This window comes from Cryptomeria japonica, chromosome 4 (genome assembly GCF_030272615.1).
Source record: "Cryptomeria japonica chromosome 4, Sugi_1.0, whole genome shotgun sequence".
Taxonomy (NCBI): Eukaryota; Viridiplantae; Streptophyta; class Pinopsida; order Cupressales; family Cupressaceae; genus Cryptomeria; species Cryptomeria japonica.
In genome coordinates, this window is record NC_081408.1 from 658,716,086 (window position 1) to 658,860,264 (window position 144,179).

Below are 144,179 nucleotides of genomic sequence, written 5' to 3' on the forward strand. Positions count from 1 at the left end.
AACAAAACCTGTACATGAAGGTCTAGATGTGCATCCTAGTAGTGGAGGTATTCATTTGCTATTCAATTTTTTTTATGTAATTATTAATACAATTAAACATCTTAAATTGAAAATTAGTGTAGTAATTAATGTAACCTTTATTGTTAATTTTTTAGAGCATGTAGTTGGTGGTGACCAAGTGGAGCATGATCCAGGTAGACAACATCAAGAACGTGATGTTCCCCAATCAGGTAAAGAGGACCACTGTTATTCCTTTAAACAAATTTAATTGCAATTGGTGTATTGATTAATGTAACGTTTCGTATTTCAACTCCAAAGGATCTAGAGGGTGCTCAGCATGTCGAGGTTGAGGCTAGACAAAATGATGTGGAAGATGATGTGGCCCCATCAAGTAAAGAGTGTAATAGTTGTGTTCTTTAAATTAATGAAATACTTGTAACAATAATAAAAAAATGTTTTGAATTTAACCCAATTCTTTGTTATTGCATAGGACCCCCCTTTGGTTCAACATCCTCGTCCTTTGTATAGGACTAGGCATACATCAAGAGCACGAGAAGAGGGCATAACATCCGCAGATGGGGGAAATGATGAAGAAACCGATGTTCCACTTAGTCTTTTCATAGCTTCAAAAAAAAAACAAAGAAAGAAATGATTGTAATCTACCTTATTTGATAATGACTGATTTTTATGTGTAATGAATGTAATTATGTGCTAATGAATGTCATGAATGATATGTGTTGATGATTATTGATGAATGTTGCATTTTAATGAAAGTTAATGAATTTTATGTGTTAATGAACGTTATGTGATAATGAATGAATGTTATATTTTAATAATGGATGAAAGAATGAATGAAAGAATGAATGAATGTTAGATGTTAACGGGGAATTTAGAGTGGTGTTAGGGGGGGGGGGGGGAGGGGCCAAATGAGCTTCCACCTTCACGTGGTTGGCCCTGTTAAGTAGAGAATATTAAACTATTCTCGAAACAAAGTGAAGCTCAATTATAAGATGTGAAATGTTTGAAAGGTGAGAGTCCACAAACAGATGTGAAATGTTTAAGTAGGCCTCCCAATGAAGTGGATCTCATAGACACGAAGAATCCTATATAGAGAATCATTAAGAGCCCTTGAAGAAGAAAATTTGAACTTCAATGAAGCAATACATGATGGAGGAATATCTTGCAAGAGGAAATCAAAGTCATTATGGTGTCATCTAGATCTGAAATGTGGTCTACTTTTCAAAAAAGTAAAGATGCTTGATATGAATGTGTCATTGATTTGACAATTTCTAATGTCTGGTAGATGACTTTGATGCTCTCAAATTGTTCTTGAAGCTTATATGGCTTGGTTCTGATCCTTATAAGCTTTTAGACTGATTTAGGCACTATGATCTCACTGCAAATTTATCATTTATTGGTTGTTCTTTTGTTGATAGTGACATTTATCACTACTTTCATCTGAGGCAATCACTTCTTGACAGTCAAAAGGTTGCCCGAGGTCAAGTTATATCATGGAAAAATTAACACAGAGAAGAACTTTTGTTTTTAAGTAACAAGGTATAGATCTACATTCTGCATGACACTTTTGTAAATCCATTCATATACTGCTCTTATGTATAATTTACTTTGTTAAAGAAACGCTTGTTATTATTATTCCAAAGAGGTTTACCTCAGCTGGGCATGATTTGAAGGAAAATCTCTCCCCGCATAGGTAAGGAAAGAAAGCATCTAGATCCTACGTGTAAAACTTATATCCTTTCATAATCATGCAAGCTTAACTTTCACAATCAAAGCCAAGTCTTGTCCAAAAAGCTGCAACTTCCCCATCAAATGGGGAGGTAACTCCCCAAAAAAAAGCTTGGCATCATGCCCTCTGAGGGAACTTCATTGCTGCAAACTAAATTGTATGCCTTCCATGACCATTCAAGAATCCCTTAATAGTGGCCCACACTAAGAGTGGCAATATATAACTATCTAGGTACTCTAATATTCCTTCCTCCCATCCCAGTGCAACATACCAATGCACAAATGACCATAGATTTGTGGATATAAATAGTCCACATTCAAGTCATCTCACTATAGCCAATTGATGCCGGGGCATCTTAAAATTCAAATCATGGGAGTCTTGAAGAATAAAACTCCTCTTGATTGGTTTTCAGGTTTTGAAACACTTAAGGATAGTTTTGGTTTATTTTCATGTTGATGTAATAAGTCACCCCACCTTGTAAGCCTATGCCCTAGGTAGGTGTGTTATAAACCACCTTGGGTATATGGAAATTGGGGTTATTCATGCCTTGAAGGAATTTTTAGTGCATTTGAAGAGTTTTAAGTGTCTTAGGGGTCAATTAGTGTCTAGGTGTGTTTAGGAGGACAAAATGTCAAAAGTTGTCAAAAGTTGTCAAGCAACTATGACAACTTTTAACCCAAAATTGCAACTTCCTCCAAACCGCCATGTTGGTTTCCAAAATCAGTTGATAACTATTGGAAGGGTCATTAAAGGTCTAATTCCAACCTTTGGCAAGGTTGTTGAAGGAAAATGAAAGTTTTGTGAACAAAGAAACCAATTAAAATCTGTCTTTTTCCTGCATTTTGCTGCTATTTCCCATATTCCGTACAGTACGGATTTCTCTAGGGAATAAAACCTCTTGAATATGAAATTAACATGTATTACCTTTCCAATGCAACAATTCTAAGCCTCTAACTCTTCTAGAGCCATGAGAAAAGTGGTTTTTTGTGAAGGTACCCCGAATTTGACAGTCTACCTAGGGTTTGACAGCAAATATGAGTTTTTCTTGCTGATACCTCATGGGATTTGTATGGCCTTTGGGGTGAAGCAAGTGGTGAAAATTTAATTTAATATTTCCAAGACCTTTTGCAGAGAAGTGACAGGTAAAGGCGAGGGTTTGAAGTTTTAGAGGTGGGCATCTGTATGTGACCACCTTGGCTGGGTATGCATCCGACCCCACAAATGATGATAGCGGTGGAACCGAGGGCTATAAATTGGTAGTTTATGTTGTATCAATGTCCCCCACATGTCTCAAGTCTTACTTTTCCCAAGCAGTAGGTTTTGAGTATACTTTCTTTGTTAAGGTGGCCTAATTAGGGCTATTAGGCCTAGGAGTGAAGTTGGGTTTATAACCCTTAGACATTGGATCTGCCCAAAACCTTTTGGAATCATTTGGAACTCACTTGAATGAAACAAAATACACTCTCAGTTGTAGAGGTCTTTTGAGAAATTAACAAGAAACCTTAAGTTTTTCAGACTGGCAGGGCTATTAGGCGTGACAAGCCTAATTGTAGGAGCAGTACTAATTTTTCTCAATACATCATGTTTGATTATTGGAATAGGTCTATTAACCCTATAGGATAGTAAATCAAGGTATTGGAGGTCCCCATTTCCTTAGGAAGTGTGTGTCCACCTTTGGTTGGGTGTAGTGGCCTTTGAGTCCTGAGAGACTTTTGTGAGACATTGTGGGATTGGCATTGTCCAGATGGCTTAGTATGGGGAGAGGTATGAAAACAATCAAATTGAAACCAATCCAACCCTTGATGTCTTTGTAGAAGTTGTAGGGTCCTTGTTTGGGGTTCTTGAGTGAAGGATCCTGTCTCAGCAACAAGGGCTCTGCATCACCAATGGGTGGATTAAATCCATACAACTGCATAACTTGTAGATCTAAAAAAATGATGCATGTAAAACTCATCATCACATCAATAAATTACAAACTGAGATACAAAGAAATACCATATGGATCTCAAGACAAAGACACCAAATCAACTCCAAATCCGATTTGCCAAACAATTCCACTAGTCAAGGAATCCATCAAGAAAATATTGTGGAGATGATGAGGGACTAATGATTGCATACCAACATCTCCTCAACAAGAAAGTTGCAAACAACCTCCTTGAATCATGCACTAAACATGCATGCAAAACCACAACTATCTTTCATCTAGAACCACCTATTGATGTTTTTTTATGCACCGCGAACACAATAAAATACCAAGGTATTCTATCATCTCTTGAACAAAGAAACTTTGAATGCTAAACAAAGTGATCAATCAAAGCAACTCCAAGGTTTACAATACGAACTATGCAACTTAATTGCATGGGATAGACTTAGTGAATATGGTGTGATTTTGCTGGAATCACAAGGGGGCTTACATTTTTCTTGAACTCTACCGGAACTTGGACTCTACACTAACTTGCATGGAAAATAAAAGACAAAAGAGATAAAGGGTTTAGAGATCTAATTTAATCCTAAGAACAGTGACAATAAAGGATGATGATTTGATAGATGATTTCCATAATCAAGCTTTGCTTTGCCATGCAAAAACAAGTACACAAAACTAATGCAATCTTCTAAGGAATAATGAAGGGTTTTCATATCATGAACATTCATTCGAATACCCAAAACTAGCACAATTTAAGTGAACATTCACAATTGAACTTATGCTTAATGAAGTTCAGACTAACCGTACATTGCAACTTACAACCAGCAAATTACAAATAGTATGAACAGGAATTCCATCAAGAAATCATCACATTTCTCCATTGCAATATATGAAATTTATCTAAACTTGAGAAGTAACAAGAAGCCATGCAACATGTAGAAATTACACGTAGAAATCCACCATGCTTCAATGAAGATCATGTATTAAAATCAACAAGTCTTGGCAACAATTCCTTCTTTCCTCCTACTCTACTATACTTGCTATCTAACTGCTATCTATGAACTATTAATTGTTGACTAGCAACTATTAACCTTTACAAATGAAAAGGCTAGGCCTTTTATAGACCCCCATTATAATGAATGACCCAGATTGACTATCAAATCAACAGTCGAGATAATATAGTGAAACCCTAATTAGGGCTTGTTATAACAAACTCCATTCTAGCCAATTAAATAATTACATTGAATAGGACACATGTCCACCTTGAATTCTAACCAATGAGGAAATAGGTTAGGTATGCTTGAACAAACTTTGATGCATTGCAATGTGTCACTAGCTCATTCATTAGATGAATCAAGTACGATGAACTTGGACATGTCAATGTGGCTTCACTTGATTAGGTTGATGATTATTGGATGCCAACTCAACTTGCCAAGTCGATCATCAAAAAGCTTATGTGATTGAGCAATATCTCTTGATACTCAACGTTATCTAGTTTTCTCAACATGATGAAGGTGGTGGGACATATTCCCAAATTGTATCATCAAGATGATCAAGTCCTTAGCTTTTGATTAATTCTTCTGAAACTATCTACTTGATCATGTTTGTGTCCTTCCATCTTCCTGATAGTTCTTGATCCTTTTATGTGACCGTGTGCTTAATGAAGTATATGTTTGATGATGCTTGGTCCTCCTTTTGTTGCATCTCCATACCGATGATGCTTGCTTCAACTTCATGGTGCATATACTTGACTTGAATGGCTTGCTTTGATGAAATCCTCTTTGAGATTCAAAAATCTACCTCTTTGTGGGGTAATTCACCTTGGTGAATATGTTTGATATAGACTTTGTAATACCTAGGCTTGATGTAGAACCCACTTATTCTTGATCTATCCAACCTTGATCACCTTTGTAACTCTGACTTGAATACCTTGATCATTGGTGATTGATGTCTTACATATGGCCTATCGTGTTGTAGATCCCTTTATTTTAAAGCAATCCTTATTGATTTCTCCTTATTCTACTAATTGCTATTCTTGGATTTTCGAAGGGAATGCAAGATAGTCTTTTGTTTCTTCCTTGTTGAATCCTCATAATATCTTGATCATCATTTGACATTGTCCTTGCACCTTGAGATGCTCCTTCCTTTGTATTGCATTGTTGAAAGCTTTGAATAGGTTTAGCTCCTCATGTTGCCATCCTAAACTCGTGAATCTTGGTGTTGATATTGATGTGAAAACCCTCCATGATGCCAATGTCCTCTTTCATGCCTTGAAGCCTCCTTTCATCAAGTGTCTTCATCCTTGCATTGAAGCATGATGTTGGCATGCTCTACGTGCTGGGTAAGGTGTTCTTTTCCTTGTAATGAAGTCCTCATGACATCCTGAAAGCAAGAAAGAACATATCATGAATGAAATGAAAAACAAATAATGCATCACAAATAAATTTAATCTGATTTTATACCCTAAGTCACAAACATGCTCCCTAATTCTTCTCCTCTTAATTGGTTGCAAATTGAATTTGATTAGCATTTGATCTTTGTTTTATATGCTTCCTTTTTACCTTTGCCTTCATTTCACCTCCATAGCTCGGCCAGCCCAATAATTGTTTATTAAATTCATGAATTTACCTTCCTTCTAGCTGACTTAAGGTGCTCTTCTCTTGCTGAGTGGGTTTGGAATCCTCTCATGCACAGATTTAGGTGCAAATAACAAGAAGGTTTGCACAGATTGGGATCGGCAATGTAGAAAATTATTGATTTTATCCTTTAAACGTTTGCATTTTTCCTCAAAATAAGGCCAACTTAGGGCTATTTTACCCCCGAGTGGGTTTGAAAGGCTCATATGCACAAACTAGAGGTGAGAGAGAGAGAGAGGGTGAGAGGAAGAGATAATGACCTGGAGAGGGTAGAGAAAGAGAAGTAGAGAGGGAGAGAAGAAGAGAGGGATGGAGAAAGAGACCTAGAGAGGGGAGAGAGAAGAGAGATAGTAGAGAGGGATAGAGAAGAGAGATAGAATAGAGATACCAATGCCAATCTTTTTCTATAATTTTTTTTTTTTTTTCTGAAAAATCGGCCTACCTTCGGAATTCTGACATCAAAGCGTAAAAATTCCGACAGAGGAGTGCCGTTGGATGCACAACATCCTCGTTGGAGCTCTCCCGGAGGCCGTCGTAATTCTGACACCAAAGGGTTAAAATTATGACGGCCTCCAGGAGAGTTCCGACGAGGATTCTGTGCATCCGACGACACTCCTCTGTCAGAATTTTTACGCTTTGATGTCAGAATTCGGACGGTAGCCTGAGATTGAGACGGTATTCTTTTTGGGTATGAGTATCAATGGCGGCCGTCGGAAAGGATGGCGCTGATGGCGGAATTGTGACGACCACAAGGATAGTCAGAACTTCCGACAAAAAGTTTTCGACGGCTTTTTTTGTTGGTAGTGCGACAAAAATGCGTCGAACTTCCGATGATTTGCCATCGAAATTTTGACCCGAATGTACTAGTGAGTTAACCAGGTTGCAAGTCTCAGATAAAATATTTGGTGCATCATGAGCATAGATAAGTTTAGTTTTAGTATTCATTCTTTCCTTTTTCTCAACAAAAATTAGTTTGCAGGAGATTCATCAAAGAGAACCAACTCGCTCTAGAGATTTAGCTTCAATTTGAGCAACCCATAGGCTCAAAGGTGTTTCCATGTTTCACAAAATTGTTGAGCTTTCAGTTTAGCTTCACTAGTACAATCCTTCATGACAACAATTTTTGACATGTCCGGTGGGACCCTTTGGATTATTTCAATCCATAGCTTTTCCACACAATTCTAATTTTTGGTGTGAAAATCAATAATTCTAACCTTTAGAGGCAAGATCTACACACACCTAGCGACTCTGAGGTCCAAATCTTCTGGTTTCATAGACACGAAGTGCTGGTATGTTCCAAAAAATCTATTAATTCTAAATTTCTAGCTCTTTGAATGATCAAATATGATAATTTTTTAGGGACAATATATTTACCCACCTCCATATTTTTAAAATACTGCTCCTAAACTTCCTTAGAAACAATACCTAGGTAGCCACATTTCTAGTTTTAACCCAAATAGCCATATTACAATAAGTAACCAGCATGCACATCATGCTTACCACCCACCCATCCCTGCTCAGCCCTCATGGAAACCTAATCATGCTTACAACCAACCTCAAGGAGGTCATTTTGATCCAAATTAGTATGCTTAAGAGTTGAGCGAGATAAAAGGGACATTGCAGAGCTTTCACAATGAGTAGTTATCTATTCAAAGTACATTGCAGGACGACAATGAGAAGATGGATGAGATCAAGAGATGGGAAGAGCTCAATCAACTTGAAGATGAGTGGGCCTATCAAGCCTATCTTCATGAGTAGGAGGAGTTTAATCATCAAGACCAATTCTAGAAACAATATTTGGTGGCTCAACATAAGCATCATGAGGAAAAACTTGCAAAGGAGTTAGCTGCACAAAAGGAAGAATATGAGGATAAGCTAACAACTACAAAAGAAGAGGTGGTGAAGTCTTTTTAGGATATATTACAAAAGGTACCTACTGAATTAGCTCTCTCTCTTTCATTACAAGATTTTAAGATTAAACAAGAGGATAATCCAACATGTACTTTTCCAAATCCATTCTTTGGAAAGGAGATTCCTCTATTTAATACTATGCGTTTCGTGCAAAATGAGCCCATGCATGGGCATGTTCATCATATTTTTTCCCAAAAGCCTGTTGTTGAAAAAATTCAACCTGTAGAAGAAAAGCCTAGAAGGTTTCCATTCCCAAGTTTTAGAAATCCTATTCCAGTTTCAGTACCTGTAATTGATCAAGATGAAACTTTGGAAGAGCCCATTCAAGAAGCCCAACCGACTCCTTACATTCAAGATCAACCTATAAAAGAAAATGTTCAGGAATATGTTTTTCAAAGTTTCAGAAGTTTTCACCCTATGCAAGAAACTACATATGTAGAAAATTAGGCCAATCAACCCTTGAATATTCAAGAGAAATTTGTTGAAAAGCCAATCCTTCCAGCTTTTGCTATCCAAAATTAGTATATAACCGAAGAACCTCACATGTTTGCATTCTCGAGTTTTTGAAAACCTCTTTCAGTTCAAGAACCTCAACAATCCATTCCTAGAGAACCCATTGATATCTTGATTCCTCAAGATATTCAAGTCGAAGATCAAGAAAAGGAGGTCCTTAGTGAAGAAAAATTAGACCTCTTAACTATTGATATGCATGTATATGATATTCAAGATGGTAGGTTAGATCTATTTCAAGAGATAGAAGATGTTACAAATGAGGAACAACAGGTTCTAAATTATGAAAAGGCTGACATTTGTCTACTTCTAAATGTTTTGTTTGATGAGCTACCACTTTATGTGAAAGATGAGGTTGATGAAGCTCATAACGTAGCCATACTAGCTTTAGGATGGGAAGAACAAGTTCAAAACATTGTCGTTTTGACCACTCAAGAGAGCTGTAACAAGGTAATAGACAATCCTCTTTCCAAGCAGAGTGAAAATATTGATGAAGAGGACTCGTTTTAGGATGATCTGGAGGCATTCATCTCAAATCTAGATACTAATCTTTCATCTCTAAAGGAAGAAAATCAGGAGCAACAAGAGCATGGAAATGGTATTAACAGGGTGTTGGTACATGAGAAAATAATAGAATACAATGTGGTAGAGAAGGTTCAAAGGGTTGATATTGATATGGAGGTTGAAATAGAGCATAATAGTAAGCAAGAAAAGGGGATGATTCAAGACACAATTGATACAAAAGAGACCAGCAAGGAGAGCTCAAGTTTCATTCAGACAAGGGGCTTCCCTATAATATATCTTTCCAAATTGGAGACCAAGAAGGCAACACAAGATGAGCTTATGCCTAAAAATGAAGCTTCAATAGAAGAGCATCATCCTCAGCTGGTCTATGCCCTTTCTGGTAGTACTATGTGTAAACAAAATGAAGTGGTAATCCACTATATTTTCATTCTTGAAGCAATATTGCAACATTATGTGAAACACCTCTTCATTCATCATTTCTTCTTAGCTGTCTATGAGCATGCAATGCATCCTAAATTGAGAAGAAATGGATGTTACTTTTCAAAACTAGTGAATGGTTTTGTGTGACCAAGGTTCACTCTAGGCTAGGGTAGGTAGAGTAGGTTACACATTTTAGTTTCAATTTTTTAGTTTTCCATAAGTGCTCCTGGCACATTTCAATTCTAGTTTTCAGTTTTCAATAAGTGCACATGATGCACATGTAATCTGACTCTGTCTTCAATAGAGTTATGACTGTCATGCCTGTGAAGTGTGTACCTGTTATACCTGCAACTACAACATAAAACACTCAATAAATCATTACAAGCAATGGTTAGAAAATTAATCGATGAAAGATAAAACCATAGCTAATCGATCTATTGCCTCCTAGTAAATCCGAGTATGAGTTTTGCTCTCAGATCTAGTTATGCAAATTCCAGTGACTTGACTACACTTAAATGGAGGATTTAAATGATGAAGATGCATAAGCTAGCAATGATAGCATGATTAAGGTACATGATTTCATGATATATTCTAGAAAATAAGCTAGAATGAACATGCAATTAAGCTAAAATTGAACATGATAACAATGCTAAGAATGATTAACTAGAATCTAGATGCCTATAATAACAATGCTTGAATGCAAATGAGATGAGATCATTATTGCTCTGAAATGGGGTCTATTTATAGGATTTCCCAAGGCTAGGGGTGAGGTGGCAGGAATCAACGGTCAATATTAAGTCTGAAGATATCAATGGTGAAATTGGAGGAGGGTTGAGAAGAGGTTGGATTAAAGGGAACATCTGTCATCTCTACGGTGACAAGTGTCAAGAGGCTTCTAGAAGAGGTTGGATGAAATGGAACACTTAGTGACAAGTGTCACAAAGCTTGGTTCATGAGAGGGTAAAGTGTTCAAGGAAAGGGGACATGTGGGTAAATGGAATGGGTTAGGTTTAGGAATGGTTAGGTTAGGTGGTTAAAAGTTAGGAGAATTTGAATTTAAAAATTCAAATAATAGGAAAAGGCTAATTAATCTCAACAACTCATAAATTGATTTGTTTTAATTAATTAGGGGATTTTAGAAGAAATGAATTTGATGGGGGGAATTAATTAATTAAAGGGGAAATTTAATCAAATTGCTTAGTGAATTCAATTAAATTGGGAAGGGGGATAAATTAAATAATTGCTTATTTAATTAATTATCTTCAGACCATTTTTAGGTGTATGCATTTTGCCCCTCTTTGAAGTGAGGTGTGATGACGCGTTGATTCAAAGAATAAACTCATTTTGATGATGATATGGTTAGATAGGATGCCCCAGCTCTTGATTGCTAAATTCTGGTATGATGATGCCCCCTCGGGAGATGAATTGAGATTTGTGAGATTGATGTCCCGATTATAATTAATTTGATTTCTGTAATTGTGTTTGATGAAAATGAGAGTCCTTTGATTAGCTTGATTGATTAAACTGATAAGATTGATAAATCTTGATTGATTAGATTGATAAGATCGAGTTTCAGTCTGGTTTCAGGAATGACACCTCCTATATAAGACAAAGATGATCAAAGCGTCTAGTTTTAGGAAGGATTCATCCTGTATAAGACATGATCAAAACTTCTGGTTGCAGGAAGGATACATCATGTATAAGACATGAATCAGATCGTCTGGTTTTAGGAAGGATACATCCATTATAAGACATGATAGATTCGATTGGGTTTGATTGATTTGATAATGTTGATTAGATAAAGAATCGGCTATTTGTTAATATCAAGTTGCAGAAAGATTTGGATATGCTGAAGTTGATTCTGTTGAGAGAGATAGCATAAGATTTTTGCTGGGTTGACAATATTTGAAGAGATATGAGTCATTATTCTGATTGCGTATACACTTGTGATGATTCCTGCGATAGATTTAACCTTGGATAAAAGGAGCCTGTGGGATCCCATGCAAGAATGAAATGCAAGCTAAAATGCAAAGCTACGAGTGGACCAGTCACTGGATTATTGTGTTTTTGTCATCATTGAGCTTTTGAAATGTGGGAAGTGAGTGCAAACATTGATGGTATAATTAAACCATGATGACTTGAGCACTTCTTTCTTGGATTTTGATATAGCAAGTTAGTACAAGTATCGAGGTATAATTGAACCGAGATGACTTGAGTGTTGCTTGCATAAAACATGCAATATTAATCATTTCAATACGCAAATTGGAAATGTCTTCAATGATACTCTGATGATCATGTCCCGAGACAAATTTGCACATATTAATGATTAATTTTCAGACAACAGACAAGAAAAATATCATGTTCCTTCCTTGTTCCTCTAGGCAAAGACATCCTAGAGTCACTCGGAAATCATGATAGCGAAAATCAATATAGAAAAGTTGAACAATCATGTTAAAATTATTATTCAAAAATATATCATCCATGCATTTAGACTGACTTTGTGATAGTTTGATGGTTGATAATTTGATCTCGTGTTCACTGTTGGATGTGTCTCAGTTTTCATTGATAAGAGTTGTCTAATTGTTTGTTCTACCTGTTTGATTAAGCTCAGAATTGATCCAAAGTTTTGCCCCCAGCTAGGTGTAGGATTTTACCCCAAGCCTAGAAACAAATTCATTATGATATACCCAATGATCCAAACCATGGTGAGAGAGCAGCCGCGATGCCAACGTATGTACAAAGGCTTTATGATGGATATGAATAGCACTGATGGAAAATGAATGCAAGCAGAAAGATGCATGAATTAATAGATGGAAGAGCTAGCTGACAGATAGCGTCTGTTTGCCAGGTTTTCACCATCTATTTTTATTGCACTTTTTTTCTCATATTTGGTTTTTTTTTCTTTGCTTTTTCACTGTTTTTGGATTTTTTCTGCTTTTTCACCTTTTTTTTTTTGAATTTTCACTGTTTTTTTTTTTTTTTTTTTTTTTTTTTTTTTTTTTCTGAATTTTCACTATTTTCATTTTTTTTGCTTTTTCACTGTTTTTGGATTTTCTGCTTTTTCACTTTTTTTGGATTTTTCTGCTTTTTCAGACATAAAAATTCTTCAGATGCATGCTATTTATGGGTTCCTCAAGCTAATCTCCATCTTGTGTTGATAGTTGATATGCTCCTAATCCAAATATTGTTTTGATCACAAATGGACCTAACCAATTTGGTTCAAACTTTCCTTTCTTTTCTTGATCTGCTTGTTTGCGTGGATTTTCTCTTAGCACTAGTTCTCCAACTTGAAAGATTCATGGTTTGACCTTGTGATTATAGCTCCGACACATTCTTTGCTGATATACCTTTAAATGATCAAAGGCATTTTGTCTTCGTTCATGGATCAGTTCTAGCTCTTGTAATCTAGATACTTGTTGTTCTTCATCTGGGATAAGACCTTTTAATGATACACGTAGAGAGGGTATCTCTACTTCTATTGGCAATATTTATAGATTGAAGGGGCCCAAAATGGAGGGCCAAGATCAAAGGAAAATGGAGGGCTATGATTGAAAGTGAGTGAGAGGATTTGAGACGACAAGTGGGAGATCTAAGAGATTTTCCATAAGGGAATTTCTTGTCTCCACACTTCTCAAGTACATGGAGAAGAGTTCCCCCAGTACCTTGGGAAGAGAGGAGAGGAATATAAAATTCCATGGGAGAGAACAAGAGCAATTAAAAATTCCCAAATAAGAGGATGTGTGCGAAGAATAAAGGATAAAAGAATTAAAAATTCCTTGGGAAGAGGGGGCATGGGGATATGCAAGGGATTTGAAATTCCTTTAATGGACCAAAAGTGGGTGGCATTTAAGGTTGGAGGGTGATATGGGAAGGCCATTTATGGAAAATAGTTGACCCATCCCCAATGAAGGTGATTAGGGATGTGCAAATGATTAAGGGGGATGATTAGGTGGGATAATGAGGGATTATGCGAGAAAGTAGGTTATTTAGCAGGATGGGACATGAGGAGAGATAATGAGTGGGGGAATATAAAATTGGGGGAAATGATAATCATGATTAGGCTAGATGATGGGATTAGAAGGCTGATTTGTAGGAATCAAGGCGTTAGTTAATTATCTAGAACTAATTGACTATTTACGATTTTTAGAAGAAATATTAGCTAAGGTTGGGGATTGAAATGATTTTTTTTTTAAAGGATATAATTGATTTTGATAAATTATTTACAAGGCTAAGGTAATAAAATTAATTAAAATATGATTTAATTAATTTTAAGAAGAAGGAAGACTAACATAATTAATCACGAGAGAAGGATAAATTAATTAAATATTAATTTAATTAATTTTAGGCATCTAAAACTGCATTTTGTCTCATTAGTCATGTAGTTGTCTGCACTCCGATTCTATGTCCTCAGTTTGAACCTAAAACCTATTTTTGAGTCGAGATCTACAAAAAAGGAGAGGCAAGTGTTGTTGGAATATATAGGGGCTTGCATCAATCAAATTTCGAGTTGGAATCAACCCTAGAACAATGATGATAAGGAGATAGAAATGTGAAAATAAATGGTTGAATGTAAATGCTTAATTGAAATGATTATACCTTTTGTAGATGAGGAAAATAGGAATCAGTTTGAAAAATGATACATTGCATGCAATATACCTAAGTTAATCACAAAAACACAAATTGCAAGCTAAATTTCCTAATCCTACCAATAAAGTAACTCAAACAAAGTATAAAATGAATGCAAACCATCCATCGCTTCTTCAGTTAGACCTCATTGCTCTTCCTTTTGGTTCTAATGTAGATATGTCACTATCGAGAAGCCAGGTGCATGAAACAACAAAAGCAAAGGGGCTTGATATCGAACCTTACTCGGAATGTGTGATTAAAGATAATGAATTGGATAGAGTAACAATATGACATAATGAAATTGAAACTGGATTCTATAAACTGACAAAGTAACAATGCCAAAGTTAGATGCGAAGACTGTTAGAATGAGATTACATGGAAATTAGATGAATGTTTCGACAAAGTAAAAATGCATGAAAGTAAGATAATTTGATTGAAGGGGAGTCCTCAATTTATAGAAAACCGGGGACTCAACAGATGGGTAGGATCAAAAATATTTTTGATTGGGTGGACAGACGAGATCGAATGCACGACAGAGCTACCATTCGGAAAAGGATGAAGGATATGAAGGAAAAAGCAATGACACTACAAAAAAGCAGATTTTTGGGGATGCATACCTCATTTTCAAATTAAAAATTAAGATTAATGAGATATTTAAGATTTTCAAAAATCAAATAGGAATTAAAAGATAATGTTGCCATTTTCGAAAATCAGGAGGATATTTTCAATTAAAAATTGAAAAAGCATATATTATCCTCATGTGAGAAGATAATAAGGAAAATTAAATAAATAAAGATATTTATTTAATTCGAAGACACAATTACATATTTGAATAATTTAAATGAATTATTCAACTATAGGCTAAAAATAAATGAACATTTGATTAATCAATAAAAATTGTTTAATTAAAGGGGATAATTCAGAATTAATCAACTAATGTTATTTTAAAATGGGAAGAGGTTTGATGATAGATTGGGGAAAAATAATTATAAAAGGGGCTTAATTAATTAATGAATGAATTAAATCTAAAAGGGCAAATTAGTCAAACTGATGTCCAAGGACCTAAAAGGGGTCAAATTAAGTCAATTTGGGTCAAAATGAATGAAATTGGAAAGAATGAGAAAGGTTGGATAGGAAATGAGACGATATGAGTGAAAAACTACAAATTAGGGTAAACTGAGCAATGTCGAGTAAACTGAGTCAAAGCGGGTTACCGTATAAAGAAAGGACAAATGCGATGCCATAGGACTAGAAAAAAGGCCAAAAATCCACTTTTGCATATTACTAGGCGGGAAAGGGGATCCAACGGAAAACAAAAGGTGAGAAGTGACAAAACCCCAAAAACTAGACTTAAAAACCCTTAAATTGAGATGGAGAAAATGGCCAAAACGGACACTGCTGGAGCGAGAGGTAAAAAATCCAATGCAAGGGGGATAAAGAAGGGGCTGAAATGCAACTTTCTCACTAGGAGTGGAAAGAGAGGGGAAGGATCTAAATAGGCATTAAAAAGGCTGAACGAGAGGGCCAAATTAGGGGCAAAAAACCCTAATCATGACACAATTAGGCAAAACATCACTGCAAGAGTGACAAGGGAATGAACTATCTCAAAAGGGATGAGGTTAAGGGTAAAATGCAATGGAAAACCTAAAATGGGAAGGAAAGGGACCAATTTGGAGAGGATGGGATCGTGTGAATATGAAATCATATGCACAATAGGGTTAAAAATGAAGAACGGAGGCGATGTAGATTTTAAGTGTACATTTTGCCTCTCTTTGAGACAATTTGATTTAATCGTTGTTTCAAAGAAAAATAAAAAGAAAAAGGAAAAATCATGCCCCAACAAACTGAGGGATGGAGGTAAGATGCCCCTTCAAGAGATTGTTGATGTATGAAAGAAATGAATGATCTCTCGAAAGAAGAGGAGAATGTTTGATGAAAGAGGAAAAAATGATAAAAGATAAAAAAGATAGTAAGGAACAAAGAGACGAGATGTGAACAAATTACTAATGATGAAACCTTTCTTTCATTAGTGCACCTTTAATGATAGAGAGCTTTATTTTAATGTGGCAAAATAGATACATCACATCATGACATATATGGTCAAAGCGAAAGTGTGATCCTTTTGCAAAAGAGATAGATACATTACAGACAAGGAAGGTGTCCATGACATGTTCTGAAAAATTGGGTTGTATATCAAGGGTCGAGGTATGTGCTTTTTTTTCATAAAATTATGGAATCAGCACACACACCCAAGATATACATGATTCAGAACATCATGAACAACATCCCACAAATAGAAAGCAATAACAAAAACCATCCTAGCCACTCTCATCACTTGGTGATATCCTTGAATAGAATAGGAACATGACCAAAGATAAATCAAGAAAAGATAAGAATCACTAGACCAAGTGATCCAACAACCATTCTGATCATTGTAGTCAAAGTTGATAGTTTGTGTTTGTGTTTGATAGGATGATCATGATGTCTGGTTTTAGGAATGAAGTACCCCGTTTAAGACGAACATTGTCTAGTTTTGATTGTAGTGCAACCTATATAAGACACATGATAGTTGATAAAGGACTGGTAATTTTGATTGATTGATTGATGTGACAAGTTTGATCTAGCTAACTTGTTGATCTAATTGCTAGTGTGTTTGTTGATGCGTGATTTGATAATCACAGTGTTATGAGATTTTCATCTATGGTTGCTAAAATATATGTTTTTTGCAAAGGGCAATTTTATTGATGAAAGAATGATGATGAATATTGCTTGGATTTTTTCTTGTTTTTTTTTTTTGGATTATTTGGTTATTTGATGTTTTTGGAGATTTTTTCAAGACATTTTCTAAATGTTTTTGAGAAAGTTTCTTAGGACATTATTTGGATGTTTTTTAATTTTTTCAAGACATTTTCTGAATGTTTTTGGATTATTTAGGGACATTTTCTGAATGTTTAGGATTTTTTTAGGACATTTTTCATTTTTTTAAGGATATTTTACAAATTTTAGGATTTTTCAAGACATTTAAGCTAAGTACATGTGTCATTGTCCATTTTCGCAATGGGAAGGATTTCATAGATAGATCAGGATAAAGAGAATGTTGTAGTGTCTAGCAAGGCAAGGATATTATGGATGGATAAATGGACTGATGGATTGGAAATTGAGAGGAAAGATAATGGGAGCTTATGATGGTATTGAAGCTAATTTTATTGTCAAGGACTATCCAACAATGGGATAACATGTTTTTTGCAAGCTAAGGGGTTGGACATGACAAGATATGATGATATCATAGTGCACTGGATGGCATGTGGTCCAAGGGATTGGACATGTCAACAAGTTTTTTAATTTTTTTTTTGCATTTTTCTATTTGTCCTTAGCTTTGATCAAGATCAAGGGTGGACTAGGGGATAATGATAGGACATGGATGTATTAAGCAAGATAAAAACTATATAAGGGATATGGATTGGATAAGGGTATGATAAGGGAACCAATATGGACAAAAGGGATGTGGACAAGGTGAAGCAGATAAGGATGAAGGACAATGATAGACGATAGGATAAGATGTGATAGGATAGCTTCAATGGAACTTGCCCCCATGTGTGGAATGTAAGAGGATGAAGGATTATGCATGATGCCTGTTTGCTAGGTTTTCATCATGGTACTTGCCCAAGTCGTTTCTTTGCCAAGTTTTCACTTGTGGACAAATTATTTCTTTATTATTTTTTTTGGATCCCTTTTCAAAATTTTTGCTTTTTTTAGGACCATTTTTAAATTTTTTGTTTTTGACATTTTTCAAAAGACAATGGATGGATGATAGGACATGGAGGAAGGACTCAAGCGTTATGTTGCTTAGATGGTACCCTTGAAACATGTGTTGCAATAGACCATGGCTATGAAGGTATGCTCAAAGACATTAATTAGATAATAAAATGGATGATTGGGTAAAATGGGATAGCGATTTATGCAAAGGATTGGATAAGTGCGATGGAAGGATGGAAAAGAGATGTTGGATAATGGATGGGATGTTGAAAGAATTGTGTATCATGAATTGGATTAGCTGGGAAACCTACTCTGGATAGCCCTTGGGAGGTTGCGTCATTGGATATAGATCATGTGGATGAATCTTGTGAAACTTTAGTGGATGAGGAAATGGTGGGAGATATGGAGGCTACTTGAGGGTCAATTTATTGATGGCAAGAGCCATTGCTAGACATAGGCAAATGATCATGTTCTGAAATAGTCTCCTCTGTGTAACCTAGTTGTTGAAGCAAACTATCAAGAAATTCAGGTTGGTATTTTTGTTGTTTGGGTGATCATGTTTCTGACATTGTTCCAACATTTACATGTTGCAAGGTAGTTGTTGGTTGATCTTGTTGCATGATAGGTGACACGTTGACTACATTTGATTGATATCCAAAGGGTGGCGTGTTTGTAGATACACTTGTATTTGTTTGGGACACCCTTGATGGTGTATTTGAAGATATAGAAGGATGTTTGCTGACATATGATGTGACTTAAGCGCAAAATTGATTATATAATTGTGTGTGACCTTGGTAGGGGTTGACTTGTTTGCACAACTACTTGTGGTACTTGGGTTTGTTTGGTTTGTCAAATCAATTTTTAGACATGCATTGTTGGTAAAGGATGATGTTGTTGTTGCTCATGTTGTTGCAATGGTGTGATCAATATTTGTTGTTGTGCCCCTAGTTGAGTCATTTTGTATTGAAATCCAAGAACTTGTGGCATTTGTTGTTGATATTGTGGCACATGTTGTCATTGTACTTGTTAAAATTGTGGGTCTAGTTGATGTCATTGGATGGTGGTTTGTTGTTGTGTCATTCGGTGTGTTGGCTCAATATTTTGATAAGCTTGGGGTTTCTGAGACTGATATTGGATGTTTTCTTGCATAGTTGAATGTGTTTGTTGTTTATATTGGTTTCTCATGTTTATTTGTGAGAGGAGGGATGGTATTTCTGATTTTGCAATGAGAAATTGTATGTCAATTGGCTCTAAGTTTGTATTGGGACCTCTAAATTGGCAAAATAGTTTGGACATTTGGGATCTACTCTCTTCACAAGAAAATTTGGGATTTGATCCTTGCACAAGCAGAGTTTCCCTACAACAATTCAGTGAATAGAAGTGCTAGAAAAACACCTTTTGAGATTGTTACTGAAGTGCAACCTAGAGGAATAGCATAATTGAGAGACATTAGTAGTGAAGACCGGAAGAGTTCAGAACCAAAAGATTTTGTAGATCACATGGAAACATTGCATATTCAGGTTAAACAACATTTGGAAGACATGAACAACAAATATAAGGAGAAGGTAGATGAGAAGAGGAAACATAAGGAATTTGAAATTGGCAATGAAGTGATGGTATATTTGAGAAAAGAGAGATTCTAGGTTGTAACTTATAATAAGTTCTAGATGAAGAAGTTTGGACCCTGTAAGATTTTGAGGAAGTTCAATTATGGAAATGCATATGAAGTGGAGCTACTGGATAGTCTAAGTATTTCACCTATATTCAACATTGCAAATCCATGAGTACCATGAACTAGAATTCAGTGAGGACAGTGCTGCAGGCCTTGAGAAACAATTGCCTCGGAAGGAACCGAATCAGATTCAAGAGATTTTGGATAGTAAGATTAGGTGTAGTACCTGGAAAAATTAGTACAAAGAATATCTTGTGAAGTGGAAGAGCAGACCGGTTGAATATTCATCTTGGATTTCTTAGGAAGGGGTAGACCACCTTGGTTTCCCTCTAACCCCAACAAAGTGAGAGGTTCATTTTTTCATTAACCCCGAATGTATGATGCAGGAGCATCCTTGGTTCACAACAATCTTGCATAAACCAAAATCATTTTCCTTTCTATTTTGTTTGCAGTTTAATTTTTCCTTTCTGTGTGTCCCGAGTTTGGCTCACCAAATCCTCTGGAGTTGGATTCTACTTGAAGACTTGATCATCTTTCTTGCTTTCAAACCGCATTGCATTTGGATCACTTATTGGCGAGATATCGCTACCATTTTTCATAACAGTTTCTTTTTACCAATTGTTCCTTGTTATCGATTACCTAAGACCTATTCAGGTGATCTACCAGAACCCATTACGAAGCTTGCGGAGCCTTGAGAATTGATTTCGATGTTCCTTGGTGTGTGGCTGACCTTTTCCTACGATCTATGTTTCATCTTTTGGATTTTTCAGAGGAATCTCTTGGCGGAGGCTGACCTTGTTCATTTTGCACGTTAGGTCTTGTTCTTCGGGTTTTTGATCCCTTTTGGGTTGACTTGATCCTTTGGATTGATACATATATTTGTAATCATGCTTTAGAATGTACAAGTAGAATCAATCAAAGTATTAGATAGATAGACTGTTCCTAGAAGATAGATCTTTCAATTCAAGGTCCCAGTTGTGACCTATTCTACCAGGCCTGTGTGTTGGTATGTTCTAACCCGATTGTTACCAGTTGGATGTAATCAAATTTCATGCAATAAAAACTATATGTTCTGCATTTTCTCCATCATATCTGCATGTCTCCATTGTGTTTACTCTTGCTGACCGGTCTGGATTGATCTCTTGAGGTCCCTCCTCACTGGTGACTGCTTTAGCAAGTCTAAAGATATACCCTAAGGGATTCAAATGGAATCAAGACCTTTAAAAGATCAAAGGACAAATTGATAAAAGGACATTGGCAAAACTCACCTATGGCTTGGATACTAAGCTAGGTTTGACAAGATTTTGTTGGTGATAAAAGGACAATGGTTGATCAAGGTCAAGACTCCCTAATAATGACTTTGGATATGATCTAAAGAATTGATTCTTCAAGTTTGACAAATCTAATTTTGGGGACTAAATACAAATATGAATATTGATACTAAGGAAATGATATGATTTAAAATAAGGATATCAACGATATGCACTATGGGGAAATGTAAATGGACTAGTATGATAACTTTGGACTTGGACTAGGGAATTCCCTAATTTTGAAGATAATGCAAAATGAAGATAATGATTTGACCCTATGATGTATAGGGATAAAGACTACGTAAAGGCTTATCTTAAAATGATATGGTACTAATATAAACAATAAATTTTGAATAATGTTAGGATTGACCTAGAGACTAGGGAGGATAATGATCACTAAAAGATTATACTAAAATGATATGGATTAATGCAAAGATGACTTTAAGACTCAAGATAATGACAATGATATGATATGGAAATGAATCCAACTAAGGATAATGACAATGATATGGAAATGAATCCTAAACCAAGGGTAATGACAATGATATGGAAATGAATTCTAGGCCAAAGTTGATGACAATGATATGAAAATCTAAGATGAAACCTATGTTTGGTTGAAACAATTTTTTGATTTTGAAGATAGTTTTGAGACATTTGCAATGTTTGAGTTTGACTGATTGGACAAGTTTCTTGTTTGATTGTTTGGAACGTTTGAAGTTGTTTGGAAATATGTTTGGATTTTGATTGCTTGAAATGTTTGAATTTTTGGAAAATATTTGTCTTTGTTTTGAAGCAATCAACAAACACAACATACCGAATGGCTGCTTGATTTTGAATAGGAAATGAACACATTCAAGTACAACCCTAGGTTAGGAAAAGCCAATACTTATTGAATCCCCTTGCTTAGAATACCACATTCAGTTGGATAGATAGAAGCTTGGTAGCATTGGTTCCCCTCCATGGCACACACTTCTTGGGCATACCAAGCTTTGAATTTCTAAAGACTTCAAGATCTCAAGAATTTGTTTATCTCAAATTGAAGGGTACATGAAGGGTTTCTTCGACATGCACATATCACAATGCCTGAGTCAACAAGTAGAAGGTTTTTGGCAATGTAAAATAGTTGGTTCGTAGTAATTTTTTGATGGGTCTAGTCCAACAATGAATCCAAGAGGCAAGCCACTTAAAGCTTTAATTGAGCTTATCGATGTAGAGAAGGCCTCCACATACGTCGAATTCACTCAAAACTCTAGCCATTTGACCAGTTTTTTTGTATAGCGGCTTGAGAACACACCGCTCAAGATCATGTTGGGAGAGATGATATCCCCAACATGTCCCAATTTGAAATACCCTTATGAGGTGATCAAATCCCCATCAAAGATATCCCTCTACTACAAAAGAAAATATGGGTGTCATTATCACCATTCCCTCTCTCCCAAGACCTTGAAGGTGGGTGGAAAGGTACTCAATGCAACAGTGGGCCCACCCTACAAATTGAGCAAGTGCTCCAAAGACGGAAGACAAGAGTTAATTTTCCTTAAAGATAGTAGTATGTGAGCTACTCTAATTAGAAGGCAGTCCTATGTCCATTTAAAACCAAATTAAAATGATAGCCATGGTTAGGTACACTACTAAAACATTTGTTTGACATTCATTCTTCGACAATCATTCTGTATCAAACAAATTAGTAGTTTATGAATTCAATCTTCATCCCACAGATGCCACAATGCTGCAAGAAACTGATTAGTAACCCAAGAAAATGAAACAAAACCCTAATCTAGCTGATTGACCAAGATGATTCAAGAATCTAAGTATACCTACCAACTGCCCAAAAAATGACCAACTACGCATCAGATTGAACCAACTGCGCACTAGATTGAACCAAGTACACACTAAAATTGAACCAACTGTGCACTATATTTGACTAACCGCGAACTAGATTTAACCACCTGCATAGTAGATTGAACTGCCTGCACAAGATATTTGATAGAGCTTTAATTTTTCAATTTTTGACCAATAAAACCCTAATGTAAGCACAAATTGATAAAAAGAGGGTGAAATAAGGTTTAATTTTGCCGTTGAAGTGTAGGATTGGTCTAATTTCAATGTTGTTTGTATCGTTGAGCAATTCTCCTTTGTTCTTCCTCACGTTCTCTTTGTCAGACTTTTCTTTTGAAGATTGAAAAGATTGTAACTTGAAATTGAATGTTCAGTTAGTCTCCTAATTAGGACTAGATGAATCATTTAGGTTCCTAATTATGACTAGATGAAGACCGCAACTTGAATTGAAATCAATTAGCCTTCTAATTAAGACTAGGCGAAGATTGTAGCTTGAATTGAAATTAGTTAGCCTCCTAATTAGGACTAGATGAAGATTGTAGCTTGAATTGAAATCAATTAGCCTCCTAATTAGGACTAGATGAAGATTGTAACTGAAATTGAAAGATCAATCCAAGCCTAATAAAGAGCTAGATGGAAGTTTTTTGCATGAAATTGAAAGGTTAATCCAAGCCTAATTAAGAGCTAGATGAAAGTAGTTTGCATGAAATCGAAAAGGGTTAATCCATGATTTTATTAGGTCCTAGATGAAAGTTGTTTGCATGAAATGAAAGGGTTAATCCAGGCTTAATTAAGATACTAAATGAAAGTTGTTTGATCAATTTTAAGCCTTAAGTCTTGCAATCTGCACTTCAATCCTTTCAAATCCTATAAATAAACTAATTAGAGCACTCAAGACCCCGCACATGACAAATTTGTTAGCAAAACCCTGCATATTTAAAGAAATTAACTGATGAACAACCCTGATTACCATCTGTTTAACAAATTAACCATCTGGGTAGCAAGGTTGACCATCTGTGCAATAGATTAGACCACCTACACAACAACCTGCGTAGAGCCAAATGCGTAACAAATTGAGACAAATGCGTAGAAAATTGGGCCAATTGCACATAAAACTAAGCCAACTAAGTGGAAACTGAAAAATGATTTATTTATTTTTACATATGACCAACTACGTAGGAGATTGAACCAACTTTGCAGAAAAAATAATCAACTGCACAGGATTGGGTGCCACCTGTGCAGGATGAATATCGGGCATGAAAATCAAAATTTTGGTCTTCTAGAGCCTGCAATTGATCAAAAATCTCACAAAAAGTGTTAAATTAAAGTGTGATTCATGTCGGGTTCACCAAATGTAGATGAGGAAAATGGGAATCAGTTCGAAAAACAAAACATTGCATGAAATCTACCTAAGTTAATCACAAAAACTCAAATTGCAAGCTAAATTTCCTAATCCTACCAACAAAGTAATCGAAACAAAGTATAAAATGAATGCAAACCATCCATCGCTTCTTTAGTTAGACTTTGTTGCTCTTCCTTTTGGTTCTAATGTAGATATGTCACTCTCGAGAATCTAGGTGCATAAAATGGCGAAAGTGAAGGAGCTTGATATGCGAACCTTACTCACAATGTGTGATTAAAGATGATGATCTAGACAAAGTAACAATGCGACAGAATGAAATTGAAAGTAGATTCTATAAAATGACAGAGTAACAATGCTAAAGTTAGAAGCTAAGACTGACAAAATAAGATTACTTAGAAATTAGATGAATGTTTTGACAGAGTAAAAAATGCATGAAAGTTAGATGATTTGATTGAAGGTGAGTTCTCAATTTATAGAAAATCGGGGACTTGACAAATGACCACGATCAAAAATATTTTTGATCGAGTGGACAGACAAGATCAAACGCACGACAGAGCTGCCATTTGGAGAAGGATGAAGGAGATGAAGGAAAAAACGATGACACTGCAAAAAGCAGATTTTTGGGATGCATACCTCAAATTCGAATTAAAAATTAAAATTAATGAGATATTTAAGATTTTCAATAGGAATCAAAAGATAATGTTGCCATTTTCGAAGCCAGGAGGATACTTTCATTTAAAAATTGAAAAAGCAAATATTATCCTCATGTGAGAAGATAATTAGAAAATTTAAAACAATAAAGATATTTATTTAATTTGAAGACACAATTAGATAATTGAATAATTTAAATGAATTATTCAACTATAGGTTAAAAATAAATGAACCTTTAATTAATCAATTAAAATTGGTTAATTATAGGGGATAATTCATAATTAACCAAATAATGTAATTTTAAAAGGGGAAGAGTTTTGATGATAGATTAGGGCAACATAATTAATAAAAAAGGGGTTTAATAAATTAATGAATGAATTAAACCTAAAAGGGAAAATTAGTCAAACTAATGTCTAAGGACCTAAAAGGGGTCAAATTAAGTCTATTTGGGTCAAAATGAATGAAATTGGAAAGAATGAGAAATGTTGGATAGGAAATGAGACGATTCGAGTGAAAAACTGCAAATTAGGGTAAACCTAGTAAAACCGAGTCAAAGTGGGTTACCGGACGAAGAATTGACAAATGCGATGCCATGGGACTCAAAAAGAGGTAAATTTGCAAATATTTCATACGACTGGGTAGGAAAGGGGATCCAACGAGACTAAAAATGGAAGGCAGGAAGCGACAAAACCCTAAAAAGTAGGCCTAAAAACCCTAAAATTGAGACAAAGAAAATGGTCAAAATGGACACCGCCAGAGTGAGAGGGGAAAAATCCAATGCAAGGGGTCTAAAGTAGGGGTCGAAATGTAACTTTTGCACCAAGAGTGGGAAGAGGGGGGAATGATCTAATTAGGCTTGTAAAAGGCTAAACGAGAGGGCCAAATTAGGGGAAAAAAACCCTAATCATGACACAATTAGGCAAAACATCAGTGCAAGAGTGACAAGGGAATGAATTGACTCAAAAGAGATGAGGTCAAGGGTAAAATGAAATCCCAAACCTGAAATGGGAAGGTAAGGGATCAATTGGGACATGATAGGATCATGTGAATAATTGAAATCATATGCGTGATAGTGTTAAAAATGGAGAACGAAGGTGACACATATTTTAAGTGTCTACACCTTCAAGTGATGACACAATTCTCTTAGGAAAAGTCCTCCATGTTTTGATGCAATAACATGATAAATCATCATAAAATCCATCATGAAAACACATTTGAAGATTGCTTGTTGTAGCTTGCTGCTCCTTAGACTTAGATCTTCTCTTGAAGAATAATAATTGCTCTCAGATTGGAGTGATAGGATAGTAATGAGATGATGAAATGAATTAGGGATGGTGTCTTATATAGGATTCTCAAAGTAAATTCACTTTTTGGCCGACTTAAAATAATCATTTTCACATATCGAGGATATATTTGGAAACGCTAAGGCTAACATATTATCCTCCTAAACTTTTAGCAATATTTTTTTGGATTAAGCTCCATAGTCTTGACAAAATATGTCCAAATTTTTAGGGTCGTAAGATAATAGGGCTTTGATACCAAATCTACAATTTATATGAAAAATGACAATATTTAAGTGGATAAACAGTGTATTGAAATTTAAAATAAGATAGAACCCATATAAGCTTAAAATAAATTATGAGAAAGGGCACACTTAAAATAAGGGCCCAAATAAGAATGTGTTGATGTATTAAAATAGAATAGGACTCATATTCTTGAATTAAATATTAATTTAATTCTATAAAAGGTTCTATAATGTATAGTGGAATGAGAAAATTAAAATAAATGCTAAGAGAGTGTGAAATTGGAGTACTCAATAATTAATGGAGTACAATTTACGACATTCCAATATATTTTTAAAATCACATTCTAATAAAAGGAGTCATGTAGTGTGAAATTGTGAGGGTGTGCAACTTTTTTACACTACACCATATTAGATAGTCAAATTGTTAGTTTTAATCCTCTTTTTATTGAATCACTTCATCAAAGTCCAATTTGGTCATTTCTTTAGAGAGGGGAATTATGTAGCTAACTTATTTATAAATGTGGGTGCTATCAATGAGGGAAATTATAAATTGTTTGGGGTGAACAACCTTCCTGATCCTTATATGATCAAATGTATTAAATATAAAACCTCTTATTATTATATTCTCTTATTATTTCCTTTCATGTGGGGTTTTATGTATTGTCCCTAATAGTGGTGTGTTGTATTATTATATTGTCCCTAAGAGTGGTGTGTTGTCCCTTATTTTTTCTTACCTTTTGGTGGTGTTAAGGATATGACATGTAGAAAAAAATTCTTTAATAGATTAACAATTAATAAGGTTTTATGTAAACCAAATATGAGTGGTGAAACAAACAAAATTGAGCTTTTGTTTTGCAAAAGGAGGTGAAGAGTAAAACAATGGTTTGATATATTCTTTGAAGAGGTTGCCTGAATAATAACATGTTGAAGGTTAAGGGTCATGATCTTATCCTTTTTAAGGAGTTTGGAAAAGGATATAAATCTAAGTTAGTGAAGTTCGAAAGTATGGAACTATAAATTATAGATGAACTTATCACCTATGTTTTTGGGATGTCCTTGGAGGGAAGAAATACCTACAAGGATAGGAGAAATAAATGGGATAAGATGAAGTCCTTCCTTAAGGGAAATGATAAATTAAGGAGGCAACAATAATTTTATGTAAGGGGCTTCCTCTCCAAGCTCTAAGACAAGGTTTCCATTTAATTATTGTTGTATGTTACTCTTGAAGCAAGATTGAAGTGATTTTTTCTTTTTAGTTTTCTACCATCAACTATTTTCATCATAAAAAGTTAGTTAGATCTTTGTTCTCATCGCTTATAACCTTAAAGCAATCTATTTTAGAGATTTTTCATGGCATGTTTGACTACCATCTTCATTAATCCCTAATCCTTCTAGTCTCCCATGCTCTTATTAATCTAATCTCTCCTCAGTCTTAAACCATGTGATGAGAAGGTAGGACATGGCTACTACTAGCCATAGCGATAGGAAAAGGAAATCTATATCCCCTAATATGGATTGTGGGGAGATGATATTTCAGGATTTTAGGGAACATGATAAGGATAATGACTTGTTTAGAGGTAAAGTGAATGCTTGACAGAAGGGTAAAAAAAAATGTTTGAGGAATATGATGTTGTTGATAAAGTTGCTCTCCCTCAAGTTGAAGGCTTTGTTGGTGTTTTTTCTTTCTACCCTTAACTCTAAGGAATTTGTCAATGCTTCATGTTAGGGAAAGGACATTCAACACCGGCAAGAAAATTCAACATTAATAAGGCTCTTTTGTGCCTTCTTCACTTCAAGCTCTACCCAATTCAGGAGGGTATTCCCAATATGTCTAAAAGCTTAAGGCTTCACAATTCAACACAATGGTAGAGATTTCCCAGTTCTTGTAAGGGGATCCTTTTATGAATAAAGGACACATATCTCTAATCTTGTTTTCATTAGAATTGACTGAGAATTTGATTCATACGGTGCAAGGATGCAAGGGATACATCAAACACGCATCACTATCACAATCCCTTGTTTACAAAAATGTAAAACACGACAGAGAATTAAATATTATATAATGATTCTAAAACATCCTTAGGATAAACTATAGTATAGTGCCTTTATTCGAGTACATAGTCAAACTGGGAATGAAAATACACCTGCGTTTGTAAATCAAAACTCAAATTAGGGGACTTGCAACATACTAATGCCTAACATTAGCACAATCCCCTGATTTAACATATTCCCATTCTTATTTATCCTACAAATCTTTTATGAATTCACTACAACTCACACACAAAATTTAACTCCTTCCTTGAAGGATACCCATGAGCGGGTTTACTCGATAATAAAAATATTACGATAAACTAACATATCCTCAATATATTAATTCACATGAATTTAAACAAAATACATAGGAGACAAAAAGTGTAACAAACCAGAAATAATTTTCATTGCTAATTGAAAATTTACAGAGTACAAATATCACTCATCATTTGCAGTATTACTCATAGAACCCTAACCTAACAACATACTAAAGAAGCCTATCCCCAAACATGGAAAATTTTTAGAACCCTTAATCACAACCTTGGTATTCCTTTTATAAAAGACAAGGAATGCACAAGGTATGAGTTGTTTACATCAGGCAATTTTTTATGACTCATCCTTTAACCCATAACATAAAAGAGAACCTTCTACAGGGAAAGGAAAATTTATGTATGTCCAAAAGCGTTCTACTATAGCTTAACCATCTTTGATTCATGCCACCATTGTGCTGCATATGTCTCCAAATGGAGGCATGAATTGGACCATTCCAACCATCAGAGGAGTCCAAAAGCCTTGAAGAGGTGTCTTGCCGGAAAAGATGCTGAGCACCCCAAAACTAAAGGAGGAACTCACAGTCCTAGATTGATAGCAATGAAAGTGGAAAGAGGATCTTACAAGAAAATATTGTGAACGAAGGAAGGCTTGCAACTTCCATAATATTGCAACATCATACCAAAGCTGCATTTGAACCATCCATCTTCCCTAGCTACCATTTTCCAGTCCTTTTCCTTTGCCTCTGTGTCTCCCTATGTTCCAAGGGAAAAATTGGATAACCCTTGAAAGGTTCCTTGTGACTGGAAAGGCCTTTCAAGACCCTGTGGTTATCCAACTCCTTTTCAAGACCCCCTTGGCTATACAATAGCTCAATGGCATAATTTCTAGTCGGTGTCATAAGATCTACACATAGTGAACACGCAATCCTGGTGTGATTTTGTTGAAACAATTACCAAACACAGTTGCATAACAATTTCTATAGTTTATACTGGCTGGAATACAAATCTGTTAGTTTTATAGGAAAACTTGGGAATTCTAAAAATAACCCATATTGCAATACTCACACATGCGAATTGTTCCTTTAGACTGTGTTCTTTTTTTAAAATTCCACTCATCTTGCCAACTGCCAATTTTCAAAATAAATACACATGCAACTTGCTTCGCCACCATTTTGAAATCCCTATGCTTAAGGCCAACATAGACCTTTAATTTACTTTTCTTAGTTTTATCTCGAACAGGCAATCCTGCTATGATTTTGCTATCCTTATGCCCCAGAATTCATATCTCTTTTAATCAGGGTTTGCACTTGATTGAACACTTATCTTTCATGCATGTATATCTTTATGACGACTACCTAGATCCCAAGGAACCATGCCTTTTGCTCTGGATCACATAAGTTGCATCATCCACTTCACTGAGCGCCAAATTTGCAATTTTAAACCTCAACCATTAATGTAATCCACACAAATCAATCAAATGGTTAAGCTAGCTTTGAAATCCACGTGGACATCTTCTATGCCATATTCTCATTTTGAACAATCATAGGAGACCTATCGCATGCCCACAAACTCTCAATCTTCTTCTACCTTTCTCCTGCGGAAGTGCAGGTTATACATTTGTTGGCTTTGTCATCACCTGCAGGCTCGCTAATTTTTAAAATGCCAACAAGGTGCACAAGCGGGGTTGTGGGGTACTTAGCTCCAACTTATCTTCATGTATTTTATTCATTCCGCAAGCCCGCATACTCTATCTCTTTATGTCACATCATTTTGTGAGAGTGCAGAGTACCAAAGCTTTCTTAACTGCTTTGACACTTCATGAGTCGCTTCTCCCCACGTTCCCACATCCTTCTAATTTCACCTACATTGCAACCTGCAGGATCGCGAGAGTAGACAAATTGATCATTTCTCCCACCCGCAACCCAAGTTTGATTCCTACAAAACATATCGTGAGAACGCAGGAACCCTCTTGATCTACCAACATGCAACCCACAAGCCCGCAACAGGAACATTACCACTGAAGACCACCTTGTGGGAACACGAGATCCCCTTAACACACAACTCATTACAAGCCTACGGGGGTGTCGAGGAATCAACTACCGCTTTCTAAGGATGCAACTTGTGGGCCCACAATATGAATAATGGGGTACAAAAGTAGTTTGCGAGGAAGTGGGATAATGAAACTTAAGGCATAAAAATAACCACGTGCAACTTGAAACAAGGCTTCGAGGGGTCGTGAAAAAAAAAACACCTAGGGGATAAACTACAAAAGGGGACTTTATTAAAAACTTTTAAGAGAAATCCTTTGCAAACAAAAATGGAAAAAATAATCTAAACCCATGGGTCCAATATTCGACAGCCTACTAGCAAATTCCTTTTGGACAAAAATGTCAAAAATGCAAAAAAATTGTAGTCCTAATAGGCTTATGCCCCCAACTCTTCCTTTAACTCTTTCAAGTTTTCTTGCTACTCAATTTTGAGGATTGAGGTTTTGTCTTCCATCATTGAGTTGTTGGGATAAATTTCACATAGCTTTGAAATTTTTTTTGTTATTCAACATAATATTTTGAAGTGAGTTTTCATGAACATTAAAATTTTCCATCAATTGAAGATACTAATATGAGTATGCCACAACAAAATATTTTAGAGGAGATTTACAAACCAAAAGAAGTGAATAATAAGTAGGAGAAACGACTTAATTATTTAGAGGTTGAGATATGATTTATCAAGTAGAATCTAAAAAGATTTGTAGACATTAGTAGCTTCTCTACGAAAAATTATGTCAAGATCACACATATGTTGGAAGAAGTTTTGAAGTCCTAGTATACTATGGTTTAGGAGGGGCATAGTCTAGGGATTTGTATAAAAAAGATGGGTAGAAATACTGTATTAGGTGATTATGTTATTGCTTTTATGGATAAACACCTTTTATCCTAGAAAGATGTATGGGAGACATTTGTAGTCCTAAATTCTTTATAAACTGATACCAATGTATCTTTTATCTTTCATTATATATATTAGATTTTAAATATCTTTGTGACGTTTTAAAGGGCATCAGTGTTGTTTCTTGATTCGGTTGTGTGAGATTTTTTTAGCATTTACATTTCAAACATCTTGTTGATTGATCACAAAATTTGATCCGAAATGCTGGTGCTAAAATATCTCACACATAGTGATAGCTTCATGGATTATGCAAAATTGATAACACTAATCTAAAAGATATTGTCAAAAATCTTAAGAACTATAAGAAATAATAATAAGTAGACTTTCCCTCATAGAATTGTTCTACTCAAATCTCAAACTTAAATTATTTCTTATAAATATTTCGAAAACATATATTTTAAAATATATTATTTTAATATTAAATTTAATTTCTCATACATTTAGATATTATAAAATATATTTATCATTACAAATTATATAATATAATTATTCTATTAAAATATGATTCTTATGTATTTTATTATTAAAGTTCGAGTATAATTTCAATTACCAAATCATCAAGAACCAACAACTAAGTTAAAAAGGCCAAAATAAAAATTAAAAATTAAAAAATTAAATTTTATTTTAAAGACGTCACTTCAAACAAACGTAACACGGGGATGTTCTTATTAAGCCAAGAAATATCCAACAAAACGTCACCATTACATGAGGTAAATCTTGACCGGACCAGCCGGTCCGGATGCATTGATCGTAGCGCCCGGTTCACCGGATCACCGGACAATACCGGTTCGATGGTACCTGGAAACTTTGACACCGACTGAACTTTCAATTTTGGGGCGTGCAGGTGTAAAACAAGCAAATGACCTGCATCGCAGTGAGGAAGAAGATTACTGTAGCTCCCAAACCCCCAATTACATACCAGGGTTTTGAAACATAAGCTTTCCAGAACTCATTCCAAAGAATTTTATAGCCGATCCTCCATTTTTTACTGTAATACTCCTGAATGCTCTTCCTTGTTTCTGCAACAGCAGAGCACTCTGAGAGGGAGGGCGATTGATTGGACAAATTGAACAGGCTTGCCAATTGTGCAGAATTTCGAAGATTACCCACAATCATCCCCATTTCCCTCATCACAACTGCGCCCTTCTTGTTATGCATCAGGTCAGACATGAATTGGGCATATTGCGTAAGTTTTTTAACTTTGTAATTGGGAGAGCACATTTCGAATGCAACAAGGTTTCTGATAAATACCTCCGATTCAACGTTCAGAATGATGAGGGGAAGCGAGAGAACTGAAGTTTTCTTGTCAAATTTTATTTGTTCTATGCCCCCTGCGTTAGCCCTGAATTTCACTCCCGCTTTCTTCAGTTTAACTGCAGATGGAAGCTTGAATCTGATGTCTGACGACTTTGGCCACGAGTTCCATAAATCCTTTTCAGTTTCCGAAACAATATCTTTCCCAAAACAAGAGAAGTGATACATTTCCAGTATGTGACTCCTCTTTGAAGACCTGCAAAATATGTAAAAATCAAAAGGTCGGTATATGTTAGCAAAGACTATTTTTAGTACTAAATCAATCTTGTCCCGGGCTAATTCCATGGAATTCATTTCCACAGAAAGAACTTGTTCCAGAACGAACAGAGGGATCTGATTCTCCAATTTCATTACATCTTTGATGATTGCAAGGACCGTGCTGTTATCATTTTCTGGGCGGAAAACCGGATGAAAATTTTGGCAAAATATTTGATCTGTAGGTTGAAATGGGGTGATATAGTTTCGGAAGAACTCAAGAAGAAAAGAGGCGTCTCGCGCCATGATCCAGCAAAGAACTTCTCCGCTGCATTCTATTTCCTTGTCATAGCAATCCCTAATTTGGCGCTCCATGATCTTAAGCTTCTCCACAACACAAAAGAAGTCTTTTTCAGGGAATTTTTCCTGAATTCGGGTGGATAGCCTGCACACAGCCTGAGCTTTGTACTTTTCCATGGGTGTGAGCTCTGGTTTGCCAAAGTGGTAGGGACCAATAGAAACGATTTCAGGGATGTATGCTGCTTCATTTTCGTTGAGTAATGTCTTTGGAACGCTCAAAATGGAGGGCGATGTGTGGTTATGAGCATGGCATGAAAGCACCTCCTCTTTGACCTGAATGAGCCATTCGGCTTCCTCAATTTGCAGTCTCATGGATTTTGCTCTAGGCAGACCAAAACAGAGGACCTCAACTAGCAATTTTTTGTTGAAGACTTCAATGCGCCCGATGTCAACAAACCTTTTGTACCTATTTGAATACATAACTTTTTCTGGCTTGAGAAGAGAACTTTTCTTCATTTACAATAACCACCTTGTTATCACAGCATGTTTGAGGCAGACTCGCTTTAATTAGACCATAGGTTTTAAGAGTGGGCTTTTAAGTCTGGAAAGTTTCTTTTTCAGTCGGAAAATTGTAATCTTATTAGATTGCTTGTTTTTTTCTCTAGTTTACAAAAATGATCTGAGCTGTCCAAATCAGATCGACGGTTCATAAGGAAGAGGAACCCTAATTCTTTTGTTGAAACTCTTTACTTGTTACTTCTAACCTAGAGGAGGCGGGTGGCAACGAACCATACCACGCTGTTCCATGGGTAGCTGGTGTAGATGTCGATCTGGTATTTCCTAAACCTTTTATTTTATTTTACTTTTTTATTTTTTTGGAAAAACCATTTAAGTTAATTGTTGTTGTCGTTCCAGTATCACCAGAATAGGGTTCATTCTCCCTGTGGTATCTTCTGTGTCCAGATGGAGTCAGAGGGTTCGTGATCTCTATTCAGTCATACATATAGACTCTGGTTATATTATTGTCTTTATACATTGTTTTGACTTTAACTCATGCACTCATAGACCTTTGTGAGAAAGGGTCATTATAGCCACGTAGCTCTCCTCGAGCCCCAAACATTAGGGTTTTCTATTTCAGGCAACCAACGTGATAATAGGGGAGAGGGATCAATAGTCGTTAGGGCTAATTTCGTCAACATGTAGCCGTTACATGAAATATCGTAAGACCTCCGTTTTTTTTTAGAAATGTAAAATGGACACTTAATTATCTACAAGTAAGGTTTGAAGATGTGACTCATCATGCAACTCATCAAAATAACACGTCTATTGTGAAGTGTCCAAAAAATGAATTTTGAAAGATTCGACCAAATCTTAATCTAAAAATGCCTAGTAATTGAAAAAATATATATCATTTCTTGTTAGTAAAATATCATATTTTTATTTAGAGGATAACTTATATGCAACATAAATGGACCAAATACATATTAGTAACCATAAATATTTGTTATCTCTAACTTGTAAATCCAACATAAATGGATCAATAGTTAAACAAAAAATAATAATTTGTTTATAGAAAAAAAAACATTATTATATAAAATTACAACATTTATCCGACACAAATGGACCAATAGTTGAACACTAAAACTTGTTGAAAATCCATCTCATTTCATGATAGGACAAATTATTAATATGAAATACTCCAATAAATATACATTGCTACCCCAATAGTTGTACACATAGGAATACTATTTTTTCACTATGACAACAATACTTGCTCAAGCAAGTATCTTATTTTATTAAATGAGCATCATATTTTTTAAGTGACACACTTATAGTGGATAGTTATGATATTTTATTTCAAACAAACAACTATTTATTTCGCTTGTTAATGAATGCATATTTGTACTTTTTATATAACATTTACACGTTCTTATGTATTCAAGTATAGGTCTATTTTGACCAACATTTGGTTATTTTTTTATTTACATGCGGTTTATTTATTTATAATATATAGTATAAATTTGTGGTAAGATTGGTTATTATTAGCACAATTGCTATAATGACCATTGGATCCCGTTCAACTACTGGTCCCTCTCCCCTACCTTGTTTTATATCTTGTTGTTTGATCTTATTAATGTTTAAAATATTTGGTAGAGCTAGTATGGGTAATAGGGAAGGCACTATGACATGGAAAAACATTGAATCAAGTTTTGGATTGAGATCAACATTAAATCAAGTTTTGGACTGCATTCAAACATATTTCTTTTACAAAAATGTGATCTTATTTGGTAAGGATACAAGTTATTGTACTATTATCTACAGTGGAGCATTAACACATTACTAAAATATTCATATACTTTTTCCATGAGAAATCTACCGAAATAAAAGATGTGGTCATTTGCATTTTCTGAAGTAAAAGTTGTAGGTTTAAATTTGCTTCGAGAATATAGCTACTTATACTAATTTTTTTTAGATTCTCTTACACATTTTTTCATATAACATGTTTAAAAATCTTCCAACTTTCAGACCCTCTATAACAAGCTTAAAAATATTTGACCCAAATAGTAGGAAGAGAGACTACTGGATATAGTTTTATATCAGTTTATAGTGACTTCGCAAGGTCGTAATAAAGATGTTGTTCCTGCACCTTTCTCTATTTGGTGCACTTCCACAACTATCTATTTATGTCAACATACATAGGCCGGCTTATTCCACAACAAATACCCTAAAACTTTTATGGCAATGCATACAAGATTCACAATTCAGGGCCCACAATTTCATTGGTACTACAATGTAGGTTAGAGCATTACAAGATAGGGTAGTTTTACTAAATCCATTAAGCTTAACCTCTATTTCCATTTAAACTCAAAGCTTCAACTATCTTGTTCTTAATCCTTCAAAACATTTTGAGCAGCACCACTACTATTAAAAATGAAAATGATAGTGAAGGAAAAGTACCAGTTGGTGATATTATTTAGCTTGCACCAAATTCCTTCACAGAAGTAAAAGTAAGTTTGGTTGTTGTTTGACATCTGATTGTGCTAATGAAACAACTTTATTGATTGTAGTATAATGTATGGATGAAGGTCCTGCTTGAGCATGTCAAATAAGATGTCCAACATCAAGTGCAAGAACATATAAATTAAGAAACAGGAAATACAATTGTCCACAAATTCTATAAACAAAATTCTCACAGTCAATACCAAAAATTTAAAGACTCCTAAGGCTCCTAAGTCCTATAACCTTCAATTCAATACCCTTTTACTTATCATAGATGCTCTCCATTTGCTTTGCCAAAACAATCGTAATAGTTGGAAAAGATTGAGTTGAGAGGCACAATTTTTAGCAGACCAACATTCCTCCATAATTAACCAAGAAATAGATTTTTAGAAGGGAGCTTCAACAGATCGTTGATTTCTCATAAAAGGTGAATAGTATTTAATTTGCATCGGAACATAATGTGTATTGCCACCACTAACTTAACCTCAAGCTATTATTATTCAAACATAAAAATTATATTTCCAAGGTGAACAATAACATTTTTCAACTAATTTCATCGAGTCTAATCAACATTCTAAATTAAAGATTTAGTTTATTGAATCTAAAGCGAATCTTCTTTGAGAATTCCAATTTCTCATTGACTCCCTTAACCTTGTAGTGACCTACCTATCATGGAACAAACTATAGAATGCACACAAGAGAATAGAGAAGTCACAATGGAAACCAAGGAGCACAAGAATGAAACCTAGGAAAATGATATGATAAAATAACAAGCTTATCAAGATTAAGAAAATTGACAAATATATGATAAGGATATCAAGAACATCGAAGTCTAACACAAATACATTACTATAACAAAAATGCATTACTATAACATCAAAGTCTAGCACAAATGCATTACTATAACTTTAAAGTCTAGCACAAATGCATTACAATAATCACTTTTGTGTAGCTAGAGAACTAATTCTGAAATTACAAAATATAGAAAGGGGCCAACATGATCATGGGCACTCATAAAAAGAAAAACCTCAATTTTTATAGTTGAACCTCCTTCAATTGGCTGCTCATTTGAATCCTTCATTTAGTGTTTAAAGTTGCTAAAATAGGCATTCATAGTTTACCGTGAGGATTCCTAAATCTAGACATGTATCTTTAATATTTAGTGTTAGTTGGCACTCCATTTATGTTTTTTAGTGTTCTATTTTGAGCAACACTGGAGAATATTTATCTTTCTGTTGAGTGAATATCAAACATATTTTAACGGTTTTATGTGAAATAAAGACATCTAAGAATAAGACTTTGTCTGTTTTTTTTATCACTTAAGTTGGAAGTTTATTGGAATTTCACTTAAATAGTTTACGTTGATTCTTTGAGTGCATAATGTCGATACTATGGTCTAAATTTTGTTAGGATCCATCATCCACACTAACAAGATACAGAAAGGAACCTTCTCAAATCTTCTCAATTATAGTTAGTCATAAAAACAAATACTATCTAGAACTTTAAAAAAAAAAGAATAATCATATAGGGGAGAGGAGCCAATACGTGTGTGGGTACCAATACATGTTATAGTACATAGACAAAATGAGACCAATAGTGGTGCTCTAAAAATGTCATGTCAATGCTTTTCCCCAAAAAAGTACCTCTAAAATTCAAAAAATAACCAATGATGTGATGCCACATTTGCACACAAGTAAACATGACTTAGTGTACAACTATGGATCTTATGACAAATTGGGACCATTTTGGATACCTTCACAAAAATACATGTTGATGTGGCATCATATTTGACCATATGGGCTTCAAATTTTGTTTTTGAGTAGGGGACTTGACAAATAAGTTGCTGTATAAAATTTAATTTTTTTTGCAATGTGCACCTATGATTTTGAGAAGCATGAAGTTAGGGTGTGTTATCACTGATTAAAAATGGGCTTTTCTTTTCCCATATTTGGCTATGGTTTTTTGAAATTTTGAGTAAGGTGCATTTTCAAATGCTTCAGCTTTGTTTTAGGCCTTAAGGGTTTAGGGTTTTTTAATTTTTAAATTGCCTGATGTCTGTTTAAAACCCTCTGGTTTCTATTCTTTCGTTACTTTATCCACTTAAGTAATGGGTCATGAGATCATAGGAAGTGTCCCCCCTTGTCGTTTGCCTAGGCGGTCATGTTAATTAATGGCAAAAATTTTTATGCCTTATGTGTATTCCTCCTAAAGTTGTCAAGCCCAGTAAGTAGTGTGCATCTCGCAGATGGATCTACGGCTTTCGCTATTTTGCTAGGTGAAGTTGCGCGTAGTTTAAAACTAGCAAAGTTGCAAAAATGACATGGCATGCCAACTAGGTGGTCTAGCTGGTCAATGAGGGCGAGTAAAATGGCGGCACGCAGCATAAGCTACAACAGTCAGCAAGTCGGGATTAAAGGTTAAAAGGCGGTTCCCAGAGGTGAGTCACGTCGCAGGTTAGGAGATGACATGGCAGATAGGGGTGTCAAGAATTAATTGGAGCCCAGTGCTTTCTCTCAGCAAATAAAAAAGCGACATGTCAGCTCTGAAGATGACTGTATGCTAGGTGTTCAAAGTGAGTTAGAGGGCCCACCCCTCCCGAAGCCTATTCAGATGGTTACAAGCCGATCAACTAAAAAATGATCTGATGACCCGCGCTATTTCGCAAGGGTAAGATGCTCGTGCTTTATACCCTGCAAAATAGCAAAAGTGAATGAGAACCATCCATGTGTCATGATGGATGGTAACGTGTCTAGGGACACGTGGTCTTAGAAGAAAGCCGTGGGCCCGCCAAGGTGGAACCGACAGTATAAGAGAAAGACACGCGGCCAGCGTTGAGTCGAATGTGAAAGGCATTTCAAGGCCAATGGTTGAGTGCCATGTGGTAGCACGTAGCCAATAGAGAAGTGAGACCCACCGCGGAGCCAAGGCTGTTAGTTAGTGTAACGGTCGATCAAGTTTCTTTTGATTGGACGGTCGACGCTATTTTGCAGGACCAAGCTGCCCAATAGTTATGCTTCGCAAAGTTGCGAAAGAGCGAAAAGAAAGACTTGCAGGAACGTTGTGACCCATTGGAGCGAAAAATACGAATTCTCCTATGAATTCAATTTTGAAGGGACGACCGAAGCATGCAGAATCAATGTTGTAGTTAAGACCCTAGGTACAATATATGATTTCCCATCAACCGGATGAAGATATCTTTTTAAAGAATTTTTGCAGAGGAGCGGATGCAGAGCTATCTTCTTCAGGTACAAAGCAAGTCAATTCAGTTGTAGAACAAATTCCTTCGAGTTAAGAACAGGTTTTCTCGTACTCTTGTGTAGCAATTTCTGTGTGGTGTGTTTCAGATAAGATATTGATTCGTCACAGAAGTATTTAGGGGCGGTATTCATTTCTTACGTTTTTTTAAATGGCTCCTAAAAGAGAATTTTCTGGCAAAGTCAATTAATCAGAAAGAAGTGTCTGTGATGATTTTTTTGAACAGTTGACATTGTCAACTAATCAGGCATCGAAGGCAAAAGAATTAGTGCCTAGAGCTCCTCGTTTAAAGATAGGAGAAGGACTGTATGACAAGGGTAACTGGTTGAGAGACCCACAGGTTGGATTGTCTGGGTTGGGGTTATTTAAGATTGGATTTGGAATGAGAAATTCTCTGGCCCTGCAAAACAGTATTTGGGAATTAGATGTTGGGAAATTGGTAGTCCCAAGGGTATTTATGGACATAGATTTGTTGACCCAAATTGCACTCAACTATGATCCAGTCACAAGAAGCATTCAGGATATAAATGGAAAAACCCTTATTGAGATTAATGCTGAAGAATTCAGAAATGCTTTTGAGCTTAATGAGTTCACCAATTTTCTAGAGCCCATAAATTTCAAGTCATTAGCTCAAATTTATAGTGCACAGAGGAATCATCTCAGGAATGGGCCACTCAAGGAATTTTTTGTAAAGATAGGTGGGTTGATAGTTGTAGGACCCAACACAGAAGAGCCCTTTTCATTGAGTATGTTCACCCTTAGGGCTAAGAGAATATATTGGGCACCTTGCAAAGTTTTGGGAGAAGATGCTGAAACAAATATGCCCAATCACTACCTGTTAATGATTGCTCAGATTTTGAATCCTTCTCTTGCAATTACATTTGATTATGCTTCTTTCATTGCTGACGCTATCCATGGAGGGTTAACAGGAATAAAGAATGGAAAGGTGGATAGGCCTTTTGGATGGTACTCACTCTTGAAGCATCTAGTTCTTTTCAAAGGTGGTGATTACTTTGCCAGTGGATTGGACCTTGTCAAGGAGAAAGAAGGAGAAAAGATGCCAGTACAACTATGGAGTTGAAGAAGGGAAAATAGATTTGAAAGGTAAACTGATCAAAACATAATGAAATAAACATGCAGAATGCTAAAATATCATTAAAAGACCATTTCACCTTGCTATTTTACCTTCTCCTTCGGATTGAGCTTGATGAAGTGAAGGCACCCCTTGATAATGCTCCACTTGATGTGCTCCTTTGATTGCTGGATGTAGATGACTCTCCAATATGGTGCACAAATGATTGGGATGAATGATAAGGATGAGATGATCAAGTTGCCAAGATGATTTCCTGGGCTCAAAAGGGCATCATAAGCTTACTGAATTTCAAGATGTTTTGAATGAAGGGATGGAACCCTATTTTATAGAAAGAGGAGAGGAAATCGGATGGCTAGGATGAATTCAAGATGAAGGGATAAGATTTACTTGTGAGCTCACACAAGCTCCAAGAGAGGGTGTGGAGACCAAGAAATATGCCTTAAAGGTATTTCGTATCTCCACACTCTACAAGATGCATTGGAGGAATTAAAAATTCTCCAAAAACGGATATTATGGGGATTAGAAGAATAAAAAGAAATTAAAAATTTCTTGGGAGAGGGAAATGCCTAGAGGAATGTGAGATTTTGAAAATCTTACATTCATCTAGAAAAAGAGCATTTAAAGCTAGTGGCTGGATGAAAGGACAAAGAGTTGACTTTGTGGCTAATCATGATGATTAGCCATTAACGACTCATTAGGAGAGGGATTAGAGGAAATGTTAGGTGGGATTTATATTTGTAAGAGAATTTGACTAGGAGAGAGTATGAGTGGAGGGAATAAAAAATTAGAAGAATAATGTTAAGTGAGTTTAGGGAGTTTCTAGAAGAATTTATCAGGTTAATGATGAATTAAGAAGATGATTTGTAGGAATCATGTAGGTTAACTAATTAATTGAAATTAATTAGCTAAGAGGAAGATTTGTGAGGATTTGATTTTTTAGAAGAATAAAGAAAGGGATTGATTTATTAAATAAATCATATGCTATAGTGACAATATTAATTATATTTAATTAATATTGAGAATAATTTTAATTAACATAATTAATTAATTAATTATGTGAGGAATTAAAAATAATTAAAATAATTATTTTTAAGTGTCTACATTTTGCCCCTCTTTGAAGCGAGGTGTGATGACACATTGATTCAAAGAATAATCTTGTTTTGATGCTGATATTGGTTTGATAGGATGCCCTAGCTCTTGATTTATAGATTATGGTATGGTGATGCCCCCTCGAGAGATCAATTGAGCTATTTGATCTTTGGAGTTTTGCGAAATTGATATCCCGATAGATTTGATTTGATTCGATTGATAAGATTTAGATTCAGTTTGGTTTCAAGAAGAATTCATCCTGTATAAGACAAAAATGATCAAAGTGTCTGGTTTCAGGAAGGATTCATCTTGTATAAGACATGATTGATCACAACGTCTGGTTTCAGGAAGGATTCATCCTGTATAAGACATGATAAGAGCATCTAGTTTCAGGAAGGATTCATCCTGTATAAGACATGATTGATCACAACGTCTGGTTTCAGGAAGGATTCATCCTGTATAAGACATGATCGATCACAACGAATGTCTGGTTTCAGGAAGGATTCATCCTATATAAGACATGAACAGAGCATCTGGTTTCAGGAAAGATTCATCCTATATAAGACATGATCAGATCACAACGTCTGGTTTCAAGAAGGATTCATCCTGTATAAGACATGATCAGATCACAACGTCTGGTTTCAGGAAGGATACATCCTGTATAAGACATGATCGATCACAAAGTCTGGTTTCAGGAAGGATTCATTCTGTATAAGACATGATAAGAGCATCTGGTTTCAGGAAGGATTCATCCTGTATAAGACATGATCGATCACAACGTTTGGTTTCAGGAAGGATTCATCTTGTATAAGACATGAATCAGAATCAGAATTGATTATGTGAGGAAAAAAAGAAAAATAGAGGAAGAAAAATTAGGGTGGAAGGGATAAATGAGGAAGATATATGAAGTAGTCATGAGGTATTTGGAAAGAAGAATAAGAGATGCGAGACCGCAGAGGAAAATGGGGGCAATGGAGAACTCCATGGGATTATTGAGTTTAGGATTTGATGGAATGATGGTGAGATTTTGTCCAAAATAAATGTGGAGAGCCAACCTAGTTTGATGTTGCCCTGAGTGACTTGCACCACTGATTATAGAAATCAGGATGCTATGAGAAACCCAGGGCGTGGACTGACTCTGCAGACAAACAGGAATTTCTTGCACACAACAATGCAAGTGTTAAGAAACACTAATACAAAGTTGTGGGTTTGTGCAAGGAAACCCTCAAACACACCGATACCTCTTGTACACGAGAAGGTAAGTGTTGATAAACACTAGTACCAGGTCACCGGTTTATACAAGAAGGATCCAAAACATGCCATACTATGAAATATGCCCCAATATGCACCTATCATAACATACCTGGATATGGAAGAACCCAGGTAGTCGTAAATAGTGGCAGTCATAGGGCAAAAGATGCAAGCCTATATGAAAAGATCTAACAAAATCTAACAAGTCTCTTCCTTGCGACCAAATGATACCTCTTGCCAAGAGTAGAACTAGGATGGACTTGGGATTGTTTCTCAAGACTTCTTGAAGCTTATACAGAGGCATAAAAGCTTAGTTTCACTGGGACATTTCTTGTTCGTGACTTGGGCGAAGACTCATCATCATACGCATGTTTTATTGGGAGGCAGAAAAGAAGGAATGTTGTGCATGGGTGGGTTGGATGGCAGATGATTTGTAGTATCGACATGATAGATAGTGGATCCGGTTATTTACCTTGGCGCCTGCACAGAGGTTTTCACCAAGATACTTGCCCATAGTGCCACGAATTATTTTTATTTCTTTTTTTGATTTTTTTTTAATAATTTTTTTGTATCATAAGGTGCCTGTTTGCCAGGTTTGCACCAAAGTGACAATTTTTTCAGGATCTTTTTTTTTTTTTCATTTTTTTTTTTTTGACAATTTCAGACTTTCTGAGGACTAAGCATAAAACCTTTTGAGGTGCATGATATTCATCAGATCATCCAAAGGATCACCTTTAGGAGTAGCCAACTGATAAGCTCCTGATCCATATTTCGCTATGATTACATATGGTCCAAGCCAATTAGGCTCGAACTTGCCTTTCTTTTCTCTTTCTTGTAGATTTTTCTGATTCTCCATGAGAACAAGATCACCAACTTGGAATTCTTGGGTTCTGAATTTTTTGTGATAACTCATGCACAGACGGTTTTGATATAGCCGAAGATGATTCAAGGCCTTGAGGCGCCTTTCATCTAACAATTCTAGCTCTTGTAAGCGGGCAATTTTGTATTCTTCCTCTGGTAGGATGTTTTGTAGCGATACCCTTAGAGAGGGGATCTCGATCTCAAGGGGAAGGATAGCTTCGGAACCAAATACTAGGGAATAAGGAGTGGCACTTGTGGGGGTGTGGATGGAGGTGTGGTAGGCCCACAATGTAGGATGGATTTGGAGGTGCCAATCATGGCCCGCTTCATTGACTGTCTTTTTGAGGATTTTTATTAGGGTTTTATTAGAAGTCTCAGCTTGGCCATTGCCTTGGGGATAATATGGAGTGGAGAAGTGGTGTTGGATGTTGAATTTTTGGCAGAGTTCTTTGACATCCTAGTTTTTAAATTGTTTACCATTATCTGTGATGATAACTTTTGGGATGCCATATCGACAGATTAGGTAGTTCAAGATGAATTTGGATATTTGCTTGCCAGTGGTGAAAGTAAGAGGGATAGTCTATACCCACTTGGTGAAGTATTCAGTGGCGGTGATAATGAATTTATGTCCGTTGGAGGATGAAGGGTGGATTTTCCCAATGAGATCGAGCCCCCACTGCGAGAAGGGCCATGATGTAATGAATGGTTGCAATTCTTGTGACGATGCATGAATCTTGTCGCCATGCTGCTAGCAAGGGATGCATTTCTTCACATAGTTGTATGCATCTTCTTCCATTCTAGGCCAATAGTATCCTGTTCTCAAAATTTTTTTAGCCAATGTGAGTCCACTTGAGTGTGCCCCACAGATACCCTCGTGTACTTCGCGTAATGCCCATTCTGCTTCTTGTTTATCTAAACACCTTAGGAGGGAACCATCAAAATGCCTTCTAAACAAGGTGTTTGCAAGGATGGTGTAATGGGCACATCGGCGGATGAAGGTTTGCTGTTGGGTTTTGGTGAGGTGTGGGGGAATGGTGTTGTCTTTGAGGAAAGCGAAGGTTTTTTGGTACCAAGGGGACTCGGGACCAACGAGAACACACACCATTTCAAACTCTGGTAGGTCGTATGCTCGTATAAACAATTTCTCGACCAAGAACTTGCACTTCTAACTGTGTGCTGGCATTTGAAGGAGGGAGCCAATGGTGGCCATTGCATCTGTAGTCTTGTTGTTTGTTCGTGGGATTTGATCAAACTTGATTGCCATGAAATGTTGCTTAAGATCTTCAACCATGGTATGGTAGGGAAGGAGTTTATCATCTTTTGTCTGGTATTCATCATTGACTTGTTTTATGACGAGTTGGGAATCGCCATAGACTTGTAATTCCTTTATTTTCCAATGGATAGCCAAGCGTAAACCTGTGATGAGGGCCTCATATTCTGCTATGTTATTAGTACATGCAAAGGCTATCTTATATGATTTGGGGATGCCATCTCCTTGAGGTGTGACCAATAATATTCCTGCCCCCGATCCATTTTGAGTGTAGGAGCCATCAAAATACAATTTCCATGTGGAGGATGTGGTAACAGTCATAATGAACTCATCTGGTAATTCTGTGAGAAGAGGATGGTCGCCTAGAAGTGGAGCTTCAGCCAACTGATCTATAATGACTTGTCCCTTGATTGCCTTTCTATCCACATATTCAATGTCAAACTCGCTTAAGAGCATGACCCATTTGGCAGTTCTACTAGTGAGAGCAGCTTTGGACAAGAGATATTTAAGTGGATCAATTTTAGTAATTAATTTTGTCTTATTATTTAGCATATAGTGTCGTAGTTTCTGTGTGTTGAACACTAATGCCAAACATGCTCTTTCAATGGGGGTGTAATTGAGTTCATATCCTACCAACGTCTGACTGATGTAGTAAATGGCGTGTTCTTTCCCTTGATCATCTATTTGCACCAGTAATGCCCCCAATGCCACTGTAGTAGCACATATGTACAAAATGAGGGGTTTTCTAGGGGTAGGTGGCATCAAAACTAGAGGTGATGCTAGATATTCTTTTAATTTTTCAAAGGCCTTTTGACAGAGGCAATCCCATTTGAATTTTGTGTCTTTACGTAACAGGTGTGCAAATAGATGGCACTTGTTGGCTAGTTGTGAAATGAAATGCCTGATAGATTGGAGTTTTCCTTGGAGATTGCGTAGTTGTCTGAGAGTTTTTGGCGGAGGCATTTCCATAATAGCTTTTACCTTTACGGGATCAACCTCGATGCCTCTGCGGGAAACAATGAATCCTAGTAGTTTTCCTGATGTGACACCAAACACACACTTTTTGGGATTTAGGCGCAGCTTGTATTTTTCCAATCTTTCGAAGATCTGTTTTAGAATAGAGATGTGCTCTTGTCTTGTCTTGGATTTGCCTAGCAGATCATCCACGTAGTCCTCCATAATTTTGTGCAAGAGGTCATGAAAAATTGTTGTCATTTCCCGTTGATATGTAGCTCCAGCATTTTTAAGGCCAAAAGGCATGACCTGGTAACAAAAAGTACCCCATGGTGTTGTGAATGCGGTTTTATGTTGATCCTCATCTGCTATCCTGATTTGGTTGTATCCAGAAAACCCATCCATTATCGATAGCATTTCATGTCCTGCTGTAAGATTCACAATCATATCTATGTTTGTGAGCGGGAAATCATCTTTAGGACAAGCTATATTTAGATCTCGAAAATCTGTGCAAATGCGGATGCCCCCAGCAGGTTTGCCGATAGGTACAATGTTGGAGACCCATTCAGCAAGATGCGGGTGCATTTTGTAGAGTTTTTGTTTTACAGGTTTTGCATCTGGGTGGACGGCGAGATTGTGAACCACCAAGGCAGGATCCAACCCTGGCATATCGGAATAGGACCATAAATTGATTTTAACCTCTGTAAGGAAGTTGATGAAGTCTTGTTTCTCGATTTCGGTGAGGGATTTGGCAATGAGCACATTTTTCGGAATGACTTCGGTGCCCATGTTGATGCTGTCTATTTCTTCTATCAACAAATTTGATTTGTCCTGTGGAAGGTAACCAATGGTAGGGAGGTCAAATCCCTCATCGTCAAGTGCCTTTTCCAGGTTTTCACTTTTAGATACGCCCTTTGTTTTTATTTCTTGTTCATCCAAAGGTGCCTTAGGGAGGTTTTCACCTAGGAAATCATATCTTTTTCTTTTATTGTCTTTTTTGTGGATAAGGGCATTGATTTGACTACCAAAGTATCCCTTTTCGTGTAGTTGAATACCCTCAATTCTATTACAATCTTCCATATTTTGTGCTGTTAGGAGAGCAATGAGAGCATTATCGTCGGCGCAGATATCTAAAGTGGGTTTGTCTCGTTGGCCCCAGTAAATGAGTTGAGGATGGACAAGATGTAGCTCATGTGAAGTGGGAGGGGTTACGGGGGTGATGGTATTGATGTAAGTATCGAAGAAGGTATCTTTCTGGTATTCATAAGGCATTTTGTGGAATTCCTCTTCGTCAGCGCTTCCGATATCCGAAGAAGGACTAGAAGGGGCACCGACGATAGTAATCTTAGGCACTGGGGTGTAACCCAAGCCTCTATTGTATCTGTAGGAGATAAGATTTATGGGTGCTTTTCTTCCTTTCTCCTTTGGTCCCAGACCGTGTCCTTTGTAACCCATTTTTTCAACTATGGCAAATGCTTTTGGGTACATTTCTTTGGATATTCTTGTTGGATCATCATCCTCTTCTTGGTACAGCCATGAAGAGATATTTGTTTCAAGGTTCTCATTATCAAGTGGGCCCCATTGCTGGAAGGTGGTGTTTTGGCATTGCATGACTGGTTTCGGGTCCTTTTTTAGCTCTTTTGGTTTGCCAAATGACTTAGGAGAGAGAGGGAGGTACCTATTAATAAGACGTCCTCCAATTTGTATTCTTCGCAGCCATTGTCCAAGATCTTGATTTGATTATTTGGTTGGGATGATGTGGAGGCAACATTTGATGTGTCAGATGGAGGCATTGGCGAAAGTCTATTTAGTGGGCAATGATACGGATGCTTCCCCTCTAATAGTTTGCAATATTGAAAAGGTTGGGGATCACCTTTGACAGTGATCACTTTTCCATTATAGGAGAATTTGATGCATTGGTGATAGGTGGAGGGTACGACCTGCAAGGAATAAATCCATGGCCTCCCGAGGAGAATGTTGTAGGGGAGATCAAGATCGAGTACTTGGCAAGGGGTTTCAATTGTAATGGGGCCCACTTGAAGAGGTAAGGTGATCACGCCCTTTGAAATTCTTTCCGCATCATCATATGCCTTTATTGCGATCCTTCCTGATGTGTGTATCAGATCCTCAGAAAGTCCCAATTGTTTTATTAATTTGCATGTACACAGATTAAGCCCGGATCCACCGTCTATCAGGATACGTTTGACCTTATGCTTGTGGATGAGAGCTTCGATATGCAAAGGTTTGTTATGGTCCTCCTCCGTGGGAGCATCTTGGGAGTTAAATACAATATGTTGCTGGGCAGCAAGGTTTCCAATGAGTGTTTGAAATTGGGTGGCGTTCATGTTATTAGGAACGCATGATTGGAGAAGGGCTTGTTCCAAAATTTCTTTATGGACCGGAGAAGTCTTAAGAAGTTCCAAAATCGAGATCTGCGTGGGTGTCTTCCCAAGTTGATCAAGGAGGTCATATTGGTGGGTGGAAGACATGGGTGGGGGGTTTGGTGGGGGAGGAACTCCTTGGATGGTGACTCTTCCTCGGCGTGTAGTTTCATTGTAGTCATTCTAGAAATGGGAGGTGGAAGGCGTGGCACCTTGAATGACTATTCTAACCAGATTTGGTCTGCTTTGGGAAGAAGGAGGATTAACTCCTTGGATGGTTATGACATTGACATGATTGTCTGTAGGTTCAATGCGACTTACTAAAAAATCAAAACCGGTTACGTGATTAGCGTAGTCATAACCCATTGCGTTAGATGATGAGCCTTTTCCTTTATCATGCTTTGGAAAGGGTTCCTAGTACATTTTGAGTTTGTCATTGTTATTACCAGGTTTTGCATTTGCTACCTCAATCTCACCTCTATCAATGAGATCTTGTATGTAGATCTTCAGTTTCATACACTTTCGTGTATCATGTCCCTTGATACGATGGTATTCACAATACTCATTTTCATTATACCATCTTGGTTTAGGTTGATTGAGATCAAACGGGCGAGTGATTGGAAAAACCATTACACCTGCTTGAACAAGTTTTTGAAACACCACTTCAATAGGCTCAGCAAGAGGAGTGAAATCTCTTGGAGTCTTGTTATTCGATCGGGGTGGTCGTCCCTGGATTGAGACATTGTTGTGAGGTTTTTGAGATTGATTTGAATTGTTTTGATTGTTGAATTGATGAATATTGGTGGTGGATTTTGGGGGAGCGGCCACGATTTGGACCCACTTTGCATCAGTTACACCATCATTGACCACGTTTTTATTTTTAGCCCAGAATTTTGGCTTGTCGTTATGATAAGAGGAAGAACTTTGTGATGACTTCTGGTAATGTTTCAAGGTTCCTTCCTCCAACAAGACACGTTTGAGGGCAAGGCCCTTATCGGTCAATTTTTGGAAGGATTTGATACATTGAGATATTAAAGGTCTTGAAAGTTCAGGCACCAAGTTCTTTTGAAATAGTTCAATTTGATGTTGTTCTGGCATGTCCCACTGGAATTTTTTGATAAGATCTCGCCATCTTTGTAGGAAATTGGCGAAGGTTTCTCCAGGCTTTTGTTTTGTATTACATAGGTCCATCATAGAAACATCATTACCCATGTTGTATGCATAGTGGGCCACAAATTTTTTTGCCAAGTCTGGAAAAGAGATAATAGAACCTCGTGGTAAAGATGAGAACCATGCAAGGGCATCTCTTGTGAGACTCTTGGGAAAGAGTTTGCGAAGATAAAGGTCACTATAGGAGACTTCTTGGCATAAGATGTGGAATTCTCGGACATGGTCACGGGGGTCTCCTTTGCCTTCATACTTGATGAATTTAGGGATCTCAAATCCTGGGGGATATGGTGCAACTGATATAGATGAGTCGTAAGGACAAGGGAAAAACTCTTCGAATGAGTAAGCTTTCCTTTTATTAGTCTTTTCTTTCATGTTTTTGAAGATATTCTTCATGTCTTGAATTTCCTTGATGAGGTCTTGTTGTGGAATTTGATATTGATGGATTGTATTTGCCCCAAGAATTGGATGAACTAAAGAAGGTGCACCACCACCAATATATTGATATGATGAGGAGGTGGGAATGTGAGATGTGATGGCTGATGTTGCTGGGGTTCGTGTGATAGTTGGTTGCGGTCCGCCAACTGTTGTGACGGGATTGAATGCGGTCTGGATAAAATTTGCGATGTTGTTGGGAGAAAGGAAAGTTTGTGGAATAGAAATATGTGGTTGAATAGAAGGAGGTGGTATAAAAGTTTGTTGGAGAATGGATGAGATTGGATTTGATAGTGGTATGGATGGTAAGGAGAAAGAAGGCGGGATGGAGACCATGGTGGGAGGTGTCGCGGGTGGCATTGATTGGGCTTGGATGATTGATGGGGCTGAAATTGATTGAGTTTGAATAGTAGGTGCAGTACTTTGTGTGGGAGCGAGGTCTCCTTGTGGTTGTTGGACGAGAGTGGATCTATTAAATTCAGGTGGAAGTTGAGCTCCATGTTCAAGAAGAGTTTTCAGAAGTGCAGTAGGATTGTGTTTAATAAACTTTTCTATCATCTCTTGGTTATAAGAATCCGCTAGGAAAGTTTGCACTTCCAGACAAAGTTCATCTTGGTTAACCATGTCAAGATTTTGGCTTTGATCTTGATCGCTTGGTTTCCCACTTTGTGTATGATCTTGCGTGGGATCTTCATATAGGACACCAATGTCTGTCATGCCATATTGTTGATCAGCCATCTTTTTTTTTTTGGGATCGAGTTGTGACCATACACGATATTTGTGATGAAAAGACTTAGGAAAGTTGTGATGAAATGACTTAGAAAATTTGTGATGGAAGGATTTTAGAAATTTGTGATAAAAGGACTTAAGAAATTTGAGGATGAAAAGACTTAAGAAATTTGTGGATGAAAGGATTTAAGAAATTTGAGGATGAAAGGACTTAAGAAATTTGAGGATGAAAGAAAGGATTTAAGAACTTTGTGATGAAAGGATTTAAGAAATTTGAGGATGAAAGGACTTAAGAAATTTGTGATGAAAGGACTTAAAAAATTTTAGGATGAAAGGATTTAAGGAATTTGTGATGAAAGAACTTAAGAAATTTGTGATGAAAGGACTTAAGAAATTTGTGGATGAAAGGACTTAAGAAATTTGTGATGAAAGGACTTAAGAAATTTGAGGATGATTGATGAAGAAAGTATGGTAGTGATGGTTTAGAAGAAAACTTGATGACTAGGTTGTCATTGGCATGAACATGAAGGATCTATTTAAATGGCAAGTTGTATGAAGGGATATGACCACCCTGATTTGGATGATAGTAGGTGTTTCAAAGGACAAACTTGAATGTTGACGTAGAGGATAAACTCTTAGCTTCTGTCTTAGGCTTATGAAAAATGGGACGGACGGAGTGAGTTTTGACGCAATTTTGGACTTGGTGTGGGTAATGACTTGGACAATTTGTTTGTGTCTTGACAAATATTTTTGCAAAGTGTTTAGGGATAGTGATGTGTTTTTAGTCTACTCTTGGCAAGTATGTATCAAACAAAGCAAACACAATGATTAAATGCATATTATCTCAAAAACACTCATGCTCATATACAACATTCTTAAGGCTGGCAAGGACAATAGTCATTGAATCCCAATTGGTTTCCCATCTACGTTTACCTAGAGCGGACACTTAGATGCTTGACCCTACTGGCTCCCCTCCACGACACTCACTTTTCGGGGCAGCCAAACATCAATTCCCATGAAAACTCCTCATGGTGAACTTTGTGTCTCTACTAAGGGCCGTAAGAATATGAGCTGCTTCAGAGGTCTGACCTCCTGCACCAATGACTAGAGGGTTTTTGGGCACTATGAACAAGATGTTTAGTAAGTCTTCCCACTAGGAGCTACCCTTCGAAGTTGCGCAAGCACAATTAAGGCCTATAGCCCAACGAAGCACCAAGAACTTAGTAGTCACGCAAGCATGATTGAGATCTCTAGGATCCTACTAAGCACCCAATGTGAGAGTGAGCTCTCATATAGCTCCAACCATTAACCCTTTCGTAGTCAATGACCTATTTATTATAGTGAGTTGGGAACCCCAGGTCCGGGTGTATTCACTTGGGTCGTTCCCCTCTTACCTTCTCAAAGAGCAAGTTGGGAGGGCAGGCCCGTTAGAGGTAAACACACAATCAAACAAGAAAAGGTTGGAAGGTCTGGATTTCTGATCGTCTAATAAGACGAGAGCATACTTTCCTACCTTTACGCTTTTCTTAAAGACACATAAGACAATGGTTCATTCCATTTTAATTAATATCTAGGTGCCTAATTTAAATAAATGCACAATATTTGGTTGAATCAGCTAGGCAACCTGCAAAACCACTTGATTAGTAGTTTGAAAAATGGAGTCTTAAAAAAGCGTCGTGCAAAACAACTTGATTAGTAGTTTGGAAAAATAGTCTTCAACAAGCGTCCTGCAAAAATCAACAAATGACAAAAATATTAATTTTTTTAAATTTTTTGGGAATGAATAGAAAAACATGAATAAATTTTTTTTACTAATGACAAATGTGGATTTGAAGAAAGCTTTGATGGGTAAATGGGGTTTGACTAGGTTTTTACCACTTTCCAAGGGATAGGCAAGCGAAAAATGAGGATTTTGGAGGAGAGATGAAGGAATGAGAAAATTTGTCCAAGAGGGACAAAGAAGCAAAAGTTGAAGATGGATAATATGGGAAAAATTTGGAGGTGATTGGATGAAAAGGGAAGAAGTTATGACAAACCCTAAAAATAGAGAAATATGAGATTTTGGGCTTCAAAAAGTGGATTTTTGAGATAAAGCCTCCAAGGAAGGAAATGTGAAAAATGGCAATGTGGAGAATCTGGTGAAGTTTGAAGGAAAATGGAGTCAAGATAAAGAAGATATGGCGAAAAAACAGAAAAAAAATTTACTTTTTTTTTTTTTTTAACCTTACATTTAACAGAACAGAAACTCTAAATTTAACGGAACATAAACCCTAAATTTAACAAAACAGAAACCCTGAATTTAACAGAACCGAAACCCTAAATTTAACAAAACAGAAACCCTAGATTTAATAGAGCAGACAAAAACCCTAGATTTAATAGAGCAAATAGTCGCATTAAACAAAATAAAATAAAAATGTCAAATGTAGTACCCCTTCTCGATCGGACTTATTAGACTGATTTTATGTTACAGTTTACTATTCAGTTGACACTTTATTGCTCGACATTTTTCAGACGTATTTGATATTATTTCATGTTTATCTGGATATTAGATGCATGATTTATTTTCAGTATTTTAGTACTGGTGATTTCTAGTATTTCATGGATTATTGCTTTGTACTGACATCTTACTTTATCTAGGCGATGTGTCATATATATGTTGCATGTCTGCAATTGTATTGGATGCAAGGGGATGATTTTCTTTCACTCATTTCAATGAGACAGGGAACGTCGTGATTCTCCTTCATCGGTGTGCATGCTGTGTATTCTATATTTATATGCATGCATGTGTGATTCGATGATGCAGGATATTGCAGGTACAAGTATCGGGTAGGTACAGGGTATCGTCTCCACCTGGCTTCACAGGTTTGAGCGTGCCTTATATGTCCGATGGGAGTGGAGGAGATAGCTGTTGACCCTAGTCCTTACCCTCAGTCTACTCTTGTGAGTGTCGTCAGTTGGTCGTCCATCCCTTTTTGTTCGATTTTTGAGTCTTTTTTGCTTTTCTTCGATTTGTGTGCCATAGTGGTTTGGTTATTTATTTAAGTTTAAGTTGTCATTCTTTGTTGGTATAAGCAATTTATTCATTATTATGCCTTTATGTCTTGAACCAAGCTTAATTGATTAATTTATTAGATTTAAATCTATAGTTGTTTATTTTGGAAAAGTAATCATGTCTAAATCCAATGGAAGAAGTAAAATAAATAAAGTTAATTGCTTTTAATAAATACAAATAAAGTTAACTTATTGATTTCCATTTTAGTTGAAAAGTTGATTTAATTTCTATATGTGAGAAATGTATTTTTCTTTCAAAAAAAAAAAAAAGAATTCCCATTTATTTTTAGAGGAATATGAAAAAGGAAAAAAAAAAGTCAATTGTTTTATTTTAATGTTTTTAAATAGAAAAATATTTCAACCTAGAAGATTAGGTTAAAACATTTTTTTTACTATTTTACCCTTGAAAATATTTTTGGAGAAGATATGCTTGTTTTGGAGGAGAAAAACAAATTCTGGAAAAATTTCTTGAAAGAAGGATTTGGGTTTTGAATTAGCTTGGAATTTTGCTGAAACACACAACTTCTTCTTGGGAACTCCAGAGGTTGGTTGAATCCTTCTTGTCTATTTTTAAAAATCCATGCTTTCTTCCAATTCTCTGTTTATTGTTTAAAGTTTGGTTTATTAGTATTGGGTGTTGAGTCTTTGCTTGCCATGAGATTGTTGAAGAAAAATTCCATCAATTTGGTTATCAAATTTCAAACTCAAACTCTCCAAGTAATTTCATAATTTAATTTATGTTCTTCATTTTTGCTTGTGCAAGAAATTCATGGCTTTTGCTGTTTGTAGTTTGAGATATTGTTTTTTTGTGTTTTAGTAGAGTTATGCTGGCAAAATTTTGCCAAGCTTTTACACAATAGTTTCTTCCTGGTAATTCCCAGTTTAAAAAAAATAAAATTATGAGTTAAATTTCTCTTGTCCATTCTTGTTTGGGCAAAGAAAATCAATTTGGGAATAGAAATCAAGCTTGTTCCCATTCAATTTGATTTTAGGAATGAATTGGGCTGATTTGGGTGAATTTTTCTTGCCTCTGTTTTGTCACAGAAGTTTTATTGCTGGTAAAATTTTTGTTACCAGTGACTTAATAAATATATCTATTTGTTTAAAATGTTTGTTAAAAAAAAAAGAATTTGGCTGGGGATTTGTTTGTTATTTTTTTTTAACAGAGATTTTCGTCTCTATATCTCTGTTTGGTATTTTTCTTGTCCCAGACATTTTTTATTAAAAAAAAATAGAATTTAATTTTATAAAAAAAAAATAAAAATTATTATTTTGGATTGGGGGCAGTGGCGGGGAGCTGGGCTCAACCCAGCCCACGCACCCCCTCTCCCTGCAGCACTTGCTGCTTCCCCATCTTGGGGTTAGTAGCAGCGCTGCTTCCCCAAGTCTGAGGATGCAGCAAGCGTTGCTTCCTCATACTTGGGGTTAGCAGCACTTGCTGCCGTGGGAGCCTTGGGCCCCACGTGAGTTTTGTTTAAATTTTTTTTAATATATTTTTTTTAGTTTAAAAAAAATAAAATATATATATAGTTGTTAAAACGTAATAAATGAAGTTATTTATTTTAATAATAAATAATAATGTATTGTTATCTAAAGGATAATAATAATATCGTTATTATTTAATATTAAATAATAATATTAAAGTTAATTGTTAGTTATAATGATATTAATGTTAATTAATAATTCTTCTATTTAGTGATTAGATTTATTTTCTTTGTATTTTGGAAAATATATAAAATGATATGGAAGTTATTATTAACTTTTGGAATAAAGGAGAAATTGGATAAATTTAATATTAATTTTCGTTATACAAGTAATGTAATATAATCATATGATATTATATTCGATGAATATGTATCATATTGGAATTATTTTATATTAGTTTATATATATCTGTTTAATTTGATTTAAATGTTGACTTGGTTATAGTCGATTTGGGTAAATTGTAATTTTATCATCATCAACTGATTGGGGGTTTAAAATCGTAAATGTGGTTCCAATTCAACCTTATTAGACATGTGACTTCATCATTTCTTTATGTTAAATAGATGCGATTTCTTTAATTCTAGAAATCATTATTGCAAGCATTTTATGTTGTTGATTGCTTAAAAGAAAGATTGCTTGTGTAGGATCTTGTGTTTTAATATTTGCAGTCTAGTTGTTTAAATGTCATTGCAATATGGTTAAAATTGTCATTATGTCGTTGATGTTTACCCCTTGGTCAGGTGTCGATGTTTAAACCTTGAGGATGTGAGCCATCATGTGTTATGTCCCTAATGGTCAACCCTGGGTTTGTGATTGTGAGTCCTTCACCTGTGTTATGTCTGGATTATTTATGGTTGTCAGCCCCACCATAGAGTTTTCATAGAGAGTCTTATTCAGTTAGTGTCCTAGTAGAGAGAGTGGCTTTCGGGCGGGGGCCGCACCTAAAGTGGATGGCAGGATAACCCCTCGAAAGTCAACTATTAAGTGATAACCTAATAATTTGATTAGGGGGTGGGTAGTTATTAAATTAATTAAGATAATGTACCCCGCACACGGTTGAGTGCTTGTATAGGCTCAAGGTGTTTGGGAAGGCCTCGAATGGCAAACCTACCACCTTGTCCTCACGAAAGGATGGTAGGGTCTGCATGATGCTTAGATGGAGCCAGGGGTTTAGGAGAGGTTACCAGGATAACCCAAGATGGGGGCCGAGACCTATGGAGACCTACCTAGGGTAACCATCTTAAGCCATGTGATGACACTCTCTCTTTAGGGTTGCTAGTGTTTGTGAGTTGAGTCACTTGTGTACTGCGGAGTCATGTGAACTGTTGTACTTATCTTACTTGCTTGAGGGTCTTCTGCTATCTCCTAGCACGGTGGGGTGGTTCCATTATGGGATCACATGGTCGGGTGGTAGTGCCACTTCCCATCAGATATCTTGTTCCTACCTTCATGCGAGGATTGGCTTCGCCGGTGTATTTTGGTTCTTGCTTCGTGTAGCAACTCATGTTCTTGATATTGTACTTTTGAGACTTGTGTGGTCATTGTATCAGTAACTTTGTAACCTTTGTACCTTATTGTTCTATGGAAGCCATGTAATTTATGAAATGTTGTAATTTAAGTTCATTGGATATATGTTGTTTCAATTATCTTTCATCTTATACATAAATGAATCATTGGAAGTATATATGTTGTAACTCTTTAAATCTCTCTTTTGGAAATCAATTTATGAATTTGAGTTATTTAATCATAATTGACTTTCCCTAATTTAGATAGATAATTGGATTAATATTGTGATATAGTTTTAATTAAAAGTAATCTTCATTGGTAACCCTTTAGGATGTCAATGATAGTCTTCCGCTTGTGTTATTATTTGTGCAAAGTTATGATTAATTCTCTTAATCTTTAAAAAAAAAAAAAAAAAAAATATTTCTCCCTTTAGTTGCCTTGTAGTGTTGCATTCCTTTAGGGTTCCTGGCAGGGCATTACATCAAAGGTCCAGATTTTTGATTGTCCAGATAGACAAGAGCATACTCTCCTACTTTCACACTTTCCTGCAGTCAGACATATTATGATTAAACAGAACAGATAACATGAAATGAAAAGAAAATGCAGACTATTGTTAGCGCCTAACAAATTTCAAACATATTAACAGAGCAGACAGTTGCACTAAACAGATAGAAAAGTGCCAAAAATATGGATTTCTGATTGTCTAGATAGACAAGAGCATACTCTCCTATTTTCACACTTTCTTGCGGTCAGAGCATATAGTCGCGCTAAACAGAATAGAAAAGTGCCAAAAGTCCGGATTTCTGATTGTCTATATAGACAAGAGCATACTCTCCTACTTTCACACAGATTATAAATAAATAGAACAGATAATAGAGCTATCGTGTTGAAACAGAAACAACAAATAAACAGAAAATAGAAAACAAAAAAGTAAAAAAAAATAAGGAGCTGTCACGCAGAAATGCAGAGCCGCTATTTTGGAACCTACAAAAAATAATTTTTTTTTTTTTTCTGCAGTCACACTATTCTGGAACCTGCATCTCACAACTCACAAAAAACTTAAAAACACAACAACATTAGTTCTTAGGGATGTGGGTCCCACTGGGCATGCCAAAATGTAGAGGGGAAAACAGATTTGAAAGGTAAACTGATCAAAACATAACGAAATAAACATGTAGAATGCTAAAATATCATTAAAAGACCATTTCACCTTGCTATTTTACCTTCTCCTTCGGACTGAGCTTGATGAAGTGAAGGCACCCCTTGATAATGCTCCACTTGATGTGCTCATTTGATTGTTGGATGTGGATGACTCTCCAATATTGTGCACAAATGATTGGGATGAATGATAAGGATGAGATGATCAAGTTGCTAAGATGATTTCCTGGGCTCAAAAGGGCAGCATAAGCTTACTGGATTTTAAGATGTTTTGAATGAAGGGATGGAACCCTATTTTATAGGAAGAGGAGAAGAAAATGGATGGCTAGGATGAATTCAAGATGAAGGGCTAAGATTTACTTGTGAGCTCACACAAGCTCCAAGAGAGGGTGTGGAGACTAAGAAATATGCCTGAAAGGTATTTCGTATCTCCACACTCTACAAGATGCATTGGAGGAATTAAAAATTCTCCAAAAACGGATATTATGGGGATTAGAAGAATAAAAAGGAATTAAAAATTCCTTGGGAGAGGGAAATGCTTAGAGGAATGTGAGATTTCAAAAATCTTACATTCATCTAGAAAAAGAGCATTTAAAGCTAGTGGTTAGATGAAAGGACAAAGAGTTGACTTTGTGGCTAATCATGATGATTAGCCATTAACGACTCATTAGGAGAGGGATTAGAGGAAATGTTAGGTGGGATTTATATTTGTAGGAGAATTCGATTAGGAGAGAGAATGAGTGGAGGGAATAAAAAATTAGAAGAATAATGTTAAGTGAGTTTAGGGAGTTTCTAGAAGAATTTATCAGGTTAATGATGAATTAAGAAGATGATTTGTAGGAATCGTGTAGGTTAACTAATTAATTGAAATTAATTAGCTAAGAGGAAGATTTGTGAGGATTTGATTTTTTAAAAGAATAAAGAAAGGGATTGATTTATTAAATAAATCATATGCTATAGTGACAATATTAATTATATTTAATTAATATTGAGAATAATTTTAATTAACATAATTAATTAATTAATCATGTGAGAAATTAAAAATAATTAAAATAATTATTTTTAAGTGTCTACAGGAGTACTGTGTTGTCATGGGATAGGGAGGATGCCAGTTTCTTGAAGTTTGACAAATACTTTGCATCCAAGATCAGGACTCTCCTCTGCTCGGAGAACCCAAGAATCCCCAAGGTTCTTTTGGAATTCATAAGACCAAAAGAATTCGCAGAGAACATAAAAAATGTTCACAATTGGGGTGACATTTATTTGTATCCAGTCTCGACAATTTTCAGAGTGTTTAGTTTTAGAGGCACCCCATTCTTGCTACCTTACCAGGTCCCTCTCAAAGTGGGAATTGCAGAGATCCTTAGACAAATTGGTGGTGTACAAGAGGCAAAGTTGACAGGCAGGGGTAAAGGGACTATTTTCCCTACAGTTACCATAGCCCACCAATTTGTAATAACAAAAGGGGGTTGGAATTTCTTTGAGGATTTTCTCAAGCCTTATCATTTGTCTACTACAGTATCTAGGTGTGCTGATCCAGAAGACTTCTTCAATGACATGTTTAGAAAGAGAGCAGCATGCAGAGGTAGGCCCCATCAATTTCAGTTTCCTGAAGACCTCATCAGAAATGAGTTTGAGCTAGATGAGCGAGAGATGAGGAAAGAGAAATGGGTGGCTTATAAGAAAGCCTTGGATTTTGTACATTAGTTTGATACCAACTATGACCTATTGTCTAGCTTTTTCCCTCTAGAGGAGAAAATAAAGTTTTTAATTGTTTGCTTTGAGGATATGATGTAGACTTTCAAGGAGAAGAGGGAAGTTGTAATCAAATGCAACCCTGAAAAGGCAAGAGTGGTCTTAAGTAGGTCAGCTTCTAGCAAAGCAATCCCTCCTGGTGATTATACACTGCACAAGTAATCTAGTTACAATGTGCTGATGCCTGCAACAAGGGAGCCCTCTACCTCTAAAGGAAAGAGGAAGATACAAGATGTCATTGACATCCAAGAAAGCCCAAAGAAGCAAAGGGTAGGGAAAGAAGTACAATCAGATGCACCTTTGTATTCTCCCTCCCAATCCCCTATCCACATAGGAGATGAGCAAGCAGCAGCTGAGCAACTCCTACAGTTAGGCAGTCTAGAGGAAATTGCTTACACTTATGATGAAGTGGAAGAAGGAATGCCAAAAGAACCCCTTACTGCTGAAATGGACATTACCGCCACTGAACTCAAAGGCCAGGAGTGGGATCCTGAGATAAAGTAGGCAAGTAATGCCTTCTTGGCTGACAACAATTTTGTCACATCATAAGCATTTATGCAGTTTATATGGAAACAAAACATAGATAAATACAATGCTAGATGTGAAAAGAGAAAGGGTGAGCAGCCTAATAAAGAGCCAGCCCTGGTAGAAGAGGAAATAAAGCAGGAGATGATGGAAGAATTCAAAACCATCACCCCTGAGCAAGGGAGAGATATGGTGGCACAAGCTGGAGTGGTTATTTTACCCGAGTGGGATATAGCAGATGCTCTGGTACTAGACGCAGTGAGGAAGGAGACCAAACCCATGGAGGGAATTACTTTCAGTAAAGATAATGCTGCATTCGTCATGTGGTCTCTCAAGAGAAATGAGAGTAAGAAAAGCAAAGATACCCCAGGGTCAAGTTACCTTGGTGGGATGATGGTGAAGAGAGTGCAAAGTATAGGGGTAGTGGAAGCTGCTAGCACTGTGCTAGAGACTGCAAAATTTAGTGTTACCGTAGCAGAAAAGGAAGCCAAAGAGAAAGAGATCCTCCAAGTCAAGTTGGAAACAATTTTGAAGGCCTATAACAGTGCTAAGTAGGAGGTAAGAGGTAAGGATAACATCATTGCTAAGCTACAGAGCCAGTTGACTGGACAATACCATCAAGGTGAGTCTTCAACACTGATGATCTCCTCTTCTCCTACAAGACCTCCACCTACTAGCCCTATCGTTAAGTTTCCACCATCTCCAGCACCCTCTAGCTCTCAAATGGTTGAGATTACTCCTCAAGAATTAGAAAATTTAAAACAGGCTCAGGCCTTATATGCAAAGAAGTATGAGGAGAGAGTAAGGGCTACAATTTCCAGTTTTGCAGATACAATGAATGCCTCATTGCTATATAATAATGTAGGTAAAATTTTGGATATATGGAATGGGCTCAGGGAAGATAAGGCCATTTTGACACCTATTTTTGACAAGTGGAGGCCTAGGGAGCAAGATTTAGAGTTTATATGTGCATCTTATGATGAAGCAGGGGCCAATCCTATCATTAAATCCACTTGTGACATCACTAAAGATTTGGTACAATTAGCAGCAGATGTGGATAATGTTGATAGGAAAGTTAATTTGTGCAAGAAGGAATATACTGATCAAGTTTTTGAGTTGCTCCCAGGGGTTTTTGCTAGCCCGGATCAACTAAAGGATAAACAAATGTGGCTTAAGGAGATAGAAGCCAAACTGTCAGCAAGAATTAAAGGAATTATTGATCTAGATGATGCTTCTTTCTTTGTTATAACAATACAGGAGATAGAGAAAATTAAGGCACATTATGGTTTTCTCAATTCAGAAGTCAACAAATTGAGAAACTCCTGGAAAAAGTTGACCAAGGCTAAAGCTAAGGTGATTAATTTCTCATGGCCTACTGATGATGTGTATGATGAGTGGACCACAAAATATGCCACCCATGATCCGGAACAGTTGGAGAGCGCCCCTGAAAAGGTAGAAGAAGTCACAACCGAATAGCCTGTTGAAGAAACTGCAGAGGTCGAAAAGAGCTTGTAACTGTTTTTGTGAAAAGCTTGTAACCTCTTTGTTTTGAAAGAAATGATTGTAACAAACTCTCCTCGAGAAGTCTGAAGCTTTGTGCATCCATGTTGTTATAAATGGATACTAGGACTAGAGGAAAGGGATCACAAAGAATTGTAAGAAAACGTTGCTGAAATTCATAGCTAAGCTTTTCTAAGTATAATGGAGAAAATTCCAAAGTTTTGTAATACTTCTTTGAAGAATAATATCAATATGCAGACCATCAGCTTTTGAGTAAACTTTGTGTTGTCTTCGAGTATTCCTGCAATTTGTTTATTGTTTTCATTCTGAATAATCCAAGGTTATTTTGTTTGAATGGGGTTGCAAGACAATTTTTAGTAGATGTGTTCGCTAGCTTTTCTCTTTAGGAGGGAAATTAAAGATGCGGGGATCATTCCTACCGGTGAATTCTTTGTAGGGAACTTTGAATCTTGATGATCATGGTTTAATTTGATATACATAAATTCTTATAAGTGTTAGGCACATATAAGGATTAACAGAAGTCGAGCCAATGGGATGTGTGAAGATATTTTGTTTTGGGGAGTATTGTCTGAATTTTAGATGACTCTGTGACCTTGGATATGGCACTGGTATTGATTGAAGTTGTCTATTACATGTTTTGTTGGTCACAATACTGAATATGAGTATAATTTGCATTTCTTTTGTTTCAGTTGGTTTCAAGGTGATTAAATCCACTGGTTTTCTGGACTGGTTTGCTATGGGTTTATGTTTGAAAGTGTGAATTTAGTTCATAAAGGTATACCCACCTGGACTTCGAGCAAGTCCAAAGTGTAGAAGGTTTATTTAAACCTTGTCATATGTTGTCTTGAGAATTTCCTTATCTTTGATATCTCTTTTGCACCGAGTTCAATCATATTATATTAAGGATGTTAAAGAGAATAAGATTTTGAAGACAACACGGTGCACACATTCTAGCTCCTCTCCTCTAATATGATTATTAAGATAAAAGAGACAAAGTAGTGATGCTAGAAGCTTCCTATGCATTGTGGGTAGCATATCATAGTTTGTTACATTAGTTTTGGGTTTCCTATATCCATGTACCACCCCCAGAAAAAAATGATGCAACTATGTCAGCAATAGATTTAATGTCTGTTGATTGGCCCAAAATTTTATTAGAGTTGAACTTTCTGTTAAAAGTGTTCTAACAAATTGTCACAAGTTCATTGAAGAACTTAAACAGACATGTGAAGATGCAAACCATGCACACAATTATGAAGTTGAAATGATCGACCCAACAAACTACACAAATATTCTACACAAGATGTGGGATATTAGAGGCATACCCTGATCTGTTGCAAGAATTACGATACAGTGAACTTTATGGAATGGGTAATTCTTTTGTTTTGAAATGTTTATTTTATAGCTTCCTGAATGATGTATGGTAAATAAACACCAACCAACTTATAAGAAGTTAATTTCTTTTTGAGTTATGGACCAAACTTAAATTGAAGGGGTGAACATTAGTTGAATTTTGTGACGGTGCAAAAATACTAAAATGGACAATAGCAACTCCTTTTTGGCCGGCCCAATAAAGCTCTTTGGTAGCAAATAAACATTATGTTCTTGTTTTAGATTTTTTGCAATTGGGTTTTTAGTATCATGGGAGCTGTGTAATTTTAAGAATGATTATGTTTTTCTGTTTACTATGTGATTTAAATTTTAAGTAAAGATTTGGATTGCATTTTTTATAAGTTTAAATGTAAAATTTTGGCTGCAAATGTAATTTCAGTCATGTACAATTTGGATAATTTGGAGGATGTAAAGTTCATCAGCATCATTAGGCATAGAAGACCTTCCATCGTCTATTGTGAAACTTAAGCAATTGTTACCAAGAGCTATTTGTCAATTGAGTCCTCCAAAGTTTGTTATCTATGATGAGAATATTGGGAAGCACTTGTTGCGAGCCATGAACATTTCGATTCTAGACCTTAAAGTTGAAATTGTATGTCAATGTTTTGTATACAACTCCTTGTACACACTTGAAAGAGTTATATTCTAAAATTGTATGTCAATGTTTTGTATGTCCATGTCTATACACTATAACTTGCAAATACACTGCAACATCACATACCAAACATTATTGATAAAATGTGTAACTACCAAATTATATCTTGCAAGTATAGTTTAGAGATTGTATTGTTTGTAATCTTGTTATTTATCTTCAAATTGTTAGCCATTTCCTTAATACTTTTGGATCTGATTGTTGATCACATTTTTGTTTGGCAAAATCCTATCGGCTCATCATTGCATGGAAAACCCATGCAACTGCTAGTTTTAAATTTTCTTATAATGTAAAGAGGGACCGTATAACTTAGAACAACATTCTTATCAAGCATTTTTGCATAAGTGTAAATACATATTTTAAATATATTCGTTGTAAAGAAGTTTGAATCTTATAATTCAAGATATTTGTTATTAATTTTATATTAGAATAATCAATTATTAAGAGAAATAAGTTTTTATAATGAGTAGAATAAATAAAGGGAACAAAAGATTAATGAGATCGAAAATAGAGAAAACAAACAATACAGGGCTAGTACAACAACAAGGAGAGAAGAAGATCAAATAGAACACACCTAGCTTAGCTTAGCTAATTTTTGAAGTCCATATGCAACTTGCAACTTCTTAGCTAGGAAGTGGTCTTTGAAAGTAATGTCCAAAGTTTCCTTATCAAGATCAATTAAGCTAGAACTTTGAATGGATGGTCTAGCCCATATTCTTTTAGCTAAACCTTTAGTAGTATTAGTTCTTTTCTTGCTTTGTAATTTGATTTGCAAGTCAAAAACACCAGTGGCAAAAATCTTCATATTATATTTGCTAAAATTTGCCACTTTGCAATGTTCTCTCAAAACCTTCTATCTTTTCTACAACATAGTCATCCGTTGATCCGAGTTCTCCCAATTGTGTAACACACCAAATAATTTTCTAGTTTTCTCCTAGATTACCTCATTAAATGACACTTTTCCTCTAATTTACTTTTTGTCATCCTTGAGTATCTTCTTTTTGATACCCTTTATATTATTCCAAGGTTTTGACCTACTAACACAAGAACCATTTAAGAACATTTTTTTATAATGTCAAATTCTCTTATTTTTTTATGTTAAAGACTAAATGCAATTCCATTATAATGTTCATTTTCATGTTTAGCTTTGATGCTTTTTTAAAATATGTCATATAAGTGTCTTATAACACACTCATGTTCTAGATCAATATTACAAGCCATGATATAGTCATTTTTTTTATTTTAGCATGATTGTGTTATATCTTCATGTGTTTTAAAATGTATTTGGCCACTTTTGATCCCCCCAAAATTCATACACATACCCATTGATAACTATTAAAGCTTCACAATCTTTAGGTGGAATTCATAAAGATGCACTTGCATGCACAATTTCATGAATCCTTGAAGAATATTATTTAGAAGTGATTCCTTTTCACAATTCCAAATAAAAAACATTCCAAGAATTTAAAAAGGTTATGAAAATGTCACAAATAAGTAGAGACGTGTTTGAATATTTCGTAGCAGATTGGACTCTAAAAAATGTGAATCTTGATTGCTAGGGTGAATGTTTAGCAACAAGTATCTATGATCTCCTTTGTTTGAGATGACATATCTTTTTTTAATCATCAATACATATAATAATTTGATGAAGATGTTGCACCATGTACCTAGGTTAAAAAGACCAAGGCATTGCGACATCCATGATAAATGAAAACAACAATTTTAGATATTAACAATTATAACGAGGTCCATGAGAGCAGGCTTGGAATTTGACAGGCTAAATGGCTGGTTTTCCACTTTTGAACCGTATTTGACAACTTAAAAAATTATGGGACCGTATGTATTGACATGTTATTTTTTTTAAACCGTATATATGACACGTAAAAAAATTAATAAACCGTAAAAAATTATAGTAAGTAATATATAATATTATAATATTATAATTTATAATATTCATATATATTAGTTTAAAATGTTTATTATAAAAATATAAATTTATTTAGAATATTTTGAAATGGAAAGATATTGTTGCTTCTAATTTTATAATATTTTAATATAGTTTTTTAGGATATTTCTATTTTTTCAAATGAACTTAGAAACTTGTTATAATTGAAATAATAGAATATAATTTTTATCTTCATAAATTTAGAAACTTGGTAAATTTAAGATTTTTGCATATATTACTAATTTATCATTGTTTTTAAATTATATATATATATATATATATATATATATATATATATATATATATATATATCCATATGTGAAATGAATAAAGAGAGGATGATGATTTTCAATTTTTTTTAAGAATCTGTATTTCAATCTGCTGTATTTATATTTTTTTGATAGTTAATATTTTTTTTTAAACGTCAAATGAAAGGCATTGAAATGACTGCACTGTCATGGAATATCCATATGACAGGTAGGGGTGGCTGTCAAATTCCAGGCCTGCATGAGAGTGTTTAAGGCAACCGTGCACCTTTTTCCTAATATTCGGGATTCCCTTGAAAGACATCATAAAATCGTTTAGTATTTTTTTAATTTTTTTAAAAAATTTGTTCAAAGCCTCATTCATTTGACGAGGGATACTTTATATAATCTCATGATCACTTGGAGGGTACCAAGGTAGATTTGCCATGAAAATTCCCTAGAACCATATTAGTAGATAACACTAATGTAGTCAAAGTGTTGATATTAGGTAGCCTCTATAATTGCCTTTTATCAATATTTAATTTTTTTTCATTGACATAAGGTACACATCACTTATATTATAAACATTTTGTCAAATCTAGTGAACAAAGAAAGTGTTCCTTTTGAGATGTTGTGAATGGAACATGGATTAATACATGTAAAATGTAATCAAATTTGTTGATTAAATTTAGATGAAGTTTAGCATATGTATCTATCTTTTGATCTAGCTTGAAGATACCTTTTGAATATAATATTACATAAGATTTTAACAATATATCTCAAACTACAAATCTACTTTTTATTTTTGTAATCAAATTCCTTAATATATTCTTTATAAATTTTTTTTAACCAGTTTTATTTTTTATTTTAATAAAAATGAATATATCTGTTTAATTTATATCTTTGTATGGTGAAAAGTGATGATAAACTATTGTAAAACCATAAAGATCCAACCACAAACAATCTAAGTTCTACAATGAAACATTCACCAATACCAATAGAGATACCTAAGATCATGTAAATCAACAAAAATAAAGCAATATCACCATTCACATGTCTAGTAGGGTTTCAATCTCCATTGTCATCTTATCTCCATTGATCACAAAAATGCTTGATTGCATAATTAGTGTGCTCATTAGCTGATTAGAATGCTCATTAGAAAATTAGGGTTGATAATGAAGGAAGTATCCTCTTATATAGAGAACACTGTAAGAAATGGAGGGATAAGATTAAGAGGTGTAAAAGATAAATGGCCGGCTAGGATTAAAGGGTAGGTAGAGGAAATAATTAAATGACAAAGGGGGTAGGTAGTGTAGGAATTAAGAGATGAATGACATGTGTCATGGGTAGAAAAGAGTAATTAATTAATTAAATAAATAAAGATTTATTTAATTAATAGAAAAAGTGAGATCAATTAAATAAATAAAAGTATTTATTTAATTTAGGAAAAAGATAATTTAAATAAATAAAAGTATTCATTTAAATGAGGAAAGGTTTAGAAGAGGATTAATGAATTAATTAATTAAATAAATATTTTTTTAATTAATAGAAGACTTAGGATAAAATAATTAAATAAATAAAAAATATTTATTTTAATTACACAAGACAATTTTAGGTGTCTATTGTTAGGTCCCGGAGACAACTGAGAGGGGGGGGGGGGGGTGAATCAATTGTCTAATAAATTTAAATAAAAAAAACTTAATCAACTTTCTGCTTAATACCGGTGAAACAATCTTTTATACTGGTGGACAGTTTTATCAGATAATTGTAATACCGGTAAATATTAATGCATGAAACAAAGACAAAGTCATCCACAACACATAACAACAATATTTGTACGTGGAAACCCTGTAAGGGAAAAATCATGGTGGGAAACCTTACCCACAATTAGATGATACTACTGCAGATAGTAAGTGTATACAAATGGGGTCTGCACATGCAGAAAGGCCAAGCGCTTAGAGCTCACTACTCAAACACAAATAGGAGTCACACTGACTACAATTGGATGGTTAAATCCAATAAAAATGTATTGCTCAAAATAGCATCTTCATATGCTGGATTCAGTACTGGTGTAGTTCTGATTGTCTTCAAAAAACTCTCCTTCACTTTCAAATGATGTCTGCGTGTATAGCTCTGCTTATTCTCGCATATATCTTCACACAATCTTTTTTCGCATTCCACATCTGATCTTACAAATAAGATCTTACATTTATACCATACCCTAAGACCAATTTTATTAGGTCAGCTCTAAAGGATAATATAATAAAATTAATTTACAAATCAATTAATACCCGATGCAATAACTAATTCACCATGTCGGCTTAATGCATTTACAACAATAATAAGTCATCTTCATAGCATGCCATGCTGATTTGGAAAAGATAAACCTGTCGGTGTAACCTAGACCTATTTGTCGGTAACAACAAATATGCAAATACAAATATACCAATTAACAAACCTTCAAGACAAAGTGTCCAAATGATGTCTTCGACATAACCATGTGATTTCCATATCATTCAAAGTCTTGGTGATAATTATATCCTGGCGGTGTACCATATATCGGTGACTGTTCCTAAGTCATTTGCTTGCCGGTGAATGTTGTTGATTCTCCAAAGTGCCAGAGTTGATAAGTGTTTAGTAGGTGTTGACATCAATGACAAAACCATACCAGAATACCAACAATCTCCCCCTTTGGCATTGACTGCAACACAAGATGGAAAAACTATCAAAGTGCCAAAATAGAGATGCCAAATACCAAAAACCAACAATCTCCCAAAAAGAGATCATAACCAGAAATCAAAATACAAATACAGAGAGTAATAATCTCTCTCAAATAACAATCTCTCCCCCTAGGAGCAACATGTGTTTTCCTTGTGTTTTTCCATACCAATCTCTCCCCCTTTGACATCAAATGCCAAAGTAAAAAAAATACCAACCAATTCAGTATACCGACTACTCCCCCTGAGAAGTAGCTTCCTCATCATAGCTGGAATAAAAGATTTCTCTGTTAATTTTGTCAGTTGATGACAATCATCAACTTCCTAAGTCTCTACCAGTGGGGGTATGACCCCAAGCTGGTCTCTAAGATATTCAAAAGTCTCCTTAGGCAGAGGTTTAGTGAAGATATCTACAATCTGCTCTTTAGTATTCACATAAACTAGTTTTATTTCCTTTGCTTCAACATTTTCCCTTAGAAAATTCAGTTTGATAGAAACATGTTTGGTTTTAGAATGTAATACCGAATTCTTAGATACATCACTTATTGTAGTGTTATCATAATAGATAGTAATAGGTTCCTTGCATTTTACCTTTATGTCTTTCAATATTTGCTTAAGCCATAGTATCTGTGTACAGTTAGTTGCTGCTGCAACATATTTTGGTTCTGTTGTTGATAAAGATGTACAACTGTTCTTTCTCAACCAACAAACTAGTCTGCTTCCAAGAAAGAATGCTCCGCCGGTGGTGCTTTTTCTATCATCCACATCTCATGCCCAATTTGCATCTGTGTATGCACATAATTCAAAGTGTTCATCTCTAGGATACCATAAACCAAGATTTATAGTGCCTTGTAAGTATCGAAAAATCCTTTTTACTGCTGATTCATGATTTTCTCTAGGATTACTCTAAAATCTTGAAACAATACATACTGCATTCATAATATCAAGTCTGGTTTGTGTCAAATATAGTAAACCTCCTATCATAGATTTGTATCTAGTTGGATTAACAAGTGTAGATTCATCCCTTAGTGATAGTTTGTCATTTGTAGTCATAGGTGTGCTTACCGGTTTAGAGTTCTCCATCCCAAATTTCTTTAGTAACTCCTTTAAGTATTTGGATTGACTCAAGAATATACCTTTATCAGTCTGTGAAATCTGCAATCCTAAAAAGAATTTTTTTTCTCCAATCATAGACATTTCAAATTCTTGCTGCATTTTAATAGAAAATTCTTTACATAATTCATCTTCTCCTCCAAAGATTATATCATCAACAAAAACTTCTATAACCAAGATGTCATCATTAGTCACTTTATAATATAAATTGATGTCTGCATTACCTTTAGAAAAACCAATTTTCAAAAGATACTTATCCAATCCTGCATACCAAGCTCTTGGAGCTTGCTTCAACCCATACAAAGCTTTCCTTAACCTACAAACCATGTCTTTGTTTTCTATCAAGGAAAATCCATCAGGTTGTTCAATGTAAACTTCTTCTTCAAGATCTCCATTCAGAAATGCACATTTAATATCCATTTGATATACTTTGTAGTTCTTATGTGCTGCAAAAGCCAAAAATAATCTAACTGCCTCAATTCTAGCAACCGGTGCAAAGGTTTCATTATAATCAATTCTTTCTTTATGAGAATATCCCTTACACACTAGTCTTGCTTTATTTCTAATTACCTTGCCATCTTCATTAAGTTTGTTTTTGAATACCCATTTGGTTCCAATTACATTTTTATCTTTAGGCCGAGGAACTAATGTCCAAGTGTTATTTTTCTCAATTTGTTCTAATTCTTCTTCCATAGCTTTAATCCAATATTTATCTTCACATGCCTCATTAACTAATAATGGTTCAATTTGAGAAATAATACATACCTCTTCATTTGCCAATCTTCCTCTTGTCATAACTCCTTTATACTTGTTTCCAATTATCTGATCTTTAAAATGATTCAGTCTTACATACTGAGGTGTCTTTGTTTGTTGTTGTTCCTCAGCTACAGTGGAATTTTCAGATGATACCGGGGTAACTGGATCTTCATTCTGTATCGGTAGGTTTAGTGTAGGTTCATTTGTCAAATTTTTTGTTGCCGGTTCAAAGTCTATATACCTTGAAGTTCCTCTGAATTGTTCATCAATCTTCACATTTGTACTCTCAACAATTTTCTACAATCTTTTGTTAAAACATCTATATGCTTTACTCTTAGATGAATAACCAAGAAATATTCCTTCATTGCTTCTAGGATCAAATTTGCCAATATACTCATCTCTTCTGATATAACATTTGCTTTCAAATATTCTGAAATATTTAAGAGTAGGAGTAATACCAAGCCATAGTTCATGAGGGGTCTTACCGATTTCACCTTTGATGTGAACTTTGTTGAATGTATAGATGGTTGTACTTACTACCTCTCCAATATACATGTGGTAGGTTTGCTTCTGATAACATACTTCTTGCTGCATCCAAGATAGTTCTATTTTTCCTTTCAACAACTCCATTCTGTTGTGGTGTTCGAGGTGCTGATAGCTATCTTCTGATTCCATTCACTTCATAGAATGCATTAAATTCCTTAGATGTAAATTCTCCTCCTTGATATGATCTTAGATATTTGATTTTCTTACCGGTTTCATTTTCTACCATTGCTTTGAACAGTTTGAACTTTCCAAGTGCTTCTGATTTTTCTCTGAGAAAAGTAACCCAACACATTCTAGAATAGTCATCAATGATTAGCATGAAATATCTATCACCTTGTAAGCTTTTAGTTCTAGTCGGACCACATAAATTAGTATGAATTAAATCAAGAGAATTATTGGATTTTTCTGGAATACTTTTGAAACTATCTCTAACTTGTTTTCCAAATTGACATTCCTTACATACTGTATTGTGAGGTTTGACAATTTTAGGTAAATCTTTAACTGCCTTAGTAGTATTGATTTTCACCATGCAATCAAAGTTTACATGGCAAAGTCTCTTATGCCATAGCCAACTTTCATCAATATGTGCAATCAAGTATGTCTTTTCGTTGTTATTCAAATGAAAGATATTACCTCTAGTCTGATTACCGGTTGCAATTTCCAAACCAGTTCTATTCATGATTTTGCATTTTCCATTTTTGAATTGTAACTGAAATCCTTTCTAAACTAATTGACCAACACTCAAAATATTATGCTTTAAACCGTCAACATAGTAGACATTGTCAGTATTATTCTTACCATCAAGAGATATTGTACCCTTACCTTTGATCAAACAAGCTTTATCATCTCCAAATCTCACTAAGCCTCCATTGTATTCTTGAAAGTTCAAGAATTTACCTTTATCTCCTGTCATATGATGTGAGCATCTTGAATCAATGATCCACTCATCCTTTACTTCAATTTTAGCTTCCAAGGCCTGCTCTACCGGTTGGATTGTAGGTGCCAGTTGATCTTCTGTTATAGCAACAAAAACCCATCCATTGTCTGTCGGATCCTCATCAAAATCATCATTCACCCCTTCATCAACAAGATAACAAGATTTGTCTTTATTCTTCTTAAATCTGTATCTTTGATATTCAGGGTTAGGCTTGTATGTTCTTCTAGCTTCTTCTCTTAGTCTAGCATGTCTATCAGGGCATCTTGAGGCCATATGACCAATCTTATTACAGTTAAAACATTTAAAGGGTGCTTTACCTTCATACTTACTTCCAATTGGACCTTTAGGCATTTTCCTTGCAAATAGTGCTTCAAGTTCTTCATTTTCTTTCCTGCTCTCTTCAAGTTCTCTTGCATAAAAGGCTTTCCAATCTGATTTGTCAAATGATGGTACAGATGATGTAGATGCTTTAAAGGCTAAATCTGTCTTTATAGTAGCAACAGGACCAAATTCCTCAATTTCAAAGGCTGAAAGTTTTCCAATCAATGTATCTCTAGTTACTGATGTGTTAGGCATTGTTCTTAATTCATTTATAGCAGTAACCTTCATTTTATATGCTGGTGGCAATCCTCTTAAAATTTTTGAAACAATTTCATCCTCACTTAAGGTTCCTCCACAACATTTAATACCCAAAACAATTTCATTAACTCTTTCCATAAAAGAAGAAATCCTTTCATCTTCTTCCATTTTCAGATGTTCATATCTGACCCAGAAGCTTTCAAGTTTTGGAATTTTGACTATGGAATCTCCTTCATTTAGTGTTTCCAAATGATCCCAAATAGCTTTAGCAGTAGACCTATCTGACAGTCCCATGATTTGTTGATATGTTAATGCGCTCAAAAGTGCTTCTCTTTCTTTGCAATCATTTTCGTCATCTTTTCCCAAGGTAGGTGGATTAGGTTGACCAAGAGTAGGAGTAGTATAACCATTCTTTGTAACATCCCAGATGTCCTTTCTAATGCAATTTAGATGTGTCTCCATTCTGATATTCCATATGCTATAGTTGGTTCCATCAAGTTTAGGACTGTCCTTCTTGAAATAGTTAGTAGAGATTGGATCTCCTCAAGCTATTAAACCTCTGCAAAAGAGGACTAGGCTCTGATATGAATTGTTAGGTCCCAGAGACAACTGAGAGGGGGGGTGAATCAATTGTCTAATAAATTTAAACCAAAAAGAACTTAATCAACTTTCTATTTAATACCGGTGAAACAATCTTTTATACCGGTGGACAGTTTTATCAGATAATTGTAATACCGATAAATATTAATGCATGAAACAAAGACAAAGTCATCCACAACACATAACACCAATATTTGTACGTGGAAACCCTGTAAGGGAAAGACCACGGTGGGAAACCTTACCCATAATCAGATGATACTACTACAGATAGTAAGTGTATACAAATGGGGTCTGCACATGCAAAAAGGCCAAGCGCCTATAGCTCACTGCTCAAACACAAATAGGAGTCACACTGACTAGAATTGGATGGTTAAATCCAATAAAAATGTATTGCTCAAAATAGCATCTTCATATGCTGGATTCAGTACCAGTGTAGTTCTGATTGTCTTCAAAAAACCCTCCTTCACTTTCAAATGATGTTTGCGTGTATAGCTTTGCTTATTCTCGCATATATATTCACACAATCCTTTTTCGCATTCCACATCCGATCTTACAAATAAGATCTTACATTTATACCATACCCTAAGACCAATTTTAGTAGGTTGGCTCCAAAGGATAATACAATAAAATTAATTTACAAATCAATTAATACCCGATGCAATAACCGATTCACCATGTCGGCTTAATACATTTACAACAATAATAAGTCATCTTCATAGCGTGTCATGCTGATCTGGAAAAGATAAACCTGTTGATGTAACCTGGACCTATTTGCCAGTAACAACAAATATGCAAATACGAATATACCAATTAACAAACCTTCAAGACAAAGTGTCCAAACGATGTCTTCGACATAACCATGTGATTTCCATATCATTCCAAGTGTCGGTGATCATTATATCCTATCGGTGTACTAGATACCAGTGAATGTTCATAAGTCATTTGCTTGCCGGTGAATGTTGCTGATTCTCCAAAGTGCCAGAGTTGATAAGTGTTTAGTAGGTGTTGACATCAATGACAAAACCATACCAAAATACCAACAATTTTATTTTAATTACACAGGACAATTTTAGGTGTCTACAATATCTAAAATAGAAACCAATTCTCAACTCTAAACTCTTCTTTTATTAACATTTTAAACATGTCAAAGCTAACCAAATTTAATATAATGATTACAAAATTAAAATTCATAGTAAGTTGACCTGATGTCTAAAGAGATAAACAATATGATGATTGATCCAACAAAGACATCACATGATAGCAGATTAAAACAACTACTTACATTTAATATTAAATGGAAAAGTGACCGGTAGAGAGTGAAAATGAAAGCTTATAGGGAAGAAGGGATCAATAGTTGAGCGGGGTTCAATAGTCGTTATAGCAATCGTGCTCATAATATCCAATCTTGCCACAAATTTATACTATATATTATGAGTAAATAGTCCACATGTAAATAAAAAAATAACCTTTAGATTTTTAGAACTTACAGGTTTTTCAGCTTATTCTAACTTTCATAGGCATTAACTTCATCTTATTCATTAACTTTGACATGCATTAACTTTTAATTCTTGGCCAAGGTTTTGTACCCACAATTTTGAGTGTTGAATATCTTATAGACGGTCTGTGTGTGTGCAGGTGTAAAACAAATAAAGAACCTGCAATTCAACGATGAAGAAGATCACTGTGGATCCCAAATCCCTAATTACATACCATGGCTTTGAACCATGAGCTTTCCAGAATTCATTCCAAATAATTTTATAACTGATTCTCCATTTTTAACTATAACATTCCTAAATGTTCTTCCTTGTTTCTGCAACAGAAGAGCACTACGAGAGGGAGGGTGATTGGTTTGACAATTTCCATAGGCTTGCCAGTTGCCTATATTCTTGCAGATTACCCACAATAATATGCCTCATAGAATCAACAACAATGTTCTTCTGAAGATTAATACCCAAAAGAGCCTCTTTCCATCAAAGATCACGATAAAAAATGGCAGGAAGATATCTAAAAATAGCTGACCACTTTCTTTTCGCGCATGTGCAGTCCTAAAATATATGCTTTAAACTTTCACATTAATGGCAAAAAGGGCATTTATTGGGCTGAAAACTTCATATATCTCAGTTTGTCACCAACAGGGAGTTTGGAATGTAGAATTTTTCAAGCCAACATTTGAGCATTGGCCTGAACTTTAGATTGTCAAATCTGGGCACTTAATTTTCTCCAAGTTCTCTTTGAAAATTTATAATTCCATTTTTTATTCAATCTGAGACTTAAAGGAAGGACAGGTAAGAGCTTTTGGTATATTTCTTTAAGAGGAAAAAAGCCAAATTGATGCTTCAACAACCACTACCAATCTTTGGAAAAATTACACTTTAAAGGTGTCCAAATCTTCATAACCAATTCAGGAGAGACCAATGATTTCACATGGATAATGGACCCCTCAAAATTATTAGTTAAACCGTAGTGAGTTTTAATATTTAACCAGTTATCCCACTCCATGGAGTAGAAATCCCATAAATCCTAGAATTGACGAATTCCCTTCTTGAATAAGCACGAGGCTTGTCTTGGAAAGGCCACAACAAGAGGTTGGCCTTGGTATTGTATCAACCCATTCCACCAAATAGAGTTGGAGCCAAAACTAAAACCATGCTGAAGTGAAAGATTTTTCCAATTAAAAAATTTACAAACTTCCTACCATGCCTTCCAAATAGACTATAAGGAAGCAAAAACTTGAATATTGAAGAAAGGAGCCATTAAGAGTTTGTCTTCCCACATCATAACTTGCCATTTACTCTGAACTGAGCCTTGACTAATATGGAAATGAACCAAGATTTTCCATGGTGCATTTCTACTAATAGCACGAATTATCCATTTTGCTGCTAAACAATCTCCTTGGGTTTTGGGATCCAAAATGCCCAACCCACCTTTAGCCTTGGGTTGGATACAATTTAACCCAAAAGTGCATTTGAAACGAGCATTACCGCTCCAATTAGATCATATAAAGTGATGGACAAGTTTGATAAAGTCATCATAGGCTTTTTTAGAAGGCATCCAACATGATGAATAATACACGTGAGGCTAAGAATATACGATTGATGACTTGAATCTTTCCTACCATAGAAAGAAACTTGTTTTCCCAAGTTAGAAACTTACCTCTCATTTTATTAAGGAACCATCTCCACATCTCAAAAAGAGACACATCCACCTCAAAGGGAATACCCAAGTAACGTGAGATTTGACCATGCTTAATTTGCTTCCATTTGGAAGGAATCCAAGGAGGAGCAATATTGGTGTAGGAGCACCTAGGAGGCTTGTGAAGATTCAAGAAGACTCATCATTTTTTTTGGGTTGTTTTTGTTGTAATAAGGTCCCATGGACCATCTCATGTCATCTTGTAAGGTTTTGAAACCGTTTTGTAAGGCTAAAGGCCACTAGGTCCTCATCAAGCATGTAAATGCCAATATAGTCAAACTCGGTCAAAGACCTTAGAAGAGTAGGAAAATAATAAATTTGGATTTTGTTTATGTTAGGGGTCATGTGTGACCTATAAACAATGTAATTTGGGGTTGGAAAGTTCGTGTATGCAAAATTGTCAAAAGTGCAACATTGATAAAAAGTTGCATGACAACTTTTGAATCAATTGTGCAACTTACCTCCCAACAGCCATATGGTTCAAATTTTAGTTGGTGTTGGCTGAGGAAGTTGGAATATGTCTATTTATGCCTCAGGAGGTCGAGGCATTCAAGGTTGTTGTGATTTTTGCTTTTGAAACAATAAAACTACTCTATTTCCTTGGTTATTTTGCTGCTCTTTTGTGTGTATGACCTTGTACGGATTAGAAGATTGATTTGAATGCCCATGGTTGTTTAAAGAACCGAGTTAGCTTCCTTCTACAAGTGGTTTGAATTCGATCCATTGAGTTTGGTGGGAGTTATTATAAATTTTGTGAAACCAATCATCAAAACCACACCTACCTAGGGTTTGACTATAAAATGCTTATAACTTGACTATCCACCATAGGAAAATTATGGCCTTTGGTGAAAAGTTAGGCCTCTGTATTTATTTTAAGATGCAACAAGTTTAAGATTGGGAGATGGAGGCAGTTGGGAGAAAAGTCAAGCCCTAGACCAAGCATTTCAATGTGATTGGTCATGAGAATGAAGGAAATCTAATTACAAAAGTACAAACTGGTGGACTAGGCCCAATCCAATTATAGGTTTGGTGGTTTGGAGGGTGTACAGACTTGGTACAGGAAGTGGTCTCAAGAAATCAGTTCATTCCTTAGGGGCTGCTTTGGAAAAGTGACTTAATTCATCAATTAGGCCAACGGTAGCAGTCCTGATTTGACCCCCTGAATGTTGAGACCCAAGACTCATCTTGGAATATGTCACAGAGGGGCCTAATGGGTATTTGGATCTGGGATTTTTTTTGAGACTTGTGTGGGAAGTTTGAAAGTTATCGATGACAGAACCAAAAAGTAAGGCTAGTAGTGAACCAAGCCTTTACAAAGCAAGTATCCCTAGAAGGTGTGGTGGAACCAAAGAGTGGATGCCTTCATGTGTCTTAGGTTCCTAATGACAAGAATGATGGTAGTATAGGTCTAGTCTACCCTCTGGAATAATGATGTGTTGTGAACTTGTGAGTCAAGTGAATGCCTTGGTGATGACATGGAGTCAATGGGCCATTTGATGTGAGAAGTTGTATCAATGGGTGTGTTAGATGTTTAGAGGGGTCTAAAAGGTGTTGTGACAACTTAGGGATCCTTGAAGGACATGTGTTTGGGAAAGCAAGGTATCTAGGAAGAGTGATATTGTGGGTTGTGGGTAAATAACCCTTGTTTCTGTGTGAGCTCTGCATCAAATATCTATTCATGTCATGAGAAATTTAGTTTTGTGATGAGCTAGCTTAGACCTAGATGCAAAGCAGTAAAGATTAAGGACTTCCAATACATTAGAAATCTCTTCTTCAGAAATTTGAAAGAAAAACATGCTATCATCAGGAAAATGAGAGTTGATGACAACCACATTATTAGGAATAGGGATCCCCTTGACTAGATTCATTTCATGGTACTTCTGCAATGAGTAGCCAAGAGCATCAACAACAAGGACATAAAGGAAAGGAGATAAAGGACAACCTTGTCTGATGGAGCGTTGCAAGGGAAATGGATCAGACATTTCCTTATTAACAATCAATTGGGCATTAGCATCTGTGAACAACATTGCAACATGTTTGCATAATTTGGGGCCAAATCCCAACCATTGCAACATTTTGAGAATGAAACTCCAACACATTCAATTGTATGCTTTATCAAAGTCCAGCTTAACTATGATAGCATTTTGGCTTGATTGTTGAGCCCATTCCATAGTTTCCCATGAAAGGATAACATTATCAAGAATATATCTCCCTCCAAGGAAACCTGTTTGTTTAGGTAGGACAATACTTTGAACCACAGGCTTCATCTTTGTAGGAATCGCTTTAGCAATAATTTTATAAGAAGTATTAAGTAAAGTAATTGGATGCCAACCTGCAACGGTATCTTCATTTTTTCCTTTAGGGAGAAGTTTGATAAGCCCGCTATTAATATCTAGGCCTAAAGAGCCCAACTCCAAAGCTTTCAAATAAACCATATAAAAATCGTCTTTAATATATTCCACATAATTTGATAGAACTCCACTGAAAGACCATCTATACCAGGATTTTTATTAGCAGCCATAGAGAAAACAACATGCTCTAACTTGTCAATGGATAGAGTATGATCAAGGAACTGACTGTAACTAGCATCCAATTTCTTAGGGATATGATCTTTAATTACATCCTCCAAAATAAGTTGGACATCTTGCCAATGTGAGTCTTCTTTAAAAAGTCCCCCATAAAAATTTCAAAACATAGTTGTAATCTCTTCAGGATTTATATGGAGGTTCCCCTTTTCATCTTTAATTGCTCCAATATATTGTTTATTATGTTTATAGTTGAGAAAATTGAAAATTTTTTTGGAGCCTTTGTTGCCCTCCTTAGTTAGCTTTGATTTTAGCACCTTATCCCTTATTACTATCCAATTTTTGAATTTGGGCCTCTAAAGCGGTTATAGAAGTTTGTAAATTGATGTCACCTAGCTTTATATTCAAGAAAGGAACACGTGGAGATCTACAACATGTAGAGCCAACAACCAAAATTAATAGGCACTTGACCTTTAATTTTCTTTCTAAGGGCATTTGTCCTACCAACGTGTTCAATAGGGGAGAGGATTCAGTAGTTGAGCGTGTTCCAATTGTTGTGATAGCAGTTGTTGATTTAATATCCAATTTTTTTGACAACATTGCACCAGTAGTTGTGGCTTTAATACCAATAATTGAATGAAATGTACCCTTAGTTGTAAAAATCAACCAATCAATGATCATGTGATGCCAAATCAATTGCACATGGGACCCCTTATGCACGACTATTGGTCTCATCTTTTTTTTGGGCTGTTTTGGACACCTTGGCAAAAGGAATGCTGATGTGGCCCTAAAACCTTAGTTATAAGCAAGGGACTTGCCAAGTAAGTTGTTGTACAAAATTGAGAGTGACTTAAAATTTTCACATAATATTTTGAGAAGTGCAAAGTTAGGGTGCTCAACTATTGGGTCCTCTCCCCTAATGGATCCACAACACAAGCAAGATACCAAAAACAATGGAAAAGTTGGGGAAGTTGCATAACATATAGTGGCTTGCATCCTGTATATAAAGCCTTCTATCTTCTATGACCTTTATACTACTGTTGGTAGAGGATTTTCTCTTGGAGAGAAACAATTAAAAGTATACAACCGATACAATTTAGAATAAATTTTTTTAGAACTTTGACATGGTAATAAAGAAAATACAAATTTATATCATAGAATATTCTCTTTCTTATTTTTCAATGCATTGATTACATTCCTTAATACAATATATTAGATACATCAATAGATTTAAATTGTATAAACTAATAATTGAATGTTTTGAAAAAATAATAAAAAGAAAAAATTATAATCAATTAAATTAAAAATAATATATATATTTTTATGTGTATTTAATTAAAATATTTACATCTTTAACTTGATTTGTTCTAAATACATTACTAAAGAAATTCTCATTACACTAATATACTCGGTGCTAACTATGGGCCATCAAAATGCATTCACCCATAGTATTTTTTTATGAGGATGGGGTTTCATGGAAAGAGGCTTCAGTGGGTGTTGCTGATGAATTTTGTAGTGCAATTCAAGTTTAAAAGTTTAAGCTCCTAAATTTAAGGAAGTTGGTGATCTCAGTCGTTTTGTTATTTAGCATATTCAATTCAAATGAGGAAACAAATATTTATAAACAAAAACTAATTGATAAAAATGAAAAATTACAAATGCTTGACAAGTGGCAAGAAAAAAGTCTAAGTTGGTGGGGCAATTTCTAACTCCCCTCTCTTTTCACCTACTAAAATCTGTAGCCCTAAAAAGTAATCGTGCCAATTTTTAGGGAAAGATTCTAATTAATCTCAATTTTTTGACTTCATGAGATTGATTGATAAATTGGATGCTATTAGTTTTTCACAATTCATTATGTTTCTTGGTGCTATTTCTGAATTCAATTTTATATTTTTTTTTTACATCAACATTTCAAATCAGAATTCATTAAAACACCCGTCCTTAAAAATAGAATGTAAAGCCCTCTAAAGACCAACTTTAGCTTAATCTGATTCCAAAAACACCACCATTTTTACATAATACAAGGACAAAATGAAGGAGCATATATCCCTGAAGTCGTTTCCATTGGTCCTTACCACTTCGGAAAACCAGAGCGTTCAGTCATGGAAAACTACAAAGCCCAGGCCGTGCGCAGGGTATCCACTCGAATTCAGAGAAAATCTCCTGGAAAAAACTTCTTCTGTGTTGTGTAGAAGATTATGACAATGGAGTGCCAAAGCCTTCAGACATCAGATTCAAGCTTGCATCTGCAGTAAAATTAAAGAAAGCAGGAGTGAAATTCAATGCTAATGCAGGGGGCATAGAGCAGATCAAATTTGACAAGAAAACTTCAGTTCTTTCGCTTCCTCTCATCACATTGAACGTTGAATCAGAGGTAATTATCAGAAATCTTGTTGCATTCGAAATGTGCTGTCCCAATTACTAGGTTAAAAATCTTACGCAATATGCCCAATTTATGTCTGACCTGATGCATAACAAGAAGGGCGTAGTTGTGATGAGGAAAAAGGGGATTATTGTGGGTAATCTTCGAGAATATAGGCAACTGGCAAGCCTGGGGAACTCGTCAAATCAATCACCCTCCCTCCCACAGTGCTCTTCTGTTGCAGAAACAAGGAAGAACATTCAGGAGTATTACAGTAAAAAATGGAGGATCAGTTATAAAATTCTTTGGAATGAGTTCTGGAAAGCTTATGTTTCAAAACCCTGGTATGTAATTGGGGGTTTGGGAGCCTCAGTAATCTTCTTCCTCACTGCATTGCAGGTCCTCTGTTTGTTTTACACCTGCACACACACAGAGCCAAGAACTGAAAGTTAGATGCCTGTCAAAGTTTTGGCCATCTTCTACTTGATGTAGTAGCGATGAATAATCTGTAAAAATCTCAAAGTTCATACCCAACCGTTTATAAGCTTTCATTTTCACTCTCTACTGGCCACTTTTCCATTTGATATTAAATGTTAGTCGTTCTTTTTATCTGTTATCATGTGATGTGTTTGTTGGATCAGTCATCACATTGCTATCTCTTTGATCATCATGTCAGCTTATTATAAATTTTAATTTATTCAGTTTTAAGATTAATTTTAGTTAATTTATATTTTTAATTTTTTTTAAAAAAATGTTAATAAGGGAAAAGCTTAGAGTTGATTTTTATTTTAGAAATGAATTTATTATTGAATTTGGCAATTATTTATAATTTTTTACTTGAAGGTGTATTACACTCACATATATGGATTGCATAATTGTTGGTCAATAAAAAATAGAAGTATTTGACGGGTTTGTGACACTAAAATGCATGAAAAGTAAAAAATATTTTATTATTAATTTTTAATTTAATTTTTAATTTATTTTCTCTTCCCACTCATTCAATTAACTAATTTTTAATTATTTAATGGTAATTATATATTCACTTTCACCTCTACCGCTCACTCACTTTGAGTTTAACTCATCAATCAATTTGTCTCTATCTCCATCACACAATAGATTAACTTCGTAATTATTTCAATCTAATAATTAATTATGGGAAATTGAAAGTGTCCCTACATAAATCCACTTTTTTTCTCAAGAAATATAAAATACAAATATAATAACAATTGTTAGGTAAATAAAAATTATACTATATTAAAACATAATAATATAATCATATTTTAATGATAATTTAGTATTAATTATAATATTATAATAATAATTTAATATTAATTATAATATTATAATATAATAATAATTTAATATTAATTATAATATAATGACACAATAAATATATAAGTAAAATAATGAACAAATATGATATCTTTTGGTGTACTTTATTTATATTCTTATAAAAATAAATATGTTGTTTTTATAAAGTAAATAATGAATTTGATTATATTGTTATACAATATTAAATTATGAAACCATCTTCAATCAAGATCAAAAGATATATATATATATATATATATATATATATATATATATAACTTTATCTAAATTTAGTAAAATATATCTTTCACTCAACATTTAAAAAGAGACACTTTCTAAATATGATATCTTTTGGTGTACTTTATTTATATTCTTATAAAAATAAATATGGTGTTTTTATAAAGTAAATAATGAATTTGATTATATTGTTATACAATATTAAATTATGAAACCATCTTCAATCAAGATCAAAAGATATATATATATATATATATATATATATATATATATATATATAACTTTATCTAGATTTAGTAAAAGATATCTTTCACTCAACATTTAAAAAGAGACACTTTCTTTGTTCATTAAATCTGTTAAAAATATTAGCAATATGGGTGATGTGTAACTTTTAAAAAATGATATAAATTCTAAGATATTGATAAAAATGCAATTATTAAGACTGTTCTAAATGAATTTTTTATAACCAATTTACCATGGCATTCTCCAAATGATCACAAGACTATGTAAGGTATCCCTCTCATCAAATGAATAAGGCTTGAACAAATTAAATCATACTAAAATTTTCTACAATATCTTTTAGGGAAGTCCAAATATTAGGAAAAATGTGCATGGCTACTTTAAACACTCATGGACGTTGCTTTAATTGTTAATATCTAAAATTGTTATTTTCATTGACCATGGATGTCACATTGCCTTAGATATTTGAACCTAGGTACATGACACAACTTTTTCATTGTATCATTTCCTTTCTAGATGTTTAACACTAGATATTCGATCATAAAGTGTTCAATAATTTTTGATAAAATCCACCCTAGAAATTGAGATTCACTCTTTTTTTTTACTCAAATTCATTATGAAATATTTAAATGTGTCTTTATTTATCTTGTGAGATTTTTCTAGCCTTTTTAAAATCTTGGAATGTGTTTTATTTGGAATTGTGGAAAAGAATCACTTCTAAAGAATGTTCTTAAGGGATTCTTGAAATTATGCTCACAAATGTATCTCAAAGAATTTTACCAATATATTGTGAAGTTTTAATGGTTAGACATGGGTATGTATATGTAGTTGGGGAAAAAAAATGTCAATTGCATTTTAAAACACATGAAGCTATAAAACGATCATGCTAAAATAAAAGAATGATCACATCATGGCTTGTAATATCAATCTTGAACATGACTATGCTATACCATAATTATGTTATATACTTTAAAGAATCAAAGCTAAACATGATCATGTTTTAATGCACACATTTAGTCTAATATAAATTTGCTCAAAGAGAATTTCATCTTGCAAAAAAACTTAGGTGGTCCTTATGGAAATACTGAAACCTTAGAATAATATACATGACAAATAACATATTAGAGGACAAGTGCCATTTGATGAAGAAATCTACAAAGAGACTACAAAATTATTTGGTATGTTACAAAATTGGAATGAATTGGATCAAAGGATGACTATGCTATAGAAAAAATAGGAGGTGACCATTACAAAAGCGACAAATTTCATTGAAGCTACTATCAATAATTTTGCCACTAGTCCTTTTGTCTTGCAATCTGAATTACAAAAGAGGAAAAATAATAACACCACCAAAGGTTCAAAAAAAAAAGCACAGAGGTTAAACCCTTAATTCAAAATCTTGGCTTAATTAATCTTGACACAGAAAGTTTGGAGGATAATTTCAAAGACCAAGTCAACCTCCTAGCTAAGGATTGAAAAGCTACATTTTGACTTCAAAAACTTGCTAATCTCAGTTAGGTTTGTTCTCCTATTTGATCCTCTTCTCTTGCTCTTATTTTTGTGTTGTACTTGTAACATTTATTTTCTTTGTTTATGATATTCTTAATTGTTTGTTTTCTTTTGTTTTTTTTACTTATTGTAAAATATTTTCTCTTGTTTGATCTTTTTCTCTCTTGTTTTTGTGTTGTGCTTGTAAAATTCGTTTCCTCTATTTTTTACTTTACTAATCTTTTGTTTCCTCTTATTTGTTTTACTCATATTGTAAAACTTATTTTTCTTGATAACTGACTATTTTAATATAAAAATATTTACACTTTTTTACAATAAATGTATTTAAAATATGCATTAAATAATGTTGTTCTAATATGCATTTAATAATGTTGTTCTAAGCTCTAGAATACCTCTTAGCATTATAAAACAAAATTAAAAAAGAAGAAGCAATGTCCATATCAAACATTCTGTGATAAGAACGATGGTTATTAAAATTGAAGAAAGCTAAATAGTTGTTCTCTCACACCAGTTAAAGTAGTATATTCATAGATAGTTGATGTTGGGCACATTGAAATCTTCTACAGACGATCGCTAGGTGAGGTCGTAGTGATGTGTCCTTTGTTTTCATTTGCGAAGAGCAAAATCCATGAGACTGTAAATTGAGGAAACCAAATGGCTCATTCAGGTGAGAGATTAGGTGTTTTTATGTCATGATCATAAGCACACAACGACCTATATTTTTATCATTCCAAACACATTACTCAATGAAAATGAAGCAACACACATCCCATAAGTCATTTCTATTGGTCCTTATTGAAAGGAAGCTAAGGTGCAAAAATGATTACTAACAGTAATCTAGTGGGGAAAATAGTGCAATTTTTCTTAAAAATCAACTATTGCAAAAATAGAAACACATTCATAGGGAGATAATGAGCACACATAAAGATATACAAGAATGAACATAAGATATAACATAGGGAAAACCCTTTCAGGATAAAAACCCCACACTCGAAAAGAACAACACTTTGAATTCTAGCAAACTAAAGGTTACAATACAATATCAACACTTAGCTTCTTCAATAGAAGTCTACAACTAACAATCCACAATCTAGATCAATTCTGGTAGCATAACAATTCACCTGAAAATCACAACATAACTAATACTCTTCAAGGTTACCTTATATAGATAAATACAATCCAAGAGGTAGCTTCTAGATGAAGATATAAGATACGGTCATGCAAAACATTTGACCCCATTTTCTAGCCATCAAAAACATGTAAATGACACATGTACATCTCCAAATGACTCTCTATTCAAACCTCCTAAGTTGCACACCCAAAACTTACTATTTTGAGGTATGACAAATTCTCTTACACATCTTACAATTGCTATAACTTAAAATTGTAAGAGAATATGTCATAATTGACTATTATTAGCTGATTCTCATTCAACCCATCATAACCCAACTTGGGCACCCACCTTCTCCATGCAAAGGTATCTCTTGGAACTTGTCCATTTTATCATAGAATATGTCATAGGCTGTCATATGTAAGTGTGTCATAGAATCTCAAGTCATAAAATTGTCATAACATGACACTTGTCAAGATCCTTAAAGTGGGATGCCTACCTCAACATGTGCAACACATGTGTCATAGAGTCATTGCCAAGTAAGATTCCACCAAGCCTATGGGTCCCACTAGATGACTAAGCATTTGTAGGTAATTAATAAGTTAAAATAATATATAAATATAACAAAATCAATGTTAGGATTTGTAAAGGTTTAGTCACCTTTATCCCAATATCCTCCCTCTTGTCGAAGACCTTTCAAATAGACCATAGATGGGCTAAAACACACTGTTGTGTCACACTTGAGGCCAACTAAATAAGTTTAGCCGGACTAGGGGGTGTGTGCACCAAGATGGTGCCAAAAAAGTGGACACACACCCAAAAAAAGGTTGAAAAAATAGATAGCGCGTATGTTGTTTTTGAATTTTGAATAACCTTGTACTTGCTTTGGTTCATTTATGCCGAGGCTAAAGGGAAATGACTGCATACACAATCCTTAAAAACTAAGACCGCACACGCAGTCCCTTAGAAATTAGGACCCTGTATAAGGTCTTAGTGTCTTAAGACCGCGTATGCGCTGCTTGTCAATATTTTTCTTTTTGACGCCGACTGGGTCTCATTTTTAACCCGCAACCGAAAGCAGTTTGGAGGGGCATTTTCTTGCAAAACCGTGCACGGGCTCATGATTTCTACTTCCCAACGCCATGGAAAGAGGTAGGTTGTTAATTTGTGTTTTAATTATTTTGCATATTTGATAAATTTTATTTACATTTTGAATTTAAAATCATTGATTTTGATTAGTTTTTTAATTTTTTGTTAAAAATATATTAGATTCTCAAAATCCAGAACCACAACAAGATGAAAACCCACAATAAAACCCACAAAATACACCTCCAGATCCTCCTTTAGAGCATACACCAGCTACACAGGAGCAATTGCTTAATTAGTTATGGAAAAACATTGCTAAAATAAGCAGACTGATTAATAAATTGAAAACATCTAACCTTGGGGTGAATCCACAATAGTGGGTTACACTTTCTTGCCAACTTTGACACTGCAATATTCATTTTTCAGAAAAAACTTCAGATTCATACACCAAATACTTCCAAACAGTAAGGAATTTGTAGATGATGGGAACTAGTGATTTGTGTCATTTTGTACGTAGATTCAATTTTTTTTTTTTTTGATAATTTTTGGAATTAATTTGCTTCCATTTTTTTTATCTCCCTCGTAAACTAGTTTTTTCAAAAAACAACATTTTTAAAGAGTGATACTCACTCTGTATAACATAACTCTTTTTCTATAATAGATATGAATGTGATTCTTTCAAATTTGGTTTTGTAACATCCATATCTAGTGTTTGAAATTGGTTTTGTAACATTATCTTCAATATTTCATATTTTATTAAGATTTGAAGGCGAGTTAACTGTAATTTTGATATTTGCCCATTTGACATTACATAACTTGTTGTATATGTAACAAAAAAAAATAAATATTTTTTTGTTGGAAAGAGGACTTCAATACCTAGTGCGTAAATATTTTTCAATTTTTTTTTGGTGACGTTTACTATTTTTCGATAAACATTGAAGAAAGAAGTTCATGTTCGGTGAAAACTCCACATTCATAAGAAATAAAATAAAAATATATTAAAAATTATACTATTTGGAAAGCTTATAGTAAGGGCTAAATACTAAAAAAAAAAAAACTTCTAAATGAATTCATTTGACCCCCCAAAAGCTAATGTAAAATTGGTTTTTCATCCGCATTTGATAGATGCAAAGGAGAATCCATTGCAAGTATGATTTAGAAGTAGAGAGGTTCTATCAATTTTTTTTTGATCTAACTTTCTTCAATTAATTATTTCAAATGGGACCTCTTAAAGCTTAAATCATTCTATTTTTTAAATAACGTATGATTTCAAAAAAAATTAAGATGTATGAAAAAGTGGGAACAAGCATTGTGAGTTCACCCCTTGAGCATCATTTATCCCTTGCCACTAGCCTAGAAACATTAGCTAGTGGTGCCACTATAGTTTCCACTTAGATTACAAAATGGGGAAACTATAGGGATAAGTGTCATGCATTTTATGAGAATTGATCATCATATGAGGGAGTGAAAAACAAAAACATAAGTGAAGCACAAATATGTGCTCTTTTTGTTGATCTTAGAACTGATGAGTCCTTACCTCTTAATGCAAAGAGGTTTCTCATACATTGGTGTACCAATGTGCAGCTGAGGAATCTATTTTGGAATAGGTGGTGGATGGTCTTTGATGAACCACCTTGTAATAATTATGAGGTGCCATTGTATTTTTTGAGGAAAGTATATTGTGAGTTTGCCCTAAATGAGAAGCCTAATTATTTTGACATGAGAGAGTTCCATGGTAGAGGTGGTAGCTCTGCCCAAGATAGACCTGGAGCTCATAGGGTAGTAGACCCGCAGAGTCATCACTCCTAGCTAGCACCCAAACCCAAGGTGCACGTGACTGTCCCAGTAGACCTGAAAGAGTCTATGTATCTACAAACTCTTCAGGTGGCTACAAAATTGACTGATGCAATCATCCAAACTGAGACATAGTTAGCACACACTATTGTACTAGATGATGATCCATTAGCTGGGGCAGCTGACGCTGGTCAACCCATTCAACATGTGTATCCCACTTGCTTAGGCATATACATAGGGATGGATGAAGAGACCACTGCAGATGGCTCCATAGCCCATTCATGCATGATTTTCAGGAGTAGATGTCAGATCAACATGACTGAGGATGTGGTGCTGACAGATGAATTGATGGATATGTTGTTTGATAGTTAGCCACAGGCACAGGTGTGTTGATTTGAATTCATAACATTTTATTTACCAATCACTTAAAATTTGTAATTGTAAAAGAAATTTTATTTATAGATCGATTTAAATTGATACAAACAATATAAATTTCAAGATGCAACATCGACATATGATATTCCTTCCGCAGTTATTGCAGTTGCAACTTCGACGCCTGAGGTATAAATTTTGTAATATGTTAAAATAGAATAGTACACTTTGAATTCAAAAAAATTACAAGATATACTAACTCTCTTAATGCTTGACATTTTTTTGTTTTGTAGGCATTGTCAAGGGACCAAATGTCCCATATTGACGATATCACACTCTCAATGATTGATTTTGGCCTATAGAGCTATGCGGTATCATATTTTGTACACCTTATTTTATGTATTCTTTCGATGGAATTTATGCAAGTCATTTAATTTTAGATTTGTTAAATTATGTTTAATATTATATCTACTAATATCTCTTGTGTTAATTTTTTTTTAGGGTACTCCCTCCGTGTCTAGACCTAGTCCTTGGCAAAAGAAATCCTCGAGGATGCCTTAACGTGGGAAGAAGGTAATTGAACACATTTTTAATTGTATAATTATTTGAAAAGGTTTAAATTGTCTTAGTTGGAATTTGTAGATTGATTAGTGTTTTTTGTCTATTTTATATACAACGGCCATCGAGCTTTGTAGATATGTTGAATGCACTTGATACTCTCGATGATTGAGAGAGGGCGGAGGTATGTATCTCTACTTTATTTTCTTGATTTGATGATTGTATGTACGTGTACATGTGAAATTGTGATGAATTATAATCTTATCATTTTTCATACAAGAAATATCCATAGCTTCTTCATCAATGGCGAACCCTCCTCCATGTACCGGAGAAGCATCTCAGGCTTTGGTACACTTTTATTTTGTATATTACATTAATTATTTTTAACATACAATAATTATTATTATATTAATTATATTTAATTGTGAAGCAGTCACAGGTGAGGAGGGACCTCAAAGAGCTCAATTCGGACCAGTCAGCAAGAGTAAACACAACAAAAACACAAAGATATGATAGAGGCAATGCAGAAAAAATTGTCTTATTGCATGAAATTTGATTACATCCAACTGGTAACAATTGGGTTACAACATACCAGCTCACAGGCCTGGTAGAATAGGTCACAATCGGGACCTTGAATCTTATGATCTATCTTCTATGCACAATCTAGCTACTTGATTCTCTGATTGATTCCATTCTAATGTGTAATTACAAATATATATATATATCGATCCAAAGGATCGAGTTGGCCCAAAATGGATCAAAACCCGAAGAACAAGGCCTAATATATAAGATAACAAGGTTGCCCTCTGCCAAGAGATTCCTCTGGAAAATCCAAGGATAAAATGTAGATTGCGGGAAAAGGTTAGCCACATGCCAAGGAACATCAGAATCAATGCCCAAGGCTCTACAAGCTTCAGAAGGGGTTCCGGTAGATCACCAAAATAGGTCCACGCAACCGGTAACAAGAAACTACCATGGAAACCGGTAGTGAGATCTTGCTAGAAAATAATACAAATGCGATGCGGTCTGAAAGAAAGAAAGATGATAAAGTCTTCAAGTAGAATCCAACTCCATAGGATCCGGTGAGCCAAAACCGGGACATGCAGAAAGGAAAAACTTAAACTGGAAACAAAAAAAAAAATAGAAAAGAAAATGTTTCTGGTTGATGCAAGATTGCTATGAATCGGGGATGCTCCTACATCAAATTGACAATATCTTCGATACAATTTTGTTCTCTATATCATAGATTTTTAGTGTTTTTAATGTATATATGTTAGTAGATTGTATTAATTATATTTAATCAACAATAGCCCCCTTCGTGGTTCTGCCATAACTTGGAGCCTTTGAAGAGGTATTCAAGAGAACTCCTAAGGCTGACAAGGAGAAGACAATAGATCCTAGATCAACAGATGAGGTAATCTACATTTCTATTGCAAAAAAAAATAGTTAAATGCATAGTTATGTTGATAATTGTGAACTATTTTCTACAAAAGGATTCTAACTTAGTTTTTGAATTGTGGTTTTGTAGCCATCTACAGATTCACATACTACATCGAAGAGGCTCGATTTTGATGATCCACCACCCACCACAAACTGTATAGGATCATATAGTGTTAGCTGTGGTCATTGAATGACCAATACATGTAGATATATTCTACATTTATATCGTATATCGATTTGGAAATGGTATATGCCACATTTTTATAAAACTTGTATTGAATTGGCATACATGCCTTTTTTGATATATATAAATGTTGATATTCGATCCAATAAATGTGTATTCTGTTCATTATTGTGCATTTCGTTGATATTGATAGGCATTTTTGATACATACAAAATTTGTTCATTGTGTTGGTTATTGTGCATTTTGATATTTATATAAATGATTAAATAATTATTGATAAGGTTAAATGATTATTATCGATCGTTGTATTTGGTGGCTGCCCTTTTAGAAAGTTAAATGAATATTTGCCTATGTAATCAACAATATGAATATAAACATAAAAAATCTATGATATAAAGCATTGCAATCATGGAATATGATTTGATAAACTTTCTAAAATATTGAATTAACCCTACAAAACTCCCCCATCTTAATGAAAATGCAAATCAACAGTAATGGTCAGATTTGATCCATGGTAATGATCACTGGATGCTTTTGATTCCTTTTGTTTATATTTGTCAATGTGAGTGGTGCGATAACACTCTCATGCTCGCAATGGTCAAATTTTGGTTTTCATATCATTCTCCATTTTTTTTTATCTAAATAAGGTGATTTGGGACCATTAATGGTCATTTGAAGTCATTTGTGAAAGTTTGGGGTCATTTGGATAAAAGATGTAAAAGTTGCTCGGTTGTCAAAGTTGTCAAAGTTGTCAAAGTTGCAAGGTAGGCTAGAATTGATTTCGTTCATCATGGGCACAAACCAACATCATGAGCGCATCTGGGTGGGCAGGTTTATGCTAGGCATGCTCCCGTTGTGCCTCCTAAAGCGTCATAACGTCGAGAGTCATACCCTACCGGTGTGATCTCTCAAGTGCCCCGGGTCCAAAAAATTGTCAAACTTTGACAGACTATTTCTCCCAATCCAGGACACATATGATCGATCCATTTGAACCTATAGGGTCACGCAAGGCTCTTCTATAATGGTCTATCTCAATTTCTGAGGACTCAAAGCCATTTTCAAATGGTAGCATTTTTTCGCCTGCTGCCAAAACCGTTAGTCGTATGCAATGCAAAGTTGCAAGATAGGCTAGAATTGATTTCGCTCATCATGGGCACAAACCAACATCAAGAGAACCTCTAAGTGGGTAGTTTTACACTAGGAATGCTCCTGTTATGCCTCCCAAAGTGCCGAAATGTCAAGAGCCATACCCTACCAGAGCAATCTCTCAAGTGCCCTGAGTCCAAAAATTATCAAACTTTGACAGACTATTTCTCTCAATCCAAGATACATATGATCGGTCCGTTTGGACCTATAGGGTTATGTGAGGATCTTCTATAATGGCCTATCTCGGTTTTTGATGACTCAGAGCCATTTTCAAATGGTAGCATTTTTTCGCCTACTGCAAAAATTGTCAATTGTATGTAATGCAAAGTTGCAAGATAGGCTATAATTGATTCCATCCATTGTGGGCACAAACCAACATCATGAACGCATTTGAGTGGGTAGGTTTATGCTAGGCATGCTCCTATTGTGCCTCCCAAAGCCTTATAACGTCAAGAGCCATACCCTATCGACAATCTGGAAGTTGCTTGACAACTTTTTTGACAATAATGACAATTGTTTCTCAGATTGTATCTAGACTCAATCTATGACTCCCATGACCCAATAATGACCTAAATAATTCTTCATGATTATACAATGTACAACAAATATCTCTATGATTATTACTTACATCATATTAACTCAAAATCCTTAAGATATAATCAAGAATGACCTTATCACATCACATAAACTCAAAACCCTTAAGATATTCAAAACATAGACACATATTCAAAAAATAGTCACAAAACATAGTCACATATATTAAAAAATTTATCTCTAAATATGGACAAATCAGCTCTTGGCTATTTAAATATATAAAAAAATGTGTTACAAATCATCTCATGGGATTTTATACAAAATTTGGCATTTAAATATGTGCGAATCAGGTCATCGCCATTTAAATATACAAAAAATGAATATAGGACAATTCACCGATGATATATACAAAATTCTCAAAATCATTTTACCCTAAACCGTAGAATCAATCAAGTGAGCCTTCTAGATCGACCGTAACCCGTATTGTGTCAAGTAATGCCTCGTGGTCAAATTCATGAATTTTCCATAAAAAAATGTTATGAGGTCTACCACAATACCTAATCAATATAATATTTGTTGCAACAACGAGGTTGGAGAAATGAAGAATATGTCGGTGTGTTTCAAAGTCCTCGAACAACCAAACATCAGAATTCTTGACAGGGTATCTCCTAAGCCATGTGCCTGTCACGACAACAGACCCTATTGGATACTCAATACCCTCTCTGTAAATGATTGTGGTTATCAATTTTCTCTTAGGCTCAATACAACGACACAAAAAGTAATTTGTTCCTTCTTCATTGTTCCCTTCTACAACAACTACGTACACATGATCTACATATTATAGAATGATAATTAATACCAAAAATAATATTTGATGCAACAAAATAAGCCAATAAAATTCCTGCAATAAAATTAACCCAAAAATACCTGGTTCCACTAGGTCGAATACATGATCGAAATCAACTGATGCTTCCATCTGGTTCAATTGCAGTGCTCTGGGAATTCGATAGGTATCAATGGGAACCAACAACCTACAAGACCATTTCTCAACCCACTCTTGTGATTGATATTCTTCCCACAAAAATACATACATGAAGAGAAAAAACATACAATCTGTCTAGTATAAATTACTAGTGAACTTGCATTTGAACTTTGAAATGAGTGCATGTCACCGGATCTTGCAACTGTACAACAAGCTTGATAGTTTTCAATGTCAGACTTAGTGATCAACCAAAAATATCTATGAACCATTGACGTACTTGCATTACTTGGTCCCATTGTAGAGTTACACCATCGCACAATTGTTGCTGCATCTGTCAACTCAGCACCACCTTAGTACTTCAATTCTTCTCTAGCTAGTGCTCTTTTTGAGCATGCTCTTGCACCATCGTGCTCTCCCTTTCCATGTCCAACATCAGTGAAATTCCAAAAATGTTGTACACCACTTGTCACATGCATCCTACTCAACCAATAGAATATCCTTGCATTCTTAAATTCTGAGGTGCAATTATCTGACCATATTAAGTGTTGGTTGTATTGTATGTTCCTTTCCCTTAATTTATCATAGAAAACTTTAAAGCATCCTTGCACAAACTCTGACGAATGTGTATGATTGTCACTTATGTAGAAGTGATACCCTTTTATAACCTTTCTATCCTCCTTTGTGCTATCATCTGCATGTATGAATGCTATGTGTACAAAAATAGAAACTTGTGTAGAATGGTAATACATAGATTGCACTTCATTTTGAGGTTGTAGTGTATAATTTTCAGCAAAATCAACTATAGAGACAATGGTACCAAGAGGAAATGTGTCCTTGCATAACTTGAATTGCTCATCTAACCACCGAGCTCTGTGTATGTATTATGTACTCGGGTTAGTGCAGGATCATGGGGGGCCAAAAAGTGGCGATGTGAAAAAAATAGCCTTCTCCACTCGCCTAAAAACGTGAAAATCTATGTTGACTTTTTTGCTTGGCTTGGGTGTCAATACACCTTGGCATGGTGATTACCTAAGCAAATCGGATATTAGATAAAATCAGATATCCAATAATATCGGATATCCGATTTTTATTTGTAATTTTAAATTAAAAAATATATAATGTAATAATATATTATATAATTATATAATTATATAATATAATAATATATTATATAATATATAATGTAATAATATATTATATAATTATATAATTATTATAATATAATAATATATTATATAATATGTATTGTATAATATGTTATTATATTATATTATATACTATATACTATATGATGCTCTGCAAAAAGGATTAGAAAATCTGTTTGATGGCAACACACACAAGAGCACAAGAAACAAACGTTAGTGTTAGCAACAAAAGATTATCCTAAACAGGCATATCAAGAGAGATATTAAGCATGAAATAGAAAGCATACAAACATAGAATAGATAAACTATACTCCTCCAAATGCTGATCAAGATGCTCATAGTTGCTCCTCCCTTGTTCCTCTCCTCTCCAAGTCCCAAATGAGTGTAGCTCTCAGCTTTTAGCACTAGCCATGGATGCCATATGGAGATTCAAGATGGTTGAATATGATAAGCAAATCCTATGCAAGTGTAGATAGTGATGCTATGAGAAAGCTCTATGCTAATGCCAGTATAACAACAATACTCTAATGCTTCCTTTTTTGCTTGAGGAGAAGGGTTCTATTTATAGAAGAAATGGGGAAATGAAGGGTTAAGATTGAATGGTTTAATCAAGGGCCAAGTTTGAAAGTTGGGGATCCATGTGCACAATTGGCACCAATAAAATGGTGACAAGTGTCAACATAAGATTGGGTTGAGAGAAGAGGTTGGAGGCATTAAAGGCCTGAGAAGACCTCATGGTTATCTAGAGGCTAAGGGTCAAGTCCAAATTAAGATTGCCCACTGGATTAAGAGTTAATCTAAGGATAAACCTTTGTGCAAATGTTTAAGAGATAATCATGGTCAAAGCATTAATGGCCTGATGAGACCTTTGGGTTGGGTAGAGGTTGAGTCAAAACAAATGTTTTAACCATGTGGGAGGGTTTGAGGTAACCATTAATGGTTATTGGAGACTTTGGGGATTAAGTGGTTGAAGGTTGAAAGCCTTCAATGGTTATCAAAAACTTTGAGCCATTTAGTGGTTGAAGGTTGAAAGCCTTTAATGGTTATCAAAGACTTTGAGCCATTTAGTGGTTGAAGGTTGAAAGCCTTCAATGGTTATCAAAGACTTTGAGGGTTTGAGACGTGACTTCCCTTTTGCTTAGGAATGTGACAAAGTTTAGAGAAGGGGTTAGGTTATTTAGAAGTGATTAGAAAATTCTAGAAGGGGTTTAGGCATGCAAGTGGATTTTGTAGGAAAATGCAAGTGGGAGAAATTTTGGTATTTTCAATTAAAATAAAATCATTTATTTCAATTAAATGGTGTAATTTGCATTTGGATAAATATTCAAATAAATATTAATTTATTTAAATGAGAAAAATGAAGATAAAGCATTAAAATGCTTGAAGACTTTGAGGGAAACCATTAAAGGCTTGAAGACTTTAAGGAAAACCATTAAAGTCTTAAGAAGACTATAGAAGGAAGCCATCAAGTTTGAAGACTTTAAAGCCATCAAGTTTGAAAACTTTAAAGCCATCAAGTTTTGAAGACTTTAAGGGAAACCATTAAAGGTTTCAAGTGGGTGAGGATAAATAGGATTTTAAATAAATAATTTATTTAAAATAGTTGTGCAACTTGCATTTGTAGAAAAATACAAGTGGGTGGAGGATAAAGGTGATTTAAATAAATTATTTATTTAAAATAATTGTGCAACTTGCATTTGTAGGAAAATGCAAGTGGGTAGAGGATAAAGGTGATTTAAATAAATGTTAATTTATTTAAATGTGAGAGGTGGGATTTTGGGGGATTTAAATAAATATTAATTTATTTAAATGTGAGAGAAGATTTAATTAAATAAATATGATTTATTTATTTAATTAATGGTCTGAATTTGGTTAAGTGAATTAAATCAAATAAATCAAATAATTTATTTAATTAATAGGAGAAGAGGGTTAAGATGAATTAATTAAATATATTAATTTAATTAATTATTAATTGATGGTTAAATAATCAAATAAATATTAAATATTCATTTAATTAAGTGGACAGATTTATGTGACTACACTATATAATTATATTTTATAATCTAATATATAATTATATTTTATAATATAATATAATACATATTATATAATACGTATTGTATAATATATAATTATATTTTATAATATAATATAATACGTATTATATAATATAATAATATGTTTTATAATAATATACTATATAATATATTATTATATTATATAATATAATGTTATTTTAAAATAATTTAAGTATAAAAATCGGATTTATCGGATATCCGATTTTTTGAGACAATATATTTCAACTGTGACAACCCGTGAGTTATTTTTAAACCACGAGCTGTGCGATTTTATAGAAATCCGATATCCGATTGCATCCGGTATCTGGTTTTTTGCCCAAAAATTGCTAAAAAATCGATTGAAAGGTAAGATTTTTATTGTTTTCAATCATTTTCATTCAATTTTTGTATTTTTTTTAATGTTTATTTGTTTTTTCATTGAAAATATGGGTTTTTCATGAAAACTAGCCCTTTTTAAATCAAATGCAAAATTGTTTAAATTTGTTAACTAAATTCAATTATTTACATTCAATTAGGTAAAAAATGGGGGATAACAATGAAAACATTGATCAACTACAACCGCAACAACCAAACTCTCCTTTACCAAACCCCCCCTCAATTCAAGATTTGATTGCACAAAATTTGAATGAATTGAGGGGGATTGTAGATGTATATCGTAGGATCCCTCGTCTAAACCCAATGTTTGATCCTCTCACGTTGATCATAAAGAGTATGGAAACCATGACCGAGGAGCACAATGCCGCCCTTTTGTGGCGAGATTCTATGAGGGAACAATATGTGGATGACTTGTCGTATAAGGAGATCAAGGATCTTCAGATATCAAAAGCCGATATTGCCTCATTGTTTGTGAATCCCCACACTGGTCAACTCGTAAACCCCCCCTCCCCCCCAAAAAAATAAAAAAATAAAAGAAATATTCTATTAGATGGTGCACAAATGATGGTATTGTGAAAAACTTTTGGGATCGTTGGTGGATGGTTTTCGACAAACCACCCAACAATAATCTTGATGTCCCCTTCTACTTCATAAAAAAATTGTATGCTGAGTTTGCTTTAGGCAAACATGTGAACTACTTTGACATCCAACCTTTCCAGGGTGTAGGTTTAGGTATGCCCCAAAATAGACCTGGGGCACTCATAGTAGTCCAGGGCCCATATGTCCCCCCACCTCCAGTGCAACATCCAGATATCATTTGTGAGGCAACTTCACGGACCATATCGACTATTCACTCTTTGAGTAGACTTTTGGTTTCTCAGGCTGGGTTAGTAGCTCAGCCTACTTTTGATGGTAGTGGTGCATCCGGTGGCGCTGACATGCCATCCTCGGCTCCACACATATGTGTGCCCCATAGTTGTGTCATGTGTAGGCATGTATGCTTGGGTCCAGTTGGACAACAATATTGAAAGACTAAAATGGATTCAACCACGAAACCCTAGCCTAACAATGAACAAAGATCCACCATAACATATGAAGATAACCTAAGACAATGCAAAATAACTCAAAATCACAAAGATTATACCATCACATGTCCAATAGGGTTTTGATCTCCATTCTTCCTATCTCCATTGATCTTGCTTGATATATTTGCTCTCAGATTTTTGTATGCACAAGAGCTCAATAAAGAACGGAATGTGGTTGCAAGTGGAATTGTAGTGTAGCAAGTTGCATGAAAGAGCATTAGCATGAGTGATTAGGCCTTGACAATGAAGAAAGCATCTCCTTAAATAGAAGACACAATATGAAATGGAGGGTTAAGATTGAGAGGTGTAAAAAGAGAGGTCGGCTAGGATTAGGGGGTAGGTATAAGAAATACCAAAATAATGAAAGGGGTAGGTAGTGTAGGAAATAAGAGATGAATGACATGTGTCATGTGTAGAAAAAGATAATGAATTAATTAAATAAATAAAGATTTATTTAATTAATAGAAGAAGTAGGACAATTAAATAAATAAAATATTTATTTAATTTAGGAAAGGGATAATTTAAATAAATAAATGTATTTATTTAAATGAGAAATAAGGCTAGAAGAGGATAAATGAATTAATTAAATAAATAAAGATTTATTTAATTAATAGAAGAATTAGGCTTAGATAATTAAATAAATAATATATTTATTTAATTAGACATGACAATTTTAGGTGTCTACATTTTGCCCCTCTTTGAGACAATGCGGCTTGTCGCGTTGTTTCAAAGAAGATAAGATGAACTGATACAGAGTTGCCCCAGTATGGGAATTATATGCCCCCTCGAGAGATTGGATGAAAATGTCTGAAAAGATTGCAGACAATCGCTCGATAAGAAAGACGGGATAGAATGGGTTGATTAGATAAAGTGACAAAGTCACAGGATGAAGAATACTGACTCGGGAAATGAAGACAAGGGCTAGGGTAGGCTATAAGATAGACCACGGGCAAAAGACATCCTCATTGTCATCCACACCCTTAGAAGATCATAGTGCAGAGCGAGAAAAGAGCAGCAACAGTCAGCAGCGATGGCATCCATTCATAGATTCGACCGTGTTCGCCGATTCCAGCGACCAACCGATGCAGGAGAGCCGGTAAGTACCCGAAAACCTCCTCGTACTTTCACGCATTTCAAGTTTTGTCATAAATGCATGTGTAGTAGCAATAAATGCGCTAGGAATAGGATAGTTGAAATATGCAAAAACACGCAACCGCGTCTATGTCAGTGCCAGGCGCGTCTATGTCGGACAGGCGCGTCTGTGTCGGGTCCAGGCGTGTCTGTGCCTGGAACCGCGTTTGTGCTGAATGCGGACGCGTTTGTGAAATGTAGAAGCGTCTGTGTACTGTAGGGGTGTTTATGTCATGTAGGGACGTCTGTGTTCCCCGGTCGCGTTTGTGCATGGTATAGGCACGTTTGTGTTCAGAAAACGCGTCTGTGTTGCAGAAGCGCGTTTGTGCAGTCTATACGCGCGTTTAGGTGTTAAAAGTGCGTTTGTGTGTTAAAAGTGCGTTTGTGTGTCAAAATGCATGGTTTTAGTCTTTTAGGTCAAACCGGCAGTTCTGTGATGAACATACGCTGTCGATTGGATAAGCTGCTGAGAGGATACACTCAAGCAGGTCCTCTAGGAAGAGTAGAATAGATCAAGGCACTTTGTGATGAACAGGGAGCACCAAGATAGGCAGCACTTTGTGATGAACAGGGAGTGCGAATGTGAGTGACACTTTGTGATGAACAGGGAATGTCACACACGTAGTACTTTGTGATGAACAGGGAGCACTACTAGGGTAGATAGCAACACTTTGTGATGAACAGTGAGTGTCACTAGGATAGATAACCAGATGCATTTAGCAAGTAGCATTTTGTGATAAACAGTGAATGCCACGATAACTGACAAAATTGATTGTGTGACTGCAGGAGTATTTACCGATGTTAGAGTCACGGGAGAGATTCCCGTCGACTCAGAGGTTGCGACCAGAGTTGTCGATCCAGGATAGGATTTCCATTGAGGAGATGGGTCTGACACATGTGCTATTTGTGCCTGAGTTTCGGGCAAACATGGGTTTGCTGACTGCGTTGGCTGAGAGATGGCACTCTGAGATGTGCACGTTTCATCTGCCGATGGGTGAGATGACAGTTACATTAGAGGATGTCTACAGGATTCTGCATATCCCTATTGATGGAGAGTTGATTCCCTATGACCGTGACGGTGACAGGGAGGCATTGAGACGGGTCTTCCAGGATCCCCGGTTGGAGATGCGAGCAGGTCATGTAGCCTGGGATACCATGACTGCCACAGGTTTAGCATTGCCAGCAGTTATTGGGGGAGCCATCAGTGGGTACTTGTGTCCAGACAGGGCCACACGAGGATTGGCAGTGGGCTGGGGAGGGGCATTGGAGACGCTGATGACAGAGCACACTAGGTATGCATGGGGGCCATGTGTCCTAGCACATTTATATTATGAGCTGCATCAGTTTGTGTACCACGGATCAGTGGGTTTGGGCTGTGGCGTGACTCTCTTGCAGGTGTGGGCTTATGAGCACCTTCCCATCACACGACCCATTCATTTCAGAGGCAGAGGACAGGGACGGAGCTTCGTGCACTTGTACGACATGATTACTTCCCAGCCTCGGATTGGTAGATTGGAGCATTGGAGGCGCGTCATAGATGACATAGACATGGTCATCTGGAGGCTGTACCTGGGGTGCGAGGAGTGGGATGACGACGTATTGGAGCTACCCTATGCATTCAGGAGCAGGTATCTGATTGGGCGGACGCCCTATATTCTAGAGAGGCAGCTTGTTGACAGGGTATGCAGGCAGTTTGGGCGGATCCAGCGGATGCCACGGGGCTCGGGCATGTATGCCCGTACGGTCAGAGATCAGGTGCAGTTTGGGCCGCTATTATTATATGATCAGGCGGTGACACAGCTAGCAGAGATGATGTCGATGCCCTGGGACATGTGGCCAGAGGTAGATGATGCAGGGATGGACGCAGAGTACTCTGCGTATTGGGCAGAGCATCCGTTTCCCAGGTTGACAGATCCGGCAGAGCCACTGGAGGGAGAGGGTGGAGGAGATGATGATGATGGTGGAGGGGATGGAGGTAGGGGCCGGCGGAGGCGGAGGGGAGTGGTGGGAGAGAGGCGGGTGGCACCTCGGAGGGAGGGAGGACAGGAGAGAGCAGCTCCGGTGGTGAGGGGTCGGGGTGGACTGCCCCTACAGGTGCCAGCAGCACAGGGTCCTAGATAGGTGCAGGCAGAGGGATAGAGACAGGTACAGCCACAGGTACCTAGACAGGCACAGGGACAGGTGCAGGCAGAGGCACAGGGACAGGCACCTGCAGGGGAGGAGCCATAGGCAGAGGCTGAGAGCGGAGATTCTGAGGAGGATGAGGTATTGAGGCTACGAGAGATCTGCCAGGGCCAGGCAGATGAGATTGAGGATTTGGTGCGGGAGAGAGATCACCTCAGGATCAGGGTCAGAGACACAGAGCGGGAGAGGGATCAGGCCATCCAGAGATACATAGAGGCCGAGACAGCTCTGAGGGCAGGGAGGCGGGCAACAGAGGATGCAGGGGCAGTCTACGCATATGTCTTGCGAGCCGGAGAGGAGATCGCCTACTGGAGGGATCTATACTATGCAGCCGTGCCAGCAGATCAGCGGGCTAGGAGTTTCCATAGATCGTCGCGCACAACGACGGCTACGGGAGGGAGTCGTAGGAGATAGGCATCCAGCGGTGGGGTCATGGGGCCTCCACCACCACCAGAGAGACAGGGGGATCCTGGGGCGGGACCATCTACAGCTCAGACTCAGTCGAGGCCAGGCGGCTCCGAGGGAGGGAGTTCATCATAGCCTTAGAGGGCTCCCCATTGTATCAGTATATGTACCATTGTTATATTGTAGACACCTGCGGGTGATTCTTTTGTAGCCATATGATTCTTTTGACATCATTGTATCATGACACATTTTGATTATATATGAGATGATTCATTTTGTGGCAGCTATATGCATGTGTACCTTATGTGATGAAATGTTCTTATGTGATGCATGTTTTATGATATGGATGCTTATATGATGCAATGCAATATATTTTTGTTCTTTTATGTTGTATATGTGATGCATGATGCAAATGTGAATGTATGTGATGCAAATGAATATGATAATGCAAATGATTATTTACATAATGAAAATGTGAGATGTGCTAACATGTGTTATATGCAGGATGTGATGCAATTGTGATATCTATATGTATGTATGAAATGCTTATATGTGATAATGCAGGTGTAACTATATGAAATGCAAATGTTTTTGGTGTGTCATCATACTCAGTCATGTGATAGCGGGCTACGCGGACTCGAGAAGGACGATGGAAGTCAATCAAGAAAGGGGGATGGAAGACAGAAGATATGAAAGTGAAAGAGCTTCTTGTGCGTTATCATCATTGAGCTTTATTATGGCAGAATAGGTTATGACAATTGAGGCATTTGTTCGGCCCAGAAAGTCATTGTACCTGTTTGCATGGAGATAAGACAGTCACAAACAAGGAATGCCCCAGTTCATACTAGACTCACAGTGTCCTCATATCCTTGGACAAGTCATAGCATTACTAAAAAGACAATCCACGGATAGCAAATGCAAATAGGTGACGATACCCCATCCTCGCCTTTCTAGTCAAAGATATCCTGGAGATAGAATCTCTAGTCAAAGACATCCTGGAAAAGCTAAAAGACATGTCACCAAAAGATAAAATCAAAAGAAAACCAAGACTCGACACCAACATCCACTGTAGTCCTCAAGTTTAGTGTCTCTTGTCACTTGTATAAGTCATGTTTGATTGTGGTCACAATGTTCACTTTCACAAAAAGGATAGATAGCACTGAACCATATGTTGTCTGAGTCTGTTGAAATATTTGATTTGTTGAAGCCCATTGTTGCTGCTGTGTCTCATCTGAAACTGACTGAATCCATGAAACTGATACTTTATTGCGAAGAAGATGAAACTTTATTGCGGATCTTCGATGCAAATGTTGCCTTATTGCGGATTGTGTGCAAATAGACTGAAGAAAGCTGGAAGAAACCGTATTCCTTGAAACATGTGATGTTCTCAGTTCCACACCCATCACTAGACGTAGGATTTGCCTTAGCCACAGATAAGATCTGATTTATTATGGATGGAAAGGGAGTGAAAAGGGAGGGTTATGGATGGCTAACCAATCTTAGGTAGATCAATAACAAGCCATGATGGGAATGGGTAAGTTTATTATGGATGAATTGGTCGTGAGTGTGTGCAAAGTGAAAGGATGAAAGTGAATCCTGAAAGAGGGAGGAGCAAAGTCTCTCTACGCATGGCGCTGGTGACCCAGTTTTCACCATGGTACTTGCCCAGGGCGCCACCAAAGTGGTTTTCACCATTGGACGAAATTATTTCTCTTTACTTTTTTGGATTTTTCAATTTTTTTGTTGTCACAAGGCATCTGTTTGCCAGGTTTTCACCATGTAACGATTTTTTTGTTTTATAATTTTTTTGTATTTTTGCAATTTTTTGATTTTTTTTGTATTTTTGAATTAGGATATTCCAAAAGAGCTTATGTGTAGAACCTGCGAAGGTGCATGCTGTTGATAGGATCCTCCAAGGGTTCACCTTCTGTAGTTGAGAGCTGATATGCCCCAGATCCATATACTGCTGTGATGATGTAAGGACCAAGCCAATTAGGTTCAAATTTGCCCTTCTTATCTCTGTCTTGCTGATTCTTGGGGTTCTCTCTGAGGGCTAAGTCACCTACCTCAAATGTGCGAGGCTTGACCTTGTGATTGTAACTGCGACTCATTCGTTGTTGGTAAGCCTTGAGATGATTAAAAGCAGTGTGTCGTCGTTCCTCTAGCAGTTCTAGTTCTTGTAAGCGAGAGACCCTGTAGTCTTCATCGTTGATTATGTTTCTCAAGGAGACCCGTAAAGAAGGTAACTTGACCTCAATAGGCAAGATGGCTTCAGAGCCGTAAACAAGTGAGTAGGGTGTAGCTCCTGTAGGTGTGCGGACACTTGTGCGGTAGGCCCAAAGTGTAGGATTGAGTTGGATATGCCAGTTACGGCCAGCGTCGTCGACTGTCTTTTTAAGGATTTTAAGAATTGTTTTGTTAGACGCCTCAGCTTGGCCATTACCTTGGGGGTAGTATGGTGTGGAGAAACGATGGGATATATGGAAGCGCTCACAGAGTTCACAAACATCCTAATTTTTGAAGGGACGCCCGTTATCGGTAATAATAGAAGTAGGAATCCCGTATCGGCAAATGATGTAGTTCAAGATGAAGGTAGCAATTTGTTTCCCAGTAACTTGTGTGAGAGGCACGACTTCAATCCACATTGTGAAATACTCTGTGGCTGTGATAATGAATTTATGTCCATTGGAAGAAGGAGGGTGAATCTTGCCTATGAGATCGAGTCCCCATTGACAAAAGGGCCAAGGAGACGCAAGTGGTTGTAGTTCCTGTGCTGGTGCATGTATAAGGTCTCCATGAATTTGACACTGCTTACACTTCTTGACAAACTGATATGCATCTTTTTCCATAGTAGGCCAGTAGTATCCAGTCCTGATGAGTTTCTTGGCCAAGGTAGGACCACTAGTATGCGAACCACATATCCCTTCATGCACTTCTCATAACGCAATCTGAGCTTCGTCACTCTCTAAACATCTAAGAAGGGTGCCATCTAGACCTCGTCGGTATAGGATATCAGCTAGGATAACGTATCGGGAGGATTGGCGAATGAAAGTGCGGCGTTGGTTGTTTGATAGATCGAGAGGTAAGATATTGTCACGAAGGTATGTGAATATGGAACCATATAACTGGGATTCAGGACCAACAACACATATCATTTCAGTCGGAGTGATCTCGTATGAAGGAATCAGCAGGTTGTTTACCAGGAACTCATAGCAGGTCTCATTTTGCGGTAGATCAATGAGCGAAGCAATTGTAGCCATGGCATCAGCAGCGCGATTCTGTTCTCTTGGTATCTGCTCAAACTCTATCTTTGCAAAGTGCTGTTTCAGATCATCTACCAGTTGTTTGTAAGGCATTAGCTTTTCATCTTTTGTTTGGTAATCATCAATTGCTTGACGGATGACAAGTTGAGAATCCCCAAAAACACGAAGTTCTTGGATCTTCCACTGAACTGCAATTCTTAGCCCAATTGTTAATGCCTCGTATTCCGCTATATTGTTGGTGCAAGGAAATGATAAGCGGTATGACTTTGGTATAGAATCGCCCTGGGGAGTTATAAAAAGTATACCTGCTCCTGCCCCATGCTGTGTGTATGAGCTGTCAAAATATAATTGCCATGGCTTTGCAGGTGATATCGTTAGAATGGACTCATCTGGAAATTCTGACTGTAGAGGAACATCATCTATCATGGGAGCATCTGCCAGTTGATCTGCGATGGCTTGTCCTTTTATAGCTTTTCTGTCCACGTATTCAATGTCGAATTCACTCAAGATCATTACCCACTTGGCCAGCCGCCCAGTAAGTGTAGCTTTGTTGAGAAGATATTTTAGTGGATCAATTCTGGCAATCAACCTAGTCTTGTGAGTGAGCATATAATGTCATAATTTTTGTGAAGCAAAGACCACAGCGAGTCATGCACGCTCAATTGGTGTGTAGTTTAGCTCATATCCCACCAATGTGCGACTGATATAGTAGACCGCTTTTTCCTTGCCGTCAGGTATTTGCTGTGCTAGGAGTGCCCCTAGTGCTGTTGGAGTAGCTGATATGTAAAGTAGCAATGGTTGATCTGGGATTGGTGGCATCAAAACTGGTGGGTTCAAAAGATAGTCTTTGAGCGCCTGAAAAGCCTGTTGACAGTTCTCATCCCATTTGAACTTGATGTTTTTGTGTAGCAAGTGCTGGAAAGGATTGCACTTATCTGCAAGTTGTGCTATGAATCTTCGTATGGACTGGAGTCTCCCTTGTAAAGACCGAAGTTGACTGATATTCTTGGGTGGCGGCATGTCCAAAATAGCCTTGACCTTTGCTGGATCAGCCTCTATTCCTCTTTTAGACACAATGAATCCTAGGAGCTTCCCGGAGGTTACTCCAAAGACACATTTCTTAGGATTTAGTCTTACCTTGTACTTTTCCAACCGATCAAAAGCGACTAAAAGTATGTCCAAGTGTGTATTTCTATCTATTGATTTAACCAAAAGATCGTCAACATAATCTTCCACAGTTATGTGCATGAGATCATGGAAGATAGTAGTCATAGCTCGTTGATACGTGACACCTGCATTTTTCAGCCCAAAGGGCATGACATTCCAGCAGAAGGTTCCCCATGGACAAGTAAATGATGTTTTATGTTGATCTTCGGGTGCTATCCTGATTTGATTATATCCAGAAAATCCGTCCATTAAAGATAACATCTCATGGCCTGCTGTGAGATCAACAATTAAATCAATGTTTGGTAATGGGAAATCGTCCTTTGGACAAGCCTTGTTGATATCCCTGAAATCTGTACATATTTGGATGCTGCGATCTGGTTTGCTAACAGGTACTAAGTTGGAAATCCATTCGGGATAATCAATTGGGCGTATGAATCCGACATCCAGTAATTTCTCCAGCTCTGCCTTGACTAATAATGCCACTTGTGGATGCATTTTCCTCAATTTCTGCTTTACTTGTTTTGCCCCCGGTTTGACTGTTAAATGATGCATTACTAAATCCGGGTCTAGTCCAGGCATATCAGCATAAGACCATGCGAAGTTGACTTGTCGTTCCTTAAAGAAGCTTATGAATCTTGCTTTCTCGGCCTCTGTCAATGATTGAGCCAAAAATATGTTGTGTGGAACCTCTGCTGTACCAATGTTTGTCTTTATAGTCTCCTCTACCAACATGGATGATTTTTCCTCGTATGATGCTTGGAGAATGTCAAGCCTTCCATCTTCGGGCGCCTCAGAGAGGTTTTCACCCTCAGATACGTCCTTTCTTTTTACTTTTTTAGAGTCAGATAGCGCCACAGTGTGGTTTTCGCCATAAGACCCTTGTTTTGTTTTTATTTTCACATTTTTGCGACTAGAAGGCCCGACACCCTCACCAAAGTATGCCATGTTATTAAGCTCTATGGCGTATCCTGCTTTATGGTCTCCAAGAGGAAGATCATCGCGAATGCCAAGATAATCGACAATAGCTTCATCATTTTGAAATGTATCAAGCTGTGCTGGTCCATCCTGATCCCAGTCAATGAGTTGGTGGTGAACGAGGGGAAGGTCTTTAGTGTTTTTAGAGTCCGCAAGGCTAATAGTGAAGATGTGGTTATATTCAGGTATGTCCAGATAGTCATCGAGGTCGTCAATGGCACTCTCCTCATCAGTTTCGATCGTGAGTGAGTCCAAATTATCATCACTAGTAGCACCCTCAGGGACAGGTGTCCTCATCCTATGTGATCTTGACCTAGGGCCTTGAAACGACGACTGTGCGGGATCCTTATGGGTCGGTTCTTGGCCAACTCTGAATTTTTTGTAAAATTCCTCCTCCTCTGTAGGTTCCTCTGGCTCTCTAAATCTCTCGTTGAGCTCATAGTCGCTGGAGGATTTGTCTGAACCCCATTCCCATTTGTTGGAATCTGTAGAATAGTCATCTTCTTATTGAACTTCAGCCACTTTGACTCGCCATATCTGTTTTGTTCTTTTATTTTGAATCTTGGGATTTAGAAAACCAAGCCCCTTGGAGCGTTCCCTTCTTGTAGTTAGCTTAGGTTGTAAAGGCTCCATGACACCTTCTTTGCGTAGTCCAAGAGGACTTTTTCCATCATACCCGAATCTTTGCAGAATTTTGAAACCTTTGCCATAGTTCTCACAGGGTATTATAATTTTATCATGTGTATCCTCTTCAGCGTCCTTATATAGCATTTTATACAAATTTTCTTCCTCTAGTTCGCCCCATTTTTGAAAGACGGTAGGATCCCATTTGAGTAGCATGATGGAGATTTGCTTATTAGGATGTGGCCTCCCATATTCCTTGGGGGAGTTCATGACTTGTCGTAAGAACATTGTTTGATTCAGAGTGTATTCTCCCATGCCTTTGTCTTGAAACTTGGCTCTAAGTTCACCTTGTTTGGATGTCGAGGGCTTTAATGACTCAGGATCAATATATGCTGAAGAAGGAGTAGCCTCACGATTGCTGGGAATGATAGTCTCAGTATGTGATCTCAAGTTATTGCAATATATGAATGGATTTGGATCACCATTGACCGTTACCTCGACTCCATTATGAGGAAACTTAATGCATTGGTGGTATGTTGATGGGACTGCCCTCATTTCATGAATCCACGGACGTCCTAGCAATATGTTGTACGTGAGGTCTAGATCCAGGACTTGACAAACCACGTCCTTTGTGACTGGCCCTATTCTTAGTGGTAAGATGACCGTGCCCTTGGACGAACGCTCTTCATCATCATAAGCCTTAATAGTGATTTGGTTTGTAGAATTTATAGCTTTGTCAGAATATCCCAATTGTCTGATGGTGCTCAATGTACAAATATTAAGACCTGCTCCTCCATCTATCAGGACTCGTTTTATTCGGTGTTTATGTATGAAGGCTTCAATGTGTAGAGGTGCATTATGAGGCTGACTTATGGAGGCATCATCGGCTTCTGTGAATGTGAGGGAGTGTGGAACAGATAAGTATCCCACCATGGCTTGAAACTGGTCCACATTCAGATCAGTAGGGACAACAGTATCTCTCAAGGTTTTATCAAGGATAGCTTTATGTGCAGGAGATATACGTAAGAGCTCAAGAATAGAGATGAGTGCGGGTGTTTTCCCTAATTGCTCTACAAGGTCGTACTCAGGCTTGGTAGATGAAAGATTGGTATTCTTGGTAGAGGCACCTGGCAATGTGATCTTACCTCGACGGGTTGTAACATGACATTTAGAGGTAGATGCGGACGAAGATCCCACACCTTTTAGGACAATTTTGGGTCTTTGAGAAGGATTCTCAGGATTTTTGTTTTTGATAGTAATGGTAGAAATATGATTGTCCATTGAGATGTGATTGATAGTGGAATCATAATTGTAAGATGCTCTAGTGTAATTGGCTTGATCATCTGTGACTTTGCCTTTTCCCTTGTCATGTTTTGGGAATGGTTCCTTAAACACCTCATGCTCTTGGTTAGATGAATGTCCCTCAATCTCAATATCTCCTCTGTCAATGAGATCTTGCACAATGTTTTTCAATCGATGGCAATTACTTGTCTTACGACCCTTGCTCCTATGAAATTTGCAAAATTCATCATCATTCCACCAATTCGGTTTTACCTTTGGTTCATATGGAGGAAAATCTGGGACCGTGATCACTTTGTTTGCTACAAGCTTTTTGAATACTGATTCAAGTGGTTCTCCCAATGGAGTGTACTTCCTTCGTGGTTTGGAAGCTGTTTGATTGTTCACTTGATTGTTGGTAGAATTTGATCCAGAAAAGACGAACTTTGGTCTCACTGTATTGGCATCAACAACGCCATCATTAACTGTATTCTTGTTCTTGTTCCAAAATTTTGGTTTGTCCTTTCCTTTGAAGTCCTCTTTGTTTTCTTTAAATAGTTTGATAACTCCTTGTTCAATTAAGACTTTTTCTGTTGCTAGGCCCTTTTCAATGACATCCTTGAATGTAGACAAACAAGCTTTTCTGAGATCATAGCCAATAGCTTTATTAACGTTTTGAGTGAACATCTCCACCATCTGTTTTTGTGGGATTTCACAAGAGCATTGGCTAGCTAGGTTTCTCCATCTCTGTAAAAATGTTGCGAAAGATTCTCCTTCTTTTTGTTTCGTATTGCACAAGGTAGTAACTGAGACATCTGTTTCAATGTTGTAAGAGAAATGTTGAATGAATGCTTCTGCCAAGTCGCCCCATGACTTAATACCGGGAGGTAATTGAGAAAACCATTCCATAGCTTGATCTCCTAAGCTCTGTGGGAACAACCTCATTAAGTATGTTTCTTCTGCCGCTACCTCAATACAAGCTGTGAAGAATTGTCTTATGTGTGCCTTGGGGTCTCCTCTCCCTCTATATTTGTCAAATTTTGGTGTTACAAAGTGCGGAGGAAACGGAGGCATTGGAATGCTCTTATCGAAGGGATAAGGGCATATATCTCTCATGGTGTATGTAGGTTTTGATGTACCCATGTCCTCCACCTTCTTTTGTAGATCTCTAATTTGCTGCTCCAAATTATTCTTGGGTGGGGATTGATTTCTTGCAGCATACCCCATGTTTGAAACACCCATTTGAGGAGGGACTTGTTGCATATATGGATGATACTGATCGTAGACATGTCCATATGGAGGTCTATATTGTTGTGACATATATGGAGCTCTTGGCATAACTTCTTGTTGAGGGACCCCATATCTGTTTTGTGTATATAAACCATATTCACTAGGCCTTTCATTTTCCATTGTGTTGCCCCCAATTTTGACATGAGGTCTCCTTGTGTCGAAATTTTGAGGATGTCCTTGAGTATCCACTTGTTTTGATTGATCTATACCTTGAGCATGTGTTTGAGCATAGGGCCTCCATGAAGGTCTTTGAGTGTAAGTATCATATGCTTGAGCTTGTGTATGTGGGATTGCTGGTTTTTGAAGCAAAACTGATGGTGACTCCGGCATCATATTATTTGGTCCTCTATTTCCTCCACTATTTGGTCTCCTTTGATCCATGTTAGGTTGAGTTTGTTGTGAAGGTCGACTTTCCATAAGTTGAGATAAGTCAAAATCATGCGGTATTTTAGCTCCACTTTGTGCCATCATGTTTAAAAAGTATTGACGATCTCTCCTCATTATCTCTTCAACCAATCTATTGAATTGAGGATCCATTATGGATTCTTGTATGTCTGCTGATAGTATTGAAGAATTGTCAACATTGTCATTGTGTGTAGTATTGTTGTTTATAGCGTTTGCGCTTTCCACATTTGGATTGTGTCTATAAACATTCATGTCTGGTAATGTAGTGTGCTCAGGATTGTAGAATAGATCATTGTCATACTCATAAGAACTCATGTTGGCGGACCCTTGAGCTTCTTTAGCTATTCTCTTAGATTTTTGAAGGCGGGTTTCAACCATGAACTAGGTGTTAGACCAATATGTGAGAAACTAGACGAAAATGACAAGAGTATGGAAGACCAAGAGTTGTATGGAGTGTAAATGAATCTTGAGGTGTACTTGCAATGTCCAAAGTGTAAGACCAAGTATGTAAGTAGTAGAGTAGGTGTGACTTCCAAAGAGAGGATGGTTTCTCTTGATGAGGTAAGCTGACCTTGACTCTAAGTAAGACCAAATGAGACCCAAAGGTAAGAAACCTTGATGAGGGACCACTTAGCAAAGTGTAGTAGTATGTAGTGTGTTGACCACGTATGATGAGGACAAGCAAGTGACCTTTTGACTCAAGTTTAGACAAGTATGAATGTAAAATGAGGTATGAAGCAATGATGGACTGTGTAAGACCTTAGAACAGGCTGAATGCTAGATTAAACCTGAAGAGACAACCTAGGAAGCTCAAGTATGCCGAAACTGATTTTCTTTGTTTGCTTGACTGTTAAAATTTTCAAATCCTGACACAGACGCCTCTGTATACTTCACAGATGCGGTTTTAAGACACAGACGCTACTCTGTTTTACGCAGACGCGGACAAAAACACAGACGCTACTCTGTTTTACGCAGACGCGGACAAAAACACAGACGCTATTCTGTACTTCACAGACGCGTTTATCCGACATAGACGCGGTTTTAACAGACACAGACGCGTTTATCCGACACAGACGCGGTTTTAACAGACACAGACGCGTTTCTGTAACCTTAGTGCAATCTGTCCTATCTGTGAAGTTGTTTTGTTGTGACCAAATCTGATTTTTCGACTGTTTTTCGTGACAAGAGGACACAGTGTTGATGACTCAATGTTTGCAGACTGTTTAGACTCCAAAAAGTGCGTTGTTTGATGTAAAAAGTTTTTGCATACACCTGAAGACACAAAAGACACAATGTTTTGCTGTTTTGTTTTTGAGTGTTTGAATGTTTATCATAAGTCAAGCACAATTCTTATGGCTGGCCAAGACAATAGTTGTTGATCCCACATGGGGTTTTACCCCCAAGGCTACGCTATTCAGAGCGGATACTTAGATGCTTGACCTCACTGGCTCCACCCTCGGCACTCACTTCTCGGGTCAGCCAAGCATCAGTCCCCATGAAAACTCCCCATGGCGAACTTTGTATCTCTACTAAGAACCGTATGTGTGTGGGCCGCTACCAGAGGTCCGACCTCCTGCCTCAACAACTAGAAGGATTTGGGCATCTAAAACAAAGAGGTGCTAGTAAGGGCATCCGCTCGTGTGGCCATACATGCGGTACTTTCAGCTCTATAAATACAGAAGGCTCCCAGCCGGTAGGGGTTACGCCCTACAAATGATCAAATAAATTTGATCAAACGGGTTTATGGGGAGACATAGTGTCGGTATGAACTAATCAGCACACGTTATTCATAGTTTTCACCATGAATACATTTGATTATAGTGGTTTGGATGAGGTGGGTTTTCCTCGCTACCACTTGGGTCGTTCTCTTCTCACTAGTAGTCCTAATGACCACACGGGAAGACAGGCCCTCTAAAGAGTAAACAAAAAGAGCCTATTGCTCAAGACACAAAAGACAATGATTCAATTTTAGTGCACCAATTGAAGTGTTTGCTAAGCTATGAAAACAAGGCACACAATAAAAATTACAAAACCCTAGCTAAGGCCCTGCAACAAAATTGTTAGTAGTTTGGGTTGTTTCAAATGATAACCCCTTCCTGCAAGCACACAAGTTAGGTAAATTTTAGAAAACCCAAAAAGACTTTGTGAAAAAGGGGCCTTCAACAAAAACGTTTTTGCCTCCAAAGCAAGTTGCACAAATTTTGTTAGCTAGATTTGAAAATGTTAGTCCAAAGATAAACCAGATCTGAAACATTAAATGCAAGACAAAATGGCGAAAAATGAAAACCTAAAAAAAAAAATATTTTTTTTTTTACATAGACGCGATTTTACCTTACATAGACGCGATTCCGCCCTACACAGACGCGATTCCACAACACAGACGCGATTTAACACCTCACATACGCGTTTCTGCAAAAAAAATGTAAAACAGAAAATCCTGCAAAGCACAGACGCGATTAAAATGATCACAGACGCGACTCTGCTACACAAACGCGGTTCTGTGAGGCCTGTGAGGCACAGACGCGGATAAAAACCACAGACGCGCTTCCCAGACATAGACGCGGATTAAAATGACACAGACGCGTTTCCTTAACACAAACACGTTTCCCTGGAACCTGCAAAATGAAATATTGACAAAACACAGACGCGGATCCAGTTGTCGCAGACGCTCCTGAAAACCAAAAACGCGATCCGAAAGTTCACAAACGCGGAAAAACCTAAAATGTCGTCGAAAAATGTCCGATCTGCAACTTCAAAATGCAAAATCTGCAACAAAAATGTTAAATGCAAAGGGACAAGAGTCCCACCGGGCGTGCCAAAATGTATATGGTGAAAATGGATAACAAATAACAACAATATTGAAAGACTAAAATGGATTCAACCACGAAACCCTAGCCTAACAATGAACAAAGATCCACCATAACATATGAAGATAACCTAAGACAATGCAAAATAACTCAAAATCACAAAGATTATACCATCACATGTCCAATAGGGTTTTGATCTCCATTCTTCCTATCTCCATTGATCTTGCTTGATATATTTGCTCTCAGATTTTTGTATGCACAAGAGCTCAATAAAGAACGGAATGTGGTTGCAAGTGGAATTGTAGTGTAGCAAGTTGCATGAAAGAGCATTAGCATGAGTGATTAGGCCTTGACAATGAAGAAAGCATCTCCTTAAATAGAAGACACAATATGAAATGGAGGGTTAAGATTGAGAGGTGTAAAAAGAGAGGTCGGCTAGGATTAGGGGGTAGGTATAAGAAATACCAAAATAATGAAAGGGGTAGGTAGTGTAGGAAATAAGAGATGAATGACATGTGTCATGTGTAGAAAAAGATAATGAATTAATTAAATAAATAAAGATTTATTTAATTAATAGAAGAAGTAGGACAATTAAATAAATAAAATATTTATTTAATTTAGGAAAGGGATAATTTAAATAAATAAATGTATTTATTTAAATGAGAAATAAGGCTAGAAGAGGATAAATGAATTAATTAAATAAATAAAGATTTATTTAATTAATAGAAGAATTAGGCTTAGATAATTAAATAAATAAAATATTTATTTAATTAGACATGACAATTTTAGGTGTCTACAGATCCTCCCGTGGATAGTGCAGATTATGAGGTGCATGAGATGCATGATGCACTAGATGTTATGACACAGACTAGAGGATACCCTGGGGAGTCCTTGCATGCTAGAGGCGAGGAGGCACCATCATCATACATTGATGATGTAGTGGTAAGATTTGTATTTTCACAGTTCATGCTATATTTTAAATGAATAGTTATAATCTAGATAATATTAAGTACTAATTTTTATTTACATGGTCTATTTAATAGTTGATGACCAAGGAGGAGTTGAGACAGATTTAGGAGGGCACCTTGTTGGCCATTTCATTTGGCCTTGATAGCTTGACAATACATATATTATTGCACCTATTCATTTTTATTTTATTGTACATACATGCTCATCATTTATATTGGTATTAATTAGATTATGTAGTAACTTGCATGTATATCTTATTTTACTCTTGCAGGGCACAAGCAGCACGAGTGCGGGGCAATGTGATTTAGGATCTGTTAGTGCAGTTGGAGATAAGGGAAAGGTAATTGAATGCATATATGATTGAATGAATAGTTTAAATAACTTATAGTGATTATACACGTCTAGACATAGATTGATAGTTTCATATACTTGTTGTGTATATGTACAGAGAATTCTTGTCTTCACATCCTTGATGACTAGACCTAGTATACCTGAAGATGAAGAAGAAGATATGCCTCGAGTAGATGTGCGTTTATTTTATTTTGTATTTAGTAGATATAATTTGTTATTACCAGTGACAATTATATGCTAACTTGTGGGCAAGTGCAAGGTAATGAGCCACAAATTCGCAGAAGTCCATGCATTGGAAAACACACTCTTATAAATGGGGGCTCATTTTCAAAAAATGGGGCCTCGTTTATGCTTCAGGCTCCCAAGTCGAAAGGTAACGAGGGCCTGAAGCAAAAAATGAACGGGCCCCCATTTTGTTCTAAAACGGGGGCTCGCTTTTAAACAAAACGGGGGCCCGTTTCTAAAAAACGGGCCCCCGTTTCTAAATCGCATTTTTCCTTTTTTTTCCAAAAGTTGTCCTTGTTTGAAAACAGGGGCCCATTCTGTGGATTAGGCCTAGGATAGGCCTGGGACGGCCACACCTGAGACATGGACCTGCAAATTCAAATATCCATGAATGAAAGCACAAATATGAACTTCTGAAATAGTTTACATGCCTCTAATCAGAGAATTTTTATATGAAATTAAAACCCATTTCAAATTATACTGTCCAGAGTCTAAATATGTAAATTTATTTAAAAATTGATTATTTTAACTATTTTTCATTTAATTTATACTAAATCGGGTCCATAAATTTGAAATATTAACTAATTTTGTTAATTTAATAACCTTTTTATTTTAATGAATTTTGGAAAAAAATTTATATGTCATCAATCTACACAAAATTCTTTTGTATTTAAAAAAATAAAAAATAAAAAAATGTTAGGTTTACGTCAAATTATGTGGGTCGTACACGTCAAATTTTAAAAAAATAATTATGGCCATTAAAAAATTAATTAAAAAAAATACTAGAAAAAAAAATATAGAAAAATATGCTCATCAATCTTTAGTGCATTATAAACCATTTCCCAAAACAGTTTGAGAAAATAATTTTATTTGTGTCAAAAAGTGTGGGTCGTACACATGCATGGTATGGTCCTGAAACATGCATTTTTAAAACATAGTTTTCAGAACTCCATTCAAAAAGTTATTTTTTATTATGTGGGTATTAAAATAAATTACATATTTGGAAAGTTCACTCAGAGGGCTATCTTTTATATTATTGACTTTTTCCAAGATTCAATCTCTAAGTGTTTCAAAATTTAAGCTCAAATGAGACAAAATCTGAAAATCAGGGAAAACACTTCCAATTTTTGGCCAAAAAGTGGACTCATCTTCTTGCACTGACCCTTGTATCAATGTCATGTTTCTGAACATATGTAGATTGTGTATGAAAATATTGAAAACATACCTCCTCTACCAAAGACAGACATCAAGAGTCCTGCAAAGCCGAAGAGAAAACATGGAGATGAGGTAAACATGAATAGTTCAATTATAGTTTATTTTTATGTTAACTTTTCGAATGTGAATTATATAATATAACTAATATTAATCATGGTTTATTTTTCTTGTGCAGGATCCTTCAGAGCCGAGCAGTGCGGCGAAGAGGATCGATTTTGATGATCCATTAGTAACTTAGGATGTTATAGATAGTTTTGGGATGCTTACATGTCTAGCTGACATGTATAATTTGTATATGGACATACATTCACATATTTAGACATACATTTTGTTTGAGTTGACATTTATGCCATATTTGTCTATGGACATACATTTGTAATCATTTGACATTTTTATATATACAAAAGTTGATATTTGACCATATAAATTGTTGCTCATCTGTGCATGGTGTTATCATGGAAATCTTTAATCTTCATTCTAATAATTAACAATGGTTAATAATGGTTATTTAATGAGCAATACAATTCATTTCATTTCATCATAAGTGTTGTTTGTATAATGAATGATACAATTCATTTAATGAACAATACAATACAATTCATGAACAATACAATTCATTTAATGAACAATACAATTCATTTAATGAACAATACAATACAATTAATTTAATGAATAATACTTGATACAATTCATTATTACCCTATGCATGGTCCTATTTTGTCCCCCCACTCGGTTGAACGCTCGGGGTCATACCCTACCAACGTCGTCCCTTGAGCACCCTAAGTGCTAAAAATTGTCAAACTTTGATGAGCCCTAACTTGAAATCCGTGGCACCTGTAAACAATCAGTTTGAACCTACGGGGTCACGAGAGGGGTCCCTACAAAAGCCTATCTCAATTTTTCAAGTTTCCCTATGGTTTTATTAGGGCAACAATTTTTTGGTTGGCGAAAAAATCGTTAGTCTCATTTAATCGAATGTTTTTGCGTGGCCAATTTATCGTTCTGCTCGTCGCGATGATGAACCGTCAGCTCCAACATGTCCAATTAGGCATTATTACCCTATGCATGGTCCTATTCGCCCCCCCCCCAACTCTGTCGAATGCTCGGGGTCATACCCTACCGATGTCATCCCTTGAGCGCCCTAAGTGCTAAAAATTGTCAAACTTTGATGTGCCCTAATTCAGAATTTGTGGCATCTACGAACGATCAGTTTGAACCTATGATGCCACAAGAGGGGTCCCTACAAAAGTTTATCTCGGGTTTTCAAGTTTCCCTATGGTTTTATTAGGGCAACAATTTTTCGGTTGGCAAAAAAATTGTCAATCTCATTCAATCAAATGTTGTTGCGTGGCCAATTTATCGTTCTGCTCGTCGCGATGACGAAGCGTCGGCTCCGACATGTCCAGTTAGGCATTATCACCCTATGCATGCTCCTATTTTTCCCCCCACTCGGTCGAACGCTCGGGGTCATACCCTACCGACGTCGTCCCTTGAGCGCCCTAAGTGCTAAAAATTGTCAAACTTTGACAGGCCCTAACTCAGAATCCGTAGCACCTGCGAACAATTAGTTTGAACCTACAAGGCCACGAGAGGGGTCCCTACAAAAGCCTATCTCGATTTTTCATGTTTCCCTACGGTTTTATTAGGGCAGAAAATTTTCGGTTGGCGAAAAAATCGTCAATCTCATTCAATCGAATGTTGTTGTGTGGCCAATTTCTCGTTTTGCTCGTCACGATGACAAACCGTCCACTCTGACATGTCCAATTAGGCATTATTACCCTATGCATGCTCCTATTTTCCCCCCCCAACTTGGTCAAACGCTTGGGGTCATACCCTACTGGCGTCATCCCTTAAGTGCCCTAAGTGCTAAAACTGTCAAACTTTGACAGGCCCTAACATGGAATCTGTGGCACCTACGAACGATCCGTTTGAATCTATGGGGCCACGACAGGGGTCCCTACAAAAGCCTATCTCAGAATCCATGGCCCTAACTTGTTCAATGAAAAATATAGATAAACAAGCATTACACTATAGACACATAATGATCATCAATATTTCCATGTATTGTATACACATAATTACCATTACACTTGCATGTGACATCCATGAAGGGATATGCAAACATGATTTTTTTTTCATTATCAATACAACTACACCAATGTACTCATGTACAAATACATTGTATCATCAATATAACTAAACCAATTTACTCATGGACATTGTATATCATCATAACAAAGTTACATCAATTCACATCCATATACAAATACAACATCCCACTTCATCTGCATCAGACATCCTCATGTCCTAAGAGAAAAGCTTATGTACAGTAATGCCTGCATATAAATGAAGACCAAAATAAGTAACCTTTTTATGCGGACTGAATGTGCTACAAGAAACAAATTATAACACTTAATACAAATTAGTTTTGTCAAATTATAAATAGATCATTTGAAACATTTTTAAGACATACAAGATTGTATAATTACGAAACTTACCAGTTTCTCTGCAAAGTATACAAGTATAACTTTGAAGAAAGACACATGTTGATTAAAGCCCTTCTCACTACATTTCTCTGCATGGTTGAAGATGATGGTAGATATGGTTATTTCTAAATAGCAATACATTCACTTGACTTAATGTTTATGCACAAAATTTAATCTCATTAATGCACAAAGTAATATGTACCATCACCAAGAGAGGGTCTTGTCAACGGTGAATGATCTAGCATGAACTTGTATTTTTAGGAATTGTTAGTCTACACATAAAATGCATGGATGAACATAAAGGTTTTATGATAATCACTTCAACTGAAATGAATGATAATAAATGAAAAGGTGGGATTATATACCTTAAAATATGTCCCTTCGAATTATATCAACAGAACCCACTATGTTGACACAAAAAACATAATGTGATACTGTTGTGTATCATAAAAAAAGACCTCCATGAGAATAAATGTTTTGTGATAATTATATCATCAAAAATTGTCAAATAGTGTTCTCTAATAACAAAAATTGTAAAGCGACTCAAATGCATGATAGTAAGTCATGTTGCAAAAATATGTCCCTTCCAATTATATCGAGTGTACCCGCTATGTGCATGCAAAAACCGTGTTGCCAAAAAAAAACGTTCATCAATAGACCTGCATTTTGAACACATCCTTAATATACAGGCAACAAACTTGAACATTAAGGTTTAATGATCATTGTTTGAAATGAAATGCATGATAAAAAAAATAAGGCACCATTAAAGACCTACTACTCAAGTATGCTTGAAGGGTCATCTCTTTGCTTAAGAGTATCCAGTATTGCTTCATGATCAACAATAGTCACTGTCCATAGCTCTTTGGTCTTCGATTTTTCTTGATGCTTCAACAACTTGACATTTATTGCTATAATAAGGTGTGAATACATTATAATGGTTTTGTGTCTCCCATAGTCTTCAAATATAGGTATGCCATTCTTTCTAATCATGTATGTTTGCAACCAAGTTCCCACAACAACAACTGAACCTGTAGGATATGTGAACCCATCATCATCTGTCACTGGTTGTGTTATCTTTTTTTCCCTATACACATCGTGCCAACCAATATTCTGATCTCTCTTCATTCCCTTGCGGTGCAACAACTGCAAAAACATGTCCTGGTTGTACAAGATCTGATAGATGGTCATACTCAAGTGAACTTTCCATGTCATAATTTGACAAGGATATTGTTTGAGATAAAGAAGTTAGATATTGGGGAACCCACATATCAACCCACTCACTTGACTCACACTGATCCCAATCACATCGAACACAACTTTGACAAAAACAAGCCAACGCTCGTGTCCAAATGGTCCATGTACTTGCATCTAAGCCGAGAAATGAATGCATCTTTAAAGAATCTTTAATTGTTTGACAATCCAATCTATCTCCCACTATGCCCTCCTCAACCAACCAAACGAATATGGTCACTACTGAATCAAGAGTACCTCCATGTGACAATGCTGAACTACACCAATCAACAATAGAATGTGCATCAGAGAAATGTGCACCTGAAATTCTTAATTGCTCCTTAACTAGAGCTCTCTTCAAACATACACCTGCTCCATCATGCTCCCCCTTCCCATGCCCCACCTCAAAAAAACACCAAATATGAGGTATACACCTCTCTACATGCATTCTACTTAACCAATAAAACATATGGGTATTCCGGAAAACCCATACAGTTATCTGACCATATGATATGTCGATCAATTGCAATATCTTTCTCATGCAAGAACTCAAAAAAATTCTTGAAAGAATGTTGCACATACTCGGAGGAGTGTGATCTATCATCACTCATATAAAATGATACTCCTTGATTATCTTCTTGTCCTCTTCTGTACTATCGAGAGTACGTCTATATGTAATGTGAACAAAAATAGCAATTTTGATTGAATTGTAGTACCGAGACTATACCTCATTTTGTGGATGCAATGTATAGTTCTTTGCAAAATCAACCACCGATATAATAGTGCCAATCAAGAAAGAGTTCTTACACATCCCGAACTGTTGATCCAACCATTGAGACCTATGGGTGTGCCTTGCATACTTGTAGAAAATATTTTCCTTAAAATCCAAAATAAAATCAGCAATACTTACTTCTCTTGAGACTAATTTGCATCTAGAACCTTCACCTCCACTCTTCAAAGTATATTTCATTGTCTCATATCTTTTTTTCTCAACATAATTCTTTCCAAACTCGTGTTCGCTGCCCTCTTGAAAACATGAAACAAATTTTGACAACCCGCCACATTTTGAGCACTTCTCATTCAAACAATCATTTCTATAGAAATAACATCCATCATCTCTAGGGCATAAAAAATAGATCTTGCAAGTCTCTTGATGATCTCAAAAATATCATTACACCACACTCCAACAAAATCTCATTAGTATGCATCGTAGAATGAATATGACATAAAAGTTCATGGTACATTGAAAACTCCACATGGTACTTGCAAAAACAAGTATTGTGAATCTTAAGAGGAACACAATAAAATGGTTTCAAATATTCAAAGGCCCTTTTTGATATTTGCAAAGTTGGATGTACTTCACAAAATTTTTTGTACAACATTGTTTGGCTTGATTCCAAGAAATGTTTGGGATGTGGTGTGCGGTCTCGGTTGCCGATTCTTAATTTCAAAATGTCCTTTACATTGGGTGACACTCTAGAATTAGAGTGCCAAAATTTTTGAATCTCCACCTTCACATTGTCAGTCAACTTTCTATCAACACGTGGAAGCCTCCCACCAAAAGCCCATGTATCTTGTTGAAGTGGATCATCAAGTCTTTGTCTTTGTGCAAGTGCTCTATCCAAAGTTTTATGGTATATGTTAAAATCAACACAAGTTTGTCTCATTTGATGAGCCTTCCTCAATTGATGGCTTACTAAGGAGGTTGTAATCACTCTTCGAGCGACTCTCTTATCTCTTTCTTTGGTATTCTTTCCAATAGAATTGAGAGCATCAAATAGATTTTTGGCAATAATAGAATTTCTCTCCATCTTCTTGTTCATACGAATCTTCAATTTGTTTAGCAATGGCCTCATCTTTATCATCTTTAGCAATTGAGCAAAGAGTTGGAATTGCTCGGTCAATTTCTTATTGCTAAAATTTTGGTCGAAAATTTGTGTAGCCCACAACCGAACAGTTTTGTTGACCTCTTGCCTTCAAGATTCACAATAATCTTTTCATCAATTTCAAATAACCATTTTGGGGTTCTTGAAGGTCTCGGATTTGGAATTTGTCTTTCATCCATGAGAGCGTCTTTATTTCTAAAGTAATTAGGTGTTACATATGGTTCACTTGGTTGAGCAATTCCACCTTCAATGTCAAAGTTTTCCACATTTTCACCTCCTATGTCAAAATTTTCTACATGTTGAGCATTTTCATTATCACTTTCAACATTTTCAACATTTTCACTTTCAAAATCTACATTTTCATTTTCAATAACTTGTGACACATTTTCAAATTCAATTTCCTGTTCACTTGAAGTAACATTAGCAGTATTTAACATACCTTGTCTTCTCCTCCTATGACCTTCTCTATCTCTTTCTCTATACACTTCAATTTGGTCATTTGAAAGTTTTCTTTTGCGTTTAGACTTCTGACGACTACTACTCCCCATTTACCTCCACAAAGATGCTCCTAAATGATTGACAATGTAAGATTTAACTTTAAGAATCTCCCAAAAGCACAAATTTGTCTCAACCTATCTGAAAACCCATGATCGTCGACAGAAAACAAAAATATGCAGACTGTGGGCCGTTGGAATCCACAAAATGGCCCACAAGGCTCTTTTTTATTTACAAAAATAGGATATCCGATTTTAATGTATAAATTTTTGGTCCCAATTTTTTTCCCATTGCCGCCTTTTTTTTTATTGTTGCCACATTAATGACAATGACAAAAATCGGATATCCGATAAAATACGATATTCGATTTTATTACTCATATTTTAGAGAGAGAGAGAGAGAGAGAGAGAGAGAGAGAGAGAGAGAGAGAGAGAGAGGAGGGGGAGAGAGAGAGATTAGGGGAGAGAGAGAGAGAGGAGAGGGAGAGAGAGATTAGGAGAGAGAGAGAGAGATGGGTCATATTGTGTCGTTATGGGTCATAAGGGGTCCTATGGTGTCCTACGACCCCTTAGGACACCATATGACCCCTTAAGACACCATATTGGGTCGTTATGGGTCCCATGGTGTCCTAAGGTGTTGTAGGACACAATATGACCCCTTAGGACACCATAGGACCCCTTATGACACCATATGGTGTCGTTAGGGGTCATATGGTGTCCATAGGGGTCATAAGGGGTCATGGGACACCATATGACCCCTTGAGACACCAAATTGTGTCATTATGGGTCACATTGTGTCCTAATGGGTCATATTGTGTCATATGATCCCTTTAAAACTTCATATGACCCCTTAGGACATAATAGTACCCCTTATGACACCATATGACCTATGAGGACACAATATGACCCATAATGACACTATATGGTGTCATAAGGGGTCATATGTTATCCTTAGGGGTCATATGGTGTCCCATGACCCCTTATGACCCCTTAGGACACCATACGACTTGTTATGACACCATATTGGGTTGTTATGGGTCCTATGGTGTCCTAAGGGGTCATATTATGTCCTACGGGGTCATATTATGTCCTACGACCCCTTAGGACACCATATGACCCCTAACGACACAATTTGGTGTTTTAAGGGATCATATGGTGTCCGAAGAGGTCATATTGTGTCCTACGACCCCTTAGGAAATCATATGACCCCTAACGACACAATTTGGTGTCTTAAGGGGTCCTATGGTGTCTTAAGGGGTTGTAGGACACCATATGACCCCTATGGACACCATAGGACCCCTTATGACCCCATATGGTGCTGTTAGGGGTCATATGGTGCCGTTAGGGGTCATATGGTGCCGTTAGGGGTCATATGGTGTCCTAAGGGGTCATAAGGGGTGATGGGACACCATATGACCCCTAAGGACAACATATGACCCCTTATGAAACCATATGGTGTCGTTAGGGGTCATATGGTGTCCTAAGGGGTCATATTGTGTCCTGGGACCCCTTAGGACACTACATGACCCCTTAAAACACCAAATTGTGTTGTTATGAGTTATATTGTGTCCTAATGGGTCATATGTGTCATATGATCCCTTTAAGACATGATATGACCCCTTAGGACACCATATGACCCCTTAAGACACCAAATTGTGTCGTTATGGGTCATATTGTGTCATATGACCCCTTTAAGACATCATATGAGCCCTTAGGACACAATATGACCCCTTATGACACCATATTGGGTCTCTTTGGGTCCTATGGTGTCCTAAGGGGTCATATTGTGTCCTACGATCCCTTAGGACACCATATGACCCATAAAGACACAATTTGGTGTCTTAAGGGGTCATATGGTGTCATAGGACACCATATGGCCCCTAACGACACCATATGGTGTCATAAGGGGTCGTATGTTGTCCTTAGGGGTCATATGGTGTCCCATGAACCCTTATGACACTTAAGACACCATTCGACCCATTATGACACCATATTGGGTCGTTATGGGTCCTATGGTGTCCTAAAGGGTCATATTATGTCCTACGACCCCTTAGGACACCATATGTCCCATAACGACACAATTTGTTGTCATAAGGGGTCCTATGGTGTCCATAGGGGTCATATGGTGTCCTGCTACCCCTTAGGACACCATATGACCCCTTAAGACACCATATTGGGTCGTTATGGGTCCTATGGTGTCCTAAGGGGTCATGTTGTGTCCTAAGACCCCTTAGGACACCATATGACCCATAACGACACAATTTGGTTTCTTAATCTCTCTCTATCTCCCCCCCCCCTCTCTGTCTCTCTCTGCCCCCACTCCCCCTCTCCCTCTCCCTAGTATCATATACTAATTTATTTTTAAATTAATATATTAAAATATTATATATTAATATATTAATAAACATTAGATTAATTATGTGCAAATTTAGTCAGTGAATTTACTTATTAAAATCGGATATTCGATTTGTGTTGTAAAATTTTCAAATTTCAAAATTCGGCTTGGGAATGCTTTGGGATTTGGCTTGGAGGTGACAAGCTTGGAAAGTCAACTGAAAAATGTGTTTTTCAGTATTCCTTGATTTTCCAGACTTTACACTAGTGGTTGAAGACTTTTTTTGTAGCCAAAATTGATAAAACAAAAAGGGTTTTTTAAAGATGTTCTCGGCTTTCCAAAAATATAAGGCTTGTCTTATTTCAACTTTAATAAATAATTATTATTTATTTTCTAATTGAATTCTGACAATAGTCCTGATTGATAGACTGATTGAAAAACACTCATAAATTTCAAATGGTATAACACTTTTTGAATCCGAAACATGCATCACATCTTATGCTTCGTCTACTATAGGGAAAAATTAAAAAAAATAAATTTCATAAGGTTTTGACCAAGTTAAGGTGGTCAGACGTAGGAGTTTCTGAATTTCTGAAAAAGCTGTAGTAAAAAATTCGTAAAATATTATTTACTTTATAAAAAAATATAAAAAAATATGTGTCACATCTGGACATGAGTCTAATACTTATATTATAAATATTATAAAAAATATTATCAATTTATTGTGATTAGGGTGGTCAAACATACGTCTACTTCTTATCTTTGTCTTGAAATTTTAGTACCACTGCATTGAAATTTGAATTTTTCATCAAATAGGATTTTTTTTTCCGAAAAAAAAAAATAGTAGCTTAGAAATTACATTCAATTTTCTATAGATTCTCTTCCTACATATTTTAAAAATAATGTTCACAACTGATTCAAATTTTTATGTCAAGTTGCATAACTTTGAGTTTTTGAAATTTCATTGCCACTTAAGGGCCTATTTTGGCACACCATGATCCTGCACATACCCACTCATAAACTAGTTTATCTTGAAACGTTCTCATAAAATCAGCTACACATATGTCATTTTTCACTAACTCACATCTCTTCAATTATTTTCCATCTTTAACCCCATATGTCACTGTCTTGTACATTCCAAAAGATACTAATTTCTTACCAATTTGATGTGTGCTATCCAAATGTAGACATCTTGGAAAATGTTGCAAACCAACACATGTAGAACAAGAATCTACATCATCTTATAATAAATGCAGCCATCATATCTTTTACATAACACACTTGAAATAAATTCTCTTGGTGACTTAGGAGGTGGTTGTATATTGCATTCTTGCAAAACATCGTTAGTGTGCAAAGGACAACATATATGACGATAAATATCATAGTGCATGGAAAATTCAATATGCATCCTACAAAAACACATGGTGCGTACATGATTAGTCTTAACATAAAAAGGTTTTCCCATTTCAAAAAATCTTTGACTAATTCTTATTTGAGGAAACTTTTTAAGGAATATTTCATAAAATTTTGTTTTAGTCATATCCAAATAGTGTTTGGCATGTGGCTCATGATTTCTACATCCAATTCGCCTTCTAACAACATCTCTTTGGTTAGGCGAAACCCTTGTGTTGTCATGCCAATTTTTTTTAATTAATGTTCTTAGTGCATCAACAACAACCTTGTCTTTGCATGGTAGTCTACCTGAGAATGCCCAAAGAGAATTATTGTTAGGATCCTCTATTTTATCTCGCCTCTCTAATGCTTTACGTAATGTTTCTCTACTAATGTTTAATGACATACTTGTTTTGCTTATCAAACGTTTTTTTAAAAATTTTTCTTGCTCATTATGGTTGATGTAATGACACGTCGAGTAACATTAGAATCTTTAGAACGTGATTTTGAACCAATAGCTTGATATGCATCAAATAGATTTCTCACAATAGTTCTTTCGCTATTACTTTCAAATGATCTTAGGCCTAGAATTCTCATCATCTCTCTAAAATTCATTTTTTTTATCATTTCAAAAATTAATTGGCATCTTGCAGTTTGATTTAAGTTTTCAAAATAGTTTTTCCATATTCTTTTAACCATTCTCCTACAAGTTTGTTCATTCATTTTATCGGGCATTGGCTTCAAAATATTCTCATCGATGTTAATTAGATACTTTGGTTTCCTACGAATGATTCTAGGAGGTGTTAACATCAATGCATTGCATGCATTTGGTACATTCAATTAATCAAATAGAGCCGGTGTATGTTCATTATTTAATTGATTATTCAATATGGTCTCTTCTTTAATTGTATTAGGTTCATACAATAAATCAAATGTATCTTCTTCAATTGCATTAGGTGCATTATGTTCATTTGGTAAATCGAATTGAGATGTTGAGGATGATGTACCTTCTTGTCCCATTGTTCTTATGTCACGTAATTTCTTCATACGCTGCCTTTGTCTTTCCTTTTCAGCCTCTTGTTGTTCCATAATTTCTCACTTGTTCTTTCCCATTGTTAATATTGGTTGTCCTAAATAGAATCATTTTACATATATATGTAAACATAAGTTCTTAAACAATCAAATAACCATAAAATTGAGCATTATCATTATTTTTTTGAATCAAAACTATTAAACAATCATAATAAAATTGACCAAACCAATAAGAGCAACAATTCAATCATTTGAAATCATGCAAAACAAAAAATTCACTTACTTCAACGTATAAAATAGTCACATAAGCACAATAACAGTTGCAGTGTGGCCTTCAACGACCTCAAAAACTTCTTTTGAGGCAGTTGAGGTTGTTGGGTAACTAAAAGTATGTCCCAGAACTGCGTACATGGTATTTTTAGTAACCTTGTATGCACTCTTAGCCCTAAAAATGTTCAGTAGCCAATGTTAATATTCCCAGCACCCCATACGTGCTTTTAACTCAGCAAAACCTCGTACACACTTCCTGTAGTAAAGAAAATGTGAAGGGAGGGAGGGGAGAGGCGGAGGGAGCGGAGGGAGAGGGGGAGAGGGGGAGAGAGAGTGAGGGAGAGTGGGAGAGAGGGAGAGAGGGGGAGAGGGTGAGAGAGGATGGAAAAGGGAGGGAGGGAGAGGGAGAGGGAGGGAGAGAAAGGGGGAGAGGAAAATAGAGAGGGGGGTAGAGAGAGGATGGAAAAGGGAGACAGAGGGGGGAGGGAGAGAGGATGGAAAAGGGAGAGAGAGAGAGGGGGATGGGAGATAAAGGGAGAGCATGCTGGTCATATTGTGTCCTATGACCCCTTACGACACCATAAGGTGTTGTTATTGGACGTATGTTGTCCTTAGAGGTCATGTGGTATCTTGTGACCTCTTAGGACACCATGTGACCCCTTAGGTGTTGTTATGGGCCATATTGTATTCTAAGGGGTCATATTGTGCCGTATGACCCCTTAGGTGTTGTTAAAGGTCATATCATGTCCTAAGGGGTCATGTGGTATCCTGTGACCCCTTAGGACACCATATGATCCCTTAGGTGTCGTTATGAGTCATATTGTATTCTAAGGGGTCATATTGTGTCGTATGACCCCTTAGGATACCATATGACCCCTTAGGATACCATATGACCCCTTAGGTGTCGTTAGAGGTCATATCGTATCCTAAGGGGTCATATCGTATTCTAAGGGGTCATATTGTGTCGTATGACTCCTTATGATACCATATGACCCCTTAGGTGTCGTTAGAGGTCATATCGTATCCTAAGGGGTCATGTGGTATCTTGCGATGTCTTAGGACACCATGTGACCCCTTAGGACACCATATGACCCCTTAGGTGTCGTTAGAGGTCATATCGTGTCACAATGGGTCATATAGTGTCCTATGACCCCTTAGGACACCATATGACCCCTTAGGTGTCATTATGGGTCATAGTGTGTCGTATGACCCCTTAGGATACCATTCGAACCCTCAGGTGTTGTTAGAGGTCATATCGTGTCCTAAGGGGTCATATAGTGGTCATATTGTGTCGTATGAACCCTTAGGTGTCGTTAGAGATCATATTGTGTCCTAAGGGGTCATACAGTGTCCTATGACCCCTTAGGTGTTGTTATGGGTCATATTGTGTTGTATGACCCCTTAGGATACCATATGACCCCTTATGTGTCATTAGAGGTCATATCATGTCCTAAGGGGCCATACAATGTCCTATGACCCCTTAGGACACCATATGACCCCTTAGGTGTCATTATGGGTCATGTAATATGTTCTTAGGGGTCATATTGTGTCCTACAACCCTATAAGACACCATATGACCCCTTACAACACCATATGGTGTCGTTATGGGTCGTATGGTGTTCTAAGGGGTCATATGGTGTCCTATGACCGCTTAGGACACCATATGACCCCTTAGGTGTCAAATTTTGTAAGCAGTATTAACATTGCTTTTTATATTTAAATAATGGTATATCTTGCCACCTCAAGACATCATATGACCCCTTAGGACATGATATGCTCCTAAAGGGTCATGTGGTGTTATGTGGGGTCCTAAGAGAGAGAGAGAGAGAGAGAGAGAGAGAGAGAGAGAGAGAGAGAGAGAGATGTCACATGATTTTGTTAGGGGTACACCATTTGATCCCTTGAGATATCATACATGGTCCGAAGAGGGCATATGACATCATTGGGGATCATTTAGAATCATAATGGGTCCACACATGTGTTATAACATCAAATGACCCCTTAGGACATCATCTGACCCCTTAGGTCATCATATGGTCTTAAGGGGTCATATGTGTGCTAAGGGACCTTATATGATGTCATTAGGTGTTATGTGGGGTACTAAGAGAGAGAGAGGAATAGAATGTACAATATGATATCAAAAGAAAATATACATGTACATGTACATACACATATACATATAATACACACAATTCATCAAGACAATACACATACATACATATTATATATTGTACATGTATATATTATAAAAATACATATATGTATACATACGTCACACACATATTATATACATATACATACATATTACATACACACACATGTGTGTGAGCGTATATACATACAATATCGACATATATTACATATTATACATATACATATATATGTATGCACACACACTTTTTAAAGACACACATTAATATTTTTATGATGGAGTATCACAGGAAGAACTATGTACATGCTATTTTAGCTTTAAAACCGCATACACACTTCTTATTAAAAAAACACCTTGTACGCGGTCTTTATACAAAATAAATCCCATACGTGCTTTTGACTATTTAGGCCTATGAATAGGCTTGGATGACAAAGTTGCGGGTTGGAATTTTGATTTCCCTCCATTTCCTTCCTTTTTGACATGTTTTGTTTTATCAACTTGGTTTCTCGACTTTATCATCATCAAGTTTACACTTCATCAAGTGGGTATTTCTAAAATTGCCACAATATTTTCACCCATCTTCTAAGCTTTCTAACCATATAATATTTTTAAAATTTGAACAAAAACAACATATTATTATTGAATTTCTTTTATCAGTGTCTCCATAGTTCTCAGAGACATACATGTACCATTTTTTTAATAACTTTTGATCTACTTATCCAAATTTAAAAAACTTTATATATTATTGTAGTGCACTTGATTCTTTACAATTTTTTTTTTGCATTTTTGATTGTTTCGGTGCAAATTATGTTTTGCGTACGAACAGGTACCTAATTTTTCAGGATGTGCTTGATTGGAAAAATCATAAAAAAAAATACTCAACAAAAAATTACAAAAAAATACACAACTTCTAGTGCTGACTCTTAACTATCTTTCTGCCAAGGGATTTATCAAAATACTAAATTTAACTATGACTTTTTTGATGCGCATGCTAGACACTATGTTATATTTTTCAGAAAAAATCAGGGTCTGTTTTTCGTGCATGAAGGATTTGACCCCCTTTATCTTATCCAATTTTGAAAAACTTTAGTAGTTTGGAAACTAGATTCAGAGTACTACAATCTTTGTTCTTTGAGTATCTTCATATCTTGAGTGGATGACTCTCAAATTTCTCCTCCAAGTTCAGGTTTACATGATTTCATAAAAAAAGTGTCCACTTATACCCCTTTTTGGACACCATCTTTGTGCACTTACCCTAGTTTCGATTGAACCTATGTGGTGGCTGGATGGCACCTAGATGGCATAATAAGTTTGGGCAAAATTAGTTCGACTGAACCTATTTTCAAAGTAATAAGTTTGGCCGAACTTAGTTCAGTTGAACTTGTTTATGTGTCATGTGATGTGGCAACCAAATTACCATTTCCAAAACTTTCCACTTCTGTTGTATTTTTCTTCAGGTGGAATTTTTTTTTTACAAAGATCAAAAAATACCCTTTTGTAGAGCTCAAAGTCAGGAATCTGGACATCTAATTTTTTATATATTTTAGTTTTTAAACATTCCAAGTAGGTTTTTTAAGCTTGAAAAGAGACTGATTTGAAATAAAAAAATATTAAATGATATTAATTTTTTTTACAAAATATATTTTTCACTAGATGAGAGAATTTTCTCCAAAAGAGTATAATTTTTTTTGATAATGATAAATTTAATAGATAAAAGGTGATGCCAAATGAAAACTACCAAATTTAGCTATGTTGGAATTAAAAAATTTATTACGAGAAAAATATACATCAAAATTTAATTTTTATTTTTTAGCACTGCATATATGTGTCATCTATTTGGAAAATTAAAATCAAGAAAAAATAAGTTTGTTTTCATTTTTTTCGGTGATGTTGACTAGAACCACTGATTTCATCATTTTTAAGCAATAAATTTTTTGTCTTTGAATATATTAATTTTTTTTTTTTTTTTTAAATTTAAAAAATAATAGACATAAATTTCATTAACATTTCTATATTTTATCAGCTTACATCATTTTGAAATTCAATTTAGAAATGTCACTTTTATGCGATCAAAGTTAAACTGTTTTAGTTGTGTTGGCCACTTCCTTTATAAAAGTGTGACATAGGTTTGTGCTTTTACCCAAATCAACCACAAGGGGTTGTGAGGCCCATAAAATTGGAACACCATATGAACTTCTTTGTGCTCACTGCTTTTGTCAATGCATTTGTAACATTTGTCAAAATGTCAACCTTCTCCAGTTTTACCTTCCATCCTCTACGATATCTCGAAGAAAATGAAATGAAACATCAGTGTGCTTTATTCTAGCATAAAAAGTTAGATTATTTACTTAAAAAATTAGCCTCTAATTGTCACAATACTTATTAATCAATCTTGCTTCAAACCCAATATTGAACACAACCATCTAAGCCAAATGGCTTCTTTGTAAGCATGGGTAGCTGCTGTATATGGTGAAAAGTGATGATGATAAACTATTGTAAAACCATAAAGATCCAACCACAAACAATCTAAGTCCTACAATGAAACATTCACCAATACCAATAGAGATACCTAAGATCATGCAAATCAACAAAATAAAGCAATATACCATTCACATGTCAAGTAGGGTTTCAATCTCCATTGATCTTGTTTGATATATTCGCTCTCAGATTGTATGTGTGCACAAGAGCTCAATAAAGAACGAATTGTGGTTGATAGCTTGATCGCAAGAAGGCTTGATTGGCACAATCATTAGGGTTGATAATGAAGGAGAGTATCCTCTTATATACAAGACACTTTAGGAAATGGAGGGATAAGATTAAGAGGTGTAAAGATAAATGGTCGGCTAGGATTAAAGGGTAGGTAGAGGAAATAATTAAAAATAACAAGAGGGTAGGTAAGAGAAGAGTTAAGAGATGAGTGACATGTGTCATGGGTAGAAAAAGGCTAATGAATTAATTAAATAATTAAATATTTATTTAATTAATAGAGGAAGTGGTATCAATTAAATAAATAAAATATTTATTTAATTTAGGAAAAAGGACAATTTAAATAAATAAAAATATTTATTTAAATGAGGAAAGACTTAGAAGAGGATTAATGAATTAATTAAAAAAATAAGAATTTATTTAATTAATAGAAGACTTAGGATAAAAATAATTAAATAAATAAATATACATAATTAAATTATTAAATAGTTAAATATTTATTTAATTAGATAGGATAGTTTTAGGTGTCTACAACTACCATATACTTTTCTTCTGTCATGGACAAAACAACTACAACTTTCTTCTTACTCATCCGACTAATAGAACCACCATTCATAGTAAAGACATAACCACTGGGTAAGTGCACAAAGATGGTGGTCAGAAAAGTGGACTAACCAAAAAAAACACATGAAAAACACCAAAACGCGTACGAGGTATTTCAAATTTAAAGAACTCCGTAATCGTTTAGGCTCATTTTGCTGAGCCTAACCAAAGCTAAACTGTGTGCGTGGTTTAAAACATACTAACCGCGTGTGCGGTTTAAAGCATACTAATCGCGTACGCGGTTTAAAAACTAAAACTGCATACGCAGTTCTGTTTGTCAATAAAATGCAATTCACTTAGCATTCCATTAGGTTTTTCAGTAGGATATATACATAAAATATAACATTTAAGTATAAGTGACATTTAAGTTATATTTTATGTATATATTGTCAGGATGTTTGTGAGTGGTTCCAGATCTCTAAGAGTTATAATGCAGATTCTAATTTTTTGAGTATTCTTATAAATTTAAGACTTAGTCAAATTTCAGTAATCAACATGCTTATATCAACATTATGTCTCTCATCTCTTCCCTACATTCCCCCCCTCTCTTCCTTAACCCCTACTTTTTTGTCTCTTAAGCATCTCCCTCTCTACTTTCTTCCCTCTCTCGGGTATCTCTCCCTCACCCTCTTTCTCTCTTTCATATATCCCTCTCTTTCTCTCCCTCTCTCAAATATCTCTATCAAGTTTCTCTCCCTCTCTCAAATCTCTCTCTCTCTCTCTCTCTCTCTCTCTCTCTCTCTCTCTCTCTCTCTCTCTCTCTCTCTCTCTCTCTCTCTCCCATTCTTTCTCTCTTAAGTCTCTCTCCCTATCCACCTCTCTATCTCTCTATCTCACACTCCTCCTCTATCAAGTGTATCTCTTTCCCACTCTCTCCCTACCTCCCCACCCCCCTTTCTATTTTTCACTTAAGTCTCTCCCTCTCATCCTTGTTCTCTCTATCTCACTCTCTCCTTCTCTTAGGTGTCTCTATCTCACTCTCTCCCTCTCCCATCTCCCTCCCTCTCTCCCTTTCTCATTACCTCTTTTTCTCACTCTCTCCCTCTCTCCCTCTCTTCGCACCCCTCTCTCTCTAGTCTCTTGTAATATCCTTCCACCCCTTCCCCCCTCTCACTCAGACTCTCTCTCTCTCTCACCCTCTCTTTCTCTCTCTCTCTCACCTTTCCTCCCTTCACCTCTTAGGTCTCTCTTTCTCTTCCAATCCCTCTATCCACCTCTTAGATCTCTCTATACCTCCCCCCCCTCTCTCTCTCCCTCTCAGTCTCTATCTCTCTCCCATTGCCTCCCTCTCTTCCCCCTCTCTCCCTCTCTAAGGTCAAAAGGTATTCTTAGGGGTCATATGGTATCCTAGGGATCCATGCATATGTCCTAAGGGGTCATAGGACACCATATGACTCCTTATGACACCATATGACCCATAACGACATATAAGAGGTCATATGGAGTCCTAAGGGGTCATAAGACACCATATGACCCCTTATCACACCATACGACCCATAATGACACCAAATGGTATCCTAAGGGGTCATAAAACACTATATGACCTCTTAGGACACCATACGACTGATAACAACACCACATGGAATCTTAAGGGGTCAAATAGTGTCCTAAGGGGTTGTAGGAGACCATATGACCCCTTAGGACATCATATGACCCCTAATGACACCATATGGTGTCCTAAGGGTCATACGACACCATAAGACACATAACGATACCATATGGTGTCCAATGGGTCATTGTACACCATATGACCCTTAGAACGCAATATGACTCCTAACAACATCTAAGGGGCCATAGGACCATATATGATCCCTTAGAATACCATAGGACCTATAATGATGCCAAATAGTGTCCTAAGGGGTCATAGAACACCATATGACCCTTTTGGGCACCATATGGTGGTGTTATGGATCGTATGATATCCTGAGGGGTCATATGGCATCCTATGACCCCTTAGGACACCATATGATGTTGTTATGGGTCATATGGTGTCTTAAGGGGTCATATGGTGTCCTAAGGGGTCATAGGACACCATATGATCTCTTAGGAAACAATATGACCTCTAATGACACCTAAGAGATCATAGAACACCATATGACCCGTTAGAACACCATATGACCCATAACGACACGTAAGAGGTCATATGAAGTCTTAAAGAGTTATAAGACACCATATGAACCCTTAGCACACCATACAACCCATAATTACACCAAATGGTGTCCTAAGGGGTCATAAAACACTATATGACCTCATAGGACACCATATGACCCATAATGACACCATATGGAGTCCTAAGGGGTCAAATAGTGTCCTAATGGGTCATAGGAGACCATATGACCCCTTAGGACACCATATGAACCCTAATGAAACCATATGGTGTCCTAAGTGGTCATAAGGTGTCCTAGGGGTCATACGACAACATAAGACACATAACGATACCATATGGTGTCCTAATGGCTCATAGGACACCATATGACCCTTAGAACACAATACGACCCCTAACAACATCTAAGGGGTCATATGGTATCCTAAGGGGTCATATGACACTATATGATCCAACCAATACATCCACACGATCCAAAGAAACCAATATGTTAATTTTCTTCAAACGTTCTAATTTATATCCTATCTTCTTTTAAAAAAAAAAAACCGACCACCTTGTCAATCTTCTTATCACCTTATATATATGCGGAAAAAAAGAAGATATATTGGAGGGAGAGGAAGAGAGAGGAGAGAGAGAGAGAGAGAGAGAGAGAGAGAGAGAGAGAGAGAGAGAGAGAGAGAGAGAGAGAGAGAGAGGGTGTGGAGGAAGGGAGAAGGAGAGAGAGAGAGAGAGAGAGAGAGAGAGAGAGAGAGAGAGAGAGAGAGAGAGAGACCGACCTTGTACGCGCTTGAGAGGGGAAGAGAGGGGGAGAGAGGGAGATAATACACATACATACACACATATGTGTTTATATATATTTAATATATAATATATTATTATATACATACATACATATATATATATATATAAATATTATATTTTTTTTATTTTTTATATTATATATAAATTATATAATATATGTATATACACATATTATATCTATATAATTTAAACAAACTTAGCCCGTACACACTATTTATAGTAAAAATAGCTCGTGCACTCTTTTTATAGTACAAATAGCGCGTACGCACTTTTTATAATAAAAATAGCACGTACGTGCTTTTTATAGTTAAGATAGAACGTGCACGTTTCTTACACCATAAGTACCTCGTACGCACTTTTTATACCATAGGTACCTCGTACACGCTTTTGTCTGTTTAGGCTTGGAAATAGGCCTGGATGACAAAGCTACAGTTTGGAAGTTCGATTTCCCTCCATTTCCCTCCTTTTTGGCGTGTTTTATTTTATCAACTTGGTTTCTTGACTTTGTCATCATCAGGTTTACACATCATCAAGTGGGTATTTCTAAACTTTCCACCATACTTTCACCCATCTTCTGAGCATTCTAACCATATAATTTTTTTAAAATTTGAACAACAATAACATATTATTATTGAATTTCTTTTACCAGTGTCTCCATAGTTCTCACAGACATACGTACATCATTTTTTTAATAATTATCCAAATTTAAAAAATATTATATATTATTGTAGTGAACTTGATTCTTTACAATTTTAAAAAAAAAAATTTGAATTTTCGATTTTTTAAGAGCAACTTATGCTTCGCGCACGAACATGTACCTAATTTTCAGAATGTGCTCTATCGAAAAAATCATAAAAAAAAAATACTCAACAAAAAATTACAAAAAAATACACATCTTCTAGTGCTCACTCTTAACTATCTATCTGCCAAAGGATTTGTCAAAATGCTAAATCTAAATATGACTTTTTTGATGCGCACGTCAGACACTATGTTATGTTTTTCTGAAAAAATCAGGGTCTGTTTTTCGTGCGTGAAGGATTTGACCCCCTTAATCTTATCCAAATTTGAAAAAGTTTAGTAGTTTGGAAACTAGATTTAGAGTATTACAGTATTTGTTCTTTGATTATCTTCATATCTTGAGTGGATGACTTTCAAATGTTGCCTCCAAGTTCAGGTTCACCTGATTTCAGAAAAAAAGTGTCCACTTATGCCCCCCTTTTTAAACACCATCTTTGTGCACTTACCCCACTGGTGGATCTTCTACTGTCCATGTCACCTACCCAATCTGAATTTACATATCCATGAATACTAACAGAATGTCGAGGTCTAGTAGGATAACCATGATAGCCCAAGGAATACTTAGAAGTACCCTATGTCACCTACCCAATCTGAATTTACATATCCATGAATACTAACAAAATGTCGACGTCTAGTAGGATAACCATGATAGCACAAAGAATACTTAGAATTACCCTTGTAATATTTTAATACTCTCTTAACTGCATCCCAATGCACCCATCTAGGATTAGCCATATATGGACTCAAGACTCTCACTACTTGGGAATGTCTAGTCTAGGACAGACTACGACATACACAAGATTTCTAATTACAGTGGCGTATGGTACACTAGCCAAGTCCTCCACCTCAAAAGGATATTTTGGACAATCCTCCATAGATAACCTTGTTCCCAATGCAACATGAACTATCCTATATCTACAAGTTGTCATATTGAATCTCTCCAAAGCTAATTTCATATGCTTTTCTAGCTTAACCCAATCTTTCTATTAGATCCATCTCTTCTAATTTCCATTCCTAGAATGTACCTAGCTACACCTAAATCTTTCATCTCAAACTATGCTGACAACTAAGACTTCAAGTTAGAAATAAAATATCTATGCCCAAAAATCAACATATAATCCACATATAATATGATCACAAGAATGTGACTACTATTAGTTTTAAAGTAAACACAATGATCAGGTTTAAATGTCTGAAATCCCAAACTCAACACATAGGTATCAGAATTTTGGTACCACATCCTAGGAGACCGTTTCAAACCATACAAAGAATTTTTAACTTGTAAACCATATTTTATTTACATTTCACTATGAAATGCTTTAGCTATGACATATAAATCTCTTCCTCTAAATCACCATGAAGGAATATTGTCTTCACGTCTATTTTCTTGATTTTCCAATCATGAATTGTAGTAAGTGATAAAAAGAATTGAATGGATGTCATCTTTTCAACATGAGAGAAAATATAACCATAATTTATTCCCTCAACATGAGAATACCCCTTTGCAACCAATTAGACTTTATGCTTCTCAACGCTGCCATCAAGACCCAAGGTTTTCTTGAACTCCCATTTGCATCCCACTGGCTTACATCCTTTAAGAAAAGGTACTAGATCCTAACTATTGTTCTTCTTTCAATAATGCTATCACATTATTCATGACTTCCATCCATGTATCTGCATCACTCATACCCATAGCTCTCCAACACTCCTAGGCTCATTAGTGTTAGCAATCGGAGAAAAAATATGACTACAATCTAACAATGAATACTCAAACCTATTTGGTGAATAACCATGTATCTTTCATGTTGTTCCCTATCACGAGTAAACCTCCTCAAAGGTTGAGGTTGAATTTTTTTATCTTCTTCTAAACTTTCAGAGTTGCTTGAGCTCTCCTCATCATTAGGTCCACCAAGAGCTTGTAGTTCTTTCTTAGGGGTAGAAGGAATATTATATGCCTTCTTATTTTGTAAATTCTCCTCTTTCATTGGCTATAGCTTAATTGTAGAAGGTTTCATCTATGTAAAAATGAAAATTCTACTATAAAGAACCTTCTCTATCACTAGATCCCAAAACATGTACCCTTTTACACCAACATCATAGCTAATAAAGATGCACTTCATTGCCCTGTTTTCCAACTTAGATCTCTTTTTCATTCAGAACATGAGCATAAGCTTCATAACCAAATATTTTGAGATGTCTCATCAAAAGTTTCTTTCTTAACCACACCTCCATAGGCATCTTATCAACAAGTGTTGATGCAAGAGATCTGTTTACTAGATTGTAGGCAATCGCAATAGCTTCAGTTCCCAAAATTTTTAATCAAGTTCAACACCACTAAACATACTCCTAGCCCTCTCCATCAACATCTTGTTCATCCTCTCTGCAAATCCATTTTACTGAAGTGTGTATGGAGTTCTCTTATGCCTTTGAATCCCATGGTCCTTACAAAACCTATGAAAATTTGTTGAGAAAAACTCACCACCATTGTTAGCCTTAAGCAATTAATCTTGTTAATAGTTTGATTCTCAACAAGGGCCTTAAACTTCTTAAATCAAGTAAAGACTTCAGATTTACTTCTGAATAAATAAACAAATATCAGTCTACTGTAGTCATCAATAAATGATATAACATACACAAAATTTGAAATCAAAGGAACATTAACAAGACAAAAAAAATCAAAATGTATAAATTCCAACAACCGAGAAGATTTATGTGAATTAGAGCAAAACTGCACATTCTTTTGTTTACCATAAATGCAGTGTTCATAGAAATCAAACTCAAGATTACAATCATCAAGCCCCTCTATGAGGCATTTACTTTTTAGTTTTTTTTGAGACCCTTCTCACCAATATGACCAAGTCTTTGGTGCCATACCGTTGTCTTCTCCACTAGGAGTTTCATCTCCAAAGCATTGACACCCTTATGCACCCAGAAAGCATGACCATTAGATGTAGAAGCAACAATCCTCTTCATAGCTCAATTTGACAATGAGAATGAAGAATCTATCTAGCCCTCTCCTTGAACTCCATAGAAGCACTATTGCACTGTAAAATGGATGCATCTAGCTTATACAAGATACCTATCCAAACACCCTTATAAAGAAACATAGAGCCTCTAGTCATCTTGCATCCACCTTGTGAGAAGACAACATGCACACCCACATCACTCAACTTACTTATAGAGTATATTTCATTACAAGTCCTAGATGTGCATACCACCATCGATCCCCTTCACTCTACCACCAGAGAATCTAATCTTGACTCTCCTATGGCCAATGATCTTCAGATGAGAATCATCATCGAGGTACACCTTTCCATTTTTATAATCTTCATACTTTGAAAACCAACCCCAAGAGGTGATGTAAAAAGATGCACTTGAATATATCAACCACACATCTTCTGATGCATGCATTGCCAAGGCTACCACAAATGCTTCACCATGATTCTGGGAGGATTTGTCTAAATCTAAATCGGATTGTCTCTTCTTCTTTTCTCCTCACAATCTTTTTGAAAGTGATCAGTTTTGCTGCGGTTCCAACATTTTTCCTTGGACTTCTTAGGAGACTTAGATCTCCCATGAGTTCCTGTCCTTCTTCTTTCCTTTCTCTTTTGATCTACCATGAACTGCAAGAGCCTCCTTAGTTGTCTCATAAGTCTTCCTTCACATCTCTTCAAAAATTAATGATGATACTACCTCATCCATCTTGAACATGGTCGTTGCACTCCCAATAGCCATAACAAGATCGTTCTAAGAGTCAGGAAAAGAACAAAATAGAAGCATGCAACAATCTGCCTTCTTGATCTTGTCGCTAACAAAACTTAACTGAGTAATAATCATGTCGAAAGCATTGAGATGATCAACAACATATCCTCCATTTTCCATCTTCAAAGAATACATCTTCTTTCTTAGGAAAAACTTGTTTACCAAGGATTTAAGTTGATAAACATCTCCAAGTTTCTTCTAAAGTTCTTTTGTAGTCTTGTCTTCATGGACATTCAAAAGAATAAAGTCCGCTAAATAGATCCTTATGAGACCCTTAGCTTTTTAATCCATCATATCGCAAGCTTCTTGACTCGTAGTGTTCCAGATATCGCAGGCCATACGTGTCTATCCACAAGCACATCTTCCATTTTCAACTTCCAAAATTTGAAGTTGTTGCGATTAAAATTCTCCATATCAACTTTTGTGGATGTGGTTGCCATCTTCTTCCCCCAACAAGATTTTGAAAATACTTTGCAAAAGCTCCCAGTCAAATTGAGATAAGTATAAAAGACTCGATACCCAACAACTCAACCAAAACTGGTCAAGCTTTGATACCAACTGAAAGGAAGGTAAGACGTAGAAAATGCTTCCTAACACTAATCTAGTGGGGGATATAGTGAAAATTTTCTTAGAAATATTAACTATTACAGAAATAGAAACAAAATCACAAGGAGATAATAAACATGCATAAAGATATACAATAATGAACACAAGATGTATTGTGGGGAAAACCCTTTTGGGAGAGAAACCCCATACTCTAGAACCACAATACTTTGTATTCTAGTAAATTAATAGTTACAATATAATATAAACACAACTTCTTCAATAGGAGTCTACAATTAACAGTCCACAATCTGGATCAATTTCGACAACATAACACTTCACCTGCAAAAACACAACATAACTAATACTCTCCAAGGCTACCTTATATAGAGAAATACAATCTAAGAGGTATCTTATAGATGAAGATACAAGATGGGGTCATGCATAATATTCGGCCCTATATTTTTATCCATATAAAAACATGTAAATGACACATGTACATCTCCAAATGACTCCCTATTCAAACCTCTTAAGTTGGGCATTCAAAATTTACTATTTTGAGGTATGAAAGATGCTCTTATGCATTTTAGAATTGCCATAACTTACAACACTTACAATTGTAAGAGATTCCATCATAACTAACTATTATTGGCTGATTCTCTTCCAACCCGTCATAACCCAACTTGTGCACCCACCTTCTCCATACAAAGGTTTCTCCTACCATTTTGTCATAGAATCTGTCATAGGCTATCATGTAAATGTGTAATAGAATTTGTCATAAAAGTGACATAACATGACACTTGTAAAGATTATCAAAATGGGATGGCTACTTCCACATGTGCAACATATGTATCAGACAATCACGCCAAGTAGGATGCCACCGAACTTATGGGTCTCACTGGATGACTAGACATTTGAAGACAATTAATAAATTAAAATAATAAATAAATGTAACTAAATCAATGTAAGATTTGAAAAGGTTGACATACCTTAATTCCAACACCTACTATTTTGGCAAACTAGAATTTGCACCCATGAAAGAGTACAAAGCCTAGGCTGTCCTTAGAACTTATCTAGTCGAATTCAAGAAAAATTCCGCTAAAAAACTTTCTTCTTTTTTGTGGAGAATATTAAGACAATGGAGCAACAAATTAGAGATTTCTACGACAAGGAAATAGAATGTAGTGGAGAAGTTCTTTGCTGGATGATGGTGCGGGACACCTCTTTTCTTCTTGAGTTCTTCCACAGCTACATCACCCCATTTTAACCTACAGATCACAAAGAATATAATATATTTTGCCAACGTTTTCATCCAGTTTTCCACCTAGAAAGTGATAACACCACGATCCTTGCAATCATCAAAGATGTAATGAAATTGGAGAGTTAGATCCCTTTGTTCATTCTCGAACAAGTTCTTTTTATGAAATGAATTCCGTGGAATTAGCCTTGGACGATACCGATTTAGTACTAAAAATGGTCTTTGCTAACATATATCAGCCTTTTGATTATTATATATTTTGTAGGTCTTCAAAGAGGAGTCATATACTGAAAATGTATCACTTCTCTTGTTTTGGGAAAGATTTTGTTTGGGAAAATGAAAAGGATTTATGGAACTCATGGCCAAAGTTGTCGGACATCAATTTCAAGCTTCCATTTGCAATTCAACTAAAGATTTAGCATGAGTGAAATTCAAGGCTAACACAAGGAACATAGAAATTGAGTTCTCTTGCTTCCCCTCATCATATTGAACGTTGAAATCAGAGGCATTTATCAGAAACCTCGTTGCATTCGAAATATGCTCTCCCAATTATAGAGTTAAAAAAATTATTCAATATGTCCAATTTATGTCTGCATAACAATAAGGGGGCAGTTGTGATAAGGAAAATGGTGATTATTATGGGTAATATTCGAAATTTTGGGCAGTTGGCAAACTTGTGCAAATCGTCCAACCAATCACACTCCCTCCTGCAAGGCTCTGTCGTTGCAAAAACAATGAAGAGCATTTAGTAGTATTCTAGTAAAAAATGGAGGGTCAGTTATAAAATTATTTGGAATGAATTCTGGAAAGTTTATGGTTCAAAACCATGGCATGTAATTGGAGGGTTTGGGAGCCACAATAATCTTTGTCCTCACTGCTATGTAGGCCTTTTGCTTGTCTTACAACTGCATGCCCAAGAATTGAAAATTTAGTTAGTGTCAAAGTTTGTAGGTGTTATCGAACTGATCGTACTAGATGAGGTCAGGTGATATGATTGATGCATCATAAGATCTACCTAATGTAATGGTGATGCTTAAGTTGTAAGAAGTTCTAGCAATTATCAAATCTACAATCCTACCATTTACAAGATTACATTTTCACTCTCTACTAATCAATTTCCAATTTGTATTAAATTAAAGTTACTTCTTATTTGAATCCAGGCTTAAGGAGAAGGTAATTCTTTGTATATCACTTGTGAGGAGGTCCCAATATTTTGCAGAAGGAGGAATATAATGATTCGTGTTCAAGCGGATCCAGAGATGTAGCTAGAGTCTGATGAACTCTATTATCAAACTTTTCCTTGCCTTGTCTTGTGCTTTATATGTGTTGGATTTTAC

General features: G+C 36.0%; 1 protein-coding gene across 1 annotated transcript; it reads right to left on the reverse strand.

The window, feature by feature from the left end:
- Window positions 1-32,298: 32,298 nt before the first annotated feature.
- LOC131061794 (UPF0481 protein At3g47200) lies at window positions 32,299-34,055 on the reverse strand. Its single transcript, XM_057995625.2, has one exon. The coding sequence runs from the start codon at window positions 33,984-33,986 to the stop codon at window positions 32,487-32,489; it is 1,500 nt and encodes a 499-aa protein (XP_057851608.2). The 5' UTR covers window positions 33,987-34,055; the 3' UTR covers window positions 32,299-32,486.
- Between the last annotated feature and the right edge of the window lie 110,124 nt (window positions 34,056-144,179).

What these genes read in the sequence shown, in the direction of transcription:
- LOC131061794 (XM_057995625.2), bottom strand. Translation starts at nt 33,986, where the DNA reads ATGAAGAAAAGTTCTCTTCTCAAGCCAGAAAAAGTTATGTATTCAAAT.